Raw genomic sequence first — 144,179 nt, 5'->3', positions numbered from 1 at the left:
CCATGAGTAGGTACTGTGGAATGATATAGACCAGGGACAGATCGGACTCGACATACTCGATGCCATCTGCGCTTGTGATTACCGAGCTCCCTCCATCGGCAATGATGTTCAGCCGAGCGCTCTCTACGGCAGCGGCAAATAAAACCGACAGCGTGGCGCACACGAGGCCCCAGACTGGTCCAAAGCAAACGAACAGGAGGCAAGTTACTCCAAGCTAAAAGGCACATGCAATTCAATGAATGCTATAAGGGGACAAACAAAAATAACTTACGACTCAAGCTTTCTCGTCCATTAACCAACGTAGCTCTGGTGTAATTGTTGGATGATTTCTGGCCTCCCTTCAGAAACACGATCTCTAGTTGGAAATAATCCATTTGACCAAATCAAATCGCCGACGTTCTAAAGACGAATTCCTAAATTCATTCATTCATTGATGTTTTATTTTCATTTGCAAACAAAATGCATGGGTAATACAAACGTCAAATGATGGTATATCCCTTGTAACATACAATGTCACACGATCAGTTGAAATACATCGTTTCATTAAGGACTTGATGGAAATGAAAATTGAGGGGCTGCTAAAAGTAGTCTAAATATTGTTTTCTTCATCATCATTATCATCATCATCATTATCATCATTATCATCTTCATTACAATCATCACTATTATCATCACCATCCTTATCGTCATCATGACCATGACCATCATCATCCTCATCATCGTCACATCGTCGTCGTTGTTGTCATAATCCTCGTCATCATTACATTCATCATTATTATGTAGTAGCATGCCTGTTACAGAATTCGGCGGTTATTTTCAGCCAACATCGTACAAGGCCTCCGAAGAAAATATGGACTGCATGCTTCAGTCTGTGCACTCACATGTTCGGAAGGACAGCGTGGTGGAAACGAGGCGCTCGCTGAGGTATGGGTAGACGTAGACATTGACGATGGGTGCCAGAGCCACCCCGACTGCCGGCAGGATGGAGCTCACGATGTCGGGAGAAATGGCGTTGCCAAAAATCTGAGGTCTGAGAAGTTGGGCTTGCTCCAAGAATGAGGACGATGTCTAAAACATAAAGAAGATAATAATTATGATATGCAAATCTAAACTGTAACCCCAGTTCATGTTTCAGTCGACTCCAACAGACGGAATGAAATACAACGTGGCTGCAAATTTGTACTCAAAATGTAAAAGAACGGTAAAAACGTGGCACTATAAACAAGTTTTCATGAAACAAAGAAAAGGAAATAAAGATGAGGAGAGAGAAGGGAAAGAACCGGAGAGAATGCTTGTGTTCACGGCACAACTAGATAATTGGTCTTAGCTTAGAAACAATTGTTTTATAGCACGTCCTCAACTGCTAAAACCATCTGTGTAAAGTTTGAAATGTTTACATCGATTAGAAGGCATCTTGAAGGAAACCAAAGCGACAAAATGCAAAACATGAATATTTGTTGAGTGAAAAAGCAGTAATATCGGTAGAACGCATCAGTTAACTTTGAAGTAAATTTGACAGTCGGTTTTTCTAAAGTTTTGGTGTCGTCATCGCTGGATAAGGAGTCTACTACATTTTATGACATCACAATGGACAACAATTAATGAAGAAAATGTAAAGAAAATGTAACATATTTTCACTTTCCTGGCAAAATCAGTTGAACCTCACTGCTTGCGCTCTTAAATTTTTCCACATCAGTATTCTTCTTCCTCCTGTAAAGACTTCTGAACGCGTGAACAGCTTGCTTTGTTGAACTCACTTCATTGCTACTGGCTGGTAAATCTTTCGTGAATCGTTAGTACATGTATGTTCTCCCTTATTAAGGCTTCTCATGTTTCTTTTGAGGACCCACATGTCGAGTTGTTTTTTTTTTCCAGTATTGTTCAAATCGTATCATTACATCATACATTGTATTGTTAACATCGCTGAAACAACTGTTCATACGTATGCAGAATTTAGTTTTTTGTTTTCACTGTCTGTATTTTGAGAATAATGTGTTATTTCCTCGGGTATCCTTGCCTTTCATTTTTGCTTTCAACATTTTGGTCCTAGATGTTGCATCCGTGCTCTTCGTCTGTTTTTTAATACTCTGTACAGGACCTACGCTTAACAAGCTAGCTTTTAAATAGGTTCCATTATATTTCTTTAGCATTTATAGGAATAGAGCCAAACTTAGGAAGATTGACCGCCATGTTTTATATGTTTACAAAAATTTTACTATGCATCCTAGCCGGATATTGTGATTCATTTTATTTTCTCGTATTTGATGTACATTCCTTCATTGAAAAATATTAACATAAATTGAATTAAATTGAATTGAAAATTAAAGAGTATATAATACGACCAACCGCTTTCCAAAAGCATGAAAAATTATAATGCCCTAACCAGGTGCTAACATATCTCAGTAACAAGTCGATGAAACGTGTATTTTCATGATTGTTTTTTTCGTTTCATATTTTCCACAATGAGAATAATGTTGTATAGGTTCCTTATCCAAGGATGACTCAACCGAAACTTTTAAAGTTTATAACTTTTGTCTCGATTATCCATTCTACCTTAAATATTCACAGATTTTTCTACTAATATTGCAGCTTTCACGCTATTCATGTATACATTTGGACTTTGTTTTCTTTTAAGGATTTAGAAACTTTCAAAGTCATTCATTGAAAGACTATAAATTTGCAATGCTGAATCTAAACTGAAGTCTTCAAATGGAGCATAAAATGGATTACATGCGGTAGTTGGTTGGGTTACAGACTTCAGTAATACGACATTTCCTTTAAAAAAAAGTTTGAAATCGGAATGATGTACTACAGCCAAGAACTAAGTGTCCATCGGATTACCTGGTAACGTAGGATACCGTAAGGTAGAAGGGCCGAGAGCAGGAGAGAGGCGTATAATATTTTCAGACTGGATATCACCATGTCTTCTGAAATGCCGCTGACACTAGCCAAATCTTGCACATTGATCCTGCCATAGTACTTGGGTGGAGTTGGTGGGGATGCGGCCAGTAGTGCTGGTCCCGGTTGTGATGTGTCTGCGGTGATACCGCCGTCGTTCGAAGCGGTTGTTGGGCCAGGATCGAGGACGCCGATCAGAGGGATGGTCTCGTCGACGACGACTTCCATATCATCGACAACGGTGGATGACAAACAGCTCGGGCATGAAGTACATGAGATCTTGTCTCGGATCCAGGAACAAAGATTGCCACACGTAGACGTGAGTGAGCCGGTAACTGTTTTCTGTGCCACTTTAGCGACCGTTACAGCTGGTGTGGTACCTGTCCTCAGCGAGAAACAAATCCACTTAGTTACTGCGATGCAATTGTACTGCAATGCTTGATTATGCAAAAACGTATAACAAATTTCGATAACTGCTATATCTACCACTTTCCTTCACAGGTTAGTAACGTCATACAAATTTGCTGACGGGTATACTAGTTAACAGAATGCTACTGGTCCATTAATTTTGGAGGAACTGAAAAAAAAAATGTGTACGTGATGCTGTGAGTTTCCACACTCTGTCACGTTGTCTCTTACGCAATAATAACATACAGATTAAACACAGATAAAAATAACGTGTGGTTTGAGTTACATCATGCAATTGAAACAACGATAAATGGAACCAGTCTGGTACGTGTTTTGTTACCCTATGGTTTATCTTGTTGTTGTTGTTCAGACAATAACTTCGAAAGGCTAAGCTGCTTTGAAATACCAAAGGAGTGGATTGACGAAACATGTCATAGCTTTTCACAATCGGAGAAAAAAACAGAAATATGAATATCAACGTTAACTTTACATCTTGTTGGTGGGCCGGACACAGTGATTTGTGATTTAAGAATCTATTCATAACGTCGTCTTATTTTCATGGGGGTAGAGAAACATACAACTTTCGTGTTATTTTAATATCAAAAGTTTTGCTTCCATATTAAAACTGGTTAAAGCCTCTCAATGTGGCAGGTTATCACGGCTACACACTCACTGCAGACCGCTTGATGGGTCGTCTTGTAATAATCCTTGGCGTAAACGAAGAATACCATGATTGCGAGGTTGACGATGACGACGATGACGAAGCCGACGAAGAAAGAGACTTTGGTTTGAACGAACGTCAGGCTGGTGTAGGCAATCAGAGGAGCAAGCTGTAGCGCGCTGTAGAGACTACAGAAGAGAAGGAGCAAGATTAGTCTAAGTTCCATACCGTCAATTCGTGCTAATTTATTTATTTAATTTAGTCATTATTTCGAAATATTCAGCTAGAAAACGATTTCGTAAACGAAATAATGTGTGTAATTCCGAAGGATCCTTAGTACGCACCCTTTTTTTACTTTCTAAAGATTCTTTTTTTACTTTTACTTTTAGACAAAAAACCTTAGGAATAAAGAACTTTTGAATTAACGCCGCAGATGTTCCGATTAGCAACGATTTTAGAGAACGTCTTTCATATTCGGTCAACAGGACATCTTGGTATGAGGAATTTGTTTGTTTCAAAATAAAGAACAGTCGGAACAATGAACCTTAGTTCAGTTTTAAAAATACAGCGTACGACCAAAAAAAAAAAAAAAACTCTTACATGTGGAAAAATGTTTGCAAGACGGCATCACCGTACTGCTCAACCTGTGAGGCAGCAAACGGAGGTGCCGTCGTGTTGATGGCCACGACTCCCAGGCCGATCAGGAGCCGACCAATGAAGTAATATATTTGCCTCTGATATATAGGTAGACCGTACTGCGGACCATATTGAGACCAGTCGAAGGTAATCAGCGGAAAAATGCAGGTACCTGTGGACGCAGAGAAATGTAGAAGCAGGAGATGGGTCAGGGTGGTCGACTTGTTATCAACCAACTTGATCGGTCAATGTGTAGCGTAGATAGAGCAGACATAGTGAGGAATGTCATCTTGTCTTTAAAACTTCATCTTGCGTAAAGTACAAAAAAGTGGCTCCTTTGTTTTCATCCATTTTGTTTCTGTCTTTGTCCATCAGAGGGTGTCACTCGGTTAAGATTTGTCCCTTTTTGTCTCGCCCACCGGAGGTGAAGGCGAGACTAAGGGATCCAAATGGCGTCTGTCGTCCGTCCGTCGTCACAAATGTTAAAGTTTACCTGCAAGACTCTCTTATGATGCATAACTTGGCAACAGTTACAGCAATGGCAGCCACACTTGGGTGATAGATGCACTAGGGGTATCTTCATGTTATGGTGTTGTCGGAGGTCATGTGCAAGACTCTTTTCTATGTTAAAGTTTACCTGCGAGACTCTCTTTTGACAAATAACTTCACATAAGTTGCTTGGATTACAACCTAACTTTGGTCATAGATGCACTGGGGGTACCTTCATGTCATGGTGCCGTTGGAGGTCACAGGATAAGGTCAAAGGTCATTTGAGGTCATACGTTAAAGTTTACTTGCAAGACTCTCTTATCACACGTAACTCGACACATGTTGCTACAATGGCAATCAAACGTGGGTGATGGATGCACTTGGGGTACCTTCATGTTATGGTGCCGTAAGAGGTCACATGATAAGATCAAAGGTCATTTGAGGTCATACGTTAAAGTTTACTTGCAAGACTCTTATCACACGTAACTCAGCACATGTTGCTACAAAGGCAATCAAACTTGGGTGATGGTAGATGTCTCCTGGGAAGTTGAAGGTTACCACAAGGTCAAAGGTCACAGATAGGTCAACGAACTTTAAGGGCCCAATGTTAAGTTTTTAGGGCGCATTTCGTTTATTGGCTCACAACTTTTGATCCCTTTGTCCGTTTGTGACCAAACTTGGATGGAAGATGTCCCTTGGAGAGGTGAAGGTCTTCACAAGGTCAAAGGTCACAGACAGGGGTCAACAAACTTTTAGGGCCCAATGTTATGTTTTTAGGCTGCATTTTGATTGTGGCTCATAACTTTTGATCCCTGTGTCCGTTTGTGACCAAACTTGGACGGTAGCTGTCCCTTGGGGAGTCAAAGGTCATCACAAGGTCAAAGGTCACAGAAAGGGGTCAAATTTTAGGGGCCCAATGTTAAGTTTTTATGGCGCGTTTCGATTATGGCTCATTACTTTTGATCCCTTTGTCCGTTTGTGACCAAACTTGCATGGTAAATGTCCCTTGGGGTGTTGAAGGTCACCACAAGGTCAAAGGTCATAAGCAAGTCAATTAACTTCTGGGAGTTATAAAAGATATTAATTCCTTGTACGCGAATGGGCGAGACACAATTTGGCACTTGCCTTGTTTATATGAAGAGACGGTCAGTAACAAATATGTACACAAAAGTGCAAAAGAAGAAGGACGAGAGAAAAGTGCATGGTCTAATTGCCGTCACGAGAAAAATTTCACTCTAATGACACTCAGTCAGCTACTATTGACAACTACTGTTTCCCGACTTTTTGATGAAAATAACTGTTTACGTATATATACATACTTTAGGGGCCACCAAAGTCCTTCCCGCGTCTCTCTTCTAATACCTCAACTCTTTTTTCTTTCTGTTCTTCCTCCTATCCCTTACATCTTCTGCTGCTTAATTCTCTGCTTCTTATTCCTTGTGCGTTCTATGTTAGTTGCTGTTTTTGCCTCTTCAGTTTGTGGTTTGAACACACTGCACTAGAGCTAAGGCACCACTTACCCAATAAGCAAGATACACCACCAACGTGCATTACTGAGTACGGCCCCGTGCACGAGTCAGATATCAGTCCAATGATGGGGAAGAGGAGAATGTTGATGGCGAAGACAATGAGCTCAGTGGTTTGGGCTTCGGAATAGTCATAGTCGAGGAATTCCTTGGTGAATAAGGTGAGGTTGGTGGCCACGGAAAAGAAAATGAGTTGGGCGGAAAACGCCCCCAAGACGATGAAGAAGGTGTTGTATACAACCTCCTTCGGAACCGGTGCATTGCCGTCTGTACCATCTACTAGGTCCCCAATTTGCGACGCCATGTCGGAGAAGAATCCCTGTACCTCTGGTGGTTCATTTTCATCCACAATACTAACGACTTCAGAGACCGCATCCTCGGCTGTAGCTGAAACACCATTATCCGTTGTGTTGGTTGCTTCCTTCGCCTGAGACGATGTTGGTGGCGCAGAATTAGACTTCGTGGAAGACGTCGGATCGGAAGACATACTGTCTAAATTTGCTCTTTTGCTTGTTATGGGTTTGTATAATAGTTTATCCGTATGTTTTTATTCCGACCAATAAAGATCCATTTATGAAGTGAGGAAACACTATATTGGCGCCTGTTTCGAAGTAAAGCAAACAGAAGTGTAATGTAGCCTGGAGATGTCTTGCTGAGCACTTTCAAAGGACGTTCTTCGTTCCTGCCGTCAAGCAGAAGTAATGGCTGCATAGGGTTCAGTTGATATGTAGACGTCCTATCCATGGTACGTATCTTCTCTAAATGTAAACAAATACCTACACGCACATTAAAAGCTATAAATTTTTATTGCTACAAACTATCATTTGATTCGCGGGAGAGTGTACTGCTGTTAATTGTTTTCCAAATATCTTGTCAATTTTGAGGTCCGACAGTAGGCACTAGTAGTTTAACTCACCGTTTTTCACTAGGCACGCTAGGGCGAATTGAACTAAAGAGAAAATGACTGACGACGAAAGCAGACGCAAAAAAAAACAAAGTATAGAAATAATGAAAAGTAGTATTATAAAATGGCGACGTAGAAAAACAAACTCTGTTCTTGTAACTCATGTTTTTTCTTCTTTATTGCTTAAAACTGATGAGTGTTATGTTTAATAAGTATGTGACGTCTTTTAATTTAATTTTCCTTCTTGTCTACAGTATTTGCAAATTCTAGATTTCAATATTTCAATCTCAAGATACATTTCGTTTCATTTTAAACAAAAACTACAAATATAGAAGCCATATAAAGCTGATTGAGAAAAACAATGCACATAAATGTTCTAAATATGTCGAAATATAACAAATTACAATGATAATAGCTTGTAAAGCAAAAATACATGATGCTTAGTCAATAATGTTGAAAATGATTTTTAACTGAATTAAAGGGATGGTACAGTTTTGGTTGAGGTGGGAGCACTGGTTTTAACTTTTTGCGAAATGATCAGAAACTACTTACATAAGATATTAAAGAACATACAATTCTAAAAGGAATTAAAAGTTTATTTGAGGGAAATCGATTTTGAAACGGCTGTATGTATTATATATATAAAGTGGAAAAAGTTTGCCCCACCTTTTAGTAGGAGATCTATTTCAAAACCAATTTTCGTCAAATAAACTTATAATTCCTCTCAGAATTGAATGATCTTTAATATTAAATCTATAGCTTGTTTCTTACTATCTTGCAAATAGTAAAAAAAAACCCTGAACCCCTATCTCAACCAGAACTATTACCATCCCTTTAACATCTCAAAGAGTCACATAGTTCAATAAAGTCCAAGAATTGCAGGACACTTGGGAATATTTATGTTAGCCGGATAAGATGCAATGTAAGCTTGATGTAGCTACCAGAAAGGCACTTTCTGACAATGTTTCTTACTCTTAATTCTCAGCAGTAAGGTCGTACATGTTACCGGTGACATTGACATTGTTCATAGTATTGTTCATAGTTCATAGTATTGTTCATAATATCAGCATCATATATCAATTCAATGAGTAAATGTACAATAGTATATAGAAGAATTAAGATGAATATGTTTTATTGATATAACAAACTGGTGCTCTTGTTGTTTTGTTCCAGTGTTCCACGTCTTACAAGCTTGGCTTTTTTAGTGGAACACTGTTTTGCATCATTGTGATTATTTACTATTTATGTTGCCATGGCAAAGTGCATTGTTTCTTTCTTATGACATCATTCGTGCATATACTTAATATTGTATTTGGAAAAAAAAATCCTTTATCAGACGAGTGTAAAAAAAAATGAAAAAATTGTATCACTTTGGATCATGTCAACTTTTTCTTTTCTTTTTGATGATGGAAATAAATAAACTATTGAATTGAAATAAATTGAATTGTGGACAAACGAAGGTATGAGAGTAAACACTCACTGAAACGATCATTCATATCCTCACAGAGTTAAATGGAATTGATTTGAATAAACTCAATTTTCCCTATATCCAAGTGATAAACGGGAGACAGTAATTTTGGCCTCGTCAGCGTCCTATTACATGAATATGAGAATATGGCACAGGTATGATATAGGCGGTTCAGACAGAAATGTACCAGGTAGTTATAAAGAGTCATATTTCGTAGCCTAAATGGTTACTCGCAAACAAGCAACAACTGCATTTTCATGCAAACAAAGGAAAGCCAAGTTTGACGTTTTGTGTGTGGTGTGTGGGTGCGTGTGCGTATATGTGTGTTAGCTGAACCTGAAATCTAAATAAGCGCTTTACATGATATCCATCAATATGATAATTATGCTCTGCGCTTCATGTTGACTGCACTAATTTTCTGGAAATTGTGCTGGTAGTGTGTAAATGATATGGCAGTATTGCTGACGCATATCGAGCATGTCGAGTTTAATGTCCAAGGGATGCCAACATTGAACGAAAGTGAGAGTGACAGTAGTGACAATAAGAATAGATAGAATGAATAGATAATTGCCATGGCAACGGAAGATGTAAAAAGGATGAAAGTATGATAACCACAACTGCATAATCCTGCTCAAGATACCCAGTAAACAAGTTCTTTCGTGATTCACACTGTAACATTTGAAGACTATACTTTTACATTTCGGCAACTCAAGCTTCGATATGAAAGGAATATTGACGACAAGCATAGCTACTTGTTAATTAAATTTCCTTTTACTCAACCTTTTTAAAATCATGTTTATCGTCAGTTTTCATCAATGAAGTGTGCAATAAAGTGCATACTTTGGGGTACTCAAAGTTATGCACATCTTTGCCAGATATAATCAACAGCCAATCTCTAGCTGCAATGACCCCTGTTGTTGTTGTTTTTCTAAACATTGGAATTGATAATGGGATTGCACTTTCATGACCTCGATGAAGATGAGATTAGATAACTGACCCATTAAAGCTGCTACCAGCAAGATCGATTGATAGAATGCCTATGCCATAATATTATGCTTGACGAGAAACTACCTCCACAGGCCCCCCCCCCCCCCCTTGGGACTAGAAATAACAACTTATTGGCATTTAAACGGAGAGAGGACGACTATTGAGGAAATAATTATGCCCCTTTGAATGACACTTAACAAGGCATATCTTGAAATGAAGGCTAAAATGAGTATAGACGAAACAGAACGTTATAACCCTTTGGCGTTTGGCTTTATAATCATAAATATCAATGTAATGCCATCGGTATGCGTATACTCATATCTTAGGGATAAGCCATTTTCGGTGGCTTGTAGTTACAGGTACATTATGTTTCATGAAACTTCATCCTGGTCAAATGACTTTAAGTCGTATACATATCACACACCCTTGCATTCACCATGAATAAGTTCTGGCTAAGAAACTTAAATTTACTCGGTTATAATTTTGGCATTCCACACTCATTGTCTCACTAGTTGGTGAGAAGAGCTAGAGAGCTAACGATACGCTGCTCAAAAACAACAGCATGACGGCTAGCAGCAGTGCGCAGCACGCACCACGCTGGACTACGAGACGAATAGGCATAATTTTCATCACGTGTGTATTTTGACCAATGGTAATGAAGAAATTCGCTTCAAATCAGACATCGAATTTGATTTGGTGACGAATGGAGCTAGCCACAAATGATTTGGAATCCGTTTCATAATGATTAGTTTCTAATCATAATACTAATACATAACTAATCATTTCTTTTTTATTAGATCACCTTACATGCCTTATGGTATCATAAGGCATGTAAGGTGATCTAATAAAAAAGAAATGATTAGTTTGTTTTTAGAGTTAAGGGCCGGGGTCAATTTCCTAATCAAACTTTTCTGTATTGATATTTGTTTTTTGGAGGGGGAGGAAGGGAAAACGATTTCCGTATTTTAATGATTCTACAGAGCTCTCTACATAGAAACAAAATAGTACTAGTTATTGGACCCAAGCTGTAACTTCATATGCCTACACATAACAATAGGACGACTTGCAATTTATTTCCTTCAACATCATGCAGATTTCCTAACATTTCTTGTTGTTGCTGCCGCTTCTGCTGCTTTTCAGTTCTGATTCATATTAATGCACATTTCCCCCTTGGCAAAATGAATAAAATTCAATTAAATGAAATAATTTACCTTCTTATCATGCCATTGTTGGAGACCACATAATAAAGATAATCTAAGTTATCAGAGTGATATGATGCAAGAACCAGAGTTCACACTTCGCTTTCAAACCGAATCATTATAATCATAAGTGTGTAGGCAAGATGAGCGTGGAAAAATCGCCAGGTATATTGTATGAACTCTGATGGTCCCCCCATCATCCTGTTCACGTAAGTGTGACGAGCAAACGAGCGAACTTCAGGCGATGTGAGTGCGCCGCTCTCGTAATTTCACATCTCCGGTGCATCAGGAATGGAAGAGCTCTGCCCCACAAAAGGTGAGCAGATGACCAATCGGGCAAGCTCGCTAATGGAAGATAGCTCGATTTCCTGCTCGGGGTTAATGCAGTGTGCTTGATTGAAACTGACTTTTCTCGAGAACAAGCCGCCATTTAGGCGCGTAAACGGGCTTTTCACCGGGGTACGTCGTGAATTATCATAGCATGGATGGTTATCGCAAAAGCGAGGGGTATCCTGCAGGGCGACCGATTGTGCTTGAATGGTAGTGGTCCCACAAGTTGATAGTTCACTAACCCCATAAGATAGGAATAACACTTTGGTGTGGAAGATGATTCTTACATCACGAAAATAACAAAAACTTGTATTCACTGCTCCTAACAGCTGAGGGCCGTGACGAACTTTTTTTTTTGTTACGAGGAAATTTGTAACGGATTCGGACTGAGAAATGAATAATCGCTCAAAGCATGGGCTGTTCCACAGATTTAATCTCCGGGTGCACACGGCCATCGCCGACGCCTTCCATTCCCGGGCCGACTCGGTGGCATGGCGTCGGCAGAACATCGGACACCAGACCAACCCCATGTACAACCATGTGTACCTTGGGGGCATCGGCACCTTAATCGACCACTACGAGCAACGGAAGAGCGACGAGGAGTTTCGTAAGCTTCTGGTGAGGAAGTTCGAGCGCTGTCTCTGCAACCGCGGCGCCGGTAAGATGCTGACGAAGCTAGAGTATGCCCGCTTCTGGAAAACTCTAAGAAATGTCGATACGGTAAGACCTCATTATATCCAAGAATCATAGAAAATAAACTATTTTTCGATTTGAAGCAAATTGCAGATTTCATGTCAGTTATGTATTTTTTGAATCTTTTTTTTTAAGTTTTCAATACTTCCGAAACCTAACGCACATACTCCCCTTTTCACAACCCTTATTCCCCTTGAAAAATAGTAAAAATGTATTCAAAGAAAGGAAATGAATGGCTTGTTCTGTCATGTCATCGCAGCCAGAGACTCACTTGTGAATGATTAAAGATGCTTAAAACAATACGAGGGGGTGAATAAGATTACAGACTGAACATCATTACTTTTGCAAGACATATAGACTTCTATAAGATTAGACGACAGGGAACTTACATAACCCAAAATCCCGAATACCACAAATTATATCTCCTAACTTATGCCACAATGATACTGAAATATAAGCCCCTTATTTTGGATCAAAAGTGAGAGAAGATATCGGCGAGCTGTTGCATCTACACTTATCTGGCATTACGGAGATCGACGTGCAAGGAATCGGTATCCACATAAGATGAGCTTTTTGTCCTGTTTGCGGACAATAAAAAACTTTAGAAAAAGAACAACTCTCAATCTTATTGCTTTTCCGTAAAGGCCCAGAGAAATTCTTTTCAAAATTTTGCTGGTGTCGCCCACATATTGCAAGGGGAACGCATGCATTAAACTTTGAGACATTTTGTAAAAGCGATTAGTGGATGAAAGTCTGTATTTTGAGTCGGTATATTTGCTCCGATGTATAATGCGTGCTTGATTATCTTGTTCGTGACTATGTAGGCCTATGTGTCAATGTGTTTGTGTGCATAAAGTGCAGACCAATATCTTCTATCAATTTCTGCCCATTGTAATCCCGTGGAGAGTTGACAAAGATATTTTCTGAATCTTTTGACGCTCTGTCACTCTTCCCGTCGACAGTTAGGTGTATGCAAACCTCTATAGAATGAGTATATACTCGAGGTAATCAGGGGGACATTTCATGAATCCTTTGTCGGTTATTTTTTCTTGAAATATTTGCTCTCAGCCAATCAGATGCAAGGATTTCGGTAGCTTATAACAGTTTGTCAAAAAAAATCTGACAAAACGCTTCGTGAAAATGTCCCCCAGATACATCTTTGATATATAGACGGAAAATTACATAATAGTCAAAGCTATACAGTATATATCATTGATCCACGACATTATTATCTACTTATTATTTTTTGTCAAATCCTTCTGATCTGTAAGACCAGGGCCCCGTTTCATAAAAGATGACAGGATGGCAACTCTTTGCTGGAATGTCAACTTTCCATTGCAACAGCTAATCAGGAAGCTGGACGCTTGTCGTTACCATGACAATTCCATTCCAGCAAGAGTTGCTATCATAGCAGGCTTTTATGTAATGGGGCCCTGATCTTCCGTTAAGCAGGCATTTACGATATACGATGTGGGATTTCACCAGCATGTTCCTGCTAACAGTAAGGTCTATTTCCTTTATTCATGTAATTATCTCTCTTTTTTTTTTACTAAGGAGTGTACAAAATAATTATGCAATACACATTATACTTTCCTTGCACCCCCCCCACAATGCAGGAATGTCTTTAGTTCTTTTGTTTTGTTTCATCTTCAACGGTGCGTACGTTTGACAGCGATGTAATGCACACAAAAGGAATAAGATAATGGCAAATGTACTCAACCCAATGTTTGCAATCTCCGTTTGACAATAACAGGGAAAAGGTATACACACTAATTGGCACACGCTACTGCCGAAAATCGACTTAAGTGAACCTCTGGTGTAGCGAGTTTACCATTATTGTGTGCAATCAGAGCTCTCAAGAAAGATGGACAGCAGTAACAAGATATCTCGACTGATTCTGTAATTGCTCAATCGGCTCGTGATTTTTTCGGGGTTCTGCGTAACTCCGTAGAATCATCTGAGACCACACGCCCGACTATTAAACAGCCGTCACTTCATTTTTCTGTAAGAATACTTCACCAACGCCTTATATTGGCATACCAAGTAAAAGTGCCAAGTTAGTACAGATGCATCTGTAGAATATGAAACACTGAGACAGTAACAAAGCTTTAAACACCAAACATCCTGATTACGAAAATTTTCGAAAATCTTTTCTCATTCTCATTTCGTTTCATTTCATTTCCAACACACATGATTACGACATTTGAATAAACATTTGTTGTTTTCGTTGCATTGTTGCTTTTCATTGTATCGTTTATTTCATTTCCAACACATACGATTACAACATTTGAATACACATTTATAGTTTTTCATTGCTTTGTTGTATTATTAGTATGTGTATTCAAATGTTGTAGTCATATGTGTTGGAGATGAAATAAAACAAAACGAGGAAATAAAACAAAACGAGAAAATGAATTAATGCGCAATGAATAAAGATTGTTATCATACTTGAAAAACAATTCATAATTACTGGAGTTCCCTCTTTAGATATACACCAAGACGCCGCTTGACACAGCACGTATGACCAAGGAAGAGATGCCCATTTTCCGAATAATTTTCTATGACGTCGTTAAACTGTCGGAACAGAACGTGCAGAAATCCTCGCAATTACAAGTTGTTGTTTTTCATATCTCTCTCTCTCTCTCTCTCTCTCTCTCTCTCTCTCTCTCTCTCTCTCTACATCTGTAGTTACCTTCTACCGAAATGACATTTCCCGATAAAAGGTTGGTCTAAATGGTCAAACGAATTCAAATGAATGTAAATGGCACTTTGCTCTCCAGTAGAGAGCATATTGTCAAGATCAAAGGCTGTCTCTAAACACACACATGACTTTCTTGTGTGTATGTGTCCTGTGTGCGCTCTCTGTCACTTACAGAATACACTTAAGTGTGTATACAATTCTCAAATTTCCCGTTGGCAGCCCACCTTCTGTCGTCGAATGTTATTTCATTGCTCTCAATGTACACCCTGTAATGTCTTCCGACGTCATGTCTCATTCCTTAGAGTATCAAGCAAGGGACTGTACAGATTAGAATGTGCTAATTCAAACTGCGAACAACTATTAAATCATGAGGGTTCGCAATATCTGTCTCTTCACCCCATAGTCGTGCTTCTATTACATTTTTTACAAGGCGATAATTCCCAATTGGTTGTCATTGGTTGTATGTAGGAACATGACATAGCTTTCCGCACTTTGTACAAATCAGGTCAAGATCAACATATGATCAAGACAAGATCAACACAATTTCGAAGACATCGGCCGTAAAATCAAGTATGTAGAGCGTGTATGTGTATGTGTGTGCGTGTGAATGTTTGTTTTCCTCCTGGCTGTAACCCAGTCCTCATAATGACACTCTATCTAACGATGATAGCAGCCAATCACATGGCGCGCAATAATTCATCACCACGACGTGTTCCTTGCATCTTTTGCTTTCTACATGTATGTACCCTCGTCGTGTTTGTCAACTGGAATGACGACAAATTGTTTTTCTCATGTGCAGATTAATTTGTCTTGGACTGTGATTGTCACACACGGGACCACCACCCCCCCCCCCCTCCCCCCGCCACCACCACCACAATAATTTGTCCTGTACTACAAAAATATAACATTTCCCATCAAGTGCGTATTCCAATCATACATGTATCCTTGATTCAATCATCATAAATATCATTCTATACAATCCTTGCATGCAACAGATATTTCTGTTATCAACGATTAAAAAAGAAGAAGAGAAGATTCACCCATTTTTCACCAGAGGAAATGGAGGGAAATGGAAGGAGAGCTACAATTTGTAACATGCTACACCAGTGTTGTCAGTTTGTACTTGATTGATCACAACTTTTATGATAACAACAGGTATGAACAGAACTCACAATTTTCTTGGTTGTGATCAGAATTTGCTCAAGCGTTCACAGTCTTGTTTCTGCAGCTCTTCTGTTTCTATTCACACAAACTATATCAGGATGGACTTCCCCTCTGATACATCTACTAGTAGCTCATACTGCTGTTGATCATATTTTGCACACGAAAAGTTAACGATGATGACAGTGTGTGATTCTACGTTGATGCAGCATTTATTACTTCATCTTAAGATTTCAATTATGACCTGACTTGTGTTCTTATCGTATAGGGCCTACGAGTACTTAAAAGTTGGCTATTATGTAAGCAGAATTGACACTATTTTCATACAGGAGATATAGAATGTATTTCAAATCTATCCAAACCGTGTCAGATAATCGGGTGCTGTTCGTTATTCCGAAGGTTCGTTAATCCGAAACACACAAATTCCCTATACCTAGAGGATCGTTAATCCGAAAATGAAAAAGGGTTCGTTAATTCGAGCATTTGTGGCGTTATTCCGAAGGTTCGTTAATCCGAAAAATGAAATAGGGTTCGTTATTCCGAAGGTTCGCTGATCCGGAAATGAAATAGGGTTCGTAAAGAACCTTTGGAATAATGAGCTTTGTTTCATTTTCGGATCAACGAACCTTCGGAATAACGAATCTTCGGAATAACGAACTTTCGGAATAACGAACCTTCGGACTAAAGAACCTTCGGAATAACGAACAACGTTCAGGATGTTTGACAGTTTTACCGCAAGCCTCTCCTTGCTTCACATCATTCGAATTAGGTCCGGCACCAGTGATGTCACATGGCATAGAATGACTCTTAAATTTCTGTTGCTTTTGTTTCTGTGGTTATAGGTTTATCTTTCAATCAAACTAACATGCTTCATAGACATGAATAATACTATTGATTTCTAGGAATGATTAGAAATGATTCAATAACCATCATGCACTGAAGCAATTTTTCGCTTTGCTAATATACCACCAATGCTTACCAAATAATGTAGCAAACTTGGTGCATTTTCAAAGTCTTTCCCCAGGAAAAAAAAATGTAGCGGCGCAATTCTACCCTCTATATCAGCTACCTAAACAGTTTTCAGACCTTTTAACTATCAGCGGGAAATCACTAGGCGTCCATTTATCTCTTTATCACGACTCTTTTTTCCCCTCGGCGTACTTAATTTCGGACACGTTTCTGACAGACGAAAAGGGCGATGTGACGGGAGAGCCATTATTTGAATTAACGCCGAGCAATAGGAGCGGACTTGATGGGGAGAGGAGGGGAGGGGTGGGGGTGCGGAAGGCGAGGGGAGAGGGTGAGGGCTCGTGATAGGGATCGGGTTAAATGGGTAAGTATCCAGTCCGGAATTTATTCATGAAACGTCCTATTTGAACTTAACCATGCATATGGAAGGGTAGCCTTCCTCTCTTTTTACTTGCCTCGAGGGATCGATACTGTTATATACGGATGTACAGAGAATAGTATACTGGATAATACGATCTCACGCTATTCATTGACCGACGCAAGTACTTATTCCCAAGTCTCTGTACCCATGGGTAATAGCTATATGATTTACAAGTTCCCATATTTTCTGTCGCAGTAGTGATACGTAAAGAAGGCAAGAAAATCCAACTAAAGTGTAATGCGTTGATGGAACTTTGCCTGATCTTATATAATATTGATTTGTAATTAAGCTATCTAAAAAGATAGTAAGTGTACTGTACTACAATATTTATCTGTTACAACGAGCCATAGTTCATGTAGTTATAAATGATTATTCTTCATGTCATTACTTTATATCAACATTGTGAGTTGTAGATATTCATTTTTCATAAATTTGCTCAAATCAAGCCTCAAAGGTCATTGGTAACCACTTGAATGCTGAGTAAATTACAACCCTTACATGCCTTAAAAATGATACCAGGATGTTTCTACTTTGATCATTATTGACATTTCATGCATTGGGAGTACTTAAGTTAAAGACACTTCGTCTGTACCAGTCCTATTGCCGATTTGATGGCATAGAAGTTCAAGGAGAGTGCCTTTGAGCACATGTTGGTAAATCCGATATACTCAGGAAAGATTTGTAATGGCATACATAAATCCTGTTTCAGAATGGCATAATAGACCTGCTTTATGGCCAGACATTTATTGATGATTGCTCTTGAGGAACTTACATTCTTGGATTTCGTGGCTCAAACTACTGGAGTTAAAGTGCAGTATATATGAGAAAACTGTGTAATAACAAACATACGAATCTTGCCCTAAATTGTTCAACGAAGTAGCCCTAATGGATACAGACTTTCATTTTATGTGCACGCTGCTTGGAGACACGACTCTTCCAAATGTAATTCTATACTTGACGTCACAGACATGATCATGCCGCCATCGTGCGGTGCTCGTGTAGTCTTCTTTTTCTCGAAGACGACATATCCCTTCCAAATCTTACACCTCACGATCATACTAAAGAGTATGTTTTCCTCTCTGTCTCTTCTCCTTCTTCTTTCTTTCCTATTATTTTTCTTTAATTTTCTCCTTCTGCTCCTCCTATTGCTTCTTTTTTTCATCTTCTTGTTTAGTCAGCGTCTGCGTGCTGCGTGCTTCAAACCATAGGAGCTGCAGCTCCATGTTCAGACGTGTTTATACTCGGAACATTCATTGCTTGTGATATTTGAGAATGTATACATTGGACTAATCGATGGAGCACGTGTAATGTGTAGCATGCTGTCGTGGTCGTTCCAATCAAAATAGGTGGGCATCCATGGATGTCATGAATCGACACTCACGATAATTCACTATTGACTGAGCCACGATCTGCCAAACACAAGACAAGGCACTCTCCAGAGCTGGTGCCGACAAGCGTATATTGATCTCGTGTGCCGTTCACGTCGTGCAACTGTATGGGACGATCGCAAAACTTGCAGAAAAAAAAGAAAAAATACATCCTATATTGATATTTTGTGAGTTAGCTCAGTCGGTAGCGCGTCTACCTCACGATCAAACGGACCCCGGTTCGATTCCCGGGTCCCACTGAGCAATGCTGTGTGTAATCATACCGCCCCTGGCCAAACACTCTGTCCTTCGGATAGGACGTTATGGTATATAAGTGGAGGTCCGGTATGTGAGAGAGTCACAACTCTTGCAAAAAACAAAACAAAACAAAAACAAAAAAGATCCTTCATTTATTCATCGCAAAGAGCAAGGTGTTAACCCTTGAAGTGGTCCCGCCTTACATCAAGGGCTTTTTACACTTGTAAATTTTTGCTTAGTCCCGTACCAACGGTGGGGCTAAGGGGGGGGGGGGGGGGGCTTAGCCCCACCGTTGGTACGGGACTATCCTTAGCCCACTTTCTGTTTACACTCGTTTTTGCCAAAGTGGGCTAGCCCCACCGATAGTCCGGTACTATCTGGCCCTGCAAAATAGCAGGGTTAGCACCGCAGTTGCGGTGCCAAGCAAGTGAGTGTAAACAGAACGAAAAAATAATCCTGGGCTTAGCGACGGAGACGAAGTCCGACCCTCACTGACCAATCAGAAACAAGGTGCTGCCGGTGCGTGCGTGTACGTGTACAGTACACAGCGTAATCATGAATATTCACGTGGTTTGGAAAGTACCGGACTAAGAAATATGAGTGTAAAAAGTTCAGTTTTCTCCTTAGCCCCGGACAAGAGATAGTACGGGACTAATTGGCCAGTGTAAAAAGCTGAAAAAAATTGGTACGGGACTAACGATAGTCCTGGGTCAGAGAAAGTCCGGGGTTAAGAAGGCTCTAGACCCCATGAAAGACAAGCTATACAGCTGAAAATGGGCTATCCAGCCATCTTCTCAGATGAAAATGAAACAAACAAACAAACACAAGCCTTATGATAATCAACATAATGATAAGTATGGTCTTATATTTCTCCAGGTTAGCCTATAAAGCACTAGCACTATATTCTCCTCGAGTCTCTGCCATTATCATTATCATTATCATTCGTGAATATACATTGTGGATAACATGCACTGCCCAAGGATGTAAGCACAGGGTATGATTTGAAATCATGAATTTACGTCCAAGAGCTTGACGCCGCATTTCAAAATCCTCTCTTCAATTTGCACGTACAACTGCAATGAGATGTCTACGACGCGTGCAGAATCATCGCAAACTACTTAACCTGCTTAAAGCATATGAATAGAAGAAATGTATGTTGTGAAAGCGAAAAAAAGGTCACAAGATGAAATGTCAGACATCTGGCAATTTACGTTGAGTTCAATGACTTGTCGGTATTTATTATACAATGTATTATCATGTATTATCATGTTTTCGTTGTTTTTTTGTGTTTGTGTTTGTGATGTAATGTATTTTGTAAGGCAGCTCACCACAAGCTTTGCTTTTTTGAGGTTCTGCCTTCCTGTACAATAATTTCATGCATGTGATTTCGTACATGAAAAAAAAGATGGAAAATAAATGTTATACAAACTTGAACTTGAACTTGAATGTACACCCTGACACGAATTTGCACTCGTGCCATTGGGTTAATTCTAAAGATCTCATGGTTACAATTCGTTATTGCTAAGGTTCGTTAGTACCACCTTTATTATTTAAGTTTTGTTTTTCTGATTAACGAACCTTACGACCAACAAACCTTATTTCATTTTGGATTAACAAACCTTCGGAATAACGAACATCAACCATTTTGTATCTGCATGAACACTTACGCACAAACTCATCACTATACACACGCACATATCGTACTAAACGTAACAACTCTCAGAGAAAGCTTGCAATGTTATGTTTTATAATTTCAGTTATGGGAGTAAAATCCTCATCTCTCATTGGTTGTTGCCAAGCCGCTGCCATATAACTGCCTTCACAGTAAGACACAGTTAAGCCTACTGTAATCTGTTGCTTACAATAACATGACACCAATGGAAGTGTTCAAACCTAATTGCTTGTTGTACCAAACTATATGACGTCCTTCTGTAAGTATATTTTATAGTAGGTTTAAATTGTTATTAAGCGTCGATGCACTTTGCATGTCATTTTCATAATTATTTTGGCCATGCTTCACCTGAAGAACCAGGGATGAGACCTTCACTTTCGGAAATTATCATGAGAAGGGTCCCCCCGTTTCTCTACAATTATCTCTCTTTTTCTCGCTTGTGGTGATATCACCGGTAAATTATTTAGGAGCATATTATATCCAGCACTAATTGTTATTCCCTCCAGAATTCATCTGTTCTAATGTGTTTGGTCTAGTTTCACCCGATTCGATAATCAACAGAGGCAGCTAGCTAAACGCGTAATAACGATTTCGGTCCATAGTCATGTTGAAGTATAGTAGTATTAGTAGTAGTAGTAGTAGTAGTAGTAGTAGTAGTAGTAGTAGTAGTAGTAGTAGTAGTAGTAGTAGTAGTTGTTGTTGTTGTTGTTGTTGTTGTTGTTGTTGTACAAATACCGGACGACCAAGTTTTTGACTTTTTAATAAAAGAAATACATTTTCCAATTTATGTTCATGTGATGTTACAAATTCGTGTGGAGAAAACAAGGAGCATGCTCAGTGCGATATGCGTGTAACCTTGCGCTTCCACCTAGGTAATCAAAATAATGTTTCTTTTGCTCATCAACGAATTGACCTTAAACTGCAATTATCGAGGAAAGTGATGCGTTACCTGGGAGGATCGGACTAGCCTTGTTTGTGGCCCCTCACACTGTCATGCTGTTTGTTTGTAGTTTGTAGTTTCATTAAGTCATTATTCGTTCTCTTGTGTATTTTCGTAGGGTCCCATATCGTACAAGCTTTGCTTTTTGGTGGGACCCTCCATTTTCATTTCCATTCCAATCCTTATCTAATTTGTACCGTGCATAATACCTTTAGAAATACAATTATGTTGTTACTCATGATCGCATGTATTTTGTTAATTTACGTTTTTGACATTATTACAAATATGTTCGTCTAGTGCATTGTATGTAATTTTCCCTGTTTATTTAATAGACATGAAAATAAAGTTGAATTGAATTAAATTGAATTGCCACAGCAGTGGCAGTCGTGAGCGAAGAGTTAGATAGTGAGTTAGAGCAAGGGCCTTTTGAGATCTGCGATTATGATTATTCTTCAAGATTGGAAGAAAGCCTGACCAAGCATCACTCTTTCCAATCAATTTAGTCACTGAATAACTCAGTTTGTCACTTAGACTAATAACACTGCTCGATTCCCCCACCGACTGTCAGTACGAAGTGTGTATGCACGGGGTTCTTTTGACGACGCTCTCCTGATCTCGATTTTTACTATCGAATAATGCTAGTAGCAAGATTCTGGGATTCAAAAGCGTAAGGTATACAATTTCAGACCAAACTTGCTGAGTCTTGGCTTTCCCTGGTATCTTGACTAATCTCTCGTCATAATGGTTCTTTTCTTGCGATCTTGCAATCACTACAGGAGATGGGGGGGGGGGGGGCGTTTGGCAAAAGCTAGAAAGGAGCTAATCCCCCACGAGGGTTATGACGCAATAATCCCCTTATATAAATAATTATTAATATGTGTAATCAGTTCTTCATTCGTGTTCTAATTTTGTTTCGGTTCTAGAATCTCCTAGCAAAAATGTATCTTTATAGACCCACTGATCGATTTCACTATCCCCGCGTGCCTGGGCATTTGTAGGTGTCATTAGGCATGCAGTCTTATGGGGGGGGGGGGAGCTAGGAGGGGAAGGTAATAACATGAATAAGCTTTAGAACGTAGCATTCGGAGAATATCATTGTATTGGGGAAGACCTGCAGCGGATGAGTTGTTTGTTTGATTGTCTGTTTCCATTCATACAAGCACACCATTTTAGGGGCAACACATTATTAATCAAATACATGGTTGCCGTGCGAGGGCTACCATCTGTGAAAAGAAGTGTATATGGTGCTCCAACCCATTTTCCATGACTGACTGCCATATTATATATATATATAATACATTTTCTGTGTGTATAAATACCGTATTTTACTGTCATTGGCCTCTCATGTCGATCATGCAACTTTGCATGATCAGAAACTGTGATGATGATTATTGCCGCGTGCCAGTTGGAAGAGAGAGGAAAGCACTGAATTTTGCATCGATTTGTCTGATCCCAAGTCACCAATTAAAGGCATTAACAAGGAAATCATCAAAAGTACATTACACATCGAGGCTGCAGGTTTTAGTATGTTTTTCGTTGTGATGAAATTATCAACATTAACAATGCGTGGTTTTCACTGTGATCCATATTCCTACATCAACCCCTATATTCCCATAAAAAAAGTAAAAGAAAGAATGTAGTGGCAATATAATATGTATAAGGAATCTTGAAAAAGGCGTAGGACGCCGCAAATTTGAGTTGAATAAACTCATGTTTTATTGGCCAAAAATGCATTACCAGTTGTTCTTCATTTTTCTTGGAGTCAATTCGTGAAATCTCAACATGTTTATATATATATGTATAATATATACAGTATTATATCATATGTATATATATATATATATATATATATATATATATATATATATGAAATTTGAGATCACTTTTCATTGAACAATACACGCTTTAAAATCCAATGGGGCATTTTGGCAAATAAGATGAGGTATCGAGGTGCGATTGAATAAGTTTCCATCTGTGACTGCATTCCTAGATGATGAGAATAATTACGTTCCAGGAGATATTGATGGCGTATGATTACTCCTCATGGGCTCCTGGGAGCAAAATGCCGGAACACTATTCATAATTTAAAATGGGCCAGACGTGTCTTTTCGGGGAGGACCGCCATGATTTCACGCCTCGATTGATTGGCGGCTGATTAAAATGGAGAAAAAAATGATACACTCCCAGAAGGACAGAGGGGAGGGTATCATACAAAAACACGCGCGCACACGCACACATATGCGCGCTCACTAAGGAGATACAGCTGTATCATTCACCACATAATCTCTTTTGGGCACAGACACATGCACGCACACTCAGGTCAGACAGCTGTGATTTTTCGATTCAGAGGCCTCAACGACTTGAATTCTGTTTGTTGTTTTGTTTGTTTGTTGTTGTTTTTTTCGATGGGCGGGAATAGCTCAAAAACATTGCACTTGTTCCGTCGGGTTTGGGTGAACCTTGCACGTGATTATAATCCCATTATCTTTGATGAGTGTGATCATGAAAATTATGCAAGTGACCAAAATGTACACAGATTTGCACTGTGTGACTGTATGAAATTTTAAGACTCATCATTTTAGACCTCTCAAAAACTTTGCCTTTTTTTCCGTTTGTTTCTTTGTCTGTGGGTATAAATGACAGAGTGTGCATGGTGTACACATTCATTATTGTCATCATTGCGCATTCTACACAGAAAGATATCACCTGGAAATCCAATAAGCCAGTGGCATTTTTCGTAGGCGATGCTGCAAACAATATTTTGTTTTCGATAATGGCACACATGAAAAGCTCCATCGACGAGATATAACCACTTCGAGTTTGAAAGCTAAAACTTCGAAAGATTTCGAGTTCAAAAGATAAGTCACACAGAGACACAAGATCGCAATCACATACAGAGCAATGTTGGGCGTTTCAGTGATGATGAATGTACAAATTTGATGACATAAGTATTGGAGCATGCATCCATTGAGTAGGCCCCGTGTCTCATATCTCAAGTTCCTAACTAAACTATTCGTCTCTCTCTCTCTCTCCCTCTCTCTCTCTCTCTCTCTGTTTTGTTTAGTTCAGCAATTTTAGCATTCCTCCCCATTTCCAGCATTTCTGTATACTTTCTTTATCATGCAAACCTATACATATCTTTTCTCATACATTATGATGTAATCTATGCATTCAATTTCGATAAAATATGTAGGCCTATTACATGTTTCTGCTGGAAATGGAAAAAAATAGATGGATGAAAAAATGAATAAATGAATGAATGAATGAATGATGACGCCTTTCCAGGCATGGTGCTGTCTCTTGGCTTAGAATATAAAGAAACTAATTACGTTGGACTGTAGATCGAAACTGTGTTAATAAAATATCAAAAAATTTCAACACTAAGAATAATCGCATATTCGTGGCATAGTCACAATAAAAAGTATACTCGTACATATATGTCCGCAGCACATGCAACGATGGTTAGCGGTCGCTCATTTCTCTATCACGAAGAAAGGAAATTGCATAAAGGTTGTTCTCACCAGATTAGCTCGGACTGTTCGAGAGTAATCACATTTCGGCCCAGAACTTATTCAGCAGTTGATATGATGTAGTCGATGAAAAAAAAAAGCGTGACAGCTCTCACAACGAGCTTTGATATTGGTAGCTGTATCAAAAAACGTGGCATAATAATATCCCGTATTGATTTTGTCTCTTCGATTTGGTAGATGCTACGCATAGCAAAGAACTGTATAGCAGGTGACTAGTTTATGGGTAAAGGGGGGGGGGGGTAAGAGGGGAGGAGTCGTGATGTGATTTAAATATCAACTTCTTGTCATTTGACCCAATCTTTCTGACCTTATGTCTTTTTCTTATTTTTTTTCAATACCTATCATAAGAAGGTATTTTCGTCGACACATTTAGATAAAACTTTTGGCAGACTTTGATGTAAGTATAAAGAAAGTGGATTTTCATAATTTCGTGTTAGAAGCGATATGCGTAACAACTAAAGTGTTTTATCACCAAACAGTAAAACATTTAATATCGCAGATATATTGCTGGTCCTTACTACCAGTTTATCACTAAGTTTCCAAGTATTTTAGTCTATCTTTTCTGTTTTTATTATCTTCTAGTTTCTGTTTTATTATCTGGTTTCGGTTTTTATTATCTTCTCATTTTCCTTAGATCCTAGAACGTCGTGGTTCGTTTGATGTTTCTTATTCTTTTTTTTTCCTTGTTTGTTATTGTTTTTTCATGCCTTGTTTTTACATTTGTGTAAGACACTAACTATGATTTGTGAACAAGTCGCTCCCTCCATCACGCGTGCGTTCGCATTGCGTGTCCACAATCTCATAAACTCGCGTGAAATGTCCAGAGTCGGAATTGCTAACGACAGTTGCCGCGGGCGAGCCGGCATACGATACGTCAGTTATAGAGGCTAGTTCGATTGCAGTGTCGGTGGATACAATTCCAATTTGGTTTAAAGGACCTGGCGTTCATCTGCATTGTTTAAATCGTTCCGTATGACCTATGTCTTCGAAAACAACAACAAAAAGTCAGTGTCTTCTGATAAGTTACATGGAGACGAAACTGTGGTTTCCCTTTAATTCTTGTTTAAGCAGTAGGGCTTACTGCCAAAATGCCTAAGGGGATGAAATATTTTCCACGAGACCGCCATAATTCAAGGTTTATTGATGTCCTTCAAATCAGCCCATTAATGTGAACCTTAGACCATGAAAGATAACAATTAATAATTGTAATGAAAATTATGATAATTGTGCTGGAAACAAGCGTATCGTCGATTCCTTTGATCTCATTGTCGTTATGTTTAAACTTTAAAGCTTGTGATTATCATACTATGAATGTAATATTGTTTTTTTCCTATTCTGTTGTCAGACACACGTGTTGTCATTTTCACATATGATTTCTTTGAAAAAAATGCAGAAATAAAATCGAACTGGACTGAACTAAACTGAACTAATGAAAGTAATGGATATCAAATAATACTAAACATGATATGATTTTGATAAAAACGATATTATAAATGATGATGATAATGATAACAACAGCAACAATAGTTATGATGATAATGATGATAAGAAATGATAATGATATTAGTGATAATCGTAATCACCATTTTACACACACAATCACAAACATCCATGTATCTGGTGTATATGAGGAGTATTCTATCTAAATTGATTCCATAATTCACCCAAAATTATTACAGGAAGCAATGACATAATCACCTGAATGTCGAATACCACTTCATTATTATTATTATTATTATTATTATTATTATTATTATTATTATCATCATCATTATTATTATTATTATTATTAGTAGTAGTAGTAGTAGTAGTAATAGTAGTAGTATTATTATCATCATTATCATTATCATTATTATCTATTCAACATCTCAGACATGCGTACATGCATGGGTAAACTCAAAACACATTTGACTGAACGTAACAACTGGAAAATATATTATAACGCAGAGACAAAGCACAAACGAAGAAAAAAATACACTGCAGATTGTGACATAGAAAACAACGCTGTCAGGGGCAAGAAAAGGTAAACTTAACCCGTTCCATACGGGAACCTTGTGGCTTGTATATTAAGTCTGTGGGGATTTCGGAATTCAGTATAATATAAGGAAGGGGTTAATTACCATTACCCGCAGGTCTTCTACCCCACATCCCATAAAGTGTGTCAAAATCTGTACATCAAATAGCACTTAATACATTGTATTAGTCGCAGTAAATTAAACATGCAGTCATACAGGAAGAAAATGGGGATATAGATAATCTAAATATTATGTCATTTTATCTCCAGGAGACTCGAAAATGCCGCTTCGATACTATTGAAGTTAAAGGAGGTTTGACGAGCTCTGATATTCCTCTTATGATGTCATCAGCTGATGTGGTATAGAATGAGCTGATACCCTGCACAAGCCATTTTTGTTTTAATGTGCTATCTTCAGACAACTGTTAATGGAGAGTTATAGATAGAGAGCTTCGGCTCTCGTCTGTTATGGAGCCATTTAGCTCATCGCTCATTTGCGCACAAGCTACTGTAAGCATTCTTAAAACGAGAATCTGTGATGAGTGTGATGCGTGGATCGAGCGAGGACACTGCAGCTCTCAAGGATGATCACTAACCGGCTTCATTAGGCCTATCCCTCCTCCAATACGCCATGATCGCACCATCCTTTCCAAAGTTACCGAAAGAAAGACGGACAATCACAGTGCGGTGATCGATTCGTACTGTGGTACACTGTACGGTGATCAATTATTATCAAGGTACACTGTCATGACTGTATCCATTTCAGTTCTTCCCATTTTAATAAGCACCTCTGAGGTTTATATTACGCTCTTGCGTGACTCTTTTTCTTCTTTCCTGTTTAATTAGTGGAGCAATAATACCTGATGAAAATATACGGGTAAAGACACTCTCATCCCCACAAACACACATTGTATAAACACATAAACATACGCACATACACAATGCAGTTTCCAGGATAATCAGAATTAGTTTAGCAATTCATTATTACTCGTCAATATTCGAAAATTCCTTCCGGGGAAAAGTATTGCATTTTGTTCGCAAGTTGGACATTAATTATTACGTTAACCTAAATCGATGAGTCGATTGTTGTCAGGTTGTTATATTTTATTTCTACATCTAATGATATATCAAACAACAATGGCATAATGATGAACCACAAGTGTAAGTAAATAATGACAAAAATAAACCAAAATTCACTCAGGAGACAGTGTGTAAATGCGGTATTGAATGAGATATAAAAAGAGGATAACAGAACATAATGCTATCATTAGAAAGAAAGAAAGAAAGATGCGAGGAAAATTCGAATTAAGGCAACTTGCAATTTCATTCTGTTTAATTTCTGCTGGAAGGTTGGTATGAACTCAGAGTGCATACAGACATGTGGATGTTTTATTGTTTTCATAATTGTTAAAGAAAATATAACCCCCCATATTTTTGGGTGACACTGTCGTACACATTGCACTGTAAATACTGAATGGACGTTTTGCGCCTTTTTTCATAGCTGCTTTTGTTTTGTTTTGTTTTGTTTTGTTTTTTGTTATATCTAGACCCCGTTTTATCAAAAGATACAATCCATTATAAATTCCCTTACTACACAGGCTGCCATAGACTTATGATAGAAATCAACTATATAATCAATTATAGCTCTTCTTAAAACAGGGCCCTAATCGATCACATGGTAAGAACAAAACAAGGAGGTGTGTGATACCTGCTAGCTGGAATGAACAGAGCAGAGAAAAACTGGAGTATAGACTCTCCATCCTCCATGGCAAGATGAAAGCCTTACCTCGAGTGGAAAACAGAAGCGTCTTATAAAGAGGAGGGCGACTGCCATTCGATCCAGGAGATAAATCTAGCCATGACAAAAAAAAACCAACAACAAAACAACAACAACAACAACAACAACAACAACAACAACAACAACAACAACAACCCCAAAACCAAAATACGACGAACACGAAAGATGAGTCACTACAAGCTGCTTGTACATTAGGGTAAGACCTGTAATGTGTGTTTATGAATACCTCCTTCGACAGAGCCTTATCCTCTCGAGATATAAACGCGAAACGACATGCTTGTGATGCAGAAAGACGGGGATAAACCGAGGGACCCATTAAATAGCAGACGACATGACTTCGCTCATTCTCATTGGTCAAACCGCCTTGGGTTAATCCACATCTAATACGATGGGTGTTAGCATAAGAAGAACAGCAGGAAGCGATCAGGGGCATGTCGCTGACAACTGTCATTAGTATGCATACCTGCATAATCAATGAACAAATAAACACTGAAGCCATTTCCATCTCGAGCAATTTTTTTCTCACTTCACCATGATTATACATAATTATATGTATAGCTCCCCATGTTTTCTAATTAAAAAAAAATAGTGGTGGGAACAACAATGTAGAATGCTCTGAAATTTTATCATTAACATTGTCACTAATATAAAAATCAAAAGAAATTAACGAATGACACGATTAAATTCTATTCAACCTTTTCGTTTTATTCGTGTCAGTTTTGATTTCAGGTAGTTTATGATTGAGTTGAAATTTGATATTGAGCAAGAGGGCATTCAAATTTGGTGTTGAGAATACATATAGCGTTCTCTGACGTTTTATTTAATATTCTTATTATGACCAGATCGATTCTTATCGCACGACCAGCAAGGATTTGCTCCGCGAGCTCGATCGCTGGTTCCTGGCCGAGTTCGACTTCCCCTTCGAGGAGCACGAGACGTGCTGGGACATCCGGCAGCGGGGCGAGGTCGGTGAGACCATCCTCCATCTGTGCTACCTCAACAACACTGAGGTGCACATCGCCATCGCAGAACATCTCCTTCATCTCTACCCCAAGCTCTGCCTCGACGTCTACGAGGGGTTTGAATACTATGGTAAGTTCCCGACGTCAAACATCGGGCAACCTGTGGAAGAGTTTATCTCTTCAATGGGGTTTGTAGATTTCATAATTGTTTTCCCTAAAAATCCAACCCGAAATAGGATGTGGTGGTAAAGGTGGTAAATGAAGACCTGTACATTCGTTCATTTCCTTCATTCATCTTCCATCTCCTACAGAAGCATGTAAATATGAATTCTTACAGAATATGAAGTGCATGATAATGATTGACATTACAATGTACAATAAACGGGGTTTATAACTGTGCAATTAGTAAAGAAGGCTTAAAAAACGAACAAACCAGAACATTTAAGTCTATGAAAGTGTATGAAAATGCTGGAGACAGGCGTGCTGAGGATTAGGCAACATGAGGGATGGCTCATATACTTGTCTCAATGACTATCGCAATAAAAATGAAGCGTGAATTTCATCAACACATTCTTCTGTATGGAAGGCTTTGTTTGGCCCGTCAATTTCTCATTGCTTATAATGCAATATACAGTGCGTATAAAAAAAACCGCAACAAGATTTTATTTCAAATTTGTGAAGATTATATTAATTTTACACCAAAGTGAGTAGCATCATCTTAAAGCCACATATCTCCTCTTTCCAATGATATCTTATTCATTCTTACACGGTCATGGATGGCTGAGTAATCATTCTTTTTGTACAATGGGTCAAATTGGACTTGGGACCAAGTTTAGGCACTGCAAGAATCAATGCACCTTATTAGAAATTAACTAAACAAATGGAATAATGAAATCAATTTAAATGAAATTAATGATCGCTATTAATGAAATTGATGATATTAATGATCACAACTTACCATTGTCTTCTTTCGGATACTAGTATTTCTTTTTAACATTACATTCCATGCCCCTCAACATGGCCACCATTCCTTTCCACACAGAGATTAGCTCTTTTCTCCATCTCACACACAGCCCTGCGAATCATTGGGGCTTGGTGGCGTAGAGCTTCAAACTCATCAGTGATTCTTTGTCTCAAAGTTGCAATGCAATGTCAGGTGGAGGGGTAATGAACACTTTGCTCTTGAGATAACCCCAAAGAAAAAAGTCACAAGATCCGGAGATCGTGGTGGCCACTCCACATCATGATACAAGGCAATCATCCAATTTCCAAATACCTCAGCCAATCTGTTTCTTACTGCAACTAGTCGATGGGCTGGTGCGCCATCCTGTGCCCACCATAGGCATCTGAACACACCGCTTTGTTGCATAGAAAAATTTTCCATTAATTCAGGAATCACATTTTCATCTAAAATTTGTAAATATCCATTTCCGTTCATGTTGTTTTTAAAGAAGAAGGGCCCTACGAGCGAACCGTTTCCACAAAGTCCAGCCCAGACATTCAGCTTTTCTCTACGAAAATCGACGTCATAGTTAAATGCAGAAACTGAAACTTAGTCCCAAATCCAATTTGACCCATTGTCAAAAAACAATGATTACTCAGCCATCCATGACCGTGTAAGAATAAATAAGATATCATTGGAAAGAGGAGACATGTGGCTTTAAGATGTTACTACTCACTTTGGCGTAAAGTTAACACAATCTTCACAAATTCGAAATTAAATCTTGTTGCGTTTTTTTTATACGCACTGTACATTATGTGATCATTGCCTTGTATTTCTGCTCATATGAAAGCGGTCTAGTAGCAACAGCTAGAAATACTTTCACCTTCTCTAAAATCAGGCGAGTCGTGTCTTCATCTGGCAATAGTCAACGGGGATCTGAACTCGGTGAAGCTACTGTGCCGGTGCGGGGCAAATCTTCAGCAGCGGGCAACAGGCAGGTTCTTCCGGCCGACGAAGATACTCATCGAAGGTAAAGAAAAATCGCTGAACGTCGTAGCAAAGAATCCGTCAACTGACGAGAAAGCCCTTTACCAATATCTTTCAACGTGATCTCAAGGTGTGAACTGATTGCTGGTCGACATGGAAGGAAGAAAAAAATGGAAGAGGAGCGGAATCTGGCCCACCTTAAAACACTTCAGAGCAGTTAATTTGAGCCTAAACATGTCCGTTGGGAGAGAAGGGGGCGTTCAAGTTCTTGGAGAATGACACCGGCGGTAGCTAGGGCTAGAAATTTTACACAGAACTATAATCCCCGTTGGTTTCTTACTTCGTCGATTGCCAACAGCGTCATCAATCAAACGTCGTATCTCCTCGGCACACCAAGCCACTTCCGTGAACACCGAGCACGGGAACGGCAACGTCCAGGTTTTTTTTTTTTCTATGGTGCGCCAAAAGGAACCGTGTCCGGTTCTGTTACAATATCACTCCCCCACTCAGAACTTTGTTACAAAATAAATCGTCAAATGGTGATTTATTGATATTGTTATTGATTTTGACATGAGAATACAAGTTTTGGGTGATTTTGTATCGAATTATCGATGTACAAAAAAGGAACAGACATGGTTTCTTTTGGCGCACCATAGCCGTGCTCGGTGTGGGGAGGCCTGTAGTGAATATTCTTAGTGTGGAAATAGACTTTTACAAATAAAGTAAAACAAACACAACCGTAGTGGTTTCGATAGATTTGAGTTTATACAGTTTATACTCTTTGCATATTGATTATTTTGTCGCGCTTGTTGCTCCAGGAGAGTCTGGCAAAGACAAAGACGTCGGTGATGACGACGGCAGGGGACAGGCCTACTACGGAGAGTTCCCCCTGGCATTCGCCGCAAGTCTCGGCAACAAGGTCATCTACGACTTCCTGATCGAGGAGAGCGTGCGGGTGGAGCGACGAGGAGAGGTGGCCTCGAGGGGCTACGTGAACCCAAACGATCAGGACTCCTACGGCAACACCGTGCTGCACATGGTGGTCATCAACAACCAACTGGTAAAACGTCACCGTCGACAGAAGAATCATACGCTGAGTCTAATTTTGGACGATTGGATGATTGATTATCATTATTTTTCTGCCTTTTCCATTGCAGTTTGATTGTTTTCTTGTCGAAAGTTTGCCTATAGCTTCACAGGATTCACGGGGAATTGAATTATTGAATAGAAGTACATGTAGGCCTATATCGTTTAAGGTGGCCGTCAAGGAGGCAATGGGCTTTTATTAGAGAGTATTATGGGACTGAAGGCATTAAGCCCATTTCAAGAGACTTGGTATTGAGACAAATTGTCTTGCCTAGGGGCACAACCTCTGCTGCTATCGGGAGATTCGAACCACGAACCTCCGACAGTGAGACCGTAGTCTTATATCCACTGAGCCACAACATCTCCTCATTACGTAGATGTCCCTGTTTTAACAAATAGGTCCTACCAATGTATTGCCATCTTAGCCTAGCAGATGGAAATTATATTGATAACAAAATTTCGATGAGTCACAAATTGTCTAACATTCCCTACAGGATATGCTTAGTCACGTGGTACGTCACAGCATCATGCCGGCCAGTATAGAGATGCGGAACGAGGCGGGTCTCACCCCACTTGAGCTCTCGTTCCGACTCGGCCGCTGCGGCCTCTTCGACAGACTTCTGGATCTAGGAAGTCAGACCCAGTGGAGCTACGGGCCCCTCTCGTACGTGGCCTACCCCCTACCTGGTCTTGACTCCATTAGACCTAACGGACAACTAGGTAGGAACACTCCATTACACACTCAAAGTGGATCTGTTGTAGAAATTCAGACCAGTAAATTTTCTGGACAATCGGGTAAAAAGAGAATGAATTTACCGAAATTAAAGGCTTCTATTTGCAAATTTTGGTATCGACTGATGCAATTACACACATTTGAACTAAGACAAGAAGTTAAGTTTCAATGTATATCTCAGTACTGTAATAACTTTCCTTTTTTAAAACTATTCTTCATTGCTGAACATTGCAACTCTCGAATCACCTGGTAGACAGGTTAATATTTCTTTATACAGAATTTCAAAGATTTGTTGTTGTTGCTGTGTGTGTGTGTGTGTGTGTGTGTTTGTTCGTGTGTTTTCAATTTGAGTGCAAACAATTATGGAAGACTTTTGATAGTACCAATTAAGACGTTTCTACTGTGTTTGACTAATATTACATATACGTGTATGCTTATTATATGACAATGATCTTGAAAGTGAGATGATGTTCCACTTTAAATGCAGTTAATTTCTTTCTAATATTTCAACTATATAATACATTGTTCTCTGATTCTATTTTATTGTATTGTATTGCATTGTACTCGGTTCTATTCAATATTCTATTCTATTCTATTCTATTCTATTCTATTCTATTCTATTCTATTCTATTCTATTCTATTCTATTCTGATAAGTGGATATCAGACGAGATGGATAACCTTTTTTCAGCTCCATTCTTTGTTGTATTCTGAGAAGCGGATCGAACACAATGATGAAAGATGTTTTTTGCGAGAACGCTACCAGAGAGAAAAAAAAAACCATACATAACACACCGTATGAAAATTGAGATAACTCATCTCTTTAGAAGCAAACCAAGCACAAACGTCAAAGAAATTGGTCGTGGTTGATTACCTCCTCTCGTCAGCTTCAACGCTTAACTCGTCGAGCGCATGTCACTCAGAACATGTTGTGTTTGATGCTGCCATCTACGCTAATTAAGGTCTTGTCATTATCGCTCGTGAGTCTACTTCTTCAGCTACACTCCACCGCATTAGTCTCCACCGAAGGAACTTGCCCAAGGATGAACATTATCATTTCCATGACAAGCCTCGTGAGAATTCAGGAAGAACGAGGAAAATTGTGAATCACTTATAAGACACTCGCGTTCATTGGAGTTTTATATACGAAGTAGGTACTGGAAGCGATCAGAACAGTGATACGCTCAATATCTGAACAAAAACATATAGCTCAAAAAGTATTGAAAGTCATTTGTCTTTTATTTTGAAAACAAGAGAGAGATAGAAAGAGAAAAAAACATTTACAACTTCAAATAACGAGAATTATAAATAGTATAACTTCGTAAGATATGACAAATTCAAAAGAGTAAATCTGACCGAAAGCTCTTATTTGTTTGTTTGTTTGTTTGTTTGTGTGTGTGTGTGTGTATGTGTGTGTGTTGATCTATTTTATTTCGTCAAATTCTGCTTCCAGTTTTATGCTGATTTTCAGCAAAGCCGTGAACACTTATAACAACGGGAATATTTACAAAAGAAGAAACAATGAAAAACACGTACATAAATCAAAACTTATACAAATTAAAGTAGTAAAATGGAAATATTTACGACAGAAATCGAGATAAGATTTCAAAAAAATTAACTCTTATAGGAATATACAACAGATAATAATGTATAATACGTCACTATTATTGATCATTTCTCTTCTTTGAGCAGAAAAAGAGAAAGAAAGAAAGAACAACGAGAGAACAGTAAATACAATATGAGATCTAACCATCGTCATTAAGTATGAAACATCTTGTCAGTCTTCTTGCCGGGCTGGACCACGCCCCCCCCCCCCCCCCCCCCCCCCACCACCCCCTGCTAGAAGACACGACCCAATTATGTCAGATGATTCGATCTCTTCATTTTGGCTGTCATTCTTATTCTTGATGTCCTCTTGGCCATTCCTTGCTCCGATGAATTTACACAGAGAGAACCGGAAGAAGTAATTTCCTCCGCAGCCAGCCATATGGACGGAGAATAGTGGCCGGAGTATTTGCCTTTACGGGTCTGTCAAACAGCTACGCCATCATGACAACAAAAAGAAAGAAAGAAAACTCATTACTATATGTGTCAGCAGAAACTCATACATCATCATGTGAATGTTAGCCCAATATGTTGTATCATTTATTAGCCCTGCTAAATGTAGAAAGTTATCTGGCGCATAATAATTGCTAACATTCAAAGTAAAAAGATCTTTCATCTATTCATGAACTCACCGTTGTTCAGTATTTAACAATAATGATTGAATATGTTGCTGAATTTTCAAAACCCTCCAGATTTATAACTGTTTCCTCTATTGGCAACATATTTTAGAATATTAACGTTCTCATTTCTTTCCAAAGGTAGCAAATTTTAAAACAACTAGCGATTTTGCGCAGATTCATTGCATTTTGCCAGTTTCACGTCTTCTCAATACAGGATAGGATGTAAAGCAGTAAAATTAAGAGTTTGCAATCTGATGAAGACGACATGATGATAACTGCAGGAAAAATTACCCGAATACTTTATATGATCATTGATGATAAAAACAAGTTCAGTCATTTGGGACAGGCGTATACTCCCAGTATCCTTTCCCCTGTTGTTGCTCCTGCTGGGGCTTCATTTTGTCATTGATCGTCGATTATGCACTTAAATGGTTCCGGAGCTTTCCAATTTCCACAATACCGTGACTGGACGTCTGGTATAGGTAATCCATTATGCGAGGTAATGAAAGCGGCTTGAAACAACGATTCGTAACGAAGTATGCTACCACAGTCTCCGCTCTGAACGAGTCAGGGTGTGTCTGTTGTGGTACCGCATTACTCTGCACTGAAGTTGAACTTCATTAGGGCTAATGGATTAGTTGCTGAGTAAGCTTGCAATGAAATGTTGCCTGACTGATAGGCGTTTAGATTAGAGAGAAGGGGTGGAAGAGGGAAGGGAGAGAGATAAAGAAATATTGCTCACGAGATGGAATGCACACCCACACACACGCTCCACACAAACACACCCTACACACGCACTCCATCACATGCACACCACCCCCTTTTTTTTGGGGGGGGGGAGGGAGGGGCACAAAGCTAATGTGACCACATAGTACTTATCATAGTGATAGCCCATTAGTGTTCAGGATTTCCCCTTGTGCCAAGACATCGGTTTTTATCCAAAATTGCCATTGTACTTAGTATTCTCAATCAATTATGAAAACAAACAAACAAACGAACAAACAGGGGTACTGGTTTCGAAGAGCGCTTGCGTTCGCTAATCAATTAAGAGATATCAGATGTCTATCTAACCGAAAAGCGATATGGCTTGTCACAGCGATATGAAAATTAGCAACGCAATAATGTGACCAACCCCTAACGCCCAGTTGGTTATTCACAATGTATTTCATAAAGAACATACTTTGGGCCATGATTCAAAACTACGACTCTGTCCACGTATATAAGGCCGATATTGAAACAATTCACGTTTTTATATCAAAGAGAAAATTCATAGTGAAGGCTTAACTTTGGTATAAGTCAATACGAGACACGTGATATGTGGTTGTGACATCATCCACTCATCTAATTTGCATACATTGTATCAGGTAGTTGCTATCAGTATCACATTTGAATATTTGGAAATGAATCATTTTCGTATACTAGGTCAGATTTCGATAAAAGTCATCCGTTGTTTGCTCAATATTACTCTACTTAGATGCCAATTTTAACATGGTGTGTTATTTCAATTCAATTCAAGTCACGTCAATTCATTTTATTTTCATTTTTTCCGAACGAATCATAACACAGAAGTAATCAGGGATTATAATTAACATAGGCATATATTCGACTAGCATATTCTGTGGTCCACAATCTACAAGCATTGTTTTTTAGTGGACCTCTCAGTTCTCTTTTTCCCCTCTAAGCATAACTTTTTATTTTCGGTATGTTTACATAACGTATTAACAAATAGAGATAAACATGTATACCACCACCAGCTAAATGCAAAGTCGTGTTTAGAGAAAAAACAACAACTGAAAGGTCCACTAAAAAGCATGCTTGTGTATTGTAAACTACTCAAAAGATTCTATAAGAATATTTGATTCCAAATACTTAGCACAAAAATGATTTATGACAAGACGAAACAAACCAGAAGAAACACTGAACATGCTGGACAGGAGAATGAAACACTGAAACAGATCGTCTGAACCAAGTGCGAAATTGGCAAACATAATGGTACAAAACAAAGCTACCAACAAGAAGCATAAATACTGTAGAGCTGAACAAATACAACCATACTGAAACTTAAAACATGGTCTGCAGTACTCCATAAAGCTCATAAACAGTGTTCCATTAGACATCAGGATCATTGTATGATATAATCGCTTTCTTTTATGGTCCGAATTGCCCTTGAGCCCCCATCTTTAAGGATATCAGCAAGGTCAGTGGTTTAAAACATAAATAAATGATAATACATACACACACACACACACACACACACACACACACACACACACACATAATAATACAACACCACTCGCTCCTGAGGATGACTTGCCGACATGTTATTATAGACAGGATACGTTTGTCCCTCTTCAACTCATTGCTCTTTTTCGTCTTTTGTTCGTTTGTCTGTGACGACCTCCAGACGAGAGTTCAGCCTTAATGACCATCGTGCGGTGCGGACAGGCGCAGCATCTGAAAATGTTGGAAGTTCCAGTCGTGGACTATCTTCTCCAGGAAAAGTGGAAGCGGTATGGCAAGGTAACCATGGCAACCACACTCCTCTGGTCTCCATCTAAATATTTGGCAGGTGGAACAGTGAAATTTTACATCATGCTCGGGCAGATGTCAAGCAAATAAATGACATAATAATGACATATGATAAATGACAACCATGGTGATTACAATGATAATGACAGTTATTAGAATGTGGAATCGTTATCATTATAGCTTTTTCTGCCTATTGATACTATGGCAAATTATTCCTCATCATGAATGTGTATCTAAGGGAAGTAGATAGAAATGTGATAGTATCGAGGAAAAGCAATTTACAAAAATCTAGCGAGTGTAATGTTTGCCAGTCATTTTTTTTTTGTTATTGCATTGTGACGATCGTTATCCAAGAAAGTAAGAGATTTTGAATGAAATTTCTCCGCAATTTCTTCTTACCAAGTGAGTGACACGTTAGTTTACACGTAACCTTGGTGAGTGTTTTCTTTTTCCTTTGCATTACTCTGAGCCAACATGAATGTAAATTCAAACAAATAATATATATGGTAGACTATCCCGTAATGGATTATGCTGAAACGTGGGAAAGAACTCAATTAGAGGCATAGATCTCGACTGGCCGGGGTCTCCTTGATCGATGTGCACTGCGCCTGTGGCAAATGCAGTGTATGAAGTATAAGGGTATAGAAAAAATAACATTGAATCATCTGAAATTCAGTTGACGGCAAGTATTATTGATCAAACATCGGTTCCGCGACACTGCCGTGCATATTGATGTGTAAAAGTTCAGACTAAGAATTCTCACCTACAAGCTATCGATATTAAATCTGTATCCTCTTCCCATTCTAAAAATAATTTTTCCTCCTTGTCTATATGATTGTGTGTAGATTCGGGAGAGCTGCGTTAATTGCTCTTTAACCCTCTGCACGCCACATTTATTACCTTTCCATAGGTTGTGTGCGAAATTTGTGCACATTTGACTCATTGGCGTATAGAAATGATTACTATAAGCTGTTTATTGGTTGTATCAATAATGACATTGTGTAAGTGGAGGGTGATAAAATGTAAAAATCTTGAATTTCAATTTCTGAAAAACGTATGTAATATAATGTGTTATATATATATATATATATATATGTGTGTGTGTGTGTGTGTGTGAGTCGCAAAACAGGTTGTAAGATTATAAACGTTTCAAAATGACGTCATTAGACGTAATTGAAGACTTGGAATACAAGTCAAATGCATATCAAACGTTTTTATTTTGCCTAATCGACGAGACTGGGCCCCTCCTAGCCTGCTGATGCAGCAAATAATCAAATTTGACATGACTTTTGATTATCGATGAATAGAATGCACATTATTATGAACGAAATTGCTTCTTTGCTCTATAATGTAAAATGGAAACAAAGTAAATGAATACCTATATACGTTTTAGATTAATTCCGTGATATTTCAACCTGATTTTTATTCTTTTCCTCTTCACAAAGCAACGGTTGCTGCTGAAATTCATAGTTACCGTGATGCAGCTTCTCGCCCTATCCACGGTTGCTATTGTCCGGAGGCCGAACCATACAGGCGGTCAAATTCACGTCGAAAGACGCCCGTTTTACAGTCGAAACTGCCAGGATAGCCGCAGTGGTGTTTTCACCAAACTGCTCGTGGTGAGACTACGTATAGTCTTATATTAATCTTCCAATCCGAAAATCCGAGCGCGCATGAAATCACCAATGCAGGCGTCACACTGTCACGAAATTGAGTAAAGATGCACACTCGATGAAGGAAATGGTCAAAGTTCGCCCTAATTGTATAAGAATTGGGCCATTCCTGAGGGCATCTAAAGCCTATGGAGTTTTTGAGAATCCGGTAGTAACTTCGTGAGCTGTGGCACAATCTTTGTCAAGCCGAAAAGAAAAATAGTCACATCTTTGCGTAGCCAACATCATGCGACATTGAAAATTCCATATTCGTATGGCTATCTGGTGTCAATTTCTGGGACAATAAGTATTTTACGCAACTCTCATATTTAAAGAAACGATGTTTTTTGCTTGAGTTAGATATCTGACCCAGTAGCTTCATTCTCATTATCATCTTCAAGATATGATCGCTCTGGCTGATATTGATATCATTATTAGCCATGTACTGTTATTATAATCCTTATCATTATTCCTGTTATCATTATCGTCATGCAATTATTGTGTTTGTCCAACGTATAGCTTAACGTAACGAAACGTAATGTATACATTTTAGTATTGATAAGTACGATGCATGATTAGAATCCCCTTGATTCGTGCCCCTTTTCTTTCAGACACGATACGTAGCCGAATGTGTCGTTATACTGATTTGCGTATGGAGGACAGTGGAGTTTGGTGTCGAAATTCACTCCAGACGATCGCTCCGGAGTTATGCAAAGACGCTGGTGAGATGATTTGCATATTCCTTGTTTCGTCATGATTGCACTCTCTCTAAACTGTCAAGCATCAATTCCCTTCTTTACAAGGAAAATTTAACTGAATACATGTGCGATATGAGTGAATACAACAATATTAGCAGAACATATTAGCGAAAGTTTGACGAAAGTCGGACAATCCGTTCAAAAGTTATGAATTTTTAAAGCTTCCGTGCTGTCATCGCTGGGTGACGTCACGAACAGAAAACAATATAAAGAAAACAGAAGGAGATTCCATATAATTTCATTTGACATTTTACATAAAGTGCCCTACTATATAAAGGGCACAACCAGAGGGGCACAACAGTGATGGCTGGTTGAGGGATTCGAGCCATGGACCTCACTGCTTTCTTTAATTTTATCTCTGCGCATGAATTTTCTTTGTATTCTAGATTTGTTTGGTTCCATTTCCTAAGTTTGGCTTTGTTTCAGCTTGTAATCTTGATAAATTTTATAATAATATATATCACTATGGTCATGGTGAGAACAAAACAACACCGACAATCTGCACGTTACCTGTCTGTCCGTCAGCTTCAATTCGTCCGTCCTCATGTCCGTTAGTGTATATACCCAACTTTGTAAGCTATCTATACACGCAGTGTACCCCTAAATGTGTATTATTGGATTGTTTTCAACAGATCGAGCTGCCGGAGAAAGGCTTCATGTTCATCGCCACCATCCTCTTCTTGCTCTGCGTCCCGCTCAGAATTCTCTGCTACCAACTGGAGGAGGACGCCCTCATTGTCATGGCTAGCCCGTTGTCATGGATGTACTTGCTCTACTTCTGCCGGTGAGTAGACTGCATTGTTGGATGTTGTTTTTGTTTTTGGATGTTGTTGTTGTTGTTGTTGTTGTTGTTGTTGTTGTTGTTATTGTTGTTGTTACTGTTTTTGTTGTTTAAGACTGAAAAGGTTAAAATTTCCCCAAAAGGATGTCTTCCTCTGACGAAACTATAAACACATATAAACCTATATACACAATCTATTTCTATGTACAGGTATTCGGTACCAACAGAGCAACGCAGTGAATCTGTTTCTACAGACACATTGTCATTTTGTGATCGAGTTATCAACCTAATCGCTTGTATTCTTTTTTACAAGGTAAAATATTTCGGGATCTTCCATATAAAGGTAGTATTGTTTCTATGAGTTACCCCTTCCACAGGAGGCCATTAATACTTACGAATTTATGCACGGAATTTCATTTTCAATTTCTATTTCAATTTCTATTTCATTTTTCTTTTGACAAGAAACATATAGATATCACTTTTTTATGGTAACAGAAAATATAGTGCGTAAAACTATGTAAGATGAAAAGAGTGTACAATAATTGTAGAAAATTTAGGAAATTTCGTTCTTCATTATTGTCATCTTCAGTCAAGAATGGTTTGTTTTTGTAACCTTTCCAGTGCTAATCGCAACCTGGGTCCCCTGGTTGTTATGTTCGGACGAATGTGTATCGGTGATATCGCCAAGTTCTCCATCCTTTACGTTACATTCGTTTCCATGTTTTCTGCAGGTAAGCAAAGAGTTGATGTGTCTTAAAGGTACAGTTTACCATTGGGACCAGTGATTAAAAAAAAAATGTTCGAGGTAACACATTTGATACATATGTGTAGGTCAGTTTTATCACGAAATATCCTACCATATAAAGATTTTGTAATAAGCCTGAAATATATCAAGGAGATATCACTATTTTCCCCACTATTTGTAGACTGTTTAGTCTAGAAACATTTTTATCATAACTATTGTTCACATTTTGTATATGTAACAATACTAAACACTGATTATACTGATTCAAATTTTTACATTGGTTGTTTCTATCCCTAACTCACATTTTAGAACTACTTTGAAGCACTAATGCTGGGTTTTTGTTTCATCTGCAAATGGTAATTAATGCCTTTAAGACTTTGCTATTGCATCACTTTGCTGACTTGTGTATCAATTTGTAATCCGTCATCGCAAAAGCTTGAAGTATTTTCCACACGATCAAACTGTCAAGACTGCAGATTGATAAGCTTCATTTAACGTCAAGAAGCTTCTTCAGGTGTAGATGCACTTCTAGAATTGGACTCGCAGTTTCTAAATGAGGCATTTTGCACAAATTAAACACCTGTATTGTGCCAGTTATGTGCACCTACATGCACGGGGAGTGGTTGTTGAATGTCTGTGGCTTTGTTCTTTTGTCTGTATTCAAAGTTTTCCACATTGCAAGTAACACAGAAGAATTCAACAACTGGTTTGATTCCATGGCAACAACTTTCTGCATGACATTTGGCAGATATGGGGTGAGCACAATACATTTCAACCTCCGTATACTTTATACTTAACATAAAAGGCATATATAAGATTGATATATCATGAACTTGTATGATTGACAAAGCATTTGCTCACTTACTTCTCCGAATCAACGACTTACTTGTCAGAATTATCCTGCGCTTAAGTTCTAGCTCCTAGGAGAGTGAGCAAATCGGTGTCTATCGCACTATCACGCATTGAAACAATTAAATGTCGCGTTGGCATTTTGATATTCGTATGGCACATTAACCCCCCAGCCCCCATCCAATAAATCTATTCCAGTCCAGTGTACAAGGTGACTCCAGCTCCTGCGAATAGGGCTTCCCAGCACATACTCAGGAACTGCTTAATTAAACATCCGAGATACATATACTCTCCGCGTAATCGGGTATCGCTTAAACGGGTACTCCGTTTAATTGGGTAGTATTGTCAGAGTCAGTTCCAATGCACATTAAAATTACCTGATAATCGGGTTGCCTCTCCGCATAAACGGGTAAAAAATTTTCTTCTAATCTAATTTCTACCCACATTTTATCGCAGATATAACACTTTAAGAAATCATGCATGTCAATTTTTTCACGGCTAATCACATTTTCTGCTATTTGCAAAGAAGACCGATCATTTTGGGAGTGATTAAGCATGCAAACACTTTTACACATACCGATTTGCCACACGAAAACGAACATTACAAATGTAGCTGGCACTCACAACTGCATAGGCAGACAGGAGTTGAACACATTTGCGCTCCTGCCTTGCTCCGCAACAACATTCACAATACGAGAAGCTTGCAACGAAAATCAGGCCATGCACCATCTGGCCAGCTCCATTTAATTTTGCTGTTCCCCAGTCACTTTTCGAAAAGTAACCCGACGTTCAACGTGACTTGTGCACGCAAAGAGACGTGTTCATTTCGGAAAACGTCTATAGTCAAACGACAAAGTGTTCTGAAGACATATTTGTCCATAAAAAAGAGTGTAAATTTTATTGCTCGTGACTGAGCAAGTGTAAGGTATTTATAATGTGCCGTGCAAGCACGGGTGTTAAGCATATAGTGTAGGTGTTTGGTGCAGTATACAATGCATGTAAATACACATTCTGTGTGTCAATTGTGAATGAAAAGGGTTCTTCTGTTAATCGGGTACTCCGCTTAATCGGGTAAGAAACGCTCTGCCCGAACCTACCCGATTATGCGGAGAGTACTGTATTGTGATCTATTATCCCCTGTTCACACCATCAAAAGTCAACATGTAATTGATATCACATCACTCAGTGTCTGCCTAAAAATGGTCATACATGTCTTGTGTCCCAAACGACTTCAAAGAAAACTCGATACATGCTCCCCTACATGTATGGGCTACAGACTGATTTTGATATCTATTCATTTTCATAGTCTTAGGCAGATATATAGATAAGTGAACGTATATTAAAACAAATAAATAGTTAAAACAAGGAAGTAAAGAAATAGATGTAAGACAATACTCTTTTAATGACTACTTTCAGGTGGTCAACACCATCAGCGTTGCTAAGCAACCTGTGGTGGCGGGCATTCTGATGGTCCTGTTTGCCATCCTGGTCCCGATCCTGCTTCTCAACATGCTGATCGCGATGATGGCAAAGACCTATTCGGAGATCATGGCCAGGGCTTTGATGGAATGGAAACGACAGGTAGATTATGGCATGGCTTCATCTCCTTGATCCCCAACCTCTCTTCACTCTCACTGAATTGAATTCGCACCACAGCGTCCAACATCGTTTGTAGTATCACATATTAGATTACTTTAGTGTCTAAAACGTGAGGACAATGCAATAATTCTTGTTTGATTCTAATTTGCATGCAATTTTGACCTCCAAAACAACAACAACAACAAGCTAATGATAGGCAAATCCTCCAGCAATACTACTGATAATAGTAGTAGTAGTAATAATAATAATAATAATAATAATAATGAAAATGATACCACAAAAACTTGGAGACTTATTGAAGTCTTCACCGTCATTATTCTTATTACTCCATATACAAGCTTGACTTGTGAATGATTGTTAAGCATGATTCACTCTTACGTTTTGAGGAATGACTTGAATGAAGCAAAAGTTTTCGTGGAATTGATTTTCTCATTTTTTTTTTTAATTTAAACAACATTTCAGTGGGCCATGATCATCGTGCAAGTGGAGCGCTCTCTCGGCCCTAAGCAACTCGCCTGCTACCAGAAGAAGTACTCGGCATCCATCACGTTCGACCAACCACAGGCCACCAACTTGGATACTTCGACCAAGACAAACTTCTCCCGGAGCCTGTCTCCACCGACCCTCCTCAGTGTGAGCAAGGAGCCGCCGGGCACCCCATCAGTGAACATGCGCCGCCGTTCATGGGCTTCGTATAGCAAGGACCAGCAACAGTTAAGTGTGATTGAAGTTAGGGGTACTTGGAAAACATTACTGGCGAAAGGAAAGAAAAATGGAGGACGTGTGACTACATTCAAGGTAGACAATAATGTATCTCCGTCATATGTAAGCAGAATTAGCACTAGTTATAGCGAAATAAGTTTAAGGAGGAATGTCTTTCTCATGTGATTTTCTATTCTGATTCAAAGAATATGTAGAGCACGTACATGAATCATAAACCAAATCACGTAATTTTGTCACTTAACATTTCAATATCGATGTAGTATTTTGGATACGATGAAATTACTTAAAACACTCTTTCTATTTTGCAACACGGGATTTATGAATATATACGTGTTTGTATAATTCTATAACTGTAATACGTGTATACAGTGTACATGTATAAACGTGTATTGTATTGCTCAAGATCACCACTGACGTAGCAGCATTATCGAAATGCACACAATCATGTGCATCCTTCTATTCAGTTTTAGAGTTTTTCATATTTGCCCACTTGCACAAATAAAAAAACCGTAATAGCTTAAAAACAATCTAAATATAAAAATGATAAAATCAGAGATAACGTATATATCTTACTCATTACATGATATCGACATACGGGTATACATAACAGAAATAGCACACACACGAGTGTGAATATTTACATATTTTGAGGTACAATTTTAGTGGTCATAAATAAAGCAGTGTTCTTGACTGGGATTACGGCCTCGGAGTAGAATATAATATCCATATATAAAATCAGAGTTCTGAAGAAACATTTGAACCTTTCTGGATCTAACGTCTTCATTTGCAATTTCTCGTTTCACACTTGCAATCTCACTTTCATTCCCCTCGTCCTATTCGTGATATCCCGCAGCATCGAAATCGAGGAGGACGTGTCACTACTTCGCCGAGGCAAGGACGTGCTGTCTCTTTCCATTCATGGACCAAAAACAGGAAAAGGGGTTAGCTGCCGGGCCATTCTCACGAAGAAGCTCATCGACTTGCAACAAAAGGGGACGTAGGGTTTGGATCTTGCACAGTTCTGTGTACTATTCGAACATGGACCAATAAACACTACACATATGGACTGATAACGAAGGTCTTTCTTTGATCCCATCATCACCGCTGGTTTTTCACCTAATTATATGCGTCTTAAACACTGTTTAAAAACACTGTCATGACTGTTTTGACAATCCATCGTCACTAACAAAAGAACCTTTTCCCTCATTTCGGTCTATTTGCCTGAGGTGCCTTTTCAGACTCAACTGCATTTGAATAAACAATAATGATAGGGAGTAGCAAACATGAAAATATGACAATTTTCCTGTCACAAAATTGGTAATTACTGAACTGGACACTTCCGCACACGCATGAAACGTTACTGTCCATGTTTACTCTCAAACAATGTGCTAAAAATGGAAAAATTAGATTACAAATCGCAATCAACCTGCCAAAATAATTGCTTTCCCTTGTAAGGTACGTGCATTTCGCAATTCAAATTGCTTGAGCGATGATTTCCCAATGTACATTGCAACTGCACATGTATTTTCTTGATTAAAGAGAATTAGGGCCTACTGAAGAGTCTTCTACATTATGTACTTTTCAGATTTCTCTAAGCGCCGTCTTGCTTTTATCCAGGTTGGCTGTCGACGGTGATGATGAGATCAAAGCAGGACACCATAGTTAGAATTTTGGAGGGACACTTTCGACAAAACAGGTTAATGAATTAAGTAACGAGAGATGAACGTCCATGTGTAGTAGGTCCATGATTCGACGAGTCGAATCAATATTCAACATGACCCTCGTGATGTCCGATACGACAATGGCGTGGAGATCTTCCGCGCCAGGGTCAAGCTGTGGATCACGGCATCATCGCAGTGAAATCAGGGTTGCCGTTATTAACATTTGCCCGATTTACCCAAAAAATTTATTTTTTAGCAGTTCTTGATTTAGGAATCTGATCTACATTTTAATTACTGTATATTGTATACATGAAGGAGGAGTCACATCCAAGGCCATTGAACTTATTTAAACTTCAGCTGTCATATTCGTGATAGTGAAAGCATGGTTTTAACTTTAGGATTGGTTTGATGATTAGATTTTAAGGTTCAGTGCGTAGATTAGAGTTTCTCAAAGGCGGTGATGATTCGACACCATTCTTCTCCTTGATGATATGAATAGAGAGTGATGAAAATGATCATGTGATCGCGTCGCAAGTTTGTAAATATCTAAAAAAAATCCTGTTATACAGAAACTTGTGTGGAGAACCGAAATTTGAATGGTATAATATACGCCTGTCCATGTATGGCAGGCTATATCATGATGTAGATGATTATACAGAGTGCAATATCATTATACAAGCAGTACTATGTGATAGTTTGTTATGATTATCATTGTGCCATTGGGAGATAAGGGGAGGGGGAGAAGTGTCTTTTTCCCCGTCCACAAGAAAAACACGCAACTTAGGTAAAAAAGGAAAAAACTATATATACACACGAAATGCACTAAAAAGCCAATCGTGGTATTTGAAATTGGCGCAGGTGTTGATATCTGGTTTTTGTTTTCCTACAGTTCGTTGCATTAATCCCATACATTTGTCCTGTTCATATGAGAATATTCTAGTTTGTTGTCATAGCTCGATATGCAAAACAAAACACAGAAAAAGATGCAATCAGGATTGTCAAGAGTATCTCTGTTTCTTTTTTTTTTCTCTGTAGATGCCTGTATTGTGAATCCTAAGGTTAAACTTGGATGAATATTCTCCTATCATATGATGTCCATCATGATTTCCCCGCGTAATTGGCTACAGAATTTGCGAGATTTGGTATTCTGTATTTCGAGGAACATGGATAAGATTTCTAGGGTAATACGATGTAATGGTAATATTCATAATCTATGAGGCATCTTTTTAGTTGCCTATTTAGGAGATCACGTTATCTGAGCTACTATAATAATGTTGGTTATTATGTCATATGTATGTAATCTTAACTATAGTTTTAAAGATCAATATATGTAAATGAAATGATTTTATATTGTCCGTAAAACGCGAGTCAGCTACACTATTTTCCTTAAAAAACAAAATTCCTTCAAAGTTCCCATCATGTTGTTATGTATCGACCTCAGCACTCTCCACCCATTCGCTGAGTAAGCATGATTCCAATCAGCATCACCCTCATTTAGGAATCGATTTCTTCATTTTCTTTAAAACCAAAACATACATGAAAAACTTTGTAATATGTCAAGTGACAGACGTGTCATGTTTAGATTTGTCTGTATAACTTCGTAACTTCGTTCCCTTGTTAACTGAATACAATCAATAAAACAAAGAATGACGAGAACTTAAAACTAATGTTCTATTGTGTTTGTCATTGAAGACCATGAAAACAGGGAAAGATTTCAAGATTGATTTCATCAATTTCATTTCCTCCATTTTGTTTGTTGTTGTTTTTTGTGAAATTAAACAACCTTACTAGTGTCACTGTTACTAGGCTCGGGAAAAAGGTTAACTTGTAAGGTTATTTGTCTCCATTCTGGACATGAAGACTACGTTATTCTTGAATCACCTCACAAACCTGATTTAATCTATTCCTCCGATGATTTCCATGAATTTCATATTTAGTTTTCACTTTCAATTCAGTTTATTTCATTTTCATATTTAAAAAAAATAAACGTACGTCGTGATGACACAAAATATATAACAAACAAATATTATATATATGCCTATACTTATTTTAAATCTCAGGAAAGAAATCGATGGCAGTCGTACTTTAACAGTCATATTATGCTGGCATTGCAGATGTAAAAGAACAGACAGAAAAAAAAATGAAGGCAACCTACGAAACATTACAGCTTTAAGGAATTACAGGTATCCATTGAGAGAATGTCCTCTCTTCGTATTAAAATGAAGATGGGGAATAATCAAGAACAGATTGAAACAAGTACAATGTATGCATATAATTATATATATATATATATATATATATATATATATATATATATATATATATAATCTTTGTGCTATAGCACAACCATGATGTAATGTATGGTAATTAATTATCTACATTGCTTTGTATTATAAGTCTTGTTAGAAATATTTCCGTTCCAGTTGATGTTCCAAAAAGTGGGCAAACAGACGGGCCTACAAAAAGACGAACAAATTAGGAATTATTTTACAGCCGGTTACCAACACGGTCAAGTGTTACGCACATTACACCTGTCAAACAAAGCCTGTTCCTGACAACGTCAAAGCCTACACGATGAGTTGTTAAGTTCTGTCACTATAATAATAGGAAGGCTGAGTATGAAGATGCACGTCAACATAGGTCTTCGAGGAAGAAATATCTATAACACTGAAACAATATTCTTGAACATAAATGGTCACTTGCAAAATGACAGATCTAGGTCGCTAAGGTGACTTGAATACCTCCGCTATACGGTGTTATCTTCCAGTAAGTGTATCATACATCTTGCCACTGTAAGACGACAGTTTCGCATGACTTATGAACAATCATTATTAGGTAAGAATACAGCAATTTTTAATGACGATACTTAAAACCACTTTCAAAACATGGTGTCCTGACTTTTGACCCCATGGCCCAAATCTTTCCTTTGTATAATAGTATCAATGTGCGGTAATGCATGTATAGACTTCGATAAAGGGCTGCTTTCAGTCATTTCCAAAGTATGGAGAAAATGGTGTATTTTTAGCATTATAATAGTGTAATATTAGCATTCTAACCTGACATTTTTATTTTGACGTTCTTAACAGAATAATAATGTTGTTACATGATACATGTACATGGACTAAGTTTAAAGAAGATAACCTGAACCATATGTGTGAGATATGGAGGGAATGTGTAATTTTAGAATTTTCACTTCACCTTTGACCTTTGATCCCATGGCCTGAAGCTTTCCTTGGAGAATCATTGTCTGGTAATTATTTCATATACAGCAAGTTTCACGGAAATACCTTCACTCATTGTAGAGATAAAATTATAATGGAAACAAAGTGCTATTGAAGAATTTGATCTTGACCTCACGAGCTTGAGCATGTGTACCCACTCGAAGATTAGTGCAGCTAAGTCCACTTAAACATTATGTCGAGTTTCATTTGGATACATCAAACGTTTGTAAGTTAAATACGTAGTCCACAAAATCGATTACGCACAGAAGGACGGACGGAAAGACTCAGTCTTGACAACCCTAAAATATTCTGTGTCCGGCGACACTTCGTAAAAAATCCAAATAAATAATCAAACAAAAATATCAAACACGTGAACACATATATACACAAACGCACGCACACCCAACATGCATGCGCTATTATGATTCCGAGTGTTCACAAGCATTATTAACAACCTTCTTGAACACAATCATATACAACTGATGAAGCTTTTGTGTTATACACAGGTGGACATATAATCGCAAATGACAAAATTTGTGCATAAATGTTAATGGCTTTTTATTCTTTTAATTATCATGACAGAGTACAAAAGTAATGTAATTTTCTATTTGATGCATGAACAAAGGTATCAGTACGCAAACATTAGGCCCACAGGTTTTCACGTCACTATGCTTATCAACATGAGATACACACTTTTAATTTATAACTAAGTTTATCTATATTTTCTATGTCAATTTCATATTTTTTCTATTTATTCATATTTTCTATATATAGCTACGTTCATTTATATTAAATTAATTAAAAAATATTGTGGCTACTCTAAAGAATGTCTGATTCTCTTTCACTTATCACCTGGAAAGATGCATAAATAGGCCAATACGTATAATTTGTATATGGCAGAATCTGAGCATAAATGTTGGTGATTTTATTGTAATTCAACATGACGAATACAAATACGAATTTGATGTTAGTTTTCATCTGCTGCATCTTTATCTGCAGTCGCGCTTTTAAGACTTTCAGTTTTTAATTTTCTTATGCATCAGCATGCAAACATACAGTTTCCAGCATGATTCTGTCAATCTTCTATTAATCGATGTGGCAAAGTAGGAAAGTAGCGCAGTTTTCTAGGTGCTGCGTCTCCACCAATAATACCACTAGCGTCTTTATGCCCTTTAACTTTTCAACCATCTATAACTATGTATCAGTGCGCTCACGCCAATGTTTATCAGCATGATATTCACACTTAAACTTATAACTTACTTTTCACTTTATCTGTATAAAAGACACGCACAAAAAAACAACAACACGCAAATCTTGTAGTTAATACTTTCGACTATATCTGATCCTCTTTATCTTCGTATTAAAAAGACACTAATTTTCGTATCCTATGAATTAAGTTGCAATTTGTCTGAGAGTCATGCACACAGGTTCATAAGGTACGATCAGCAATCAGCCTGGAAAACGTAGAAGCAATATCGACTGTCAACCACTTTTGTGCCATGTGGTAAGCAATCCAGACTGTTAAACATTATAGTCACTTCAGTATCCCTTTTCCAAAGGGCCCTGTTCTCCCCAATGTCACCGGTACACTTGGTTTTGTTTTGTTATGGTAGAGAGAAACATTATCATTTTAAAATCTTTTCAGAAAAAAAAAATCCCATCTATGTGCGGAATTTGAACTCGAAATCCCAAATCTAAAAGGTATAGCTAGGCCTCATCTGTTAAACTACTGTAGTGTCAAATAGAAATCAAACTCAATCTTTACTGGTGCATTCTGATAAGTTCGAAGAAAAAAACAAAACTGTGTTTTATAATCATGCTCGATATCATTTACAATACGCTGTATATTATTGGGTGTCACTGATCTTTACCGAAAAGCAAATTTGTATCTATTATATTTATAGTATTAACAGCATTTGCATTATTATTGAGCGCATTGTTGTGTAGTCGGTGATTTCATCCCCGACATTGGACGTATACGTGGTCCCCAAATCCTGTACAGGTGTACTTACAAACGACAAAACAAACAAACTAAACAAAGCTACGGCGGAAGTGTGGATACGCTGGTCGTTTTACCCAATGAGAATATTCATGAGATTGTTCTTGTTTTTTTCTTTTGCTTTGTTTGGTCCGTTGGTTGTGTTTTGTTTTGATATGGCATGATTTTTGCAACGAGCACCTGGTAGTGAGAGGGGATCCTTTTTCTAAGTTGGGTACATGGTCATGTAATGACGTTGTAGTGGTGATGATCACCCGTGCTATTAGAAGAGATCACAGAAATCTGCATGGAAAACAAAACAAGACAAACAAAACAATAGTGATGGAGGCATGAGAGTCTAAGACTAACAGACCGGTTTATCGATGTGTTCATCATGAATGTATACACCAAATCTATATTTCTATAGGAAGCACAGTTTGTGCATTACTTTTTGGCAAAGTTTTCCGGTTTATAGAAAAACATCTTGAATTGAAAGTGGGAATTATTAAGCACAGGGGTTGAGAAATGAGGGAGTAGTGTTATCCAGTTTGTCTGCCTTCTGTACAAATGAAATGTGTAACATCGCAATTGCCCATCTACACTTTAACTCTTTATGTGCGATGTTCGCACGCCCGGCTCGGTAGACGGCGTGCCAAGTTCGCATATTCTGCTCAAATGTATAAACCCGCCCAAACCGATCGATAAAACGCCAAATGCCACCGTTAATTGAAAGTGTTCCTGGCGATTCCAATCCTGTCAGATGTAGCTTGCATTTAATGTGGTGATTGACTATCAAGCGGCATTCCCAATGGATTTGCTGGTAAATTCTAAGTTTTTATCACTATTTTGTGGGCAAAAGTCGTGGCTCTACAATGTAGCTATCCCGGTCATTTGACAGAAAAACAATCACAGATTTATCACGAAACTTACATCTAAAAGCAAAGCTTTGCAGTTTGTCTACAATTTCGCTCATTACATGTCCGTAGTAAATTAGATTTGGAAAGAAAAATGTTCTCCCAAACTGCGGCATTACTATGTTGCTGTCTCAAAATAACGTGGCACACAGGGGTTTACACCATGGCAGGTTTTCATTCAATAAGCTCTGTCCGCCTTGGACTGCACTTAACATAACAATATCGGAATTTCGGAGTTTGGGTATTTATTCCATGTTCATCTTGTCACTGCCGGCAACCAGAGATAGCCTGGTGCTAGCGTCGCTAGTAAGTTATTATTAGTAAGTGTAAGTTATGTAGGAAGGAAAGTATTAGCAGATGACAGATTCGATTTTCGCTGCTTATTTCTTCTGACAGGTTTGTTAAAAATGTAGATCAGCAGTTACTTTGTTCAAGGACAAGTTCACCTTCATAAACATAAGGATTGAGAGAATGTAGCATTATTAGTAGAACACATCATTGAAAGTTTGAGGAAAATTGGACAATCCGTTCAAAAGTTATGAATTTTTGAAGTTTTTGTGCAGTAACCGCTGGATGAGAAGACTACTGCAGTGTGTGAATAACTTAGATGTCACATGCGTACAACAATATAAGGAAAATATAAAGAGAATTTCACAAAATTTCATCTTTTGAAAAAAGTACACATTCCCCCGACTCGTTACCGACAAATGCTATGGGTAATATTATTCCCCCTGCCTTTAGAAAGAGTCAAGTCAAGTGCTCTTTTATTATGCGAAAAAAAGTGAAAATATATTGAATTTTCTTTACATTTTCTTTATACTGTTGTACGCATATGACTCACAAGCTGTAGTAGTCTCCTCATCCAGCGGTTCCAACACAAACATTTTAAAAATTCATAACTTTTGCATCGATTGTCCAATTTTCCTCAAACTTTCACTGATGTGTTCTACTAATATTGTTGCATTCTCTCAATCCTTATGTTTATAAAGGTGAACTTGTCCTTTCATAGGGCAGACAAACTGAAAAAAAAAACTCTTACAGCAAAAAGATTTTTTTCTTAGGCCAGTGGCGGGCATAAAAATGTGAATATTCTAGTGAGCTGGTGTAGTGCTGGACTCATCATTTTCTTACCGTAACCTTCGGATCTGCCATTTTGTAAACTATGGAAGTTTTGATTGATAGCATTGTGTTATGGCAGACGAATGAAGGCGCAATAACTAGGCTTTGAATACTGTTGTCTTCTTCCTTTGAAGAATACTGCTGTCTTCATCTTTTGAATAAACACGCGAATTATGACCACTGCTTTTATCAACATCATTATCCTCATCGCCATTATTATCACACCGGATCGGAACGTGGAACACAAGAAGTTATAGTTCACTAAGAAAGTATAGTTTATAATATGTGTGTATAGAAATATGGTGCCCCATTACTATTCGCCAACCATCTTCAACAATCATGAGTCAAGTTGAATTTTACACCTATCCCCGACAAAGAGAAGGTGACAAGAAAGCAAAACGAATAATAAGAATTGTTATACAATTAACTGCTATCATCACAATTCCTGTAATATTTTTGTCAATTGCAAAGTTCCATACGTGCATTTAAACATTATTCACATGTACAAAAGACAAAAGATTTTTATTTATGTGCCACGACGTACCTGCCTACATGGTGCTTCATTACTGCGAATATGTGATTCATAATGAGGTTCTGTTTGGCCTATGGTGGGGCACGTCGCGGCGGGAGTAGCGTTCTGATCACGTTCCTCGTGCTGTAGCGACTCATTTACATACTGGCTGTAAGGGGGTGGTAGGTCTGTGTGCAGATTCGTGGTATCGCTGCGTGGGTCCATCTCCACTTCAAAGTATGAGGGGCGTGACGGTGACCGAGGTGGTAAGTTTGGTCGTGTTTCACGTATGTCTTCATATCGATGCTGGCTGCATTGATGGGAGACGGTAGGCTCCAGAGCTGGTGTCGTCTTCTTATTCTTGCAACGGTGGATCACAATGACGACGACGACAAGAACGATAACCACGAAGACAAGGCTGACACTCAGAGCTATGACAAGGACGTCGTTTTCATTTTGACTCACTGAAAATGTGGTATACAAGAGACAAAATCAAGCGTTAAGTGTCTTTTCACTGTGGCATAGGTGGTTTTGTTTGTTTGTGTGTGTGTGTGTTTTCATTTAAAGAAGGGAACCGTCTGTATATGTTTCCAAAATTAGTTTCTTATTCTGCCACATGCTATGTAATGTTTTTGAATCATTATAGCTCTTGATAATTCTGGAAAACAAATCATAGATATTTTTTTTTTCTAAAGACATTATTTTGATAGATTTTTTTTTCTTTTCATGTGTGTGTTAGGGAAGGGGATGACTATAACAAGAATGTCTGTGTGTACCTTGCTTGCATGGTCGCATGGCTTGCATGGCTTCAGCTAAAGATCGACCTAATATTGTGCAATTAAGTTTTTCATATACGTCGTAACTTCATAATTGGCGACTGAGACCTTGTTTTATCACAGACTTAAAATCTGCTTTATAAAACGGTTATTTTATTGAATTGTTTGATCTTTAAACTTTTACTTATTGTTTGTGTTAATAGATTTTGAGACATTATGCTCGTGTACGTTTTATGTTAAATGTTTGATTTTTTGTTGTAATGCCTAACATAAATGTTAAGTATCAATATCCGTGTGTTTGTTGTACTAAACCCGTTAAGAAAAATCAGAAAGGCCTCCGTTGCACAAGCTGCAAACGCTGGCTTCACATTAGTTGTGCTGGAATAACAGCTAGGGAATATGATGATATGTCCATATTTTTTGAGAATTGGAAATGTCCGAAATGTCTTCTTCATGAGCTTCCGTTTGCTGATTTACTTTCGTCACCTACCAACAGTAATATTCAGTTATTTAATGAATCAAATGACATCAGTCAGTCTCATATGAAATATGACCAATTAAAGTGTGAAGGGATTAAATTATGTCAGCTGAATATAAATAGTCTAATAAGTCGTTTAGATGAGTTGAGATCATTGATATTATGGAATGATATTCATATATTCGCACTGAATGAAACAAAACTTGATAACTCTATCAGTGATCACGAAATAGCAATTGAGAATTACAGTTTGTTCCGGAAAGGCAGAAATCGTCATGGAGGGGATGTGGCTATTTATGTACATAATTCCCTAAATGTTGAATCTATGCAACATCATTTGTTTGAGGATTTAGAAATTGTGGTTGTCAAAATCCACTTTAGAAATTGTAATCCGATTTTATTTTCGACATGGTATAGACCCCCAAATGCTGTAATGGATGTATTGAAGATGTATGACAGATGTTTACAGTATTTTGATGGCTTGAAGATGGATGTAATACTGATGGGTGATATCAACTGTGACATATTAACTGAGGTACCTTCTTCTCAAACTAAAGCATATGCTGAAATAAATAATGTCTATGCACTTGAACAGATAAACACAAATGAGCCAACGAGAATTACTAGTCAATCTGCTACTCTTGTCGACCATATTATGCTGAGCAACTGTAAACACCGGGTCATTTCACATGGAGTTACCCACAGTGGACTCAGTGATCATTCGATTACTTATGTAGTTTTACGATCCAAACTAATTGCTCCTCCATGTGTGATTAAGTTTAGGAAATATAAGGGTTTTGATATTAATCGATTTAAAAATGATCTCTTAAATCAACCATGGGAAAAAATAAGAGATTATGAAAATATCGATGATGCAGTGGAAAAATGGTATAATCTTTATATGGAAATTATTAATAAACGTAATTATGCCTGTTAAAACAAGAAGAGTAAAATCCCGGCATAAACCATGGTTGAATTCTGATATATATGCATTAATGAAAGAAAGGGATAGATTGAAGCGTACAGCTTATATGAAAAGGGACGATGAACTTATGTTACAGTATATAGGAAGCTCCGTAATAAGGTCACTTTTGAAATACGAAAAGCAAGGCGAAATTATCATCATGATAAATTTTCAAATGTAAAAGTTGATCCTGCACAAACGTGGAGGATTTTGAAGTCTGTTATTTGTGATGGCAAAAATCATTCTGTTACAAATAGAATGAATAATAATATGGAAACAGCTGATGAATTTAATTCATTTTATGCAAATGTGGGAACAGTTTTAGCTGATCAAATTCCACATGTCAATCATCCTTCCGATGGCATGGATGGAGAAACATCTCTCAATAGCATGTTTAACTTCTAATCAGTATCATAGAAGAAACAACTAAATTAATCAGAAATTTGAAAAATACCAAATCTACTGGTCTGAACGACATTTCAACCTTTGTTTTAAAATCAAGTGATATTGAAATTGCCCCTTCTCTTACATATCTGACAAACAAATCATTGAATGATGGAAAATTTCCAAATCAGTGGAAATTAGCCAAAATTGTTCCTATCCATGAAAGTGGTGACAAATCTTCTCCAGGAAATGTTAGGCCAATCTCAATATTGTCTTGTGTATCGAAAATTTTAGAACGAGTTGTTCAAAAACAATTGCTCGGCTATTTACGTGAGCATAGCGTCTTATGTCGAGAACAATCTGGATTTCGGCCGAAGCACTCAACAACTTCTACCCTCATTAACGTCACAGACGAGTGGTTACAGGCCATGGATAATCACCAGTACACTGGTGCGGTGTTTGTCGACCTTAAGAAGGCCTTTGATACTGTGAACCATTTGATACTTTTGAAAAAAACTCCGAAGTGTCGGTATAAAAAACTCTTCCAATGACTGGTTTCGAAGTTACCTTACTGGCAGGAAATGCAAAACCCTTGTAAATTCAGTGTCGTCAAATGAGGCAGTAGTAAGCTGTGGTGTACCACAAGGTTCACTGTTGGGACCACTTTTATTCATCATATATATAAATGACCTGAAAAATGATATTGAATTATGTAATTTGAAGTTACATGCAGATGATACTGTTCTTTATTTTTCTGATTCATCTGTACACAATATTGAAAATGTTCTGAATAATGATTTACTGCATTATTAATCTCCCTGGATGAATGCAAACAAACTCAGGGTAAATTGTGATAAAACTGTATGTTAATGGGAAGCCGATATTATATACTCTCCAAAGTAAGTGATTTGAATGTTATTTTATTTAACAGTAGGATTCAGCAGGTCAATCATGTTAAATATCTGGGTGTTATTTGTGATGAACAGATAAAATGGGACATTCATATTGACAATGGTGAAAAAAACTGGGAAAATGATAAGCTACTTGGGTAGATTGAGAGGAGTCGTAAATGAATCTATATTAAAGTTAATTTATAATGCTGTTACTTTACCACGTTTTAATTATGGTGATTTTGTTTATGGCTCTGCTTGTAAACTGCATATTGATAGATTACAGAAATTACAAAATAGGGCTAGCCGGTTAATACTCCAGATAAAACGGGAATCTCATGTTTCGAACCTGGAGATTCACAATGCTATGAAATGGGACACTTTAGCAGAAAGAAGAAATAAACACCTGATGATATGTTTGTTTAGAACACTCCATGGTATGACCCCAGAATATCTGTCTGAATCTTTTGATTATTTCTCTCATCCTTATTCTTTGCGTTTCGGAAACAAACTTAAATTACCCAAACCTTATACTGAATTTCTTAAAAGATCATTTATATATCGAGAAGCATTTATGTATAATGACCTACCACCAGCTGCTCGATCAGCCTGAAGTTTAGATGTTTTTTTACGGATATATACAAATTTATGAATCCCAGTTGAAATGTATTTGTTTGCTGTGATAGGATAACCGGGTTACTTTGTTCTGTTCTGTTATGTAATGTTTGACTATGTAATGTTATGTATTTTCTTACCTCAAGCCCGCGTATTTTTTTCTCTCAATCTCTTTCCAATTTTATCTCTATGTATCATTCTGCCTTTTTGCATATTGTAAAGCCTTGTTTGATTACTATGTAACTGGACCCAATGGAAGACCAGTGGTGCCATGGCGGCACCGCTGAATATGGGCTTACCAGCCGTTTTAAACTGTATATATTTTGTATATATTTTTAACGGAAATAAATACTTACCTACCTACCTACCTACCTGTGAACTTGTGTGTCGGAGGGTAATTAAGCCCCCAAGCCACCTACCCCGGTTTCGGGACCCCTTTATCACTGTTTATCTAATTCTTCATAGAGTAATGATAATGATATTTATGATAATGATGATAATAGCACTTATCATATATATGTAAATGTATATGTGTATATACAAATCATATCCTTTTACAATAAAATCCATAATTTCATGCATAATCCTGCTTGGTATGTACGTAAGATAATATTTAGTGTGACGTATAGTTATTTACATCATTATCCATTTGAAGAAAAAAAACCCAACATATCCTGAATTAGTTATTGGTCTATGATTAAGGGAATAGCTACTAACATCCATACAAACTAAAAGTCATTACTGCTCAACACAACCAATGTGAGGGTATTTTTTTCCATCTAAAAATATTACAGTAGTTTAAGAATAACCAAGAGCATTATCCCCTCGTTTAATTTTCATATATCGGTTTGTAACTTATGTAACAGCTGAACATGTGAAACTTCTTCCACACCTTTTTCCCTCCACAGGGAATATATTAATTTCACTGCTTTGCATCGTCAACAAATTGCATTGAAATAAACACGAGTATGCAACTGTTAATGCATCATATTTACAAAACTGAAATGATTTTCAACAAACAATAAACTAAATTGATTAAATGAAATGTCGCTAGCAACTGAATGTATCCTAGGCAAGCGCTTCATCTGAACCAATCAAAATCAAGAACTGTTGTAATTACAGTGGACTCGGGGCCGGTAGTTTCCTTTCGTTTATCGAAATTTCGTTATAACCGAAAAAAAAAACAATAAAAATACATATGGAGCGGATGATGTTGCGGCCTGAATTTTTACTTTGTTGTAACCGGAATTTCGTTATAACCGTGTTCATTATAACGGGAGTGTACTGTACCTTTCAAAGTAGCGATATATTCCTAATTCCTATAATAGTTGGTGATTGACGATCTAAACTGCAGAAGGGACTCTACTTTGCAATCTATCATTACGTTCAAGTACCTTGACTAGAAACACCGTACAATTCATAGCTTGATTTCTTGAACCTTGAAAAACCAAATGGAATATTAAATTCTTTTTGGAAATGTATCTTGTTGTCATTTCTTGAGCACATTCTACTTTCCAAGATATGAGGTAATAGGAAATTGGAAGTGATATTCACAAAAGAAATGTACAAGGTCTCCATATTTCAATTACAACCACAACAACAGCAACAAACAAACAAGCAAACAACAATTTGATCTGATTTGAATGGTTTATTCGTTAATAGAACCCTATGCATCATCATGTTGTATCGTAACCACGTTAGCCAACAGTCAATGCACAATTGAAATTTTAGAATAATACTTTGTTATGATCCGCTATCTATATATCAAATTGCCTTCTGTATTTTTGAAGGATTTCGTCCTTTCCTTCTTTATTTTATTACGTAGTACAACTACACATGGGGACAATCTTCAATAAACGTTCATTCAAGTAATATCGTTTATAGTGTTAAGGTTGGTCCATCTGCTTTAAACAATTAAGTAGCTGTATCTTACAAATATCATACCCTCAGTAAATTGCCTCTTATTCCAAAATACTGCAAATGACTAACTTCCGCCTACCATTTTAATTGAATCAATAAAAATTTAAGAAAGTTTCCTCTAGGAGATTATTGATGAAAAATATTCCATATTTCTACCAGAATTCATAGATACACTTGTATCGTATAAGGTTTTAGGCGGTTTTTTTCTTTTGCCATAATAGTTGACAAGGTAACTTCGTACAAGATATTGTAGACTGCTCTTAGCTAGCATCTCGTTTTTCAAAAACGGATTAGTTCTAATGACTCCATTTGTAAGATGAAAATCAAATGATTACTACCCCCCCCCCCCAAAAAAAAAAAAGAGAAATATAAATGACTGAAACCGCAGAATATGTACTAAAATGAGCTCATAAGTCCAAACACATTGATATCAATTGTACCTCTGATTAATATTCTTTCATCCATTATATTTTTCAAGGCTTTCACACGAATATAAACGTTTATCATTTTCAAACCAACTCAACAGTATGGTTGTGACATTAACCCTGTTCTTTGGTAGTTTGTCAGGTTTCTCCAGCATAAAACTGTAAAATAATCTATCAAGTTCCCCTTTACTATTTCCGAGGGTTTATGTAAAGATAGACACAAGTAATCAAGTTTTAAGCTAAAGAAGAGTTAACAGTAGTTAATGAAACCAGAAAACTGGTAAAGACTTTTAAAATAATATATCATTTGTCATTCAAAGTTTAAATTTCAATCTAATTCATATTTCTCATATAATCTTATGTCAAGAATAATGTCAAAAATTCTTGCACCTTTTCTAAAACATAAACACTAGAAGAAAATGCATACATGATTACACGGTAATTCTAATGATAATTGGTCAAAATAAAAATCGTGTTGTACAAAGGGAAGTATATATGATGGAACCTACAAAAAGCAAGCTTGTTTGACTGTAACTCCAAGTGATCAACATTTATCAACATTTATCAATGAGATACGGAGAGCTGATAGGAGGTTCAGACCAGATGAACTAATGATACCAACTAAGGAAAAAGGAAATGATAAAAACTAAACTAAAATAAACCAAATGTTGTGATATATTACCCACAGTTTTTCATCGTGATTGTGTTGAATGTTTCATTGAGACCATGTGTAAAATCGAGGCCAAAATTGCTAGATTACTCTTTAAACCTGTTTTCAAAATTTTCTTGAACGTTTATTTTTCAGTATTATTATATGTTATTTTGTTTGTTAATTGTTATACCTGACAGATTTGAAAATAACTATGTCCATATACGCATATTTTCTTTTAGATCATCAAAACCATTAAGAATTACTTGGTTTATATAGTGTGTATATATATGAATTAATTTTTATGTCTTAAATTATAAACCATGGCTAAATGCAATTACCATTTGTCTACCACTATTGATATAGAAACTGTTAAAAGAGAATCTGAGATCGGAGAGTGCTTACTGAGCGCTTTACGCTAGCGCGCTGTCGCATACACACACTGCAAACACAAGCGTTTTACACGCCTAGTGTGCCGAACTCTCGGTGAGCGTGTAATGGAGCAAATCATATGGGTCCAAAATTGCACGGTATTAAATGGAGCCACAATTGCACGGATGATGACGTCATAGGGAAATGGGCAGAACGATCAATGTCAAACAACCAATCAAATGACAAGGATCTCTTCAGGCGTTATATAAACATATACATGTATATATTTACACATTCTGTTTGTTTAATGTTACCCCATCATTCACAGTCAACTTGAACAGGAATTTCCCTACTTCACTTATTTACATCTCTCGCACATTGAATCGATGGTTTGGTTTTGGAGGAACGGTTTCGGAGGAATAGTAATTCATAACTAGAGACCTATAGAGAGTAAAGGGCTGCTTTGCTATACTGTCTTGTTTCTTCCCCTAACCTTTCCCTGACTTCAAAACATACTTGGCAACATATCTGGTAATTACAAATATGTTGCTAAGTATGTTTTGAAGTCGTTAACTCATGCTGAAACTACACTCAATGTATTGGACTACATACATGGTTTGTTTTGCTCAAAACCTCCATTTTGCATAAACAGACAATAAAGCTGACGAAGACCAGAGGTCAAAAGCTTCTGCCACCAGCCGGTATCGTGCGACATAGACAGTCTTCATCGTCTCAATCATATCATTCTTCCTAAGATGACAGAAGCGTTCGGTAAAGATATCGGTATTATTCCATTGTATACATATATATATATATATATATATATATATATAACCCAAGATGAGAGAAGCGTTCGGTAAAAATATTAGGATCATCCCAATATATATATATGTATATATACATATATATACGAAATAATTACACTGATAACGAATAAAGTGGTTATAGTAAATGGGAAATTAGTCCAAAATCTACCACTTGTTTATTGAAGTTACATCACAGTGCCGTATTAGAACCACTGAAATCCCCAACAAATGTAACCTCGAAAGGACAGTGCGTGTAGGCCTCAATCTGACAACTTCTCTGTATGTTTTTTCTTTATCAAGTTCTCTTCTGTTTCGCTCTGTTAGCACCACCATGTGCCATTGACATTTCATGCGGCATAATGATTGCCAGCGGCATGCAATGGGAGGAATACAGTAGTCTATAGCTTATAAGCCCGGTCGCTCTCTGAACGGTTGTATACAATGTTTTCTGAATGTCGTTGTATTGTAGTGACCACAAAGACAAGATTGTATTACCTTCTTCTTGACAGTTACGTCCGGTAAATCTCGCAGCACAAATACATTCATAGTCTCCGATGTAGTTGATACAGGTTGCTCCGTTCAGACACACGTCTAAGTCGCATTCATCAATGTCTGTTAGTAAACCGTTTCACAGAAACAAACAGGAAACGGAGATGGTGCATCGATCGATAATTCATTATAACAATGAGAAAGCTTCACATTTTTTTTTTTTGGAAAACTGTGTGATTATCGCGTTTAAGAGCCAAATTGATAACTATTCATGTAAGACTGATATGCATGTATAAATTATATAATGTAATTGCAAATATATATATATGTATATATGATAGACAGATGTATACATGTTAACTATACATCCATTTTTCACACAGAATACAGTTTTGTGATATTATCGAGGCATTTCATGATACTGTAAATCTACTTTTTGTCTATGACCGAGCTTCAGCTTTGTGTAAACCATTTTGGTATATACTTTGTAATGTGTCTGATTTTTTTTTTTTTTTTTTGGGGGGGGGGGTGGGGGAGGTGCTATGTAATACATCTTTACTTTTGATTTAGTCTCCCTCAACCACTTTTGTTCTCATGTCATGACTATTTCGTATGACCATTTGTTGAAAAAATATAAGGTATAAGAGTATACGTTTCGACTGTTTATTTCATAAGAATGCAAACTATTATTGTATAGTGATAATCAATGTAACTCATTTATATTGTTCCTTTACATTTGGAGACAAAAAATGGACAGACAACAATTGATATCAACCAAATCAAATCAAATAAACTTTGTCATGCTTGTACATTTTGTGATGCAGTGGGGGATTGTCGTATGATTTAGAAGGAATATACCAGGATTGTGTGCGGCTTTCACACAGTCATCCCGGTTCTGTTGGATTTCTAACATATTATTGCTCCTTATAATGATCAGAATAATCTAAGAAATTAAATCTGCCACTTCACTGCACCGGTGAACATCGCAAGTCATACATCATCATCATCATCTTTATCATTCTTAGCTGCCTGAATGGCCTGTGTATGTATGTCCATATAAGGCCTATAGAAATTATATAACTAGAGAACGATATGATGTAAAACGTTACCTTTTAAACAATAATTCGGAACACTCTTGGAAGTATCACAATGTTGTACTGCATTCAGAGCGAAATACATCATTAATAACAAATTACCAAAAAGGGTAGGGGTTTATTTTCATTACGACCGGTGGGCTTGTGATAGCTACAGATCACTTAAAAAAAATCATATCAAAAGGTTTTTTTGCATTACGATGTAAATTATTATTCATTTTCTGTAATTTTTTTTTGTTTCAAATGGGGAAAAATGAATGAATGACTGAATGAATGACTGAATGAACTACCTGGATATTGACAAGTGTCACCAGCATATCCATAAGCACATTGGCAGGAAAAGCTGCCTACCGTGTTGGTACATTTCCCTCCGTTTAGGCACACATCGTCATCACATTCATTTACATCTGGGATAAAGAACAATTGAAGGACCGGGATAACAAATACAATGAAAAATAGAATACAGTTCAAGAGATAGATGTTGTATTAATCCGTCTTTGTCTATTCATTTATTCAATTATTAATTCGTATAGCTATCTATCTATCTATCTATCTATCTGATAAGCGTGTGCGTGTGTTTTGTGTCTTTTACTTCAATCCTTTTGTGCAATGAAATGCATAAATTTGTTATGTTTTCCTGGAACAATATGTGCGGGCTCACATGCCTATTAAAGCATTTTACTTCTTCTTCTCTTTTTTTTTGATAGGTAGGGTTTGATAATAGTGGGTATATGTACATGAACAGAATGATGAACGAACAAATAGTATAATTGAACTGACAGAGATTTTAAAATATTAAAAGAATAATTTCTGACAGGACACATGCACTACAAAAGAAAAAAATATAACATCATTAATATTAACATCAATATAATAATTGACCATACCATACCTTCCTGACAGAATCTTCCTTCGAATCCCGTCGAGGTACAATCACAGGTAAAATTTCCAATGAAATTGATACATTCACCGTCGTGTTGGCAGATGGGTGTTTCACATTCGTTGACGTCTGTACAAGTAGTCCAAAGGAAGGCATTCATAATGGATGTAACATCGCTATATACAGCAGTTATTCTTGTGTGTATTTTTTCTTTATATTTAAAGTCAGCCCTCATTCTATTGCCTTCCCAGCAAATTTACTCGAATTAATTCTGACGTTTACCTGTTTCTTCTTATCATGCAATTTACTCATTTGTTGATTGTTCACTTTCCTGTCCCACCCTCCTGAAAAAAAATATGTTTTAACGTTCTGATGTCCCAGCGCATTTTCGTTTATTTTGTTTTTCTTGTTATGACTTTTCTGCCATCATCACCAACATTGCCACGAGCACCTAACGCAAATGTTTTGCGCCCAAAATAACAAGTATATATGTAGGCAATGTATAAACATGGTACAGTTCAAAGAAAGGAACATTGCTATACAGAGACCAACAAATGAATCAACGGTGAAATTATAAGGCTATTTACGTTTGGAACTGTGCATTGCTAATATCAGCATGCAATCTATGTTGGGATATATATCTATTAAGTACGAAGCGTATTTTTTTCTTCACATTTACTGCCAACGCATGGAAATGGATGTCTTTAAGTTATACCATTTGTCAGTCAGTCTATACGACTATCTACTGAGTTCTTCGAATTCAGTTGAACTTGTCCCAACCCTGGCGGTTTTCAAAATACTAGACAAAGACATTCAGTCATATTTATGTATCACGCAATTTACTCACTTGTTGATTGTTCTCTTTCTCTTTCTTCTTTTGATTGTTCTCTTTCTCTTTCTTCTTTAAAACAACTGACTATAATAGTTTCCCACTCGCCTGAAGTACGTACCATTTTCGCAGTTATCTCCTTGGTACTCCTTGGGGCATATACACCTGAAGCTTCCATTCGTGTTGTCACATGTTCCCCCATTCTCACAGATACGTGTATCGGTATCACATTCGTCTACATCTAATTATTATAAAGGAAGAAAGACAGATGGACAGGCGGAGAGACAGACAGAAAGATAAAGAGAGAGATTGATTAAGAAGACAGTGAGAGAATGATTTTCCAAGTTTGCCTTGAATACGTGTTTGTTTTGGTTCATTCTTTTGGAGTGTGTGCACGCATCAAAGTTGAACCAAGTTATGCAGGTCACAAACCTAGTCAATCTAGTCATAGAATCAGTATCTTTGATGGTATCTCTGTCATCTTTTTTCTCTTTTTTTTTGGCATTTCTTACCAGTGATATAATTTAAGAAATCGATATCATAATAACTTACGGTTTAATTTCACAATTAAAGATATACAAATGGCATATGATAATTAAGTTTTGGGTACTAATATAATTTTGTACGCACGTTATTCCAATTCAAATCGAAGAAGTCGGCATCGAATTCTGTATAGCCAAAATTCCCTGAGATGCCATTACCTTCCTCGCAGACGGTACCAATGAATCCTGGAACACAAAAGCAGGTAAAACTCCCAAAAGAGTTGCTACATGTACCACCATTTTGACAGGTGATTGTAGCACATTCGTCGATGTCTGCAGTAGGAAGAAAAAGAAATTAAAAAAAAGCAGGGGAAAAACGGGCTTATACCTATTCCAGCGCAAAATGGATGTGCTTAAGTAACGAGAGCTACAAATCATACACTATTCATCTTCTTTTCATTTTTTCCCAAATATGTGTGAATTCGTCCTCTGGCATGATCGTGGCTTCCTTAACGCCGGATGAATTGGCTTATAGATTATTGGATTTTTTTGATATTTCCTATTATAAAATTCTGATTAAGATAGTTTACCAATGTTTAGTCATTAATACTACTAATACTGCCACTAACATAGGGTCTCTTAACACGCAGTTTGCATCAAAAACACTTTCAAGCAGTCATATATGATGTATTGAGGAATAAAGTATAATCGATCTTCGGGTTGGGATAAGGGTTGGTAGAGGGTATTTCACCTAGGTACACGTGTTACGCAGGCATGTGAAATGAACAATTCTATGAAGTAAATTGCTGAATAAATGATGAAAAAATAACTTTCTGATTTTGTGAATGTCTGTACATAGGAGTAAAAGATAATGACTGGCATAAGGACAGATTTATCTCTAAACACTATTGCAATTGCATTGCAAAAGAATTCTACCAGAGTATAAAAGGTATCCTATTTACTTCCTTGTCAATGCGAGTAGATGTCGTTGGCATCAGCGACTAAAATCTTCACTGAAGCATCTTGTGCGTCTGTATGAGATATGAAAGACAGTAGAAAACTCTTCGACTTTACAGACAACAAAATCATCTCCCTGAACATACGTGGAAGCATAATTTCTATATGCTAACATTGATGTTTATGTCTCTTGTGTCATACCAGTTTCGCAGGTATCGCCTGAAAACCCCTGTGTGCAATAGCAGCTGAATCCCCCATCCACGTTAGTGCAAGTGCCGCCATTTTGACAGACGTCCATTTCACACTCGTTGATATCTGTTCATCAATGGATAACAGAAAGAAAAAACAAAACACAAATACACGCAAATAATGAGGCTTTGGAACAACACTCAGAGTAAAATTTTCTTCGAATTTTATGTACATTTTCCTGTTCTTGAACTAGTAAGATTATTTTCAATATTTGTGCCGAAATTATTAGCACAGTGAGAAAATATTGTGACCGATAAGATATATGCAAACGTTCATATTCATTTTTCCCAACGATGTCTTATTTCTTTGAACGGCACTTTTAAAAGTTCATAAGAAGTTCGCAGAGGTTTTGTTCTTCCTCTTTAATTTTTCTTTAATCTTTCGAACCTGCTCCACATGTTTTCTGAAGTACTCACTATAATTGATACCATGTAATTTGTGTAGCTGAGAATATGAGATTTACAATATTTTCCGTTGCACAAAATTTGAAATCCGAAAACTGCAAAATTACTCAAGTCGAAAATATCACTGTGTTCGACGGGCGTGGTCATGTCAGTACTTGAGCTCAACATTTTTCGAAGGCAATTAGAGGTAGAATACGTATCTTCTTATTTAAACGGAACTGGTGATCCTAAAAAAATATTTTTTTAAATAAGCTTCGTTTCAATAAGAATCTTGACAGACTAGTGACGGAATACTTCGTTCTCTAAGAAGCTGGATGATCCATGCATTTGTCACAACCTTGAAAATCAAATGCGGCGTTACCCGACATGACTAAAGTCACTGAAATTGGAAATACGTGTACTGTAAACAAGCACAAGATAAGTCTGCATTACCTGAGTCGCAGTCATGCCCGGTGTAGCCATCAACACATGTGCACCTATATCCCGTCTCGAACGTGGTGCAAGTAGCGCCATTCTGGCACGGCTCTGACAAACATGCATCCTGCACTAAAATGATAATGTACACAAAATATAAAAAGTTTGCTTTGGGATGGAAAGGTTTAACAAAAAACAACCCCGATTTTTATTCATAAATACGTTCGCTGCATCGTGACTTAGATAAACATGTTACAAACCTATCGTCGTAATAAATATCACATCATTATACTCAATCTGTCTACCATGGTAACTTCCTGAAGTATCATGTAGTTTTCACAATTCTAATTACATGCAGTAAATGACATAAATGCAAGAATATAAACTTTGAAAACAACAGCATGCATAGGATCATATGCGTTATCAAATATTTTCTCACTGAACATAAAAAAGACATATTTACGTTTGAGCACTTAACAACCCAAATTAATATGTTGATTATGACCAAGAGACTAATCTATAATGTGCAGGTTATTTTTCCTACCTATAATTATTCACACTGTTCATTAAGGGCGGGAGAGTTTAGTCTGTTTGGTAGAGAAAAAGGTATTCTAGAGTAACCGATTTATGATACTTGTGAAAGATAAGGTGATAACAAGCTTTACAATAGCAAATGGTTACACTTACAAAAGCTGCACGTGTCTCCTTCATACTCCGCAGGGCAATTACAGTTAATTACACCGGGAGAAACATCCTGACAGGTTGCTCCATTTTGACAAGGCCCATCAACGCAACTAGCAGAGCCTGCGTGAAAAAAAAAGGAAGCGCATTTACACACACACACACACACACACACAAATAAATAAATATATATATATATATATATATATATACATATATATAGGAATGCAGTAAATGCCAATATCCTTGATTTTAATTCAAAATCCGAATTTTTGGGGCCTCCCCCTTCATCAGGGATGAAAGTATATTATTGCTATATATAAGTGTACATAAATAATTATATATATATATATATATATATATATACTTCATATATAGATTTGCATCGCAATAAAGATGAAAATTTGAAGAGATTTTTCAGGTTATGCGGAATTTGTGTTTCTGCTTCTTTCAAACTGGTCATATTTAGGCACTGATATCAAATCAAAAATCATTGGCGCCGCAGAAATGGAATGGATTTGGGGCTATGACCTCTCTTCCTCTTTTAATAATTACAACTATATATTGGCTACCAGAAGTGAAATGTGCGTCTAATCTAACTTTTTTTTGCTTCTAAGGGTACACTCAGGATATGCAAAGAAAGAAAATCCATCAAAGCAATTATTTTAGAGGGACTCCCTGCGAAAGAGCTCACCAAAAGCACAAAGTGTACGCCCCCTCCGTCTCCGTTCTACTCTCTTTATAAAAAAAAAATGGAGGGAAATTTTTCACTCTTGAAGGAGTGAATACAAAAAAGAGTGAGTTTAGAATGAAATTGGAGTGAATTTTGAGCGAAAATGTTCATTTTTACTCGTTTTAGAGTGACGTCAGGGATCACTCCAAAATCTTCGAATGATCCCTGAGGTCACTCAAAAATGAGTGAAAATGAACATTTTCACTCAAAATTCACTCTTTGTTGTATTCACTCCTTCAAGAGTGAAAATTTTCACTCGACTGTTTTTTTAGAGAGTAAATTCTTATATATATATATATATATATATATATATTCACGTACGTACAACAGTAGTTCAATATGAAAACTCCGTGAACTACTGTTGTGAATCTATACTTTCTTGGACTCCGAGCAGAAACCAATTGCTGTCATTCATATATATATATATATATATATATATATATATATATAATGTGTGTGTGTGTGTGTGTGTGTGTCTTCCAATTTCACACACTATTTATTTTGATTCCCATCATTGAGATACAGTTATATAGATTGCATCTTAACGTTCTTTGCAGATTGTTCTCACTATCAGACTATACGGCTCGGACTAGTCATCCGCTACGGTCACGGAAGTACTATTTCATGATCAGAGGGCAAATAAAAAAAAACGAATAATTTTATCTCTAAGACAGTAAAGTTTCAAGTTTCAAGTTTCAGACGACATCGCCTGCCTACTGCGCATGGATATAGTATATGATACACAGAACCCTGCCTCACCAGAATCAATTAAGAATTAGGTCCTTTACAGAGTATTTCCATGACATGTTTATGTTTATATCGCTGATTGGCTGGCTGGCTCACTATTGCCCAGCATCGGGACCGAACGCTATTTTGACCGAGTACCGTACTCGTTTTCCCCAGGACGGGACGTTTCTTGGATTTGATCATGCGCAGAAGCGAATTTTGCGCACGGTACGCTCAGCTCCCAGCCGCATCGTGCTTGCGAAAACTTCCTAGTATAGCCATCAGTTCTCACTGTGTGTGGTCCGGCCATTATAGACTGTCAATATTTTCTGTCGCGTCCCACTACGGACAGGTTCCAAGTTTTGTTACTACCCGGCCAGACATGCCGTCGCGTGTTGTCGTGTTCATCCTGTTCTATTACGGCATACAGGCTTCCACATTAATAATAATAACACTGGGACTGCCGTGAGAAATGTTTTGACAATTAAAAATTCGGCATGGCAGTGACGGATCGGGGGGGGGGGGAGGGTTCCCTCTTTAATAATTCTTAAAACAAAAATAAATAAATAAATAAATGAAATGGAAAATGAAAGGGAAAGGGACATTTTTCCAGTTTTCTATTAGTTAGTGAATGACTGGTTTCCCTATTTCTATGTTTACTGTTGCCAAATGAGCACATGAAATAACACTAACTTGTGAAAAGTGTGGAAACAAGAATAAGCTTGGAGTGGTTTTGAAAACTTTTTGGAAACTTACGCAATACGCTCGTTGCATTGAAATGTATTCCTCTTAAAGCTGTTCCACTATTTGAATCAAGTTCAATGGTCATTCGACGCGTATTCTCCACGATACTTATATTCGCCGGTAACGTTGATCCCCCACCTTGCCATACTGGATTCGTCGACTCCATGATGGAGACGACCAGTTCGTCCTGATCTCTGATGTCGAAATCGGCGAACACCAGCTCAATGTCGGCGTGAGTGTCGACGTTGTCTATAATCCATTTTACGTAGATCCGTCCCGTTGGTAGCGAGGGGTAACCAGGTGTGGTGAGCACTGCCGTGGTCGAGCTGTCTTTTAGGGTGGCTGAGATGCCGAGGGACGAGATAGGCACACTGTCTGGTAAAAATTGCCCTTCGTGTATTCATGAAAAGGAAACACAAAATGCGGTGTGTATCATTATATAGATGATGACTGCCGGGGGAGGGAACATACCGAATGTTCCACCCGAAGGGTTTGAATTGCTATTGAGGGATGTTATAAGTCCCGAGACGAAGTACCTCAGAGTAAATTCACAGGACGATTAGTACACAATTTTACAACTAATGTTCAGTTTAAACTAAACGCAAACCAAAGAAAAAATTTAAAAAGATGAAAGAAAGATGATAAACATGTAAATGCTTGTGTATTCAAATGTGCTTCAAAGCACGTAAGGCTATTTTTATTAGCATAGATACTAAAAAAGACTCTTTGTTTATGAATGCACACCATGCGCATGCAACAAAATTGGATATTTTACGTCCACAAGAAGGCGACACACAGTGTCTTCGTCATCGGTTGTTGTATATCAGTGTGGTTTTCTTCCATTTCAGTCTTCAATATTTGATGACAGGAATGTCAGGTGTTGAATATCAAGTTTTAATTTCTATGTCTATGAAAAAAGGATTACACATGGAGGAAAGGTATAAGCATTTCTATTACTTGGGTAAAAAAAAAAATGTGCGACTACTTTGTTACTTTGTACAGCGGTGACAGCTTACAATATTGTATTTGTTTTGTTTGCATGTTAATGAATAAATATTGTGTGTTTAGTGGCTTGTGCGTAGTCAGGATATGTGAGCATGAATGGTGATAATAGCAAAGCAACAATAACCATGATTTTTATTGTTACCTATTGCGCTTCCTTCCATTAACACCCCTGTCTCTAGGTCATTCCTGCTCTTAAAAATATCGACCGTCAGCTCTTCGTTCGGTGAGATCGATGTCATCGGAAATTGATAATCCGTAGCTATGACTGCCCCTTCGGTGGTCGCAAGACTGATAGTCTCCTCGCCTTCCGTAGTGTACACGCTCATCTGCCCATCGTGGTCGTAGGCCAGAAATTCGAGTTTGGCGCGCTGCGCGCTGTTGCTGCGGAATTTCATGGTGCACTGGTATCTGACGTCAGAGACCGTATTGCCGAAAAAAGGTGTAGCGACCTTCAGTGATCGGGATTCCTCGAGAGTTACTTCTGGGTTGCAGGAGGGCAGGACGCTTCCATTGCCGCTCAGGAAAAATGAGTCTGTTTATGAGGCAAATACATATTTCGGTAAAATGCAAAAACTGAAATAATAGCAATTGACGCTGCTAGTACTGAGAACCAATGATCTTTTCAGCTATACATCCACTTGGCAATATGGAATTAACGTAAATAAATTTAATGTCATTTCTGTGCTTTCTTGCTTTTTTTTTCATTTTCCGTCTGCAGAACATGGATTTCATCAACCTCTCCCAAATACACAAACATACCCACAAATGACCATCTGAATTTACATTTGAACAACTACAAATTAGTTATACCGAGTACAGAGTTCAGAATTTGTAGTGATTGGGTTGAAAAGTAAGAAAGTTTTCAAAATTGACAACAAATTGCCATGAACAAGGATGATGACATGGCAGCCTCACCATAAGAATGCATGAGTTAGGGCTCAAGGAAGCAGAACAAAAGAAAATGGCATGCATACATTCTACACAGGTGAACTTGTAAAGCAAGTGGTATTGTAATGGAATTACACTGCTACTTTTTCTGAAATATGTGATGCTCCTATGTCATCTACACTGTCCAGTCTAATTTGTTTAAGACATGGAGCTGTCAATAAACCATGTACTACATGATGTAAAATAATGAAAATCGTCTGGAATGCCCCTTTAAATATAAGCAATCTTATTCAATAGCAAGACAAATTTATGGCATCTTGAAAAAAAGAAATGACGAAAAAATGCGTCATCGGCTTGACCAAGATGACAGCCTCAACAAATGGAGATATGCCAAGAAAAGATGAAGTCGAAAAGATGGAGAAAGAGAAACATGTGCAATATAATCTGGAAAAGCGGGGAGTAAACATAGCTGCAATCGACAGTAATAAACTATTTTGCTGAGACTCACCGGCAAGGGAAATGTTGACGACCATGCCAGTACCGAGGGTATGCCCACTTCTGACCCAATAATGTAACCACACCAGTTCACCGTAAGAGTACCAGGTGGTGGAAGTTGTTGGAGGAAGACTTCCGGTCATGCTGACCCAAGTCCCAGCGTCGTCGTTCGTGTCATAGATATTAATTTGCGGGCCACTGCCGGCGTCCATGCTGATAAGGTCGACCCTTAGCCAATCGGTAGGGTTTGGAGCAAAGAAATACCAGTTGAGATCGACGACCGGGTCTGTGGTTACAGACGAAAGGTCGGAGCTGTGCAGCATCAGGGAGGGAAGAGATGCTGAAAGCGAGAACGTACCTCCACCGGCCAGCAAATGATCGTCCGAAACTGCAGCAAGTACGTCATCTGTAAAGGAAATGAGTTCATTGATGAGAACATGCTTTGTGCAGAATATGGGGACACCCTGATCTCGGATGTCTTACTTCCCTACATAATGAATATCTTTAATAAGAAGCAAAAAAGTTAGAGTATTTCCAAATTATGTTTAAATTTCCTTAAAAGATAGAGGAAAATAATGCAAACAGAATGGTACATAGGAGGAATATGCAGCATAGCCCTAAACGAAGAAAGTTATATCGTTTCAAAAGTTCCAAAGGGCTTATTTACATGTTTACACGGAAGCTGATGCATTGTATCAAAGCTCCATGATTATATAAATGGTGGCCGGCGTCACACATCTCCCATTAACTTACAAATATACAGCCATTATCACCGCTAAATTTTCTTTTTGATTTTGACATGAAGTCGGGGAAACACGACAACTTGTTCCGATGGTGTCACTTCCTTATGATTTGATAATCCTAACAGACTGGAAGAAATGTTGCTATTATGCCCCTGTTAGAAACACAGTGAGATATTTACTTTTGATAGTACTCGAAGAAGCGGTCTTATATTCGGATTTTTTTCTTTTATTTTGTGCGTAAAATGCTACACGTTTCAGATTTTCTTGAAGAGAACACTTTTTCATGATTATGGACACATTTCATGAAAAACAATAACTTTATTCTCTTTGAGATGTGCGAAACGTAATTAGGGTGTAATACATGAGAACTCGAAGAACATATAAGATAAATTCTGAAGAAGGATGTGTGTGTGTGTTTGGGTGTGTGTTTGGGTGGTGAAAAGTTCCAAGAGGATAAAGATTGTGCAGTGTACACATACTAAGGACGAAAAGTAATATGGACATGGCCCACTCACTAATGACCATACGACCAAGACACATGGGATAACGGCTTCCCTTCGAGGAGATACTTTGTACATCCATAAATCTTACAAATTCAAATTTTAGGTGAAACATTCACATGTGTGGTGTAACATTGTGGATCTTAAATTCCAGTTTTGATTGGCATAACTTACTATGCAATATTTTGTGTATTCCTCGTTCGATATGAATCGCTATATACAAATGTACTAACAATATACAACTAATATAGTCAAGTACTATAGGCCCTACCTAGGTACTGAAAATCCACTTCCATTGATGTTTGGCGGCTGTTCCCGCCACATTTATCGAACGTCAAAGTCATCGTATTGGGCAGGGTCACAAAGACGGGATCAAGCGGAATGAAGATGTTGGAGATGACAACTACAGACTTGTCTCTCGCCGTTTCTCGTATCTCCATCTCGTCATTACCGGGAATGCGAAGGGAGACGAAGGTAGCCCGAACGATCCCGGAGAAAGTCGAGGATACACTCCAAGAACAGCTGGTGCAAGAGTTCGACCCATCGTACACAAGGTTCTCGTGACTATGGGATGGACTGAGGGTTATATTGCCCCCGCATGCATTCGCGCTTCCCTGATCGTCTGTAGGTGAATGCATGGACAACGAATAGAATATTACACCAACGGAGAGGCAAGACATTATGGTTAGTCACTTGGATCTACGGACAAATCAACATTTCAGCAAATCATGTTCAGTGAAACCTCACAGTGAAATAATAACCAACAGAACGGATAAAAAAAAAGAATTTCACAAACATACAAAAGCCATCTACAATGCTCTGATAGATGATTATCTCCCCGAAAGTGTAAAGAGTATTCACACTTTCAAAATCTTTCTTTTTAATAAAAAGAAAGCATGGATATGAGGTACTTTGCCTCTAAAGTGCAAGGTATACAAGGCTAGTGCAATTCTAGCTTGCATTTACCATGTCACGGCCTCTCTGTAAAAGACCCTCACCTGGCTGATCGGGGGCATTTTTATCTCGCGCTCGAATGAAAGAAAAAGTTTTTAAATGAATAGAAAGCATGGATAAGAGGTACTTTGGTTCTAAAGTGCATGCAAAGTATGCAAAGCTAGTGCAATTCTAGCTTGCACTGATGCCGGTTTTGTTCTCTGTATGAAGCGTATGATGGTCAGTGAACCTTTGTTTATAATTTCTTTTCATTTCTGTATTCAACATTCTGTAGTATTGAGGTAATGTATTTAGATACGACATTGGTGTTTTGTTGTTGATTTAATTTGATTGATTTGCTCATTGTTGTGTTGTATTTTTGTTGTAGAAACATTGTATTCTGTATTCACGGCATCTCTGAAAAAACAGCCTTTTCATACTTTGCTGATCGAGTGCATTTTCTAGTATAGATGAAATGAAATAGAAAACATACAATACAAACAAACAATATTGGTGACCGTCACAGGATGTGCAAGTTTGATAGGAAAGTGGTGAGGTCAAATAGACTCAATTTCTTTCAAATAACTTGAAAGAAGTCCCCCCCCCCCCCAAAAAAAAAAAAAGTCGCAAAAGCAAAGCATCTGTGCTAAGGGGGAAGGGTTCTACGTGTAATGGTTCCTGAATTATCAACAAAGTTCGAATCAATTTTGATATGTAGTGACAGTCGCAAGTATCACCGTTTCTCAGAAACCTGTTAACTTCATACATTTGTTTTCATGACCGATCCATTTGGATTTGGGAACTTTTTTTTAACTCTTATGGTTATTCGACTCTTCTCATCAGGGTAACTTGAACTCATGACATGCATGATGAAAGTCACAAGTATTTCAGAATTTCAGAGAACGGTTTCATGTCCCAGAAAAAAAAAAGGCGCTAAAGTAGAAATCGTAACCGACTGACAGCAAAAAGATTGACGTGATTTTACTTTTGTTTATAACAATATTAGATATTTTACACTATTCTTTACTCTTTTCTTCAAACACAACTCTGGAAGGCGCGGCCTGTTTCCCAAAATATTTCATCCAACTCAACAGACATTCGAAGTTCAGTATACCGCGGTTTACAGACTTCTCAAACTGTATGCTTTCCATAAGTTCAATGTAAATGTGTATGTTCAATGTAATGTTCAAAGTACAAGCACATCTTTCAGGTAACATCGCTCATGACAGTTTGTTAAGAAATTCCCCGATCAGTGGCAGATTCAAGAAGGGGGAGGGTGGGTGCATCGGGCGCGAACCTCCTTGCATTTTGCTTTAAATAGAATTAAAGAAATGAATAGAGAAAATTTCTTGCGTTGTGAAGCCCCCAACCCCTTTTTTCGATGAAGCCCGGAAGTGGCACGGGAGGCTCCTTTTTTTTCTTTTTTTTTTCTTTTTGCTTGTCAGTAACGGAGTTTATTAAATCCAGAAGTGACACCAGAAATATTTTTGCGCCCCCTCCCCCTTTAGGGAATTTCACGATCCCTGTCTAATAAACCGCGATATAGTATTATCATGATGTTGAAATCATACAATCCGTTGACCATACGCCTTGCTGAGGGTAATGAAAGAGAGAGAGAAAAAAAAATATCTGATTTCGAATTCACGACACATACATACACAAAAGAATTATGGCGAAGGACTAAATAAAGAAGCATGCATGGAGAGCTAATATCCAACGTCACAATTTGCAAGCCATTCACAGTGATTTGTTAGTCACAGAATTAAATCTATCATCATTTTGTTCAGATAGGTTTCGATAGAATGGTTAAGAATTCTCACTTGAAATCAACGCTTTTAAACGATGATAGAAATGTGTGGATTTTTTTTTTTTTTTTGGGGGGGGGGGGGGTACCATCGATTTCATGATATCAATTGTTTTGACCTAAAGTTGTTAATTTAAGTTTGATATAAAGGGACTTGTCACATTAATATTGCCATGGAAAATCTTGAAAAACTTGAATAATCATTCAGCATTTATTCGATTCTCCAGTTGGTTCAAAACTTTATCAAAGGGCACAAAATAGTTTAGATCTTAAAGGTCTTGTTTACCTTTGGGAGCAGTAATAAAAAAAAAATCAAGATATCACATTTGATGCATTTATGTGTAGGTCTGTACACGTTGTATCAAAAAACATCCTACCATATAAGATTTTTAACAGTTAAGCCTGAAATATAAGGAGATGTCAGTATTTTTCTCAATGAACCATAATTATAGACGGTGTAGTATGGAAACATGTTTATTATAACTATTGTTCACATTTTGTGTATTTAACAACACTTTACATCGATTATACGGATTCAAATTTTTACAGTAGTTGTTTCTATCCCGAACTCTCATTTTAGAACTATTTTAAAGTACTAATGCTGAGGTGTTGTTTTTTTTCATCTGCTTATGGATCACTGCGAAAATTTTGAAGTTTCGTAATTTGGTTGCTCCGGTCTTATTTTCTCCAAGGATCTAGGGTTAAAGGGTTGGGGTTATGATACGGTCATAAGTTTAGTAACTAAACTTACTGTTTGATGTGAGAATTAGGATAGGGTTAAGGTTATATTTGTGTGTAGAATTTATGTTTGGCTTACCGTGCAGAGCTACACATGTGCATCGAAACAAATTAATGTGATATCTTTAAAAAAAATAAATCACTGCTCCCAAAGGTAAACAGGACCATTAAGATATTACATATTTCCAACAACACACGCACACATACAAAATTTAGAAATTCCTTCTTTCAAAGAAAATAGCACTTCAATATTCCTTACCACACTTCGAACATAAAGAAAGGGCCGGGTGCTACGTCAGCCGGTATGTTGATCAAGACGAGTGGCAATGTTCCATGTTCAAAGACCATTTAGTTATGCGAATCAGATTTCTATTTTCAACACTGCAATATTGATTCTGCTTTACTAATAGTAGCTTTCTCCGTGTGAGAAGTAATTATTTTTTTTTTTTTTGGTCATTCTACTTCTATCTTTTCACTTTATACCCTAGTGAGTGAAGTCGGACGTGCTTATGTATCACTGCGAAAAATTTGAAGTTTCATAATTTTGTTGCTCCGGTGTTATTTTCTCCAAGGACCTAAGGTTATAGGCTAGGGTTATGATAGGGTCATAAGTTTAGTTTGATGTCAGGATTACATAGGATAGGGTTATGGTTATGTTTGTGGGTAGAATTTATGTTTGGTTTAGCCTGTAGATATTTCATGGAAGCGATTGTCGCAGGAGCAAATGTCTTGGAACCACAAAATGAATATGATTTTGCTAAATATACCAGCTCTTTAATCGAAAACTATATATATTATCAAATAATACATCGAGGTAATCCCGCGTACGATCCTTGCTGGAAAATGTATGTTGGAAATTATCCTTACCAAAATAGAAAGACAAATGATTCTTAAAATGAATGTCTGGTGATATGAGTATCACTAAACTCATGATGCCTTATAGTTTTGATCAGATAGACAGAAAAATTCTATGATGTCGATAATTTTCTGAATTAAAAGAAAACTGAAAATAAAGTCACATGTTGGGACGTATTGTCAATTCGCTTCTTCAGGCGACTCTATTTCCATTTTCTTTTTAAATTCAAATATCGGTCTTGTACTCCGACTGGATGAATGAGATGAATTTATATCAGTCTTCTTCGATGTCTATACTTACAAAATACGATGTGGAGGACACACAGGATTAATTGGGCTCGCACGAGCAGGCTTTCGTCAGCGCTTCTTAACTCCATTGCCCGACACGTCATGCACAGTAAAGTTCCACAATATTGTGACGGAGGGTAAGCATGCACTCTAAGCCGTTTGACGACACCGACATTACTTGTTACTGATTCGCCTCAACTTCCACTGATAGGATACACCGACCGTATAGGAGATAGTGTCGAGGGTTGATGAGGGGGGTTGTACCGCGTGATGATGTAAGGCAGGGGGGGGGATCAAAGTATGAGGGACAATATTGTCCTTAATGTTTGTAGCTGGGGCTGATGACAGTTTATACGATTCGCCCCTTATGACAGTGTACATAGTAAACATAGTGGAAACCATCCACCGCTGCCTAATGACCGATCAATGACGTCATCGCATTGGGGATTTCGAAATATCGTTTAGTGTACATAATTCTCATCTTTATACCGATTTCTTTTCCTTTCTTTCTTTCTTTCTTTTTTGGTGACAATTTCCGCAATGTCCCTGGATATAATCAACCTCTACACGATTGTGATTGCCAAATGTAATGAGATTTGTTTGCTTGGAGTTTACTATTGTGTTCAATCTACAAATAATATTGAGACGAATTTGGTTCACCGCGCGTGTTCAAACAATGAAACAGGATGTAGTAAGTCTAACTGCTGATAATAGTTCTTTTAGATCCTTTCAAGCTCCTATCAGAGCGGATATCATTGTAAATAACACTATATCTTTCGTCAATACAAATTAAAAATAAGTGGCCGTACATAACTGCATAACATGCACTATTTGAGAGAGTTTCAAGGGAGAACGGACGAAGGTAACTGCTTTATTGTTCATTATGGTCTCACTATAGAGAGGGCGTTTAATTTTACGATAGCATGTCGTGAAAATTGAAATGCTCAAAATCCGTGGCATTTGAGGTTATAGTATCAATAAGTGCGTGCATGGAACTGTGTGGAAGGGGAATTTCCCTTTAACCCCCATCATACATTAAGTCGATTTTATAGTCTTTCTTGTGAGGCTGGTCAACAAACAGATGTTAACATATAGCACTTAGACACAATGAAAACACTTAACTTAAGTGGTAGCATGCTTGATATTGCTCCCATAACAAACACATTTTCCTGTGTAACGGAGGAACGTGTATATTAATCCATTTGATTGATTACCATTTCTTTTTCTTTTTTCTTTTTTTTTTTTGGCGTGTGCGTGGTGCAGTGGCGGATCCAGAGGGGGCGCAACCGGCGAACGCCCCCCTTTATTTTTCGTTAAAAACAAAAGAAATAAAAAGAAGAAAAATGAAATGAAACCCGGAAGTGGCACCAGAAATATTAGTCAACCCCCCCCCCCCCCTTTACAGAATTTCTGGATCCGCCCCGGGTGGTGTGTATGTGGGGAGGGGAGTTATCTCGGTTTTTTTTCTTCCCTTTCATCGACCAACACGTACAGGGTCAAAAACAAAGGAAAAACAAATTGACACACCATTCAATAGTACAATTTACAGTTAAAGTATACGGCTTAATGACAAAATATTGCGAAATGTGCCGTGTTTCCAGACGCGTGAGGAATTACAAGCCATTTGTCGTTCTTGTAAAGAAGCAGCCAGGAATATACATGCAGCAGCCATAAGTCGAGATCATTAACATGAGTGTCACATGCATATCATCTTCAAATTCCAGGAAATTTCTTGTAATTCCGTTCTTCCTCTTCCCACTTGTTGGTGTCTCGATCCTTCCATCTTCTTATACATTATACAAAATGGATTGTCATTTGTTTGTCACTTTCTTTCCACACACACACACACACTCTCTCTCTCTCTCCCTCTCTCTCTCATGTACATCTATGCGCGCACACACCCACATTCTTAGTTATACTACATCCATAAAGGTATACATATTAGGCCTATGTGAATGTATCCCCATGCACTGCAAAAAGTCCGGTGTTAAATATGAAACACCGAGCTGGTGTTAAATTTCCGGTGCTCATTCATGGTGTTAGATTAGATTTTTTTTTTGATAGTTTCTTAGTTACTGAATTTCTTGTTAATTCTGAACTTCAACAAGACGATGAAGAATTTTCCGATAAAGTACTTGATTTTTGAAAAAAAACGTGTAAACAAATTTACACCACAGTAACACCAGTTGGTGTGGTCTCCTATTGAAGCTGGACGGGTGTTATAACATTGAAATTAACACCACCAATATCAAATCAACATCATGCAGTGTCATTAATGAATTAACTCTAGCGCAGTGTCAAAAATATCACCAGCTACTGTGTCAAATTAACACCACGAAGTGCCAGGTGAACACTTTTTAACACCGTCACAATACATTTTCAACACCTGTGGGTGTGGTCCTCTATTGAAGATTGATCGGTGTTAGATCTAACACCCATGGTGTTAGATCTAACACCGATGTTTTTACAGTGTGGGCATTATACAAGCAAATAGTTCAATGAAAAGACCGTAATACATGCTGATGCAAATTCCATAACAAATTCGTAGGAAAGGTTGTGGATATGTCATTATAACTTCCTATTTTCTGTCAGTTTTTAGGTCCTAAGTTCCACGTAGTCCATCGAGGTGAATCATTGTATCAGATGTTCTGTATAGTACGATGTATATTTGCGTTAATTTGTATTAATCTGTTTTCTTCTATAATTTCCATGATTTCCATATGAATACAATAAGCCAGTTCGGAGTTATAGCTCGTGGCACATTGGTACGAATGACCTTTCTCTTTCTCAGTCGGTTATGGGCACTTCATTCGTTTTCAGAGCGACATAATGCATAAGCAGAAGAATTGGTACCAACAGGCATGTTGGTTTTTAAATTCACTGGAATGAGCATCTGTAATGTAATGATTATTCACATAATCCTTATAACTGCTGCTTGCCAGCACATCCACTTGACAATAAAAGGGGTATTTGGCAATATCAATAGAAAAAGATTGTTAATGCATTCAATGCAAAATAATTAAATGGTGCTTTCCCAAGTGGTAATTGAAGGATCATTCTGGTCATCTGGTCTACGTAAGTTCACTCTTTGTTTGAACAGGATCAATGAATTCCATAAATTGTTATGTAAAGCTTATGCAGTATGTTGCTCTAAAATGAGTGAAGTGCCCTAACCGACTGAGAAAAAAGAAAGGTCATTCGGACCAATGTGCCCATGAGCTAACTCCGAACTGGCTTATTTGAATAGCATTGCAAATTTGCACACTCTTGTCATTCAAATTAGAAGAAATAGTATGCAAAAAAGAACAAACAACTACAGGTCAAAGGTTGATTTAGTTATGTAAAAATGTGAATTTGTTGATTGCCAATGGCAGTATTCGGGGCGACTACTGGGAAGATTTACTTGCGAGGAATGTAGACAGTGGTGTGGATTATTATATTGTGTCTCCGGAGATTTTGTAAAATCTCCAGTTTCAAAATACCTGATTTTGATTCACTTTGTTCTGATGCTCATAGTCTTATATGTTTACTTTTAATTGTAATTCTTATGAACATGCCGCCAAGAATGCTACTGTAGATGTGGTGGTGATTTTGAACTCTTGCAAATGAGCCTGAGGAAAGCCCATAAAATTGTGCGACCTAGATTAACACCTGATCATAAAATTAGAATGGGTCAAGATGGTATTATGCTCTATTGAGCAGAACCTTAATATTAGCTCATTAATAAAATGGAAGAAGTTGATATGATAGATATAGTAACAAGTAGATATAGTAACAATTTATTGATAAATTCTGCTAAAGCTTCTAATTGCTACTCGCACAATTGGAATGAAGTGAATACAAAAGTTAGTCATAAGTTTATACAACCTTGGTTTCATGGTACTTCTTATAAAATGAGAAATAAGTATCGTAATGACAGGAATCCCTCTTTAAAATCGAAAACGGATTGTAATAAACAACAAAATGAATCTGTGCTTGTGAAACTATTCAATATTGTAAGCAGTCCTGGCATAGTGCCTAATGTAGGGGGTATTGGTATTATATCCCCAGAGTATAAAAACAGTGGATCTGCTGATGATCCCTTTAATTACTGATGCATTTAAATTTTAAGTTGCATTGGTAAATTGTTCACTTTACTTTTAAATGATCGATTAACTTTTATATTGGTGATTATGGTATTTCAAGGGAAAACCAAGCAGGTTTTAGGCAAAGATATTCACCAACTGAGAATATGTTTTCTTTGAAATGTATTATTGATATTATTCGATAAAAGAATACAAAACTATATTGTGCCTTTATAGACTTAACAAAAGCCTTTGATTAAATAAGTAGAAATGAGATCTGGCGCATAAGTTTTACAGTAATGGAATTAATGGTAAGATTTTAAACACGATTGCCAATCTGTATAAAATATGAGATCCTGTGTTAAGCACTCCAGTGGATTTATTTCAGAAATTTTCCCCTCCCAAGTGGACATGGAGATATCTTTCTCCTTACTTTTTGGACTGCATTTAAATGATCTTGAATCTGAACTTGCTTATAAGTAATTGGTTCTCACAACTTTGTCAGAATTGATTGAGAAGAAAATTGACTGTGATGACATTGTCATTTATTTACGGTTGAATACGTTAATTGTTATATGCAGATGATAGTTTTAGCTGAAAGTAAAGATGAGCTGCAAAACGCACTGAACGTTTTTGCAATCTACTGTGCGAACTGGGATCTAACAGTTAATATACAAAAAAATAGTATTCTCAAGGGAAAAATTAGAAACATTCCTGAATGTACTTTCTTGAATGAAAAAATAGAAGTTGTGTTTGAGTGTAAGTATCTGGGTATTACACTTACTTACAATGGAAACTTTGGTAAGGCTAAAAAATCCTTTTCGATCAAGCAACAAGGGAAGTGTATGCTCTCTTGAGTAAATCTAGAAAATTAAACTTGCCAATAATTGATATTTAATTATACCTTTTTTTATTCTCTTGTTGTTCCAATACTCCTGTGTGGTTGCAAAATATGGGGTTTTGAAAATAACTCTTTGATAGAAAAATTGCAATTAATATATTGTAAAATCGTTATGCATGTTAAAAAGTCAAGAGGTTATGAGGCTATGACGTTATTGGACAACAATATAAAGAAAATATAAAGAAAATTCCACAAAAATTCACTTTTCTGGCATTATGAAAGAGCATTTGACTAACCGCTTTCAGCAAGCAGGGGGAATAATTGCTACCCTAAACATATGTCAGTATCACGTTGATGGAACAAGTAATTTTCATGAAAAATGAATTCTTGCGGAATTCCCTTTGTTTTCTTTGTATTTATTGTTGTCCATACTTACGTCATAATCTCCAGTAGTCTCCTCATCCAGCGGTTCCAACACCAAAACTGTAAAAATTCATAACTTTTGCATCGATTTTCCGATTTTCCTCAAAATTTCACAGATGTGTTCTACTAATGTTGCTGCTTTCACTCAATCCACATTGCTCTTTGGGTTTGGGTTCCTTTTAAAGGGAAAATGTTACTTGTAAGGTTACTTGTCTCCCGTTTTGGACGTAAAGACTACATTATTTAACAGAACCACCTCGCATACCTAATTTAATCAGTTCATTTGATGACTTCCCTGAATGTCATATTCAGTTGTGGTTTTTAATTCAGTTTATTTCACTTTCAAATTTCTCAAAAATAGACAATATAAATGTATTGTGACAACACTCAAAATACGTAATATACAAACATAGGCCTATATTGATTTTAAATCTCAGGAAAGAAATAAACAATTAATGGCAGTTGTGCTTTAACAGCCTTATTATGCCGGTATTACCGATGTAAAAGAACAGACAAAAAAAAAACATGAAGAAAACCAACGAAACGTTACAGCTTTTAGGAATTACAGGTCTCCATGGAAATGGCGTCTCTTCGTATCAAAATGAAGAGTGGAGGTAATCAAGAACAGACCAGAACAAATGTATGTATAGTATATGTAATGTTATATCCTATATCTGTACTGTTATAGCACAACCACTATGTAAAGAACCTAATTTTCTTGATAGTTTTGTATTATAAAGATCTTGAAAGAAATATTTCCGTTCCAGTTGAATTATTTACAGAAAGAGGGCAAACAGACGGGCCTACAAACAGACAAACGAAATCAGGAATTCTAAAACCGTTCACAGACACAACACAGTGTTATACGCGTGATTACACCTGTTAAAACTGAGGCTGCCCTTCACAATTAGAACGCCTTAAGCCTACCCTATGACTACCAGACATGGCAGTAATCAATGTATGCAACCATATTCCGAGTCTAAGGTTTACTCATTAGGAAAGTTAACCAGAAAAGTGCACGACACCAGAGGTCTTCTTCGGGAAGAAATATTCATATTAGACAATGTAACAATATTCTTGCACTCAACTACGCTAAAATACTCATTAGCAAAATAACAGATCTGCCTGACCATGACACAGTGCAAAAATCACAACAAGCAAGCAAACAAGCAAAGAGACAAACAAAAACACAAACACAAATAAGTTTCCTTTTTCAGTTGAATAAATGAACATGAGTTGACAAAAACTGAACGAAGAGACAAAACGTTCATAACATTACAATTACATTTTATTACATACGCACATCAACATGGACATAATGAGTTGTTATGTGACTGTTCACAAGCAGTGCTAACGTTTCTAAACACAATCTATCGACGGACGAGGCGTTTTGTATTATATTCAGATACACGTATAACTTATACAGTATTATCTTATGGCATAATCTGTGCATAAATGTTAAAGGGATGGTACAGTATTGGTGGAGATGAGAATTGGGCTTGTAACTTTTTGCGAGATACCAAGAAAACTCTTATGATATAGTACAGAGCATACCATTTTAAGAAGAATTCAAAGTTTATTTGATGAAAATCGGGTTTGGAATGACTGAAACATCCAAAAACAAAGTAAAACAAAGGAATCGTAATTAAGTGTGGGCCCCACACTTTATTAGAATAGTTGTTTTTTTGGATATCTCAGCCATTTCAAAACCAATTTTCCGTTAATAAACGTTGAATTATTCATAGAATTACATGCTCTTTCATATTTCATAAGAGGTTTCTCAATATCTCACCAAAAAATGTTAGAAAACCTGAAATAAGGTCTCAACCAAAACTATACGATCCCTTTAATGACATTTGACAGAGTACGAAAGTTTTAATAAATCAGTTTTTATTTGCTTCATCATTATCAGTTCAAACATTTAAAAGCATTTTAGCTTTTCAACCATCCTATTAATAGGTGTTATAATCAGCATGCAAACTTGCAGGTTTCAACGATGTTATCTTATATTAGATTCACACTTTAAAATTTCGTTTATATTCACTTCGTTTTCCCTTCTCTGTTAAAAACACACTACAAAAAAAAATCTTGTGGCTACTGTCAACTATACGTCTGATTTTCTTTCTTATGGCATGGAAACAGCGCAAAGAGGCATGCTATTGGCATAAAGGAAGTATACGTTGACTTACTGAGACTCACTTACATTCCAAAACTTTGTGTGTGTGTGTGTGTGTGTGTGTGTGTGTGTGTGTGCGTGTGTGTGTGTGTGTGTGTGCGTGAGTGCGTGTGTGTGTGTGTGTGTGTGTGTGTGTGTGTGTGTGTGTGTGTGTTTAGGCAGCATCTTGGAGGACGTCCAAGAACAAGCAAACTAGAAATCAAACACATTTCAGCCCCTTCAGTAGACCTACAAGTTGCACCGATCTTCCTAAATGCTCTGCCACGGTTTTTTTTTCATCGCCTTTACATTGCAATGCACTCGCATTTCTTTCTTGTATGGTGGAGAGAGACATTATTATATAAATTATGTAAAATATCTTGTCAAAAGATATAGTTCGCACCATGTGCGGAATTCGAAGTCGGAATCTCTATTTAAAAGTCCCGAGGCGTCATCCGCTCTATTACTGCAAATCAGTCAAAATGGAGAAATCAAACGCATTTTTTTTTAATGTTGCATCTGATAAGTCCGAAGCCAAATTGCTTTGATAATCAAGATCTATGTAATATACAACTATGCATTACATTATTGCATGTGGCAGGGTACAGATCTTTTTCTAAAAGCAAACTTGTATGTATTAGACATACTTATATACAATAATAATTATGTACTATGTAAGCCTACTCTCCCGAGTAATACTCAAAGGATGACAAAAACAACGTATCATGAAATGTTTGATGTAAAAATCAATGTTAACTATTGTATACAAATTATGAATGTACCAGGTGCGTAACCTGATAATACCAAAGTCTGTGATAATTCTGTTAACAGTATGTACATCAAATAAAGCTAAGTTAAAAGGTATAGCTGCTCACTTTCGGAAGGTTGGTGTGTTCAAGCTAATTTCGAGACTTCGGATGTGATGATCTGGAATGTTATATATTTTTGGTTAACTTTCAAGAGTTCTTGTATAACTCATGATTAGAAAGTTTTTTTTTTTTTTTTTTTTTTTTTTTTTTTTTTTTTTTTTTTTTTTTTTTACTTAGGCTATACGGCCACAACCCTCAAAATCGGTCGGCGAGTTTTAAGCCAATTTCGGTCGGACACCTACCGGTGACCAACCGGTGACCGACCAGGGGCCGCTGATTTTTAGGGCATCGGTAGGTCGCCGCTGAAGTTTTAACGCGGAGTTAAAATTTCAGCGGCGACCGACCAGTTTTCACTCGCTGCCCAAAATACGCTCGGCGTCCGAGCGGCAACCGCCAAGGCACTGACCTAATTGAGCGGTCGCTGCGGAGCGATGTAGAAAACAAAAATGATAGAGACAAAAATGACAAAAGCACAGATTGAAGAAAACCAAGAGAACAAATCGAGCAGTCGCCGTCGAGCGATTTAGGAAGTAAAAATATATAAAGATAAAGATGACAGAATCACTGAAGGAAACCTGGGACTAGATGGCGAAAAGAAGCCATGGAAATGTGGAAGAACCAGGGGGAGGGATAGAGGCAAGGCAACCCCACCAAAATTTCAGCATCTCAACATCTCGTCAACCAACATGAGGAACATGGAAGACAGGTACAACCACTTTTGGGCAAAAGAGATGAAAGCTAAAAGTTAGTGCCGATATGTAGACTTAGTAATATTGTTATGGTTTAGTTATCTTATCATTTATCAAAGGCCTACTTAATAAAGAAGTTGTGAATGACAAGAGATTAGGAAATGAAAATATGACATTAAATAGGAATAGAAAAAATGTTATATATAGAAGTAAACAAGGATATTTTGGAAAATTACATTATATTCCAATCTTTGTTCCACCTTGGGTTCTTCTCCATTTTGTTTGATTTCCTAATTTGTAGTTATCTGTGGTTTCACATAAGTCAGGTTTGAGTTGGTAATCTAACTCTTAAATCTTTAGCCTCATGTTTTATCTTAATTATCACATCACTAATCGCATAAAGGTACATAAATAAACCCTGGTAGATCGTGAGAAATTTCCGGCAGAGACCGGTCGGCGGCCACCGGTACGTCTACGGGACACCGGCAGATGACCTATCGATCACCCGTCGGTCGCTGAGCGATTTTGTAAAATTCGGCCGATGGCCGGTGGGAGATCGTCCAGTTGCCATTGAAAGTGATAAAGTGATGTTGAAAGTGATAAAGTGAAATCATGTTCGAAGAAGGATATCTGGGTGTGTTTTTTTTTTCATCGCGACCTTGAGTTCAGGTATAGGGCTTATTCAGAAGCCTGAGAAGTTTAATTTTGTTACATTGTGTATAGATGGTTGCATCTTTGAAAGTCAGTGTAACACCGTGTCATAGGTGTCTATTAAGTGATTAGGATACTGCCCAGTGCAGATCCTCACGTGGTGAGTATGGTTGAGATGTCATCGGTGGGTCGTGACGTCACCGGTGGGCAGTAGTTACCATACCGCCGTCCCTCCCAATCGGGGTCCCACGGGGAATTGAGTACATTCTTTCGTAGTCGGGACTTCCATCCAGATCATTGAACGCGGTCTCCGAATCCTGCAGTTAGAACAGACACAACTAAACAAAGCAACGGCGGAAGTGTGGATGCATTAAATAGACCGGCTGGTTAAAATATAATATATTCAAATTGATTGTGTTCTTTGTCTTTTATTTTATCTTGTTTTGGTATTGTCTGGTTTGTGCAGAGAGCATCTGGAAGCGAGCACGGCCCTTCACATTTGGATTGGGTTCATGGTCGTGTAATGGTGGTGATCACCAGTGCCATTAGACGAGGCCTTAGAAACCTGTATTGAAATCAAAACAAAAAAAAAAAACGAAACGAAACGAAACGAAACGAAACAAAACAAAACAAAGCAATGACGGAGATATGAAAGTCTTCGACCAACAAGCCGGTTTACTGATAAGATCAAGTTTATGAATGTTCAAGTGAATGTTCGTTCATTGATAAAAGCAGTCAAAAACTGGTACAAAGGGAGTCACAGCTAAAAACAGATACAAAACTATGATATATTGTATTGAAAGGTATAAGTGAAAACAAGATAATAACAATCGCATGGATCAAAATAAGCCCAAAGGCCTCTCAATGGCTTGCCCTAACAACTGCCTACATAAGAAAGTTTATAGAATACAGTTGTTCCTACACAAGTACAAGTGATATAAAAACGACACACACACAAAAGACAAATTCGCATTTACCTATGTGGTTACAGTTAGTATAGGCTATAATTATGAACGAATGATTCTGCTGTACGATGTACTTCCTTTTGTTTGAAACAAGGCAGAAAAGGTCATATATACTCAATTCAACCTTAGGTTGGCAAAAATATCTAATTGTTGTGTATGAACATTTGTAATTAAAAAGAGGAAAAAAATATATAAATGTGATTTTACTGTCTTGTGTAACAATAACAATAATAAGTACAGCATTTGTAATGCGCCATCGATCTAGTAGCCTATTCTAAGGCGCAGAGAGACATAATTATAAAGAGAACAACATACATTATAATAATAGTTGTACATAAACTATGTTGTGCAGAAAAAGAAAGGGATAGAAATATATACCCGATGGGCAATTCAATGAGTATTCAACCAAAACAAGATGCGAACATATATGACTTTAGAAGTTTTTTAAATGTTTCAATGGTTTCTGCTGATCGAATTCTCAGTGGAAGAGCGTTCCAGAGAGATGGGGCTGCAGAAACAAAGACTTTTTCTCCGATAGTCGAGATTGTTCTTTTAACTGTTAATTGTTTACCATTACATGAACGGAGATTTCTGCCAGGGACGTATTCTGAAACAAGGTTTTGCAAATATTTTGGAGCTGAAGAATGTACTGCTTTCCATGTATGAAGAAGAATTTTACACTCTATTCTCTTGGATACTGGTAGCCAATGAAGATTGTGTAGTAAGGAACAAAGAAATACATTTATTGAAAACGGTCACTAAAAAACCTTTGTAAAAAAAAAATATGCATAATATTCGAGAAAATAAAGTTTGCGCTTTGCAATTTGTGTATATTTTGATTTCTTTTTTTATTTTGAAATGTATTTATTCAACTGTTTAATGTATTCGTCTGTTTCTACGAAATACGCTTCAATTAAGTGAATCCGGATTGCGCTTGTGGGTCACTATGTGTGTTGCTTTGTGCGAAGACTTTCTGGTTGTAAGGAAATACATTTGTTTTAGCAGTGGGCATAAGATGTGAATATTAGTGAACTAGTTTATTGTTGTTTTCATCACTTTCTTATCTTAAATATATAACTACAATTTTTTGAACAATTGAAGTTGGTGTTCTATGCCAGGCACATGCTTACTATGTCATAAAGAGACAATAGTAGGAATACAGTTATCTTTGTTTTTTGAGTTAACGTATAATTCGTCATCATTGGTTTCATCAACATTATTCAGGATATTGGGGGGGGGGGGCAGAATTAGAGAAAAGTGGACCACTTCCGGGTTTAATCACCTGACAAGCAAAAAAAAAAAAAAAAAAACGGGTATCATCTGCTGACAAGCAACAAAAAACATAACAAAACAAAACAAAGGAAGCAAAAAAAGCAAGAAAAAAGGCGACTCATTTTTTCCTTTCTTTTATTTCTTTTACTTTTTGTGGCTGCTGGCCAACGGAAATAAGAAGAACCCCATATTTTCTTCTGAAAGCAAGAGTAAATTAAGCAGAGTGGTGAAGAGTTTTCTTCAATTTGTAAGATCGCAACTGTTGATCTACATTTTATCAAACATGAAAAAACAAAACAAAACAAGTGATGACAAGTTTGATTTCCGCTGGTTCCTTTTTTTTTTTTTGCCATCATAGATCAGCAGTTGCAATCTTACAAATTTCATTTGTACAGAGGGAAGGCAAATTGAAGAAAAATCATACGTCAAAAAAAAATTACTCTGATTGCAGCAAACAAGAAGTTTAATTATTTGGGAAGTATAAAGTTTATTGAAATATGTGTGAACAGGAATAGGAATTATCATTACGCCAGCCGGTTTGAACCAAGTAGTCAAATGGGATTTCTGTCCCCCCCCCCCCTTAAAAAAATGAATGAAATAAGAACGCACAGAGAAGAATAAGGAATATAAAAGCCGTGTCACACCTTTCTGGGCAAGCCTTGCGTGCGACGTGCGAATTAAGAACAACGTGTACTACCAGGAGGTCCCTGCAGATGACCCGCATATGACAGTTAGCACGTATCTCATCCGTAGTCTCCCGGAGGTGCGCACGCGAATCTTTTTACCCGCAACCATGTTTAGGCCCTGTAACATCTTTCCGGGCTTGGGTGTAGGGATTTACCAGCACACCGGACAATATTTCTGAGGGCGGAGAAGGATTTGGGCGAGTCCGTGCATGTGTCTTTGTACTACTTGCTGGATGCGTTCTACTTTACTTGCGGGTATAGTGTGTGACCTGTGTGCCAGGCGCGTGGGGGCTGACAACTCAGTGAAGGAATTCCTCTGAAGGAATGGCAGAAGTCCCACAGAATGCTATTATCTTGGCTGCATACGGGGACTGCGAAGTACCTGCGTGGGAGTTGCCTGCGAGGTGCTGCCGCTAAGGGCCTCCTACTGGCGTTCTGCGTAGACCTCTCCGGGTATCCCCGCGACTCACCCGGAAAGGTTTTGGTCATGCTCAAAACTTGGCTGCGGTTACATTGGACTTGCGTGCGCACCTCATGGCAACTACAGATGAGATACGCGCTAGGTACTGTCAGGTGCAGACCAACTGCGGAGAGCTCCGGGTAACAAATTTGTTTCCCCGCAAGTCATGCAAGGCGCAAAACTTCCCCAGATACGGTAGAACAAGGCCATGAACATGTTCAAAACTTGTTCCGAGTGAGTTGTGAGGGTTCGCTCGAAGAGGTACACGCAGAACACCCGTATGAGACCCTTACCGGCAGCACCTCGCAGACAACTCCAACGTAGGTACTTCTCAGTACCCGTATCATAAAACGGACCGATTTCAAAGCTCAGCTCACGCAGGTCACACTGAATACACGCAAGAAGGTCAGTAGCACGCTTCTAGCAGGTAAGAATTGAAAATCCTATTTGTTTAGCAGGGCATTTTGAAGACCAGTGCCTTTTGAAGGTAGACTTTCATATCTTTACTTTTTTTCTGCCTCTTCATATTCTTCTATTACGGTGATGTACTCGTATCTTCAGTCTTTTTGCTTTGATGTAAAGCGCCTTGAGCATTAATCAAAGTGGAGAACGGCGCTATAGAAATTGAATGTATTATCATTATTATTAAGAAACAAGTGCGAAACTGGCAAACATTCTTGTCCGCCCGCGGAAAGTTCTCCTGCATGCCTGAAAATCCCTCCTCACAACTAGCCCGCGTAGCTTGCCCGGAAAGATGTGAAACGGCCTTAAACAATGTCAATTTACTGTTGTCACGACCATTCCAGTAATATTTGTAAAGATGATTTTTATTTCCTCATAATGTTCTACAACCTACCTGCGTACATGGTGTTTGAATTCTGGTTGACGGGTCAAGTGCTTGATAGCGATTGTCGCACTCGAGAGGTGCACATTGCGTGTGGGTAAACGCAACGCATGCAGGTCCTGTTGCACCTCTTGCTATTGTGGTGTCGTACGTCCTGGTAGCATTCTGATCAAGTTCCGCGTAGTCGTAATCCGGTGGTTCATTGATAGAGCTATACGGGGGTGGCGAGTCTGAGGGCATAGGTGTGAGATATGTAGTATCAGGGCGTGGTGGTCTCATCTCAAAATGGTACGCGTGTTCCAACGAAGATGGAAAGTTCGGGTCGACGTATGATTGTTCTCTGCATTGACCATGGGAGATGGCTGAGCATCGCGACTGCAGAGCTGGCGTCGTCTTTTTCTTCTTGCTGCGGTGGATCAACAAGCCGACGACGACAAAGACGATGACCACGATGACAAGACTGACACTCAGAGCTATAACAAGCGTGTTATCTTGAGAATGTAAAATGCAAGAGACAAACTGTAAGCGTACATTGTCCTTCCACTGTACGCGTTTTACATTAGTGTGATTTTTTTTTCTTTTTTAATGAAGTGAAACGCGGGTGTGTGTTTGAGAGGAGAGGAGTTTAAGTTCAAACCCCCTGCCCCAACTCGATCAGAGACCCATTTATGGCACAGGCACACACACACACACACTCACAAAATGTTTCCTTAAAATGCGACAAAACGAATTTGCAACCATTTTATGCATATTTTGGGTATACGTTCGATTATGATTCGTGGTGACATCCATTTGTTTGATAGAAAATGCATATCATTAAAATAACGTTTTTGCTACATGATTCAGGTTTCTATTAGCTACTCAAATCGCTATTACTTTTAGTTTCGCAATTTTCTCCACTGAACCCCTCATGGCAATCGCAGGTAAAATCGTCTGATGTCGCCCTGCAGTCTCCGTTGTTGGAACACGTAACATGTGTACATGGGTCAACTATAGTAGGACACCAGAAACATCATCTGTCATGTTTGACAATGTAGATTTCACATTGACTGCAAAAGCATAAAATACGACTATTTTTGTTCGACTTGATTGTATTTCGGGACTTCACAGAAGGAAGAGAGATAAAATAAGACGAGAGATAGGCAGAAAGGAGGTCATTCCACGAGGCAAATACACAAGAGTTATACGTCCCACGAGTTCGACATTGACAAAAAGGTCCATGAGTCATACAGCTTACGAGTCACGCAACCCACTAGCTCGCCACTAGGCAAAATAATGCCCATGAGTCCGACATTAGGCAAAAAGGCCCACGAGTTCAACACAATAGACAAAAAGGGCCCGCGAGTTAACAGTATATGTGTCGGTTTCGTGTGCCTTATTTGCTTAGTGTCGAACTAGGGACCTTGTTTGCCTAGTGTCGGACTCATAGATCTTATTTGCCTATGTAGTGTCGAACCAACGGGCAGTATGACTCATGATGGGCTGTACGACTCGTGGGTTTCGAACTCGTGACGTGCACCCAAATGAAAGGTGAATGTTTAAACTGAATATTTTTTAACCTCTCATCTCAAGCATCATCTACAGTTAAATGATCTTTAAAATGATCTTTTTTTTTTCTTCTGTACACGGCATAGCTGATGTCAATCATATCATTATGCCCTTTAGTCGGATTTACATAATCATATTACATTTCATTTCATTTAGTTATTAAGTTCCCACACAAATTATGCACTTACATCCATGAACAGCTGATGACAATGAAAATTAACATATATTTTGTAAATTCAGTATTATAATTACTACAGTAATATTACATGACACAAAGTGAATTCAAATCAGTTAAGTACCTTACATTCATGTTCATAATAATATGTGCCGGGGTGGCGGGGGGGGGGGGGGGGGGGGGTAACCTACGTAGAAGCAGATGCTAGTGTGCGAGTTTCCCAGAAAATTACATTGAAGTAAAATTACAAAGATATGAAATGATGTGATTATTTGTGCACGCAAAATTAAACGTCTAGGCCTCGATCTGATAACTTCTCCATATCACTTTCTTTAGTAAGTTCTCTTCTGTTTCACCCTCTCAGCACCACCAGTACACAAAACCGTCGACATAATCATGTGGCAATAAGAATAATAATGATACATGTAATAATGATAATGAATAACATTTATATAGCCCTCAATAGTAAGCGCATTCATATGAAGCAAGAACCTTAATCAAGAGACAGCATAATATATATGTATATTACCAAAAGACTTATAATATTATTGATTACATTGATGAGTTTTAAGCGATGATTAATACTTGTCTACACATTCATCGTTTTGAATAATGAAAAGGGAGTTCGTTCGAAAGAGATGGAGCAATGGCAGAAAATGACAGAAAAGTGCGAGGACCAGTATGATCATTGCAGAATAGAGGAAGAACGGAGAGATCGGGTTGAAGTGGTTGACGTGGAAGAGCAGAGAGAATCGTATAAACCATGAAAATGATATTAAAGGTGATAGTTGATATATGGGGAGCCAATGGAGGAATCGGAGAATTGGAGTGATGTGGTTAGATATTTTTGTATTAAAGGGACACAAGCGTATAGCAGCTGTATTTTGAATTCTTTGTAGTAGTGCAATTGGAGGGGTAATCTAATTTGAGGTGAGTCTTACCGCCCTCTGAACACAGTTATTCAATACTTTTCGAGTGTCGTTATAATCACAAACGCAAGATTGCATTACCTTCTTGTTCACAGTTAAGTCCAGTAAATCCCGCAGCACATACACATGTGAATGTCCCAATGTAGTTAATACAGGTGGCTCCATTCAGACACAAGCCCAAGTCGCATTCGTTAATGTCTGTTAGTCAACGGTTTCGTAGAAACGAACAGGAAAAGAAGACGTTTCATCATTCTGTCAGTCAGTAATAATGAGAAAGCTTCACAGTTTTTAAAAGCTATGTGATTATCAGGTTTTTGTGTGTGTCAAATTGATGGCTATTAATGAAAGACCGATTCAGTGGTTCAATAAGTTTAACCAATAATAAGTATCTGCATGGGAAATACTAAGGAATGTTTGCGAGGAGTCCTATAACTAACAAAAATAGGCAATCATAACAGAACCAATTGTCAGGACACGTCGGCTCATATTCATACGCTCCAAACAAGAACCATTAAAGGGATGGTATAGCTTTGGTTGAGATGGGGATTCGGATTTTAACTTCTATATCATTACAAATCACTTATATGAAATATCTAAGAGCACACAATTCTACGAGAAATCAAAAGTTTTATTGATGAAAATCGGTTATGAAATGGCTGAGATATAAAAAAAAAAACCAGAACAAAACTTGGTTTTAGCTGTGTCAGCCTCTTCAAAAAAATTTTTATCAAATCCTTTTAGAATTGTATGCTCTTTAATATTTCATGTAAGTCATTTCTGATTATCTCGCAAGAAAATACGACAATACATACACAATATAGCATTGAAATTATATAAAAAGATGGGGAAAAGAACAACTAAAACATCTTTCTCATAAGTTTGGGTTCAGCTTTAGCTTTAGTTGTTTTTTTATTTAAACCATTTGGTATACAATTTGTTACTTTTGTTCTTATGACCATTTCATATTTCCATTTGTTGTAAAGATATACGTTATGAGAGTATACTTTTCGATTTACTTCAAAAAAGACAGAATTTTATTGTACAGCAATATTCAATGTAACTCTGTTTTATCCAGGATTGTGTGCGACCTGATCACACAGTCACAGATTCTGTTGAAAGTTTTCTGACAGAAAGGGCGGGATTAGTTCTCGTATCATGGCTGTATTGGAGATACAGTAGGTGAGAAAATCATCTTATCTTCACTTCAAACTTTATCAAGGATGGATGATACATTTTAATTGATCACGGACATTCGCATTATAGGCACTCACACATCACTCTCTCTCTCTCTCTCTCTGTATATATATATATATATATATATATATATGGCTGTGTATAAGTATACATATATATCATATACATTATATACATGTGGGTGTGAGGATACATATTACATACATTATACATGTTATATATACAAGGGGCTGATAAAAATGAGAGTGATATGGTGTGAAAACGCCACCTGTTACATAATACATTGGAGCACTCGTTGCAGTACAACATTGTTGTAATGCATTCTGAAGTATGTACTTCCCCACACTACAAAAAAAGGGGGATGAGTTACATTATGACAAGTAGGATTGTGATAGCCACAGTTTGCTTACCTAGATATTGGCACGTGTCGCCAGCATATCCATAAGCACATTGGCAGGAAAAGCTGCCTACCGTGTTGGTACATATCCCTCCGTATAGACACACATCGTCATCACATTCATTTACATCTGGGATAAAGAATAAACGAAGAGAAGAAATAAAACATATAAACATATAGAAAATGAACATTCAAGAGATGACGCTGCATTATTCTTTCTTTGTCTTTCTGTCATTGGATTGCAATCTATTTTGTATGTCATGTTTCTGTTTTTCAATCAATTCATGATGATAATGATAATAATAATAATAATAATAATAATAATAATATTATTATTATTATTATTATTACCATTATTATTATTAATAACAGGTGAATGAGTCAGTTACCCTTTGATCAAAAAGTAGATTGCATATAGATTGCAGGGTTGGAGCAAGGAGAGTCTTTCCAACTTGTGTGCCTGAAAAAAAGGGGATGGGGCTTTTTCTCTGGGTTTTTTGAGTGGTGTAATTCAATTAAATCCCCGCCGGAGTTGCAGTTTCCCCAAGAGATTACTAATATAATTGTCTCGAAAGGGAAATATAACTCCTATTGGCATGATTGAGGGACTTTCAAAACTTAGATATATTACAGCGGCAGACAAGGCAGTTTTTTGTTATGAAGTATATAGTCTACATAAATAAATATCATTTCATTCTAGTCCCATCGACAACCAGTCAAATTCTGGAATAATATTTACCTACCGTAACATCATTGCTCGTAATGATCAGAACAATTTCGAACTTCGTTGCATTAGTCACGTGATTGCACTGTGGGTCAATCACCGATCAGTAATACTTATGTATATCATTTAGTATATATATACATATATCATATGAATACTCTTTTCCCATCAAGAAAATAATGTTCAGCGAGAACTGTGTGTATCAATCGGTTGGATCCAAAAAATTTTTGAGAATTAAGGGTTTTGGTAATGGGTAGATGTGTAAAAGAACAAACTGTAATTGAATTGATAGACAATCGAAAATCAGAGAATAGTTTGATGACAGAACACAATAATGCACTACAAAAGAAAGAAACTAGACGATATAATCATTGACCGCACCTTCCTGACAGAGCCGTCCTTCGAATCCCGTCGAGGTACAATCACAGGTAAAATTTCCAATAAAATTGATACATTCACCGTCGTGTTCGCAGATGGGTGTTTCACATTCGTCGACGTCTGTAGAAATAGTCCAAAGGAAGACATTCATAATGGATGCAACATCGCTATTCAGCAACAATACGTATGGTGCAGTGTGCACTTGTTTTTTTGGTGTTTTTTTTTTATTTTGATTGATGTCTTATTAGTCTTGTGTGTATGTTTTTTTCTTGATCTCTAAAGGAAGTCCTCATTTTAATTGCCTTCACAACAAATGTATTACAATCAATTGTGACTTTAGTTGTTCCTTCTTATCCAATTATCGCACATCCCCCATGAATCATACAATTTGCTCATTTTGCGAGTGTTCGACGTCATATCTTCCTCTCTCTTCTCCTCCCCCCCCCCCCGTAAAAGTTAAAGATCACAGATGTCCGAACATATTTACGTTTATTTTGTTATTCTTGTTATGGTTATTCTGTCATCATTATGATCATCACCAACAGTACCAACAGCATTTACAGCTCGAAAATCTTGCGCCCGAGTAATACTTATTAAAGAGTAGGCAATGCATTCATGGTAGGCCTTTTCAGTAGGCCTACATATAACTATACCTGCGTATTACACATTGCTAAATACCAAATAATCAGTCAGCGGTAACATTAGAGAATAAGCCTATGGACGTTTGGGACTGCATTACTATAATGTCAACGTGCATTCTTTGTTGGGATATATTATATCAATTAAGTACGAAGTGTATTTTTTCTCTTCACGTTAACCATACCTGAACACATGTTAAAGGCTGTCATTAAGTAGTATCATTTATTAGTCAGTCTATAAAGGACTATCTATATATAGAACTATATTCTTCGAATTCAGTAGACATTCAGATGCGAGTTTCTTCACTTTGTCTCCCTCTACAAATTGAATTTGTTAAGATCGCAATTGCTGATCTGTAAATTAACAAACATGTCGGAAAAAAGGAACCAGTGGGACTCGAACCTGTGATCTACTTTGTTAATTTACAGATCAGCAGTTGCGATCTTAACAAATTTAATTTGCAGAGGGAGACAAAGTGAAGAAACTCGCATCTGAAACTTAATTCACCCCTCTGAATAATATCTTTCTTTCTTTCATTCAGTAGACATTGTCACTATTTACTCTGGCGGTTTTCAAACTACCAAACAAAGGCATTCCATTATAATTATGTATGCATAGCATAGACCCTATTATACTTTTATGACTATCTTATAGGGAGTTTCACCACTCGCATGAAGTACGTACCATTTTCGCAGTTATCTCCTTGGTACTCCTTGGGGCATATACACCTGTAGCTTCCTTTCGTGTTGTTACATATTCCCCCATTGTCACAGATATCGGTATCACATTCGTCTTCATCTAATTATTACACAGAAAAAAAAGACATACAGTCAGACAAATATACAGATAGAAAGATAGAGAGATGAATTTAGAGGGACAAGGAGAGATTTCTTTCCCTTGTTCGTTTTGAATACGTGTTTAATTTGTAGATTCTTTTAGAGTATAATGATGGGCTCATCAACGTTGAACCGAGCTACGCAGGTTACAAACCTGGTCAATCTAATCATAGAATCAGTATCTTTGATGGCATCAATGTCATCTTTATTACATTTCTTGGCATTGATATCATTAAAAAAAAATTGATTTCATAATCAAAGATATGGTATATGATATTAAAGTTTTGGATACTATAGTTTAATTATGTACGCACGTAATACCATTTAGAAGTCGGAATCGAATTCTATATAGGCCTAGCCAAATTTCCCTGAGTTGCAGTTACCTTCCTCGCAGACGGTACCAGTGAATCCTGGAACACAAAAGCAGGTAAAACTCCCAAAAGAGTTGCTACATGTACCACCGTTTTGACAGGTGATTGTAGCACATTCGTCGATGTCTGCAATAGAAAAAAAATGAAAGTAAATAAAGCAGGGAAAATGTTGGGTTAGCTATTCGAGCGCTAAATGGATTTTGAGGAAGAGCAGCAACGCCAACTATTTTTTCCCAAATGCATTTGAATCCTTCCTATACCGTGTTTCTGGCTTCCTCAATGCCAGCTGAATTGCTTTTTAGGGTATGGGAAGAAATATCATCTCCGTTAAAAATTGATTAAGATGGATCGTTTACCAATATCTAAGTCATAGATATCAATTGACTGCCACTAACATAACAAGGTGCGGTGCGCTCTCAAAACACTTTTAAACCGAAATCTTTAATGATAGTAATGATGGATAAAGCATGATCGATTTTCGAGGTTGGGTAAGGGTTGGTAGAAGGCATTTCAGCTAGGTAGACGTGTTATACATGCATGTTAAATGAGCAATTCTACATTAATAAACTACCGAATAAATGATGAACACATAACTTGTTAACTTTGTGAATTTCTGTACACACGCTTAAATGATAATGGCTGCCGTGTTCGGGTATTTTTTCCTCTAAACATATTGCAATTACATTGCGAAGGACTTCTACCCGAGTAACACATTTCCCCTTTACTTCCTGGTTAATGCATAATCGATAGATGTTGTTTGTATCAGCAACTTCATAGGGGCATCGTAAGCGTCTGTGGGAGATATGAAAGACAGTCGAAAACTCTTCGACTTCACAGACAACCAATCACCTCCCAGAATATGTGCGGCTGCATGTTTGCTAACATACGATGTTTTAGTCCCTTGTGTCATACCAGTTTCGCAGGTATCCCCGGAGACCCCCTGTGGGCAAGAGCAGCTGTATCCCCCATCAACGTTGGTACAAGTGCCGCCATTTTGACAGACGTCCATTTCACACTCGTTGATATCTGTTCATAACAATAGATAAACGCACACACACACACACATAATGAATCTTTGAAACAACACTCAGTATTTTTTTTTGTATTTCATGTATATTTTTCTGTTCTTGAACAAGTAAAATTATCTTGCATATTTGTGCCTAAAATATTTATATCACAGTGGAAAAATATTCTGACCGATGAAATAATTGTGTATGAGGAAACGTTGATACTCGTGTTTTTAAGATATTTAATTTTTCTTAAACTTAAGTATCTGATGAACTTCGGAGTTTTTTATTTCGTCCTCCCGATTTTTTATCTTTCGTATCTGCTCCTTGGTTTTCTGAGGTGCAATGCAGGGCAATTTGTGTGGCTGAGAATATAAGATTTAAAAAATCTTAAATCTATAGACACTTCAAAATTATGTAAGTCGGAAATATCACTGTTTCCGAAGAGCGTAGTCATGTGAGCACGTGAGCTTAACATTTTTTTTCGAAGGTAATTACAAGTTGGGTTAGAATCTAATTAACGGAACTGGTGTTCCTGATAAATTTACTACGTCTGAATAAGTATCTTGACTTTCTAGAAGCGGAATGTGTTGTTCTGCAAAGAAATTGGACGATCCCTCAGGCTGTATTCATCACAACCTCGGAAATCAAATAGGCCATTACCCAAGAATAAGATAACTGAAGTCACTGAAATTGGAAATACATTCATCGTAAGTAAGCACAAGATGAGCTTGCAGTACCTGAGTCGCAGTCATGCCCGGTGTAGCCATCAACACAAGTGCACCTATATCCCGTCTCGAACGTGGTGCAAGTGGCGCCATTCTGGCACGGCTCTGACAAACATGCATCTTGCACTAAAATGATAAACGTACACACAATGAAAAGTTTACTTTAGAAAGGGGAAAATAAAGAAAAAAAGGCTTTTATTCAGAAATACCTTCGCCTCATTGTAACTTAGATAAAAGAGTTACATCTTCGTAATTTTTACATCAGTACTCAGCATACTCAATCTGGGACAACCTCCTGAGGACAAGAGTATCTTTATGCTGTTCTATTGCTTTCGATTATCATTATGCTCAGGTTAAGGGAGGCACTTTAGAAGACGCACCTCTTGTATTGATATCATGGGAACAGAAAGTAAATAAATTCTCAAATTCAGAATGGTAATTAGATGCAACAATGAATGACAAATGTAAGAGTATATGAAATCAAAAAAATTGAAAAGAATCATATGCATAATCAGATTTCTCACTTTACTTTAAAAAATCATGACTTCAAATTCAAGTTTGAACACTCTAAACATAACCCCCAAAATATGGCATGGAATTGTAGGCCTATATGACCAAGAGGTTAATCTAGAATGTGCAGGTTATTCTTCCTACTGATAATTATTCACGCTGTTCAAAGTGTGTGATGTTAATCTATTTGATCCAGAGACATGGTGATGCGAGCTAAACAGAAGAAAGCTATACTCCATAGAAGCCAATTTATGATAGTCGTGATAGATAAGGCAGGACTCCACACTAAAGGCAAACATCCGACCTTTTTTGGTGGCCCGATCAGGCTAACCCATTCTTCATTTCCGAAATTTTGGTGGCCCGACTTGCGTTTTTGGTGGCCTCGGGCCACCGGGCCACCGGGCCACCGGGCCACCGTTAGTGTCGAGCCCTGGATAAAGTGATAACAAGCTTTACATTACACTTACGAAAACTGCATGTGTCTCCTTCATACCCCGCAGGGCAACTGCAGTTAATTACACCGGGAGCAACATCCTGACAGGTTGCTCCATTTTGACAAGGTGCATCAGCGCAGCTTATAGCAGAACCTGCGTAAAAAGGAAGCACAAATACACACATGCACACACACAAATGGATTATACTGTATAATAGCGAAAACAATGGACTAACCAGAACATGGAGGGGCGGTGCAAGGACAGTTGTATATATATATATATATATATATATATATATATATATATGAAAGACAATAAAAAAGAACAAGATATGAAGCAAAATCTCTTTCCGGTCATGCAGGATTCGAGTGTACGCTCCTTTCCAACTGGACTTGGGCACTGATGTCTAAATTACTGGGGCCGCCAAAATGGATTGGGCTTTGGTTCTTACCCCTTCTCCCCCTTTCCATAATTATATTGGCTACAACAAAATAGGTCCTAAATTTGTGTCATACACTTTTTTTTAGATAGTTTACATTCAAAGTCTGCTTAGAAAATTCATCGAAACAATTATTTTGGAGGGACTCCCTACTATATGGAGCCCACCAGAAGGGCAAAAAAAAAATGATTAACCTTCCGTCTCTGTAGCTCGGCCAACACTTTTCTTTCATCTGTGTATTTCCAATTTCACACACTATCTAAGCATTTTTTTGATTTCCCACCATCGGGATACAACTATACAGGATTGCATCTTAACGTGCTTTGCAAATTGTTCTCATTATATAGGTCACTAATCGCCAAGATATCCGCTAAAGATCACGGGAGTACTATAATTCATCACATTAAGAGAGCAAAGTCACAAATTCCCCAAATCAGGGAGGTTTACAAAATCATAGTCGTCATGCATGGCTGTCCTTTCTTGCGTGTAGGAAGTTGTCTTGCTTTGTGGCACAGAACAATGCTCAACTACCTCAGTCTTGTGAACGGGTCATTTCACGTGTGACACCTCATGATGTACAAAGTACAAGTATCAGCGGCATGGATACAGCCGGTACACAAACATTTTTCTCGCACCCAACTTCCTCTTTCAACCAATAGCTGCGATGTTTATGTAAATAGCGAAATAACAGATATCAGTTCACACGTCTGTAGTAGTTGATGAAGAGTAATCACGATAATGAATACTGTTATCTGTAATAGCTGTATCTGCCTTCATGAAACATTATGCATGAGTTGGAAAAGTAGATTTTACAATAATGAAAAAAAGTGCTATAAAATTAATAAGGACAACGTTTACAGTGCGAGGTCACTAGATTGGAAAAAAGGGCCCCACAGAGTACCAGAGAGGTATGTTTCCGTCAGCAATTATTGGTAACACAACCGTTCATACTATACCCTTTGCCTTGGGCAGAGGCAATTTATTTTTGCAGTAAGCAGAATTTCCCACGATAATGTGTGCTGACATTTTCTATTGAATGTAGTACGTTTGCAAAGCAATGTCTATAGCAATGACACGCAAAAAAAAGAATCATCTTAACACTCAAGTAGTCATTACAGATGACACCGCTTTCATTCCATACTTTTGAGCATGGATATACGTTATATCCATGGACAAAACGGGATGGACCTTTCGAAGACAATGCGGTGGAACGAAATAGACAAACGTCAGTTCGTGATTGCCGTGGATGCCATGTCAGATTTTTACACTGTCCAAAAAAAGAAAATGTTACGGCAGTCCCGGTTCTAACAAGAAACACTGTAGGCCGTGATATAAGGAGTTAACGCAACAAAACGCAACGGCACGTTATAGGCCGTAACAAAACTTGTAGGCGGTCCGATGAGTGGGAAGCGACCGAAAATATCATGCAGTCTAGCTTTGCTTTACCAGACGCCGTGAGAGTAGCGTCTGATAGCTTTGTTCACCGGAGCGAGGACTGGAACGAACAAGACTAGAATTCGAATGAGGAAAAACAGGAGAATATCCCATTTACCCATGGCGCACTACGTTTTGAGCGAATGGGACTGTCGTTGCCGCCGGGAACACAGGGTTAACGTACAATTTGAGTGCAATTATGCAACTTACAATACATGTAGACGGTTAATGCTTGATTTAAACAGACTAGTATAATGATGAAATTACGATTGAATGCAATAATATGTACAGAGAAAGATAATGAGGGTTGACGTGTGGTGACAATAGTGATGGGTTGTTATGGTATACACGTTTTACAACCTGTAAAACCCATTAGAATAAAATCCTCTATTCTGTAACTACTCGGGATCCCAGATATATTCGAAGAATAAGAAACAAGCAAGTATTATTATATGTAATTTTACTATTGCTAGGAACAAGACTGTTCAATGGTTTGTAATGTATATTTTCAAGTTTTTTTATGGAAATCAGTGAACGACTGGTTGCCCTAGTTCTATGTTTATTGTTGCCAAAGAAGCATATGAAGTCACGCTAACTTGTGAAAAGTGTGAAAACAAGAATAAGTTGGGAGCATAAAATGCATCTTTGTGAAATCCACATTGATAGTGTGACATTTCTGGCATCTTTTGGAAACTTACGTAATACGCTCGTTGCATTGAAATGTATTCCTCTTAAAGCTGTCCCACCATTTGAAACAAGTTCTATGGTCATACGACGCGTATTCTCCACGATGTTCGCCGGTAATGTTGATCCCCCTCCTTGCCATACTGGATTCGGCGACTCCATAATGGAGACGATCAGGTTGTCCTGATCTCTGATGTCGAAATCGGTGAACACCACCTCAATGTCGGTGTGAGTGTCGACGTTGTCTATGATCCATTTCACATTAATCCGTCCCGTTGGTAGAGTGGGGTAACCAGGTGTGGTTAGCACTGCCGTGGTCGAGCTGTCTTTTAGGGTGGCCGAGATGCCAAGGGACGGGATTGGCACACTGTCTGGTAAAAATTGCCCTAAAAGGAAACGCAAAATGTGGCATGTACAAGTGACTAATATTTGAATGAGGAAAGAAGCGCATCTGTATCAGATGCATACAAAAAATGCAATACTATTGAGTGATTATTATTCTGTATTGTCACTATACAGAAGTGAATTATTTTCTTTTGTTTTTTGTTTTTGCTGCATTTAAACATCTTTCTTACTTCATTCAACATCTTACGTGACCTTCAAAATGAATCGTTATTCTCATCATGATCATCATGATGTGTTTGCTCTCTTCATTTTGAATCTTTATTTTCGTTTTGATAGTAATATCTTTTTAAATCCTCAATCTACATAACAACTATTTTCTTCTTCATGTGTCAATATCATATAGACGTTTTCAACATTCAATTTTAAATAGAGTACAAGTAGTGTACTTTTTTAATGGATACAGATTTAATTTGAAAGCTCCTACCATGGACTTATTTGCCTATATGCGAATTTTGATTTTCGGAATAAGCTGGCGACAGGTTAAGACGAAGTTGAATAACCATTGCCGAAAATGGATGCGCAGTCGATGAATTACAATGCACAATGCGAAATCAGTTGCCACATCAGGTAATCTCCGAAAAATTGAATCACGATATTTCAATGCATGAGCGTATTTGGCAAAAATGAATGCTTCCATAACGTGAAATTGTAAGACCAAAAAACAACAACAATGACATTGGCAGGGAAAACCCGAGATACAGAACCGAAACTGTCGCAAAGACAGTCGAAGTTCTAATTCACAGATTCCTTTGCTGAAGATTTAATAGGAATCCCCCAAAGAGAGCTTACTCTTTACATTGTTCTGCATGAGGAACATCACTGAAAGGAAAGTAAACAAAGAAACGAAAGCACAAAGGCAACACAAAATAACCAAATTATGTACTTTGCAATGTGATAATGACTTTTGGACGTTGATTACTATGTAATAACATCTTCTCAATCTCTTTAAAAAAACATCCAGCTTCTTACTATATTTGAAATAAAATGTAAATTACAAACTGACGCACTGTGTGTTACATTCACAATTTGTTATCCACTATTTGTGATATGTTTAAATTTACGAGAAATGTACATGTATATAACACTAGAAAACTGATGCTTTATATTTACATCATAAAGTATATTAAATACCAAAGAGTAAGCTAGTATGTTTGGAATTCTGTGCCTGATGAAATGAAATTATGTACATCCCTTGCCCTTTCTAAGCGTAAGTATAAAAGAATTTCGATTAATGATTAGTATCCGATGAAATTTAATCAAATAGTTATTGACTTGCTGCAGTATCAGTCCTTTTCAGCAATACAAATTAACCATTACAGCCATAGATTATTTCAATTTCTCTTAAGTACATTTTAAAATGTAGTCTTATATATAAAATCTCAAGTGGGACCTCAGCCGTATAAAAGGCCAATGGCCTCTGCTGGCTCCTCCACCTTCTCTCTCTGAATTTCATTTTTTCCCCTCTCGATACCTGTAGTATCTTTTTTCTTGATAATACATTCCAATATAATCCAGTATTTCTGTTTTTACCCCTTTTTTGCATTTTAATGAGAATGTAGAAACGAAATGAAATGAAATAGTGCTATTCGGCAATTTTCCCTCGCATAAGCAAAGATTAATTACATGTTTGGTTTTATATCACACGACACCTTAACACAAGGGGTAGTCATCTTCATAAGATTACTTCATTTACTGTTTTCGATAGTTAAAAGTAAAGCTTGGAAACTTATCTTTCAGTACATGATTCGGTGATATCTGATTTCTGATAACAATAAATCAATGCACATAATATCATGCAATTAAGGTGTTAAATTATATTTAAAAACAGTTACTCCAGAACGAGAGTCAGAGAGAGAGAGAGAGAGAGTGTGTGTGTGTGTGTGTGTGTGAGAGAGAGAGAGAGAGAGAGAGAGAGAAAAGGGGAGAGACAAACTATCCTTTCAATCTTTTTATGCAATACAATTTATTTCGATGCTAGCATCCGATTTGAGAATAGTATTTTGCACTTTACCTCAGAGCATATTTCGGGGGCAAAAAGTGCAAAGATTAACAACTTCAAGTTAAACCGCGTGACTAAACAAAGGCCTATTTTTATTAGTTTAAATATTTGGATGAATATTTCTTATGAAGGCATACCACACATTTAAGAGAAATTGGATATATTACCCATAAGAAAGCAACACAAAGAATGTTTGTTATTGATTGATTAGTGTGTGTATGTGTATGTTAAGTGGTTTGTGTGAAGTCAGGATATTTGAATTCAGCATGAATAATGATAATAATGTGAGGCAATCATGATCGTGATTTCTGTTTTTACCTGTTGCGCTTCCTTCCATTAACACCCCTGTCTCGAAGTCATTCCAGCTCTTAAAAAAGTCGACTGTCAGCTCTTCATTCAGTGAGATCGACGTCATCGGAAATTGATAATCCGTAGCTATGACTGCCCCTTCGGTGGTCGCAAGGCTGATAGTCTCCTCGCCTTCCGTAGTGTACACGCTCATTTGCCCATCGTGGTCGTAGGCCAGAAACTCGAGTTTGGCGCGCTGCGCGCTGTTGCTGCGGAATTTCATGGTGCACTGGTATCTAACGTCAGAGACCGTATGGCCGAAAAAAGGTGTAGCGACCTTCAGTGACTGGGATTCCTCGAGAGTTATTTCTGGGTTGCAGGAAGGCAGGACGCTTCCATTGCCGCTTAGAGAAAATGAGTCTGTTTATGAGGCAAATACATATTTCGGTAAAATATAGAGTAATTGTAATCAATTAATATAATTGTTAATAAATAGTAGCAATTGACCCTGTTCGTAATGACAGCGAGTGAACATCTCAGTGATACATCCACTTGGCATCATGCAATTTATTACTGCAAATGAATGTCATTTCTGTGGTTCTTGGTTTTTTTTAACATTTATTACAACTTTTTGTCTGTAGAACACAGATTTCTTTCGGAACACAACCAAATAAACGAACACACACACACAAATCATCTCAACTTACAATTTGTAACTTCATTGGCATCTTATACAAGACAAATGTATTGCATCTTGAAAAGAAAAATTAAAAAAAAAAGCGTCATCAGCAAAGCTTCACTAATTCAGGTGGTTGTCTAGCCAAATGGAATGCCAAGAAAATAATCTGAAGACGAAAAGATCTTTTTTTAAGCATGTGCATAATAGTCTGTAAGAGTGGGTATAGTAAAAGTTCTAATTAAATTCATAGCTGCAGTTGGCAGTGATAAACTATTTTGTTGAGGCTCACCGGCAAGGGAAATGTTGACGACCATACCAGTACCGAGGGTATGCCCACTTCTGACCCAATAATGTAACCACACCAGTTCACCGTAAGAATACCAGGTGGTGGTAGTGGTCGGAGGAAGACTTCCGGTCATGCTGACCCAAGTCCCAGCGTCGTCGTTCGTGTCATAGATATTAATGTACGGGCCAGTGCCGGCGTCCATGCTGATAAGGTCGACCCTAAGCCAATCGGTCGGGTTTGGAGCAAAGAAATACCAGTTGAGATCGACGTCGGCAGTGGTTACAGAGGAAAGGTCGGCGCTGTGCAGCATCAGGGAGGGAAGAGATGCTGAGAGCGAGAACGTACCTCCACCGGCCAGCAAATGATCGTCCGAAACTGCAGCAAGTACGTCATCTGTAAAGGAAATGAGTTCATTGATGAGAACATGCTTTGTGCAGCATGGGGACACAATGATCCCGGATCGGTCATATTTCCCCACATACTGGGTATCGTAAATTAGAAGCAAAAAGAGTTAAAGTAAGTCACGCAAACAGAATGGTACATAGATGAATAAACAGCACAGCTGGACTTAAACGAAGAAATATATCATTATCATTTCAAAAGTTCTATAGGGCCTAATATACATGTTTTCATGGAAGGGTGATGCATTGTATTGATGGTGGCCTGCCTCACTCATCTCCATGGTAACCTACAAATTTAGTCATTATCACCACTAAATTTCCTTTTTGATTTTGACAAGAAATGGGGAGAAATGACAACTTGGTTCGATAGCATCACTTCCTCATGTCTTGATAATCCTATAGAATTCTAGTTTCTTTTTTGTGTTAAATGCTACACATTTCAGATTTTTTTTTAAAAAGAACACCTTTTCATATATATTTTATTTCATCAAATTGACTGATTAAAAACTAAAAAAAAAACTCTTTTGATTATCTTTGAGATATACAGAACATAATAAGGGTACATAAAGAGAACTCGGCGAACATATAAGATAAATTCTGAAGAAGGATGTGCGTGTGCGTGCGCGCGTGTGTGTGTGTGTGTGTATGTGTGTGTGAGTGCATGGGGTGAATATTCCAGGATAGAAATTGTGCAATGTATACCTACTATAGGGGACGAAAAGTAATTTGGACATGGCCCACTTAATGACCATACGACCAAGACACATGGAATAATGTCCTTCTTTCGATGAGATACCTTTGTAATATCCATAAATCTTAAAAATTCAAACTTTTGATGAAGCATATTCACATGATTGTGTGGTGTGACATCGTGGGTCTTGAACTCAAAATGTGATTGGCATTACTTGCTTTGTGCAATATTGCTGTTTATTCCTGGTTTGATATGACTCACTATATATACAAACGTACTAACAATACAACTAATCAGCTACGGAGGTGAGACGGACTCACCTCCCTGAACTATTCTTTCTGAATAGTCACATACATACCTAGGTACTGAAAATCCACCTCCATGGATGTTTGGCGGCTGTTCCCTCCACACCTCTCAAACGTCAAAGTCATCGTATTGGGCAGGGTCACATAGACGGGATCAAGCGGAATGAAGATGTTGGAGATGACAACTACAGACTTGTCTCTCGCCGTTTCTCGTATCTCCATCTCGTCATTCCCGGGAATGCTAAGGGAGACGAAAGTTGCCCGAACGATCCCGGAGAAAGTCGAGGATACACTCCAAGAACAGCTGGTGCAAGAGTTCGACCCATCGTACATAAGGTCCTCGTGACTATGGGTTGGACTGAGGGTTATATTGCCCCCGCATGAAGTCGCGCTTCCCTGATCGTCTGTAGGTGAATGCACGGACAACGAATAGAATATTACACCAACGGAGAAGTAAGACATTATTGTAGATTATGTTTAGTTATTAATTTGGATCTAAGGAAAATCAACAATTTAGCAAGTCATGTTCAATGAAACCTCACTCCATAATTATGCCCACTTTAATCAGAGTGTTAAGTGTGTTGCAGTGAAATAATACCACAAGAATGATAAAAAACAGAATCTGATAATCTCTCCGAAAATGTCAGAGTCATTTGCCCTTAAAAAGCTTTTAAATGAATAGAAAGCATGGATAGGAGGTGCTTTGCTTCTAAAGTGCAAAGTATACACAGCTAATAGAGCAATTCTAGCTTGCACTGTGCCGGTTTTACCTTCTCTGCATGTAGCATGTGATGCTCAGTGAACTTTTGTCTACATTTTTTTTTTTTGATTTGTGTATTTTACTTTCTGTATTGTGGTAATGTATTTAATTACGATATGGGCGTTTTTGTTGTTGATTTGATTTGATTTGATTGATTTGCTCATTGTTGTGCTGTGTTTTTTGTTGTAGAAACATTGTATTCTGTATTCACGACATCTCTGAAAAAAAAAGCCTTTTCATACTTTGCTGATCGAGGGCATTTTATCCAGCTCATAGATGAAATAAAATAGAAAAAATACAACACAAACAAACAATATTGGTAACCGTCACAGGATGTGCAAGTTTAATAGGAAAGTGGTAAGGTCATGGCCTCAAAACCCTCCCATTCAAAGAAAAAATAATAATACGGACTCATTTAAAAAAAAAGAAATGAAAGAAAACTTTTTATCCTACAAAGTCGCAATAGCAAAGGAATGTGAAGATGTGAACATCCGTGCAAGGGGATGGTTCCTGAATTATCAACGAAGTTAAAATTAATTTTGATATAGTGATAGAGACGAGTATACTATACCATTTGTCACAAACGATATAAAAGAAAATTGATGATATGATATACAGTATGCATGTCTATGCAGCAGGGATTACAATAACAATTATAGTTAAGAAGCGATTATGCAATCTTCAGGTAACATCGCTCATTTTGTTAAGAATTGCCCCGACTATCAAATTGCAATACAAACTGTATGAAGCTGAAATAACATACGCCTTGATAACGGCAATGAAAGGAACACACACACATACACACACACACACACACACATACACACACATACACACACACATGCACAAACACAGAAAACAAATATAGTATTTTGAATTCGTATACACAACACATACATACAATTATACACAGAAAAATTAACGTTAAAGGACGACATAGAGAAAGCAGGTAATATGCAACTTTTCAATTCCCAAGTAATTCACCGTGATGATTTTATATTGTAAGCCACACACTTAAATTGATGATCAGTTTGGGCAGATAAGTTTCAACAGGATGGATATACTATGCAAAAAAAATGACATATTTGCAACGATGTTGCTGAAATTAAAGATATTAAGTGTTCCGTTCTTTCTGGGACACCCTGTATAGTGTTCTCAATTCAAGCCAACACTTATAAACGATGACAGGATTTTTCACCATCGATTCATATTATTGGACTGTTTTGACCTAGAGGTGTTAATTTGAGTTTGATATACAGGGACTTATTTGTAACATTTTGTTGCAATGGAAATATCTGGAAAGAAGTAAATACAGCTGTAACTGTTTTCCCCAAGGGAATGAACAGATTTGTGACGTGTGTGTCTGTGTGTGTGTGTGGTGGTGGGGGGGGGGGGGGGAGGAGGCAAGGAACAAATAAAGTATATACATGCCTTAAGACTGAAAATATTTGTTCAAATTGCCTTGTGTTTTTCAAAAGTTAATTGGATGCAAGACATGTTTCATTCAGCATTTATCCAATTCTCCATTTAGTTCAAAGATATACAAAAGAACACAATCTTATTTAGATCTAAGTGGTTAAATCCCATTATATTCATATATAATATAATATATATATATATATATATATATATTTATATAAGAATGATAGAGAGACAATTAGCAGTTCAAAATATGACAATTATTATACAACTGGTCTGTATGTGTGTGTGTCCAAGATTATACCGAATGTAAAATTCTATGATATATTTGAAAGTGATGTGATACTCAATGATAATCATCATCAATCAAGGACAGGATAAATTAATGTAAAAAATAAAATGAAATGCCACTGGAAAGTTTTGACAGTTGTGATGGCCACCTGAGAGTATAAAACTTCAGAGGGAGAAATACTTCCAAACAGAAACTGTTTATGATATCGCTAAGCTACCGCTGTATAAGGGTTTTGAAATGACACTGATGTTTCTAATTATATTTCAGTGAAGCCCTGTCACGTCTGCATTTGATCACTTTAAGACATAACGTATTTCTGACATACCTTGAAATTCATGACTTCCTTCAGTTCAAGAAAACGTTATAAATACTTCATTTTTTTTCTCCTTTCGACGCTTCGAACAGAAATAAAATGGTGTCTACCTCAACTGCATGTAGATCACGACGACGTCTTTTTCGAGTGGCTATTATTTTAGATTTATAAGACACTTATTCAAATATAATTTTGCGAAACATATCTCTTTTCACCAGCGCAATATTGTATTGATCTGCTAGGTAGCTTTGTCCATAATTTATCTCAGCAACAGTCTCCTTTTGTAATGGAAATGAATTATGCCTTTGGTGCGTGCGAGAAAGAGGTTTTTTATTCTACTTCTATCATTTCGTTGCACATTGTGAGTAAAGTCAGTCGTGCTTATGGATCACTGGCATTATAAACATGCACTGTATTGTTCAAGCCAGACAGGCAGGAAGGCGTGTGAAGGCAGGCTTTCAAATTAAAGTGCAACTTGGGAGCAGTTTCGAATGTATCTACAAAAATGAATAAGAGTTTGCCAAATATATCAGCTCTTTGATTGGAAACTCTAAAATATTGATTAACATAATAATGCATCCAGGTAATCCTGAGTACGACCTCGCTGGGAAAGCGTATGCTGGAATTTACCTTAACAAAAAAACAACAACAAACAAACAAAGAAACAAAGAAATAAAAAACAAAAACAAAAACAATAACAATAGCAATAACAAAAAGAATTGTGATGTACATGACTGTATCACAAAACTCATGAGACATTAATTCTGATCGCAGAGACAGGAATATTCTTCGATGTCGATAACTGTTTGAATGAACATAAACACCTGTTGCGACGAATAATTAAATCGCTTTTTCGGGCGATTTCATTTCCAGTTCGTTTGATCTTTTCTTTTAATTCAAATATCGGTTTTGTACTTCGACTGGATGAATGAGACGAATTCACACTAGTCTTCTTCGATGTCTATACTTACAAAATACGATGTGGAGGACACACAGGATTAATTGGGCTCGCACGAGCAGGCTTTTGTCGACGATTCTTAGCTCCATTGCCCGATGCGTCGTGCACAGTATTCCACCATTTTGTGACGGAGGGTCAAAAGCATGCAAGCACTCCCAGCCGTTTGACGATGTCACCGTCAATACCCGTTACTGATTCGCCTTATCTTCCACTGATGGGGAAACACGGACTGTCTATGATGGGCGGTTTGGACTGTGTGCGGATGACAGGCCGGGGGGGGGGGGGGGGTGGGGGAGTATGATGAACAACATAAGCCTAAGTGTTTGCTGCTGGGGCTGACAGTACGACTCGACGCTCAAGGCAGTGTAAAATAAACAAACTAGTGGATTCCGTCCACCGCTGCCTATTTACTATGATCCATAAATGACGTCATCACATCGGGGAATTTGAAATATCATTTAGTAATCCTACATAGTTCTCGCCTTTACCGTTTTTTTTTTTTTTGCAATTTCTACAATGTGCCCGGGATACAATTAAACTTACAAGATTGTGATTGCGATATGTAGGCCCTAATGAGGTTTGTTTGCTTACTATTCTTAAGTCTATTGATACGAACATGGTTGCGTGTTTAAACAATAAAACAGGATGCGTAGTCTAACTGCTGATTATAGGTCGTTTAGATCTTTTCAAGCTTATATCAGAGCGGACATCATCGTAAATAACATCACATTTTCCGTCAATAAAGATAAGTGGCCATACAGACATGACTATAGGTTACAAAGGAGAACGGAGGAAGGTAACTGCCATATGGTTCATTATGGTCTCACTAGAGAAAACATTTAATTTTACGATGGCGTGTCGTAAAAAATTGATACTACGGGTCAAAGTTCGTCGCATCTGAGGTTATCAATGAGTGCGTGCATGGAACTGCGCTGTGTGCACTGAAGGGGAATTTCCCTTCAATCCCCGTCATTACATTGTAGTCTATCCCGTGAGGCTAATCAACAAACAGACGTTATCATAGCAACACACGTTGAAAACACTTTACTTATCATAAAGACACAAGCTGTTTGACTGTCAGCATGCTTGGTATTACACTCATAATAAACGTGTTTATTTATCAATTATTGCTTACCGTTTGTTTTTGCGCTTGCGTGGTGTGTATATGGGAAGGGGAGTTATCTTTTATTCGTTCACCTTTATCGACCAAATCGCAGAGGGTGAAAGTCCGGGTGGCGGGGGGGGGGGAAGAATTGACACCCCGTTCAATATTACAATATACATTGACAATACACTACACGACAGAATATTTATACCCCGTTTCCATTTGTCGTTGTTGTAAAGAAACAGTCTAGAATGCATTCAATGCATGTGCAGTTATCATAAGTGGAGACTATAAGCATGCACGTCATAAATAGTATACTAGTCAGTACTATAGCAGCTGGTGTCATCCTCTCCAAATTTCAGAAAGTTTCATGTAATTCCGTTTTTCTACATTCCGCTTGTATCATAAGCAATGTATTGACTTTTTTTTCAGTTTTTTCTCTCTTCCTCTCTCTCCCCCCTCTCTCATGCAAATCTCGACGCACATGCACCCACCCACAGTCATACTTATACTATATGAATGTATTATATATATATATATATATATATATATATATATATATATATATACATTATATATATATATATATATATATATATTTATATACATATATAATATATATTCAGGTTTCAGGTTTCAGGTTTATTTAACACTTCCATAAAAAATCATATATAACAGAAACATGCAGCATTAAAATCAATTAGACTACACAAAAGCATTATTATTACAACAACATTCATAAGAAGTACAGTGTATAACAAAACAAAATGATTGGATAGTATTATGAGACAAGCAGAAAGGCACAGCCTTATATTTAAGCCTGTCTCCAAAAAAAAATACATAATGATATTATATTATTTTTTATTATTTCTATTTATCTATTTCAATATTCTTTTAGCAGGAAGCCCTTTCAGTTGGTTAACTGTTCTACCAAGGGGCCCTGCTCACATCATGTACAGACAAAAATGTCATGAACATCAAAGCAAAGTACAAACAATGAAATAACTTATACTACAAATCAATCACTACACCAAAACAAGTATACAAACTCAAACATTAATACAATTACAGCTTAATAACAGCTTGATAGGGCAATCAGAAAAGTATTGCCACTTCACCTACCCCCTTATAATTGTTATCATTCAATATCATCAAATTTCAGACTTCATTATTATTTCTTCATACAAAAAAAAACCTTAATGAACTTAGTGATATATAACACAAAATAACATAAACACACGAATCTCTCTCATACATATTCCATATGATGCTTACATAACCTATCAATCATGCTGAGTACCCTGCATAATTTTTTGAAAACAGACAATGACTGCGCATTTCGAAAAATAATGGCAAATTGTTCCACATATTTGAAGATTGATAATGAAAAGAGTTCTTAAAATAATCTGTTTTTGGGGCATTTATGAAAAAGGGACAGTTAACGGCATATCGTGTATGAAATGGTGTGTGTCTTACAGCAATTAATTGTCTGAGATAACGAGGGCTCATCTCATTAATTATCTTATACAAATATATGCAAGTCTGATACTAAACTCATTGATGTATTGATTGCCATTGTAATTTGGAGAGCATTTGCTTATGTGGCGTTAGTATACTGGCTTTCAGAACAATTCTTGCATACCGATTTTGTAGTTTTTGGAGTTTATCCAGATGACAATGTGCACTTCTACCCCAAACAACAATACAATAATCTATTTGTGGCAATATCTTCTTTATCCTCCTTTTCGATCCAATTAACATAACTTTCGTTTTTTTAATATTCATAACAAGACAATTCATCTCCAACCATTGACCGATTAAATTCATTTTATCTTGCAAAAGTTGACTTAATTCCTGTACAGTTTTCGAAAGAACAAACACTGCAGTATCATCTGCATGCAAATACATTTTTAAATCATTTCCTAAGTCAACTGTACAAATGTCATTTACAAATAGCGTGAAAAATAATGGACCTAACAGGGAGCCTTGAGGTATCCCAATAGAAACTTTTCTAAACACAAACTGGGCCCCATTAATACAAACACACTGTTCTCTAATTCGGAAATAATCAACACACCACTCTAATACTTTGCCAACAATACCATACCTACTCAATTTTTCAAACAATATAGTATGATTCACTGTATCTAAAGCACGTTTTAAATCCAGAAATATCGCCCCAATAGCATAACTTTGATCAATACACCTTAACATATATTCATTCAAATCAAGCAGAACTGTACTTGTTGAATGCAGTGGACGAAATCCCGATTGACAATCGCTTAACAAATCAAAATCATTCGAATAGCGATATAATTGACCATGAACTAATTTTTCCAATGTTTTCATTATGACTGACACCACAGATATAGGTCGGTAATTTTCTGGTTTTGTCTTTTCACCTGATTCATGTACTGGTGTGACTCTCGTCTGCTTCCACTCACCGGGTATTATACCTGTTTCAATGGATGCATTAAACAAGTGAGTAAGAGGCTGTGTGACAAATGGGATGCCCTCTTTTAACAGCCGAGGGTTAATGTCGTCTAATCCAGGTGCCTTGTGAATAGACACAGTATCTAGGGCTTTGGCCACTTCTGCCTCTGTTATTTGAGCAAACATAAACTTACTGTCAGTGAACTTAAGGGGGTTATTAGAGCCTGTATTTGACTTCGGTATCTCATTGACTGTAGTGAAGTGCTCAATAAAAGCATTGGCAACGTCACCTGCATTCGATAATTTGGTACCATTGACATTCAGGTCAACCTGTCTATAGTCTTTGAACTAGTCGTGAATGACTGCAACGCTTTCCACGTCTTTCGAGAATCGTGGCTGTAAGAGTGAAATTCATCAAAAAGATATTGCCGCTTTAACTTCTTATTCATATTATTAAGTGAATTACGGACCCTCTTATATTTTTTCCCAATACATTGTATTGCCAGTGTCATCAAGTTTTCTTTTCAGAAAATCTCTTTCTCTAGACAATTCAAAATAAGTATTATTTATCCAAGGCGAATTTTGATTCTGTTTTCTTCTTGATATCTTGGGGGCATGCTTATCACATAACTTAAAAAAAGATTCCTAAAAAATTAATTGATTTGCGTCACGTTGCTGATAATAATGTGGACCACGACGGCTCATTGCCGTCGGAACGAAATTGTTCTCAGTCAAACTTTTTAAACGAACGAAATATGCAACTCTGAGAAACATCATGAGGTACTTTGATTTTCAAATTTACATATATGAACGAATGGTCACTCAGCCCCATTGAAATAACTCCTGAGTTTATATTGCTCTTCCCATTTGGTACAAGAATAAGGTCAATGCATGTACGACTACTATCAGTAATTCTCGTGGGCTTGTCAACAATCTGTTGCAACTGAAGGTAAGGACATAGATTATGAATCTTGTCTGACATTGGGTTTTGACTCAACATGTTGACGTTAATATCACCAAGTATTACAACATTTCTGGAAGTATCTAACACCGTTTCTATGCGTGACTCTAGCTCATCGAAGAACTGTGCTGTACTATTTGGTGGTCGATATACCACTCCGACATATCATGGCTGGGATTGTTTTATATTAATCTGTAACCACAGGAGCTCTAGTTGCTCACATTCTAAATCACATCGTCTTGAATACAACAAATTTGAATTTATATAACAGATCACTCCACCTCCACAGAGGTTTCTGTCTTTTCTTTCCAAATCATAACCATTCACTTGCAATTCATCGTCAGATATTGTGTCATCTAACCAACTTTCTGAAATGGTTAGCACGTTAATTGGGTTGTGTAATAAAAAATATCTTATATGATCCATCTTATTTCTTAAACTTCTTACATTCAAATGGCTAATCTTGAGGCCCGTGCCTTTAAGTTCACTGATGACAGGACTATTATCCCTCTCAATTGGCGGACTAACCTTCATGCAATTATTGCTTGAAATTAGTTCAAATTCATATTCTTGCTGAGCAGCATCAACAAAAGGAAGTTCCTTAAATGTGCATGCATTACAAATCCAATCCTGATCACTCTGATATACGTCGAGTGGAACATTGCACTTTAAATGACACCATTGTTTACATTTCACACAGAGTATAGCATTCTGATTACTTTTTACAAGTAAGTTGCATGCAAGACATGGATACTTAACGTGTCTGATACATCTAGGTTTAGAATTAAATTGAATACTCTGAGAAAACCGTCATCACATTGACCTGCCACACTTTCTCCAATATTGATAGAATATTCATTAAATGCATTACTTATTGCACATTTCCCGGTAATATCTTTATCATTCCAATGAACAGTCGTGGGTAGCACATTTTTCTTAACTCCAGAACCAATAATGCCATTTATTATCTTCCATGTGCTTCTAATATTGCCAGAGGCCTTTTTAAACTTCTTTTTAAAATAGAATCTTCTTGCATTTTTAATATCTTGAGTTACATAATTTCGTAATACTATATTTATTATATCTCTCTTGAGTAGGTTTTCTCAAATATCTTTTATACATGATATACTTTTTATATTACATAACTTTCTTAAATCCTTATCAAACCATGGCTTGTTTCTGAACTTTTTCTCACCAATCTTTTTCAAAGGAAACACAAATTACAGATATACTGAAATTTCTTCAAAAATTCATCATAGGCTACATTAACATCACTAACATTTACATTCCAATTTACAACATTTACCTCTTTCACAAATTGACAAACAGTATCATAATTACATGCTTATATATTGGATCAGAATTATGAAATTCTAACTCTAGATGAGAAAAAGAAAATATTGGAAAGTGATCACTTATATCTGCCAATAATACACCAGTAAACATATCCTCTAAGTCATTGGTAAGTATGTTGTCCAGTAAAGGGGCTGTACTATTTGCCAGGCGAGTTGGGCTATGAATAAGTGGGTATGTGCAATTTACCATACAAACATCTAAAAAAATCAACTGCTTTATGTTAAGTTAATGTTAAAATCTCCTAATGAATAAATTAACTTATTTTCTTTATTTACAATCATCAAAATTTCATTCAAAATTTCAGTAAAAGATTGCACACATTGATCTAGTGGGCGATACACAGCACCAACAACGATATTTTCATTAAATTTTTTTATCTCAATAGATACAGACTCAAAACATGAAACATTCACAATTAAATCGTATCTACCCTTAAAATCTAATTTGCTGTTTACATAATGCAACTCCACCACCCCTCCTATTCTCTACCATTACACAAAAATTATACCCATTTATATCAAAATTCGAATCTTTAGATCTTAACCACGTTTCAGAAATACCTATATGATTGAAAATTATACATCAAGAACATTAAGTAATGACATCATATTATCAAAATTTTTATTCATGCTTCTACAATTCACAAAGAGGTAAGAAAATGATTTTTCAGACATAATTTTATTTTTGTTAAATTCATCGGGAGTATAAAAGGCATGCGAGCGTTCAAAGTCTTCATCATTACTGTCATTTGGAGGAGATAGATATTGAGATATACTGCTTTCATATCATATTGTTTCAGAGATTGTAAGAGTGATTTTTTTTTTTGTCAGGCACCATCACAACACACATACACAATACACACTTTAAAATTACGTTCAACACACACACACACACACACACACTCCTAAAGATAACTAATCAAGTACAATTATTCAAAACATATGAAAATACTTTAGAGAGAATGAAAGAAAGACAATCTGTTGCACCTGGAGATTTCGCTGTTTTTCATCAAAATGTTGTAAATAGAATAATTTTGAGAATGCAGGATTAACGTAGTTGTTTTTCCGGTTTTACAACATTATCTAAGTCTCTTCTGGAATGGATCACTTTCTTTGTGGAATGTCCGCCTGCAGAGTACAACGCAACATATAAACACCCGCCCGTCCATGGTCTACGCGTGCTGTATCTTGCTGTTCTGCATCTTCATGTGGTGAAATGCTTCCCAGAGAAGAGCTCTCCTTGCATCGGTGAGATCCTCGTACAGGCTGACGCCCTTGTTTTTCCCTCTAGCTTCCTAGAAGTTGGCGGTACTTGTATGACGTAAGTTTGACAATGATCGGTCTTGGTTTCTTGGCCGCACCTTCAGGAGGGAGATTCATCCGCCGGATACGATGACTTCTGTCTATGGCAGACGGGGGAAGGTCAACACCTATTGTCTCCCGAGGCCGAGCAACGCGCATAATGGTCTCGTCGGTATCTACGGTTTGTTTTGTTTTTTGTTTTTTGTTTATTCTTCTTTATATTCAATTCAATTCAATTCAATTCAATTTTATTTATTCCACACGCTAAAAATGTGTTAAAAAAAAACCACAAATACATGTACATGGACATAATATATTGCACATTACGTTTACATAGGAAACAAAAGGAATGATGCAAACAGCTATTAGTTAGCATGTGTGGGAATCAGAAAAAGACCGTGATAGGACTTATCAAGGCCGATTCCCTTACAAATGAAGAGGCTACAAACTGCAATCAAAGATATACATTTTAGAATAAATATGTACCATTAGAAAATATACATAAAATTGCAAAAAAGGACAAAATGCACACAACAAACAAAACAAAACAAAACAAAACAAAAAAGGCAAATATCCCAAGAATTATTCAGCTGCGCTTTGGATTAAAAACATTCTATATCTACGTTTAAAAGATGCTAATTTAGGACATTCTTTGATGATAGCAGGTAACTCATTCCAGGACTTAGCTCCAATATATCTAATTGTAGTCTTTGAAACCTTATATTGGAAAACGGGTAAACATATACCAGTTCTTTACCCTCTGCTTCTGGAATGCCGAAAAATCTCACACAGTTACGTCTGGAGTATTGTTTTTCTTCATCCAGTTTCCTTTTGAGAGAAGCTGACTCTTGTCTGTGCGACTCATTTTCTTTTTCCAGATCCTCGATTACCTTTTCACACCTGTCTATCTTGTTTTCCAGGTCCAGCACTTTACCCTCCTGTTGTTCCAGGCGAGTGACACGTCTTCACTTCCACCGCCTCCATTACAGCCGCTTTTATCACGGAAAGCACTTCATTGTCTTGCAGAATTTCTTTCACAAGCGCTTTTGTGTTTCGGGTTGCCATCATGGGCAAGAATTTGGCTTTTGAGCAGGCAACAGATACTGGAGCAGGGAAGAGTCACCACCAAAGACACACGAAAATATCCAAGTGGGACTGAAGTAGTATAAAGAGGTAGTCAGAATTGTGAACACTTACTGGCAAGAGTGTGGGCTTCAAGATCCAAAATAATGATATCCACTCACTCCATTGCTCCTTTGGAATCTTGAGGTAAAGGAAATTGGAAACAAACGGGCACAAACACACTCGCCTCTACACTCTACACTACTATAACATAATACAATATTATATATATATGTGTATATATATATATATATATATATATATATATATGCATATCATAGGCCTAAACTAACTAAATTTTCAGTAGCTACAATGATACGTCTACCTAGCTGATGAATTATTCCGTGACAATTCCATAAGAAGGTTGTGGATACGTCATTAGAAGACTTCGTAGTTTTCTGCCAGTTTTTAGGCCCACAGTTCCGCGCGTAGTCCATCTAGGGGAATCATTGTAAGAGATATTCTATTGTACGATGTGTAATTGCGTTAATTAGTAATCCATTTTCTCCTGTAATTTCCGTATAAATGCATTGATGAACAAGCAGCATCTTTACGTGTATATTTCCGTACATTAGTACAATGTATCGATCGTTATTGTATACGATTTTGAGAAAGAAAATCCGTTAAAAAAATAAAAATAAAAAACAATTCGGGGCGTGAGTGACGACCAGAGGCCCAAGTTAGATATACATGTATTGCCAATTAGACTGTCAAGCATATGAATGTTACGAGTGAGGATGAAATGAACTTGTATTAGGCCTATATAATATTGATGCCTATATATCAGAAAAAAATCTCATCCCTCCTACAACCCAGGTATAATGCGCTGAAGTTAGGCCCTGCCACGTGTGTTGAACTTGCATTTTAGCAAAAGTGTGGGAGCATTCCGTAACCGACTAACGGTTGATTACAGTGGCTAGTCTGGTTCTTCATATTTATTATGCTCTGGTAAATATCTGTAAAAAGACTGTATTATAATGTAAATAACACAGTCCGCAAGAATCTTTGAACAGTTTATTGAAGGAGGCAGAAGGAGAAGACGAAGAAGAAGAGAAGAAGAAGAAGAAGAAGAAGAAGAAGAAGAAGAGTAGCTAAGCTGCAGCTCCCCCGCCCCCGCTTTTTTTTTCGGGGGGGGGGGGGCCTCGGGTTTTAAAAAAAAAGGAAAACAAATTCACGTCAACACCCTCCAATTTCCAAGATTTTTCCAGTGTGTCATCCACCCTGCCTGCAAGGAGCTCCTTGCTACAATGGCCACGGGATCGGACAGCAAAAAGTATTCAGTGGTCATAAGTTTTGCGCATGCGCGTGTGTAGAAGCAAAAAATGGCGCTTTACTTGGGCGACAGATAGCAGACAGAAAATGAGTGAGTTGTTATCATTTGGTAAGCTGCATTCCTCGAATGGTTGTGGGGATAATCAGGGTACAAAGTGTGATATATGGCTAACATTTTTTTTTAGTCTGGAACTCAAGCGCTACTTTTTGCCCTTTGCGTGTCCCGATATAGGGTACCGAATTGGGCCGAAATGATGAAACGATTGATGCGGTGATAGTCCCACACATTGTAATATCTGTTTGGTATGGAAGAATGGTAAGACTTAACTAGATCTATACACAGCCCAGTCGCTGTCTGTATGTAGGTAACTGTAGATGATCTACGTTGTATTCGCACGGCGTAATTACAGCGTCTGGTCGGGCTAGGTAAGACTAAGACTAAGGAGAGACCCTCTGCTGGTCCGGACATTGGTGCTACCCAGAAAATATTTGGCTATCATTCCCCTTAGGCTTAAAATCAGTCCGGGAAACCCGCTCATGAGGACCGCCCCCGCGTACGAGGATGGTCCCTCCTCATGAGGACCTCCCCCCTCCTCATGAGGCCCCCCGGGGAACGCCTCATGAGGCCCCCCCTTCACTTCTTATTCATCTCACATCTGACGTATAAATTGTCGCAACTTTGCACGGTGATTTTTTGTTACACACACATGTCCACTATCCATGATGAAAAGAAGAAAAAATCCTGTCTGTTTTTTTTTTTTTAAATCGAGTTTTAATCACCCGATGCAGAGCGCCCATCAAAACACGGGCGCCAACGCGTTCGCACAATGCACGACTGCCGCACCTAGCGGCCTGATCCGACTAAATATTTTCGATGCTTTTTTTCTGCGGCTCTCACCTCTCCGCGCACGAATCAGCCTCGTGAAGCTGAAGTCTGACATCTTTTTACACAAATTCGTAACGAGAAAAATTAAATCAGTAGATCTACTAACCTGATCTTGTCCATATATTCCAAATTACTATTCCACACTGATAGAGTAGGTGGGTAGATGACATACTCCAGTTTGTTAGCAAAATAATCACTTTGTAGGTATGACGAGTTCACTTTCTTCGTCAATTCCGCCCACGATTCCGCCGTTTGGGCGCTTTTTCTGGAATCATCCCGCGACGCGACGTACGTCGCATACATCACGCATCCAGCACATAGATGTCTACTAAGTACCAGAGTGGTATGTGCTGGATGCGTGATGTGATGCGACGTACGTCGCGTCGCGGGATGATTCCAGAGAAAGCGCCCAAACGGTAAGCGGGCGGCGGAATCGTGGGCGGAATTGACGAAGAAAGTGAACTCGTCATACCTACAAAGTGATTATTTTGCTAACAAACTGGAGTATGTCATCTACCCACCTACTCTATCAGTGTGGAATAGTAATTTGGAATATATGGACAAGATCAGGTTAGTACTGATTTAATTTTTCTCGTTACGAATTTGTGTAAAAAGATGTCAGACTTCAGCTTCACGAGGCTAATTCGTGCGCGGAGAGGTGAGAGCCGCAGAAAAAAGCATCGAAAATATTTAGTCGGATCAGGCCGCTAGGTGCGGCAGTCTTGCATTGTGCGAACGCGCTGGCGCCCGTCTTTTGATGGGCGCTCTGCATCGGGTGATTAAAACTCGATTTTAAAAAAAAAAAACAGACAGGATTTTTTCTTCTTTTCATCATGGATAGTGGACATGTGTGTGTAACAAAAAATCACCGTGCAAAGTTGCGACAATTTATACGTCAGATGTGAGATGAATAAGAAGTGAAGGGGGGGCCTCATGAGGCGTTCCCCGGGGGGCCTCATGAGGAGGGGGGAGGTCCTCATGAGGAGGGACCATCCTCGTACGCGGGGGCGGTCCTCATGAGCGGGTTTCCCGGACTGAAATGGCATTTGAATTGTCTGTGAGTCCTCATGTGCCATCAAAAGCATCGTCAAGCTGGATCCAGCAATAGCATATCTAGCAGACAGACTAGAGCAGGCTCCTCGATTTTGAAGCACCCCTGGCCCGGCTATCATGGGTTTTAGGGGTCTAAATTATTTTGGGCTTCTAACTTCAGCACAGGCATAGGTACGGACTATGGAAAGCCAAATAGGGTTAGGGTTAGGGTAACCCCGGGACGCTCCGTATACAGTTACACACTGTGGGAGCGTCCTGAGTCAATAGAGTGCTATATCGGTAAGCTTGAAAAACATACACAGTCTGTCACAGATTTTCGCACCTCCGTAAGTTTCGAATATCACGAGGAAAAAACGTACTTTTATAGTATACATAAGATTCTTATCTAATTAATACCCTTCGTTCACCTTGTTCTTGTTCACACTGGTCCAATGATCTTGAAAAAACGTTTTTTTCACGGCCATATACGGGTCCGTAGTCCTAGCTCCCCATCCCATTCACCATTTTCGAAATCAGTATGCAGTACACTGCGCACGTAAATATTCATGTGCTGGCGGAGTCGCAATGCGTTTAGCCTTCTGACAAGGCCTGCGCGCGCGCACCCACCCAGAAAGCAACGCAATATACAGCGAGAGGGTTTGATAACAGTATGATAAGGCCTTGCCACAAAGCTACACGACTTGACGGCCAGCGCATGCGCACAAATCTCAAATCCATTGACTGTATAAGATGTAGTTCTCCCGAGTTCCTCTCGACCGAGTCGCATTTAACTCATCAAACCGAGCAGAAAGGGACTATTGCCAGAACCAAAAGTTGAACGCAGTCAGTCTTCAACATTACATCTTCACCTGTAAGTCTTCATATTGCAGAATTTTTGCGATTGCATATTGATTTTTAGGCGCTATACTTCGCCTGTCATGATCATGTCTGCTACAATGCGCAGCCCCAACACTGCGTGTTGGGGCTGGTCGCAGTTAGGGTTAGGGTTACGGTTAGGGTTTAGGGTGAAACCATTTTGGCTTTCCATAGCATAGTCCGTATCTATGCCTGTGCTGAAGTTAGAAGCCCAAAATAATTTAGACCCCTAAAACCCAGGATAGCCCAAATGGCCCTTGACCGAAAGATCGGTCTGTATCTGTCCATCGGGGAATGTTCCGCGGAGACTGTGTCTGGCTTCACGGATCCCCTCCGTATACAAATCGAAGTTAATGATCCCAGCTCCTGTGTGGAGCATCGTGCACGGATCAAACATTACGATTAACCAAATTTCAGACAGCTTTTTTACATTCAAACAAGTTTGACATGACATGACACATTGTGCAGCAATATTTGGGGTTAATTTCTCACCTTGTGCAATCGAAATACTCACAGTAACTCGGTTATAATGCAGACATTTTATCCATATCGCAACATCGCCGTTCGCTAGCCGTAAGTTGCCGTTTTGAATCTGTACACCAATCACATGCGAGGTACGTGTTTTAGTAAAAAAAACACGTAGAAACCACCTTGCATGTGATTGGCTTATAGATTCATACTGTATGTTTCTGCAGTTTGAACGTGACGACGCGACGGGCTGGTTGATGTGTGTTTTACGTCGAAAATTCTACCGAAATGTTGATTTATTCATTGATCTGGTGAGTGTAGTCTATTCTTGAATAGTTGATTTAACTATACAGTTGAACCTCTCATATCCGGACAAGTCGGGACCGAGGCTCATCCAGATAAGGGATTTGGCCGGATACGGGAGACTCAATGCTTTATGCATGTACTACATCAGTTCGGGAAACCCACTCACAAGGGGGGGCCCCTCCTTATAAGTAACCCCGTCCCCCTTATAAGTAACCCCCGGGGCACCCCTTATAAGGAGTCTCCACGCTTTTTTGCAATGCAACGCGAAAATGAAAGGACTGCGGCAATTCGCTTGATTATGTCCATAAAGCTTGACAAGTTTCCTAGTTACTCACGAAATTTGAGCAAAATCGGTTTGAGGCATCATATCTAAAATCATGGATTTAAATGCGATGTCAAACGACCCATGCGAATGCTGAAATGCGAGCGATTACTGGCGTGAGTGTCGCCAGGCGCGGCGGCGCGGCAATGCTTGAGTGCAGACGTGGCGACTGAGTACGGTACTCAGTCGCCACGTCTGCACTCAAGCATTGCCGCGCCGCCGCGCCTGGCGACACCCACGCCAGTAATCGCTCGCATTTCAGCATTCGCATGGGTCGTTTGACATCGCATTTAAATCCATGATTTTAGATATGATGCCTCAAACCGATTTTGCTCAAATTTCGTGAGTAACTAGGAAACTTGTCAAGCTTTATGGACATAATCAAGCGAATTGCCGCAGTCCTTTCATTTTCGCGTTGCATTGCAAAAAAGCGTGGAGACTCCTTATAAGGGGTGCCCCGGGGGTTACTTATAAGGGGGACGGGGTTACTTATAAGGGGGACGGGTTACTTATAAGGAGGGGCCCCCCTTGTGAGTGGGTTTCCCGAACTGACATATCCTACAATTACATGTACTGATGTAGCCCATTGTAGTACCACATGTAGTAATGTGTATACTGCAACCTTTTCATTGTTACACTCAGTAACAGACCCCAAAATAGAGGTTCGTGTTTGCAAGAATGAAATCATTTTCTTTTATAAATTCTTGGGATGATTTACCTAAATAATTATTAAGAAATGTATCAAGTACATTTCTGTATATGTAATCCATGTGTGTTTGTGTAGGAGTTCTCAAGGAGTTGGGAATCCCCCTTTCCTCCCTTAATTATTAAAAAAAAAAAATCACGGCGAGATTGCGTCCGTATAATAGAGAGATCCAGATAAAGGGAGGCCGGATAAGAGAGGTTCAACTGTACAAGCGTAAATTTGCCGACCTAGGGCCGTGAATTAGACGCAATCGAGAAGGGTGAGGTACCTCACCCAATTTTCCGTAGAGACAGTGGTTAAGAATATCCACACAGCAATGGGTACTGGTACCTTCCGTCTGTCTACGGAGGACAGCGTTAATGGCAAAATATAAAAGAGTCCTCCGGACAGACGGATCTTTCTTTCTACCCTGGCCCTGGCCCTGCCAGGCAGAGTCAGTGACAGTGCAATGTACGTACGTGACCTGGGTGGGCTGTGTCTGCAGAGTAACATTTCATGATTTAACTGTTGCATGTTGTGTGTGGGTTGTCAAAATTTCATGCCTATTCATGGTGAAGGACAAGTCCGAAGACTCGAAGTCCACCTTCATATAGGATCTACTAGCTGTTAACGTTAGACATGTGGATTGAGCAATGTTGAGTGAATAGGCCTAGGGCGTACACGTTTTCGCGTTTACAGCAATAATTTAGAACACATCAGATCAATGAGGGGTGAGAGTTCGACTTTGAGGAAATTTGGAGAATCCGTTCAAAATTTATGAATTTTTGAAGTTTCTGTTTGATCACTGATGGATGACAAGCCTCTGCTTGTGATGTCAAATGTGTAAAACAAAGAAAATTCAACATATTTTCACTTTTCTTGCATGATAAACACTTGACTTGCCTCTTTTTAGATATCAGGCAACCCCGGCACGGCAAAACGGGGCGCTGCAACTAGCCACGTGTTGGGTTTGCTGGTGCGGTTAGAAGTCAGGTTGTTATTAATAGATATGTTGGTGTCGTCAAGGAAATGTGCACTTTAAAAAAAAAAAATCATTTTTGTGAAATTCTCTTTATATTTTCCTTCTAAGATTATTTTCTAGATCTAAAGGCCTATATAACTTATAAGTCTATATCATTCTAAGCATGTGACATCAGAAGCTGTAGTCTTCTCATCCAGCACTTACTATGCAGATCCTTTAAAAATTCATGTTTTGAACGGATTGTCTGGTTTTCCCCAAACTTTCACTGATGACACTGATCATTTCCTGATATTAATGATATTGCTGCATTCACTTATTCCACATGTAGGATGGTAGATCCAATTACCAAACGCTTTTTTTTTTTCGTGGCTTTGAATTCTGTACTCAGAGGATGAAATTTCGGCTAAAAATAACACCACTTATTCACACACTCCTGGAATTCAGCCTACTTATGCCAATTGTTCGCTCCAGTTTTTAGAAAATATGCTTCAAACATACCCCTGTAAAAAAATCGCATAAGTTGTATTACCGGACACGATTTTTGCAGTGAAATAATCGATGTCTCTCGCACCTAGTCCTTGCACCAGAATCACAATTCATCCCACAAATTACCGTACACATTCTCACCGAGCGGATGACAAACAAAAAATCGGCAAATGAGGCTCAAATTTCGTATTTTACTGTAAAAATCAAAATGTCTGTCTTGAACGTTTCGAACAGTTCACGCAATAAAACTTTGTGAGAAATTGACAACACTTCAACTTGAGTTGTATTTTACATGCTTTGTCTATGGGAGCTGCATGCGCGGGCGACGAGTTGCGGGCCTCTATAGCGCACAACTATTCAGCATCGTTGCGTTTGAGGACAATAGCTACAAATTTCCGATATCAATCAGTGAACTTTTGGTTCTATTGGAATCTTCAGCATTTTTCCTGTATGTGAATGGGATTTCATAGAATTTCAGTCACAAAATGTGATTCACACATGCATAAATACTAACTATGACAAGGTGCGGGTCATTCAACTATAAATTTGAGGTAAAATGTGAATTTTTTCGTGTTTTTACATTTTTGTGTGGCGTTTTTTGCGATTTCAGTTCACACAAAGTTCTGTGAAGCTAATCTACGAAGTCTTACGCGTACAGAATGTCATAGTACGTAAAAATGTGTGTGTCCAGTAATACCATGGTGTCCAGTATACCATGCTTGCCCCTATATGAAGGTGGACTTGTCCTTTAACAATAGACGAAAGTGTTTGAATTGTAAATAGAGAATAGACTTTCTATTAAATTTTATGTTGGATTTCTGTATTCAAATTTAGGGGCCTAGTAGGTTCTAATTCATAGACTAGCATTAGACTAACTAATAACTAGCCTATGTACAGCCTTGTCGCTCGGCAGAAGTCACAACAGAGCTGTACCTACAAAGTTGTAGAGACAATCAAGTATTCTACCTGTACCTGTATTGTTCCAAGCATCGTTCTAAGAGGTGACACCACACTTGCTCCTGCGACAATTGCTCCAGTCTTATTTTCTCCAAGGACTTGGGGGTAGGGTTCTTATAGGGTTTTAGGTTTTATAGTTGTGAGGATTAGGGTTAGAGTTATGTTTGTGGGTAGAATTTAAATGGCTTTATGGACAAAACATGAGGGGTCGCTGTGGATTGATATAACGTGCTTTAGTCCAAGCATATTATTCTATGTCATTTTAATGCACAATTAGTGTTAGAATGAAGAAATTTTCAACAGTTTTGTAGCTGTGTTGGGGTGTGCGGTTAAACATGTTCCTCACCAGGTTCCCATGGTGGCAACTGATACACAGGAACCTGGCATACTAGGTTCCCAAAATGTTGACAAGAGTGCCTGCATTTGTGGACTTAATTCATGTTCATATGTGTACTGGCCGGTGTAACAGCCGCGTTCTGGTCCGGCCAGCGTTGGATGCATTTTGTCATTAATTTGTACATAAGGTATGACGGGGTAATATTTTCACGTTTCTTTAATTTCGCGATCAGCCCGAAGCTCGCGAAATTTGCAAAAATAAAACCCTCGTGAAAATAACAGCGTATACAGTTTACTGCCCAGAAAATGGCTTTCTTAGACTAAAGATTGATATTTCTTCTATCAGCATTTGTTCTCTTTCTATAGGAAAATTGCATATTGGATATATATCACAGTATCATTTACATTTTTATGCCTCCGCCACGAAGTGGTGCCGGAGGCATTATGTTTTCGGGTTGTCCGTCCGTCCGTCCGTCCTTCCGTCCGTCCGTCCGTCCGTCCGTCCGTCCGTCCGTCCGTCCGTCCGTCCGTCCTTCCGTCCGTCCGTCGGTCTTTCCGTCCGTCCGTAATGAATTTTGTGGACAAGGTAACTATCAAAAGCTGTTGAGGTATCCTAATGAAACTTGGCATGTATGTGTATTAGGGGGTGAAGTTGTGCCTATCAAATTTTGGGTGCACGTGCTCAAGGTCAAAGGTCAAAAGGTCAAGGTCAAATACATAAAATTTCACTATTTCCACCATATCTATGCAATGCCTGAAGATATTTTCTTGAAACTTAGTGTATACATGTATTACCCAATTTAGATTCTCTGGTGAAAGTTTGGATCATGAGGTCAAAGGTCAAAGGTCAAAAAGTCGAGTAAAAGTATTAAAACTTCTTTTTTTTTTCTCTGTAAATTGGAAAATTGTTCAAGGTATCTTCATTGAACATAGTATATATACATGTACTGACTGGCAGTGATTATCTAGAGAATGTAGGGTTCATGGGGTCAAAGGTCAGGGGTCAAAGGTCAAGTGCAACACTTCAAAATTTTACTATTTCCCTCATGTTCATGCAATGCCAGCAGGATTAGTATTTTTTCTTACACTTGGTGTATGCATGTGTAACCTAATAGAAATTCTCTGGAGAGTTTTTTTTTTCTTTTTCTTTTTTTATTGCCTCAAAGGTCAAAAGGTCAAAGATCAAGTGAAAGTGCTGAACTAACTTTTTCCTCCATATCTCGGAAGTGGCTCAATTTATCGTGAAACTTACTGCATATCTATGCATGTTCTACCTGAAAGTGATTATCTTATGAATTTTAGGGTCTAAGGCCAGATGAACATGGTAACAATTTACTATTCAGTACAGAAATTGCACTTTTTCTCCGTACCGGTACCATGAAAATTACTCAATGCATACAATGTATGAATGGGTCAAAGTCAAGTTAAAGTCCTTAAATCCCCAAATACAATGTACATGCTCTCCTATTCATCCAATTAAACCAAGTTCAAGGAAGGTGAACATTCAACACATTTCTGACAAACTTGTCATTTCAATATTTTGCCAGTTTTGTGAAATGATTGTCCACATGTACTATCTAGACCTATTAGGAGAATCATGCATTATGGCGGAGGCATACCAGTCGCCATAGCGACATTTCTAGTTAACAATTTAGCTTGTGCTTGTTTTGCTATTAAACCCATGTGAACATGTACATCCTACGCCAAGGCTGAGCTTAGTAGATTTGGGTGTTTGCTGACTCCAGGTGTCTTTATTTTGAACAGAAGTGAGCCCATCAGTGTACACCCTATTCATGCCTTGTGCCCAATTGATATTTTCATTGTTTGATGACATGTCATTGACCATGGAAAGGGAATACATGTACTGCGTGACTGCTTTCCCGCAGTTGGGGTTATCAACTTGTCCATTCTCTGGACGGAAAAAAAAAAATATATATATATATATATATTTTTTTTTTCTTTCTTTCTTTCTTTCTTTTTTTTTTTTTTTTTTGGGGGGGGGGGGGGGGGACATTGAAGGCTGTCAGAGAACCTGCGGGAAGAACGAGTTAAAAGCGTATGTGGGCATGTCAGAAGCCAGCACCTTGCAAGGTGTAGATTAATTGGCCTAAATTGAGTGATTGTTCTATCTTTCTATGCCATTGAAATTTTGTAGGTTCACACTACAGGCAGTGTACTGAGTAATGGCCTGTCAGCAGGACATGTCTCCTCAGAGTCTCCTGGGCCAGTTGGTGCAGACCACCCTTCACCAGGCCCTGGGTTCGTCGCACCCTGTCCGCTTGGGAGAGAACGCAGAGGACGTCGTGCGGCTCCGGCGCCGGCTGCAGGCCAGAGTGTTCAACTCCCTACTGGGCAATCTCCCTGGCCCTCTTCAGCACCACACCTTGGCCATCACACCTCAGGGCAGGTGTCTCGGTCCCAAGGAGAGACTGCTGATGATCTCATTTAATCTGAGACAACAGAGGAAATTTGATGAGGCCCATCAGCTTGAGATACTGCTTGACCGCCTGACCCAAATCAAAAGCAAGCAATGCTCTTTGGCTTAAGGCATCGTGTCTATAACGAATCAGAATCATAATCATCCTTATCACCAATATTAGCATTATTGATATTTGATTTGGTTTTGTTTATTGTGTGGTAACATTATTGTTATTATTATTCTTATTATTATTATTATTATTGTTGTTGTTGTTGTTGTTGTATCATTATCTTAGTAGTAGCAGTAGTAGTAGTTTATGTATATCTAAATAAAACAGCTGCTGATATACTTCATTTTGGCTCTGAGATAATCATATGTCATGCTTCATCTTAAAAATGACAGACTTATAAATGCAGAATTCCTCCCATTGGAACTGCTCATCTCTCATTTTCATCATGTTTTTTAAGTGGGGGCACATGTTATCAAGAAACAAGTTACTAGTACAGTCAAACCTGCCTTAGCGGCCACCTCTCTATAGCGGCCACCTGTCTATAGCGGCCACTGAAAAATCCCCCCGAGAGAAAAGCAATGTTAAAGACCCTGTGTATAGCGGCCACCTGTCTAACGCGGCAAGCGGCCACAAATTTTGTTTCCCGCGGTAGATTTTAACCTGTCTATAGCGGCCAAAAACCCGATGGAGCCGTAGCCGAGCCGATAATTCAGCGTGTTTTTCTGCTTGTTAGCCGTGCCAGTCATTCCTGCGCCACCGTTGCATTCACCATTTATTCAGTCACAATAATGCACTAGTGTTAAGCTTTCTTCATGACTGTGCACATGCTACATGTACTGTGCAACAATTTCATAAACACCGGCATTGTTCTATGCATGATACACACATGTGCATACGTACACACATACATGTACATGTACATGTAAGTATATATAGATGTATACAACGATGATACATGTTACCTGTCTATAGCGGCCACCTGTCTATAACGGCCACTTTTCCCGTATCCCTTGGGTGGCCGCTATAGACAGGTTTGACTGTATTAGTAATCAGAAAAATTATATACGTGACCTGTACTATCAACTCCACTTCCTCTATATTAGAGTTTCTCAGGGGATTTTAACACAAGGTAATTATTTATATCAGACAATGAGAAGTCAAGCTCTAGTGAAGCAGAACTCTTAAAGTGTGCAAGTTTGATTTTGTTTGTTTGGGGTTTTTTACTGTGTAAAACCTCAATTTTCACACCTGCCACTCATGAAGACAATTTCTGTTCACAGAGCAAAGTCCAGGGCAATCAGACTGCATTGACAGTGTCTTGGTCTTCTTGCTGGCTCTGACTGGGACCAAGGGGAATTCCCAGAAAACAGCACTTGGTCACAGAAGACTGATCCTCCCTCCTGTTGGCCTCAAGGCACAAGAGGTACAAGTGTCCTTTTGTGTGCAGAATTCTTCACTTATGACATAGTACAAATGATTTCACCAGTGCCCTAATCGCCGTGCATGGAGCTCGATCAGAGTTTGTTATCCCCCTTCCAATTTTCCAGATTATCTGTATAACATGTACAAGACATGTTTGTTTGTACCATATTAAAGGCATAATTTAATTAGTGCTTCAAAATAGTTTAAAATGTGAGTTAGGGATAGAAACAACCAATGTAAAAATTTGGATCAGTGTAATCGATGTTAAATATTGATAAATATACAAAATGTGCACAAGAGTTATAATAGAAATGATTCCAGACTAACTGTCTACAGTTATGGATTATTGAGAAAAATAGTAATATCTCCTTATATTTTAGGTTTTATTGCAAAAATTCTATATGCCAGGAAGTATTGTGATACAACTGACCTACACATATATGCATCAAATGTGACATCTTGAAAAAATTTTAAATCACTGCTCCCAAAAGTAAACAGGACCTTTAAGTCAGAACTGGTGTTTGTATTTGGTTTAATACTGAGTAACAGTGATCACACTTTGGTCTGATGGCAATAATACAAAATTCCAGCTCCAACTTCTCTTTTTCTCCCACTTCGGGATTACCCCTAAAATTTTCATGGCTGCATTATAAGTGATCTCATTTGCAGAAAATGTTTATTCTATTTGTTGTTTTGGAGTGGTCACATCAAGTACCAGGTACTCAGACTACTTTATGCAAACAATTTTGTGCAGTATCTGTACTTTACCCCCCCACCCCCCAAACAAATTATATTGCACACTGGCATTCGCCACTTTGAATGTGCAGAATGTGTCTTTGCCATGTATTGTCAAGTTTTGTTTGCTGTGAATTTATTCTGGTAGATTTCATTGAAAGAATTGAAAACAGCAGTATTTATTTAATTGCAGGCTTTTGTTGACTCATTAAAAAGAGAGAGAGAGAGAGAAGAGGAATGGTCAAAGTCAATGTGGTTAGGAAAGAACAATATCTTCTTGATTTTCTTTTCTCAGTGGGGGACAGCGGGAACACAGCAACCTCAAGTTATTCAGGCGACTCCTATTATAACAAAGTCCTCGGGACAAGCAATTTTCTTTTCTTTATATTAAATTTTTTTTATAGCCGAACAATGAAGTATATAAAGATATAAAGACAATAGTTTTGGGATATGAATATTTTCTTCTTTGTTACGAGAGTTTCGTTATAACCCTGTTCGTCATAATAGGAATTAACTGTATTTGTGAACATCTCATTTCTACATGCAGGAAAATATTTACTTGCCGGAAGGAAATTGGTTCCATGGCGATGGATCCCACATCCACATATATGACAGGTCTAGACCATACACAAACTATGCCAGGTGTGTTACCAAATGTTCTGGTATGTTTCATGTCGCCTTTAAATGCTGTTATATGCACCATAATTGGACTGAGGAAAAAAAACCAACAAACTTTCTTTCACTGGATGCCAAAGACATGAACCAGAAGTTCAAGTCCAAGAAAAGTTATAAGTTATCGAACGGATACAATTTTGCCTGCTTAGAATACATTTAATATTTGGTAGCATAATGCACTAGTCTAAAAATCATCTGAAAGCCTGCTTCTGCACATAAACAATGTTTGATTTCAATGTGTGTGTGTGTGTGTGGTTTTTTTTTCTTAATCAGACTCCAAATAATGTCAAACATTGCAATGCAACTAGTTCCAACACATGGCAATTTAGCTGCCGAAAGAATGACTATCTGTGTTGAATAATAGTCTATCTGAAGCTTATCATCAAATGTTAAGTGGGCAAGCTTGTATTAAACTATGGACTACTGCTGCACAGTACCAGCAAATATTTATTGATTTTTTGCATTCTTTGCAAAGAAAAACTGGAGATCTAGCTGAAGAGCAAGTCTCAAATTTATAAAGCGTCCACATGTTAACTTTTTAGGTATCATTTTTCTTTGATATGCCATTGTGGAACACAGCCCTTTACCCAAGTGATATTTAATGAATCCATAATACTTTTAGTACTGTATGTGTACATTGATGAGGAGAAATCAGTGAAAAGTTTTACCTGAATGGTGAAGTTGTGACAGAGTTACAGTTCGTTGTTTATATGATTCTGCACAATTGTCTAGATTATCGCTGACTTGGTGGAGATGAAAGTCTCACTAGGTGAATAATCGTCTGATTATCAAGCAAAAAACTCTTAAGAGTTAGAGGGAGTTGTACAGTTCTGGTAGAGGTGAGGATTTAGCTTTTAACGTTTTGCGAGACATTCAGAAACCACTCTATGAGATGTCAAAGAGCATGCAATTCTAAGGGGTATCAAAAGTTTATTTGATGAAAATCGGTTTTGAAAAGGCTGAGATATCCAAAAACAAGGTGAAACATAGAGATCCTAATAAAAGGCGTGGCCTGTAGTCTTTTATTATTAACACTTTTTTGGATATTTCAGCCATTTGAAAACCAATTTTCATCAAATAAACATTGAATCCTTAAAATTACATGCTCTTTCATATTTCACAAGAGGTTTCTCATTACAATGTATCTCACTTAGGAATGTGAAAAAAACCCATGAATACCCACCTCAACCAGTACTGTACAGCCCCTTTAATTCTTGATATCACCAAAATTTCTTGTTTTCTTGCTCCACTCCAGAGAGTTGTTTGAAGGTGAAGATGGCAGTACGCCTGGCAATGACAGTGGCATCTCAGTCATATCCAGTGATGAATGTCAGCTTGACAGCAAGGTAAACCATAAAGATTTTAACAAATCACTGCTCACCCCAATGCGCAAATGCACATGCCTGTGAAGATAAAACTTGTATACAGTATACGCCATATATCAAGTCTAATACTTGGCAAATATTGACTTCCCAGCAATTTCTTGAGTGGGTAAATTTGCGATTGTGGCATACAGTACTGAATGGAGAAGTGTATGTGTGCATGTGACATTCATGTCAAGCTAGAGTTAATATTTTTACACATTTTTAAATTCGAGAATAGTATATATCAAGTCTAATACTTGGCAAATATTGACTTCCCAGCAATTTCTTGAGTGGGTAAATTCGCGATTGTGACGTACAGTACTGAATGGAGAAGTGTATGTATGCATGTGACATTCATGTCAAGCTAGAGTTACATGTAATATTTTTACACATTTTTTAATTCGGGAATAGCACAAGACTGAAAAAAATAGCAAAAATAAAAACCTTGCGATATCGTCGCCGTACTCGGTATAATAACTCTGTGTATGCTTTGGGTGCTGATTGGCAAAGAAAACCCCATAGCATCATACACACTGTCCAAATTCCCTGACACAGAAGGGGCTAAAGAGAGATCTGAAATGTTGCATTCTAGAAAGTGTTGTGTTCATTTTATTTTAGTGAAAATGTGCTCTTGTTTTCACAATGACAAGTGAAAGTATTAGACATATAGTTGTGTGAAGTGATATCCTTAAAAGAGGACATTATTTCAAGTATTTGATAGTATATGATAGGTGTGTCAATTGATTGCACTTCATTTTTGGATACAGACATTTGATGCAATCTCCAAGTAAGTAAAAAAAAAAACAAATGTTAGTGGTTGTTGCTTTTGATGAAACAAGTACCGATGACTTGTTTTTCAACATTATGTGTTATAAATGTAAGTCAAGTAGTGTTAGAATTTGAGGAGACTTAGTCAATCTACTGTGATTGCTTGTAAAACACCATCTGGGGAAATTTAGGTGTCCAATCTTCGACTTCAGCCATTTATAATTTGATGCAGTAAATGTGTATGGTAGATACTTTCCTCACAGTATAGTCAAAAGTTATTCCTGAATCAAAGAGCCTTTGATAGATATTTTGTCAAGATGTGGAGAAGTATTTCACATTTCAGGGAACCTCCTGCAAAATCATAGAAATCTGTAATTAAGGGCATTAATTTCTGCATGTTTCATTTAATCTATGGTGTGAATTTTACATTTTTTTCCCCCCACATACTAGTATGTGTTTAGGATGCGACAGTTACAGTGCAATAATAACTATTCTCTTCTGTCTGTATTTTTGGTTTTCATTTTGATAGATATTTGAAACAGAACCTGGAAGAGACTTGTGTGGCAACAGATTGTTTGCTGTCAAGGTGGGTGCAAATTTTGCATTGTAGTGAAACACAATTTTGAGACAGGTGCCATATCAGGTATAAGTACCATTGTTAGGGTAAAGATCACTAGATGTGAGAACTACATGTAGGCAACAATGCAAAACATTGGTTTCCATGTATTAACTGATTTACAGAGTATTGTGCCTATTTGCATTTATCATTTGCATCAACGTAGGTGCAGTTTTACAGTGTAGTGGACAATCTTAAAGGGAACTGATCGGCAGATCGTTCTTCAATTGACTTGATCTTCATTTGCTGCCTACCACACTGAAGTGTGAGAATGAAGCAACAATGAAAAAGATTTCTTTCCATGTATTTAACTAGGCATTTTGGGACTCATTAACTTTGTCATTGCTGTGGGCAACCTGCTTGTGCATAATGTCAATGACAGGTGAAGTTTCGGTTCCAAGAGGGTTGATTAGACATAGAAAAACAATGGTGTACTCATGTGTGTTTTCCTGTTGGGTCTCAGCAACATAACTGTGAAGTGCAGACTTCTGTTTGGAATTGTGTTGCAGATTGTGTCTTTTGACTTTTGAGATGGAAGCTGTAGTAGTGAGTTGTCTTCTAGACATTTGTTTTCAGTTAAGAGCAGAGTTATGTAATGTCTACTTGCTGTCTTGGCTAGTAAACATGCTAAATGTTCATTGGATGATTTGCAGAGCATTATGGGAAATTCGTACGAGCGGCGCACCAGGGAGTCTCTGTTTGGCGGGCTGGTCCACAGTCAGGTGACAAAGATTGACGCCAGACTGACCCTTCCGAGTCTGCCGGACTCCACCAACCCGGCCTTCCTGGGTCTCAGAGTTCCTCAGTTGGGTGATGTGAGTACCCTCTGAATCAGCTGTGTCACTCTTCTTTTTCATCCCAGCGGAATCTTTGTCAGAGCTCTAGTAGCTAAAAATGACAAACATACAGGGTGAGCAGACACATTGGACTACGCACAACATACACTGTCAAGGAGGGGCTAGGGACACAGAACAAAGAAAACAAAAGGGGTAGGTAAGGTTTCAAAAGCAGGGAGCCAAACAGGTATTAAAGGAGGGGGATTAAAGCAAAGGAATGAGCCAACAAAGGGGGAAGGTAGGGCCAGTGATGATCCCAAGGATTATTGGGAGCAACCTGTGAAGGATGGAGAAGAATAGGGAGGTAACATCAAACAAGGTCAGGAACAACAAAAAGGTATTAAAGGATGAACCATAGAGTATAAGATGTGTTACTCTGAAACCTGTGATTTCAATGGAGGAAGACCATTATGTTTAAATCAAATGAACTTGTACTTTTGTAGGTATGATGTTTTACTAATCAAACATTCAGGAATGTCTTCACCCTAACTTACCTCTCTCAAATGTCAGTGATTTCCAGATGTCAGTGACCTCCAGATGTAGTTAATGCATTATGAAGTGTTGCATTATCAGCTGTTTTGAGATAGCATGTTGTCCAGTGGTAAATGGTTTGATGGTACATCATGTAATCTTTCTTGGATGAGAGTCTAGTCCTGACAGAGACCTGCTCAGCCACAATGATTTAGTAAGCATGTTCTTGCTGTCTTCAGGTTAATGAATGCATCATTCATTCCGAGGATGGTAAAAATTGTTCATTTTTCCGAGGACGGGAAGAACATGCTTACTGTAATGTTGAGACTGAGCAGGTCCTTGTAAGGAAGAGACTTGCATCCAAAAGAAAATACACGTACGATGGTGGGCCATGGAACCACCTAGCGCTAAATAAATGCTTTACCACCGTGGAAACCTTCAAAGAATATATCCTTATTCCTTTTCCACACCAAGTCCCCACCCTCAGATGACGAAGGGTATCACGAATCTCACTCGGACTCTGTGCTGTCGATCCAGTCCACGGCACATGCTCCTGAGAAGGAGAACCTGTGGGAAGCAGCGCTCCGCTATCAACCCAGCCGACACAGGACCTGGGAGAACATTGGCAAGTAGGTGTACTGATGCCATTAATGAATGAAGCATTATCGTTCAACCGTAGTACTACCAAATGTGATACAACTTCTTCTGAAGCAGAGCAATGTACAGTATTGTGTTCTGTATATTATTATATTGTTCGAATTAATGCATCAGACAACTGCCTTGAACCAATGCACAGTGAGTATGTACTGCAAAATGCAAGTCCAAAATTATTCTGGATGTCAATACAAGAGAGGAGAATTTGTCAAAATACATCAATTCGAACCTGTTTTGTACACAAATTATGTATAAGATAGTGAAAGCTAGATCAAAACAGTCAGAAGGGATTCTTTCTTTTTGTTCTCAAGTAAGTTGCCGTAGAGAAAAAACTCTTTGATATAAGGGCTTTAGATATTAAATCTCTGACTTGCCTATGCCGGTAATGCAGTAATTTGAAATTCAAAGTTTTGGAAGTGCATGTTTCAAAGGAATGTTCAGCACTATGTTGAGTGTTGTCAAATTAATTTGGGTTGGCTGATTGGGGTATACATTTTATCAAGAAAGAATCATGATAAACCAAAGAAGGAAGACATTTTAAACAAATGCAGAGACTCATAAGTATGAGAAAAAAAGCAAACAAAGCCGCTACAGAATGGCTTACCCACTTGCCTAGAGCAACTGTACGTCACTGTCAGGGGAGTGAAATTAATGAGTATCCCTGTTTAAAGATATGAGGTCCTTGCTTAGGTGGCATGGGGGAAGTAGGAGAAATATTTTCTCATGCCCTGCAAACTCTTTCCATTGGATTGTCTCTGTGCTTTGTTTTGTTTTCTTAGTTGCATTATTCACCCCCCCCCTAAAAAAAAAATGCATTAACAAAATCAAAAGTATATTTGGAGAGGGAGTGACTTTTCTTTCAACCTTCACATCATTACTTTGTCCTGAACTGCTAGCCATCCAGGTCGAACTGAGAGACCTTACCTTACAGAGGCAGGAGCTGCAGTCCTGGACCGGGTCTACAAGCTGAGGTGTAAGGAGGCTGCCATCCTCCAGCCTAGTACCAGGAGGCAGCTCACCATCCTCGGAGACCAGAAACGCCTCATCCAGAATGTCTGGAACATCCTCATCGGGCTTCCCTCAGAACAGTTTGTCTGGAATGAAGTGAGTACCCACTGAATGCATACATGGTATCTTCCAGTTAGCACTGGGATGCATTTGTCCAAAAACATTTACCAAAGACCTTCTGAGGAGACTAATGTTGAATAGAAGCAGTACAAAACAAGGAGGCAACATGTCTGTGCAGTGATGGACATCTGCTGCTTATTTGCTGTTAATGAATGCTGATGTAAGGAACAGTAACACGAAGAATGGTACACGTGTTCAAGTTGTGAATACAATTGGACCATACTGTGCTTCTTTGTGAAATTATGCTTGTACTGCCATGCTCATGCAATAAATCCTATCATTCTTATTTTAAAGATTATTTGCTATAGTGTGCTGATGTCTTATGTTTAGGTCTTGAAGGCCTTCATTCATGGACAGACAATTAAATGATAGGTGTCTAACGTGGTGGTCTAATTTTCATTCAACAAATGGCCATGGAATGTAAATATATGACTGTTTGTCTCTTTCCCAACCCAGGAATCTTCTTCATTTACTGTCAACCCGAGCATCTGCCTGACAGGGACCACGCCCGACAGCTTCCACCAGCTCCTAGCTGAGTTTGCCAGTGCGGGGACAGACTACACCCGCCTTTGGCACGCCTCCCAGCAGCCGGCCACCGACTCCACCTACACCGGTGGCCTGGTGCTGCAGGCCTTCCTGGGTGCGGTGCGGCGCTACCTCCAGTACTACCATGCCCAGGTGCTGCTGGCCCAGTCTCATGCTGAGCAGGACAGCAGGGAGGTGACTGTTCTCCTCATGCGGACCATGTTTGGGGGACTCCTTGGACAGCTTAGGTGAGTATTGGTACCTCATGGGCGTTCATGGTTGTTCTATTGGTGCTTGTGATCCTTGAACCTTGA

General features: G+C 37.9%; 5 protein-coding genes and 1 long non-coding RNA gene across 6 annotated transcripts in view; 2 read left to right on the top strand and 4 right to left on the bottom strand.

Moving 5' to 3' along the window:
* The window catches only part of LOC139724899 (solute carrier family 15 member 4-like), a 10,945-nt gene extending 3,840 nt beyond the window's left edge, over window positions 1–7,105 (bottom strand). The window contains exons 1-6 of the mRNA XM_071636023.1: window positions 6,613–7,105; window positions 4,568–4,775; window positions 3,980–4,155; window positions 2,842–3,278; window positions 882–1,068; window positions 1–174 (exon numbers count right to left, since the gene is read on the bottom strand). The exon at window positions 1–174 is cut by the window's left edge and continues 30 nt beyond it. Of these exons, the coding sequence (XP_071492124.1) occupies window positions 1–174; window positions 882–1,068; window positions 2,842–3,278; window positions 3,980–4,155; window positions 4,568–4,775; window positions 6,613–7,105 (1,675 nt within the window). The remainder of the gene's footprint in view (window positions 175–881; window positions 1,069–2,841; window positions 3,279–3,979; window positions 4,156–4,567; window positions 4,776–6,612) is intronic.
* Window positions 7,106–11,899: 4,794 nt separating this feature from the next.
* On the top strand, window positions 11,900–46,601 carry LOC139724898 (transient receptor potential cation channel subfamily V member 5-like). The gene is made up of 14 exons (XM_071636022.1): window positions 11,900–12,226; window positions 29,873–30,122; window positions 31,834–31,965; window positions 32,741–32,982; window positions 33,503–33,728; window positions 38,369–38,484; window positions 39,939–40,112; window positions 40,757–40,867; window positions 41,536–41,687; window positions 42,306–42,415; window positions 43,096–43,184; window positions 44,695–44,859; window positions 45,340–45,606; window positions 46,467–46,601. Exons 1-14 carry the CDS (start codon window positions 11,900–11,902, stop codon window positions 46,599–46,601), a joined length of 2,496 nt encoding a protein of 831 aa, XP_071492123.1.
* Window positions 46,602–51,032: 4,431 nt separating this feature from the next.
* On the bottom strand, window positions 51,033–80,404 carry LOC139724864 (uncharacterized). The gene is made up of 15 exons (XM_071635989.1): window positions 80,228–80,404; window positions 75,868–76,218; window positions 74,367–74,759; window positions 73,113–73,502; window positions 71,978–72,355; window positions 69,769–69,885; window positions 69,100–69,213; window positions 68,216–68,329; window positions 67,277–67,390; window positions 66,697–66,816; window positions 65,759–65,875; window positions 65,157–65,273; window positions 63,779–63,895; window positions 55,038–55,468; window positions 51,033–52,763 (listed from the first exon to the last, which is right to left on the bottom strand). The coding sequence occupies exons 1-15, from the start codon at window positions 80,316–80,318 to the stop codon at window positions 52,704–52,706; spliced, it is 3,024 nt and encodes a 1,007-aa protein (XP_071492090.1). The 5' UTR covers window positions 80,319–80,404; the 3' UTR covers window positions 51,033–52,703.
* Window positions 80,405–98,389: 17,985 nt separating this feature from the next.
* On the bottom strand, window positions 98,390–100,917 carry LOC139724863 (uncharacterized). The gene is made up of 3 exons (XR_011710490.1): window positions 100,802–100,917; window positions 99,482–99,598; window positions 98,390–98,506 (listed from the first exon to the last, which is right to left on the bottom strand). It is a non-coding gene; the product is annotated as an uncharacterized lncRNA (long non-coding RNA).
* A 390-nt stretch (window positions 100,918–101,307) lies between these two features.
* Window positions 101,308–115,581, bottom strand: LOC139724897 (uncharacterized). Its single transcript, XM_071636021.1, has 8 exons — window positions 115,370–115,581; window positions 111,668–112,018; window positions 110,221–110,610; window positions 109,283–109,672; window positions 106,575–106,946; window positions 104,037–104,156; window positions 103,072–103,185; window positions 101,308–101,363 (listed from the first exon to the last, which is right to left on the bottom strand). Exons 1-8 carry the CDS (start codon window positions 115,443–115,445, stop codon window positions 101,308–101,310), a joined length of 1,869 nt encoding a protein of 622 aa, XP_071492122.1. The 5' UTR covers window positions 115,446–115,581.
* Window positions 115,582–134,425: 18,844 nt separating this feature from the next.
* The window catches only part of LOC139724896 (gamma-tubulin complex component 6-like), a 32,741-nt gene continuing 22,987 nt past the window's right edge, over window positions 134,426–144,179 (top strand). Inside the window, exons 1-9 of the mRNA XM_071636020.1 lie at window positions 134,426–134,765; window positions 135,952–136,094; window positions 137,376–137,470; window positions 138,759–138,849; window positions 140,165–140,221; window positions 140,905–141,066; window positions 142,033–142,187; window positions 143,109–143,316; window positions 143,797–144,113. Of these exons, the coding sequence (XP_071492121.1) occupies window positions 134,426–134,765; window positions 135,952–136,094; window positions 137,376–137,470; window positions 138,759–138,849; window positions 140,165–140,221; window positions 140,905–141,066; window positions 142,033–142,187; window positions 143,109–143,316; window positions 143,797–144,113 (1,568 nt within the window). The remainder of the gene's footprint in view (window positions 134,766–135,951; window positions 136,095–137,375; window positions 137,471–138,758; window positions 138,850–140,164; window positions 140,222–140,904; window positions 141,067–142,032; window positions 142,188–143,108; window positions 143,317–143,796; window positions 144,114–144,179) is intronic.

The sequence above is a fragment of the Diadema antillarum genome, unplaced genomic scaffold (genome assembly GCF_040938485.1).
Source record: "Diadema antillarum isolate AM-2024a unplaced genomic scaffold, OU_Dant_1.0 seq00000002_RagTag, whole genome shotgun sequence".
Classification (NCBI taxonomy): Eukaryota; Metazoa; Echinodermata; class Echinoidea; order Diadematoida; family Diadematidae; genus Diadema; species Diadema antillarum.
The sequence above is the reverse complement of the archived record's forward strand: the minus strand, read 5'-3'. Positions and strand labels throughout refer to the sequence as shown.

Coding starts and splice junctions, on each gene's coding strand:
- LOC139724897 (XM_071636021.1), bottom strand. CDS start 115,445: ATGGAGCTAAGAATCGTCGACAAAAGCCTGCTCGTGCGAGCCCAATTA. Junction 109,673..110,220: donor CGTCAACATTTCCCTTGCCG/GTGAGCCTCAAC, acceptor CCTCATAAACAG/ACTCATTTTCTCTAAGCGGC. Junction 104,157..106,574: donor CAATGCAACGAGCGTATTAC/GTAAGTTTCCAA, acceptor CTTTTTACGCAG/GTTCTGCTATAAGCTGCGCT.
- LOC139724898 (XM_071636022.1), top strand. CDS start 11,900: ATGAATAATCGCTCAAAGCATGGGCTGTTCCACAGATTTAATCTCCGG. Junction 32,983..33,502: donor TGGTCATCAACAACCAACTG/GTAAAACGTCAC, acceptor CATTCCCTACAG/GATATGCTTAGTCACGTGGT. Junction 38,485..39,938: donor AGTGGAAGCGGTATGGCAAG/GTAACCATGGCA, acceptor CTCTTCACAAAG/CAACGGTTGCTGCTGAAATT.
- LOC139724864 (XM_071635989.1), bottom strand. CDS start 80,318: ATGACGTGTCGGGCAATGGAGTTAAGAAGCGCTGACGAAAGCCTGCTC. Junction 67,391..68,215: donor AGGCGATACCTGCGAAACTG/GTATGACACAAG, acceptor TTCCTACTGCAG/ACATCGACGAATGTGCTACA. Junction 55,469..63,778: donor ACGTAACTGTCAAGAAGAAG/GTAATACAATCT, acceptor CCACATTTTCAG/TGAGTCAAAATGAAAACGAC.